At 39.1% G+C, this 140528-nt stretch overlaps 2 protein-coding genes across 7 annotated transcripts; both read left to right on the forward strand.

The window, feature by feature from the left end:
• The first annotated feature begins 5113 nt into the window (after positions 1-5113).
• On the forward strand, positions 5114-80661 carry MYOM1 (myomesin 1). 2 transcript variants are annotated; one of them, XM_086609222.1, is made up of 39 exons: positions 5114-5541; positions 16119-16256; positions 20430-20640; positions 22362-22519; positions 26283-26375; positions 27306-27394; positions 27527-27589; positions 29172-29336; positions 29923-30084; positions 33547-33688; positions 35877-36076; positions 37718-37774; positions 38157-38281; positions 39771-39954; positions 40966-41140; positions 43326-43447; positions 44378-44704; positions 46287-46483; positions 47250-47376; positions 48129-48313; positions 49364-49478; positions 55371-55527; positions 56465-56571; positions 56693-56737; positions 60590-60726; positions 61653-61797; positions 62426-62485; positions 62740-62807; positions 63386-63499; positions 64169-64256; positions 65014-65052; positions 65146-65251; positions 67035-67198; positions 68659-68695; positions 69011-69033; positions 70649-70704; positions 75972-76187; positions 79081-79204; positions 80450-80661. In XM_086609222.1, exons 1-39 carry the CDS (start codon positions 5114-5116, stop codon positions 80659-80661), a joined length of 5361 nt encoding a protein of 1786 aa, XP_086465348.1. The 2 variants fall into 2 exon arrangements, with proteins under 2 accessions (XP_086465348.1, XP_009985665.2); XM_009987363.2 differs by having other exon boundaries at positions 44378-44395.
• An 8155-nt stretch (positions 80662-88816) lies between these two features.
• Positions 88817-134810, forward strand: LPIN2 (lipin 2). Of its 5 annotated transcripts, XM_086608577.1 has the most exons (21): positions 97168-97207; positions 101624-101695; positions 102840-103040; positions 106236-106331; positions 109774-110072; positions 114076-114183; positions 118968-119091; positions 119723-120047; positions 120289-120388; positions 121526-121713; positions 122987-123080; positions 123447-123516; positions 123620-123709; positions 124454-124536; positions 125646-125790; positions 126556-126704; positions 127173-127259; positions 129067-129219; positions 130203-130317; positions 131011-131114; positions 131439-134810. In XM_086608577.1, the coding sequence occupies exons 3-21, from the start codon at positions 102849-102851 to the stop codon at positions 131581-131583; spliced, it is 2667 nt and encodes an 888-aa protein (XP_086464703.1). In that variant the 5' UTR covers positions 97168-97207; positions 101624-101695; positions 102840-102848; the 3' UTR covers positions 131584-134810. The 5 variants fall into 5 exon arrangements, with proteins under 5 accessions (XP_086464704.1, XP_009985136.1, XP_086464702.1 ...); XM_086608578.1 differs by lacking the exons at positions 97168-97207; positions 101624-101695 and adding an exon at positions 88817-88837; XM_009986834.2 differs by lacking the exon at positions 101624-101695 and having other exon boundaries at positions 96856-97207.
• The last annotated feature ends 5718 nt before the right edge of the window (positions 134811-140528 follow it).

The following is a 140528-nucleotide window of genomic DNA, read 5'->3' on the forward strand; positions in this document are numbered from 1 at the left end:
AAACAAGATGCTTAATTGTTTGAATTTCTCTACATCTCTCTGAATTTTTAAAAAGCAATTTGCATGTCATAAAATCTTTTAAGATGTCAGTGCAAATGACCCATGGTGAAGGAGTGGATCAGGAGTCTGTAACAGAATCTAAGAGTCCATCCACGGAGGCCTCTACCTTCTCTAATTAAAAATTTATATTGTAGCCCAGATTTTATAGCTCAGTTGCACTGTCATTGGCACAGAATTCTAGGAGGAATAAAAGGTTATATTAGGGTTCCCATTTTTCATTCTGCCTGTTGCAGATTTGGCCAGTTTCCTGAGCCAAGACACGGTTTCAATGACTGTACAAATTTTTGCTGTGCTCAGGAGCAAAGCTGCATTGTTTATATCTACTTAAATGCCTCATGAGGTCATGTTTTTAATTTTGTATTTTATCTTAAATAAGATAATAAAAAAGTAACACTTGGTCAACAGAACAAAGAAAGTACATTTTTATTGAATTGTAACACGTATGGCTTTCTAGAGTTTTGCTGCTAACTGCTTCTCTAGATTGTCTGTCATTAAGCTGAAACACCTACATTACATGCATTGTGGCTTGGCATTAAAAAAAAAAGAAACTCAAAATATTCATATTCTTATGCCATGGCAAAGGTCAATACAGGGACTGATTTTTCCTACTTTCTGGTTCATGACACAATAAACTTTTTTTTTCTCTCTCTGACTTAACTAAGGAAAAAGAATCCTAGAAATAATTTTGAATTGGAATGCTGATTTTATATGGAATTTAGTGAAGATACTTAAAAGGGAAAGCGCTCAGTTTGAAGCTGCTGTCATCGTGTCTTTGCACAGAGATAGCACAGGGTATCGGTATCTGTCTCTGTCTCTCTCCCTCTTCGATGCTATATTTATCGCCCCCCTGGCCATAAAAGGTCTGGACTGGGGCTCTGACATTCCACTGACTGCAGGCATTATTTTTGTTCTGGACCTTGAAGTCCAGTCCTTACCCCTCGTCCTGACTACCTCTTTCTTTACTGGCTTCATCGTTGCTGTATTTCTCCGTTATCCATCCGCTTGAGAGCTATTCTGTTTGCTGCTGTTCATTTGGGCCCTGGTAAGTGTTCCTTTGTGACAGAAGATTTTCTGTGTTCAATTATTTTTGATATGAATCTGTAATGCCGAGTTAGTAGCTGCCTTTATTCTTCTGAGCTCAGCAGTTATTTGAGGGACTTGGGGACATTAACTGAAGACATCTGAAGGTTCAGCTGTGAAACAAAGCAAAGTAGTGCAAGGGCTCACTTATTATCGACTCGACTGTCCTTGTATATTGTCACAGTACTCTCAAGTGAAGCATGGTTTACTGAAATACAGGAGGAATTTGTCATGTAACCTCCTTTGGTATTAGAAATTGTGTAAATAATCCAAATATTTTCCAGTTGCATAGGATATCTTGTGATTTGTAAACCCATTGACTGAGCTGAAGGAAAAGTTATAATTTTTTTCCCTCCTTACAAGTGTTTCTGTTTTTTTTCTATTTCACTGTTTTCACTGATTGATGGAGTAGACCTTTGAAGAATTACACAGACCAGTAAATAGTGCAAGAGGTAAAGCCAATAAAATCACTTCCTTTAAGCACCTCTCCTATGAAGTCAGATGGGGTTGTTCAGCCTGGAGAAGAGAAGGCTCCAGGGAGATCTTACAGCAGCCTTCCAGTACATATAGGGGGTCTACAAGAAAGCTGAAGAGGGATTGGGTTTTTTGCAAGGGTGTGTAGTAATAGGACAAGGGGCAGTGGCTGTAAAATGAAAGAGGGTAGATTTAGATGAGATCTAAGGAAGAAAATTTTTACAATGAGGGTGGTGAAACACTGGAACAGGTTGCCCAGAGGAGTTGTGGATGCCCCAACCCTGGCAGTGTTCAAGGCCAGGTTAGATGAGACTTCAAGCAACCTGGTGTAGTGGAAGGTGTCTCTGCCCATGGCAGGGGGGTTGGAACTAGATGATCTTTAAGGTCCCTTCCAATCCAAACCATTCTGTGATTCTATGATTCTATAATGTGTAGCTAGGACCTATGAACAAATATAGAACTGTCTGCCTGCTCAGTAAAAACTCAGTTCATCAGCTGCTAACATATAGCTCCAAAACCTGCATACTCATCTAATTAGGGCTACTAATATTTTTAGGCAAAGCTCTGCATTTATGAAATCCTACACATATCTTGAGAGGGAGTGTTGCCTTCATACTAATGGGGGCTGATCAGCAGACACAAACTGCGGTGGTGCAGGTAGCATGGATTTTATAAAACTTAAGAGATGGAAGTCAATCTGATAATCAGACAGTGCTCCAAGTAGGAGCAAAATCCTTACAAGGTTCAGAGTTTCTTGTTATTTGTGGTGGCGTCACACTACTATGTGTGATCAGACTAGTGTAACTAACAGATCCTGATCTGTGAGCAATGCTTGCTGTTTCAGAGGAAATCTAAAACATAACTTATAGTGTGATAAAATACCTATAAAAGGAGTTCCCTCTTGTATTACATGAGTCAGAGTTGGCCTTTGATTTGAACCAGGAGAGCTGCTCAGCTCTTGCCTTACTGCCTTAGTTCTTTTATCATAGCCAACTCTTCTTACTCCTGAGGACTGTAGGGTACAGACCTTTTACATTTAGAAGAGACCTTTTACATTTAGAAGAAAAAGGTTGCCTTTGTACATTTTAAACATGCTGACTTTAAGTCAGCTGCTTGTTCTTTTGCTCTGATAAATGCAAATGAAATGCCTCATTTAACTTCTCCTTAATGGGCGACACATGCAGTGCTTTATACTTTTGTATCATCTTCCTTACTTTGAAGCCTGGAAGGTTGTGGGAATCCCTGAGCAACAGGACAGAATAGCTGCTAGCCTTGTGGCTGTTGTATCCATGATGAAGCTAGCCAGAGCTGTAAATAAAGCTGGTGAAGACAAAGGGAGACAACTGTGGTACTCTACAGAAGGAAAACAGGATGTTCTCATGCTCTTTCTCCTTCAGTGTGCAAAACAACACTCATCTGTAGGCCTTAACTTTGGTCAGCAGAGATCACAATGGCTTGCAAACCCTAAACCTGGCTCTGCGGAGCTGGGAGAGAAAACAAGGAAGAAAAATGGAGAAAAATCTTCTGAAACTAGGGAAGTTAAGAGGAACTACATACTACTGGAAGCCAAAAAAGTGAAATAAATAACAACACAAAGGCGTTAGAAACAAGAACACTAGACAGAATAGTTGCGTTCTTTAGACTTACATGAAAAATAACTAGCGGGATAAATAAGGGAGTTAAAGAGGAACATCAATTTTTGCTACAGAGAACAAAAGGCTAACGCTCTTTGCCATTCCTCTCCCTTCCTCAGGTAAAAATAAAGTAAATGGTTAAACTGGTCTCCTTGAAGTCATAGTTTCACTGTAAGCACGATATCAGCAATTTCTGGTACTTACTTAATCTTACTTTCTGGTCGGCTTTCTGCAAACAAGTGATCTATTCTGTTGTTACACAAAGAGCAGTTGCCTTCAGAGAGCATTGAAATATAAGAAAGTTGAAACTCTTTTTTTTTCATAATTTGTCTTAGTCTGGTGAGTACATGAGCAGTTATAAACCAGAACAATTTGCAATTTTTTCGCTCACTCTCAGAACAAAATACTAAAGAAAAAGCCAAGGACTAAAATCTAGGCAGCATAAAGACTGGACGTGGGGGGAGGGTGGGAGGTGGGGAGCGGAAATCTTGATTTTCGTGAAATTGAGATTACACTCCAGGTCTATAAGTGCATTTTATATCAGAACATCAGATAAGTTGTTTCATTAACATGAACAAAACCTGAAGCAGAACGAGTGTCCTATTGTTGTGAGTGATATTAAAAAAAAAACAATAACAAACACTTCTCAGCATTGTTTTGGGATCCTTAAACATTCCCCCGCTGCAGCTCATTTTTATTCATATTCACGTATCTCTTCGGGGACTATCCTAGCCATGTTGTAAGCCTAATCACCAGTGATAAGAGAAAGACAGGTTATCACAGGGATTAGTAGAGGCAAGTTGCATGTCAGAGAAGAAAACATCAATTTTAATAATAGCAAAATAAACCAATGATAAAATAAAGACTGAATTGTCAACTGAAAAAAATCCAAGGGAAATCCCTTCTTCATTCAACTCATCGCATTTTGAGAGGGGAACTACCTCTCATCTGATCAAATTTCCTACTATGAGCAACTGCAAGACAATCTACTGATGACTGTGTGAAGTAAAACTTAGATGAGGATGTTGTCTGGAGGAAGTTTCTTGATGATCTTGAACATGACATTCTAGGTGAAAAAAAAGAATCATTCAGACTGAGTAACATGATATTATTTTAGTCATCGCATACAGACTGCATCCCTGATTAAACTGTAAAAGTATGATAAGCCATTTTAAATGGATCTCAGGTACCACATACAAAATAATCAGTAATGCATGTTTACAGAAAAAAGTGGCATCCTTTTAATCTTAATGCTTTTAATTAACTGTTAAAATATTAAACAGAATATGGAATTCAATCTGAAAGTTTGATTACAAAAATTAACAAAAAGTACACGTATTTTTGTTTCAGCTTGCAAAGTACTGAATAGCCTTGTTGAAATTATTCGTGCTTTTTAAAATAATGTATTACTTTATTCTCTCTTTTGTAATTTAACAAAAAAATTTACACCATCTCTGAAGAAGCTGAAGCACATAAAATTTCACTAGTTACAGTAATCAGTGGAGAGGTTGAGTGTATAAAGCTTCAATAGCTTGCGGTAGCAGGGTGGCCAACTACAAATGAATGGACACAGTGCAAGATTTTCTACTCCTGATGAATGACATCTAAGCATCTTGAAACTTAAATACAAACCTATTTTAAAGTCTAAAAATCATCATAAAAAGATAACCTTAAATTTATTGATTTTGATTTTAGATTTTTGAAGTTTTAAGTTCCATGTTGGCTTTAATTTTCTGTATTATTTGCATGCAAACTCAGGAGTTTCTTTGACATTAGTCTTTATATTTGATCTGTTCTTTTTCAGGCACTATCCTGTTATATTTACATTCAGAAACGTGTAGTAAAAACAAAAGTAAAAGACACCCATGATGTCTTTACCTTTCTACCAAAGACACCATGAGCACTATGACCGTGCATACCGCCATAAAGCACTGCAGTCCACTGTAAGCCAGTACCAAAAGGAAACAAAGAGCAAGTCTGCTGTCTATGCTCAGGGATCTACAGCTTACTCTAGAGGCTCTGCAGCCTATCGCCATGCATCTGCAGCAGACTTCAGCCTTGACTCTTCAGCAGCATACAGTCATGGTTCTTCAGCCTATGACCTTGAGTCGGCAGCCTACAGCTATGGATCTACAACCTATGGTCACTCTGCTGCACAGAGTAAAAGATCTGCTGCCTACAGTCTTGACTCTGAATCCCTCAGCAAGAGCTCAGCTGCCTACAGCCATGGATCTGAATCAATCAACAAGCTGGCTGCAGCCTACAGGCTGGGAGCTGAAGCCTACAGTCTCGGGTAAGCAAATCTGTCTTTGAAAGAATATTCCCAAACAAAAGTGTCCAACGGTCTCCCATTGAAATCAATGGCAAAATTCTCCTCCTCTTCCACAGGAGTCGGCTCTGTAACTTGGTGTTAATTTTGCCTTCCAGCTTTTTCCTTTGGCAATGGGAAGGACTGTGGCCAGCTTAGTTTGTTGGACTAATTCATGTATGATAGTTGGATTGGCATAAGAGGAGCACTGGCAAAGAGCCACTGATGTGGCTGAATAATGACATATTCACACTCCATACTGGTTAGGCAAGAGCTACCTTTCCTTCCAAGTTGTTTAACCATAGTAGTACAGCTGAACTTAATATGCAGTGTGGGGATAGCTTTTGGTTTGGGGCTGGCTTTTATCTGGCTGGGTTGGAGCAGTAAAAGAACTTAGAGCTGTTCACACCAGTTTGAGCTGACATGTCCATATATCATTAAACAATTCTTCTTTGGCCTAATGGTTTCACTTTTCTGCTGAATGATTCAAGAAATTGAAATTTTTTCAGTGTATATTGGTTGAGGCATACTATTTCCAAAGTAGGAATACCCTGAAGTGTCCATCTTGCACTAGAAGAGCAGCTGTGCTTAGCTGCCACTTTTTTTTTGTTTAATTAAGATAATAAATATTACTAATTACATTAGCAGAATATTTTAGACATCATAGCCTCACGTTATTTGTATGGGTCTCAGAGATTTACAGAAATTGGGGGAGTATTAAAGTAAGATTAGAGCAGCTGTTAGCAATAGAGAAAATGATCAACAAATTATGGCCCAAAACATCTGCTTGTTGTTATATTAATATGAAATATAGAGTATTATTAGCAGAACTGATTGAGACTTTTCCATCAGAAAATTTAAATTTTGAGAACCGAATATCCTCCAAGCATTGTGGATGAAGACGGAACTTTGGCCAAAATCACTGAGGGAAAGACTACCTCTCCACAGTAAACAATACCTTGTGATTATAGCCTTCACTTGGCTTCCAGGAAGTTCAGGGTCAAGTGTGTTTGCCAGGGTCTGTTCAGGAATTTGAACCTCAGTCTGTTAGTGCCCAGATGAATGACTCGACTACCCGACTGTCTTGGGCTGGGTAATATCCAGCCTTTGCTTTTGAAACAATTTAACTTGTGTGAATAATTAACCACTAAGTAGAGCAGCAAGAAGCACATTTATAATCTGCTGATGAAGGGAAGCAAACTGGAGATGCCGGAACTCAGGGTTATGCTTCCAGAGAGAGCTGGGTAGGGGAAAATATTCCAATTTCTGCAGTGATGCAGCTGTGCCTACACGCTGTTGCTGAATTCTAACCCAAAGCCTCCCTGTTCTCATAGAAAACATTCCCATAAGAAATGGGACCATTACTTGAAGTTGCAAAAAATGATTGTTAAAATAACCTGTTTCTGAGTCCCAGTTACAAACACTTCAGTGACTCAGGTTTGTCAGATAAATTTCTTCTGAAACTTGTGTATTCTCACCTCTAACATCAGCAAAATAATATTAAAGGAAATGGAATTGCTGAATTGGGAGAGAAATGAAAATATTTCTAGGTTTCCTGAGGTTTTGTTTGAGACAATAGCTTTTGTTTTAAAATAGTATATTTGGTGATACTTCCCAGCTACTCTGAAGTAAAAGATTTGCCAACAGATTGATATACTATCCTGGTAATGAGGAGAAGAATGTCTCAGCTGTAACTTATTTTTTTCTGTGATCCTGTCCTTGTGTTGGAGGTTTGAGAAACTCAGCGCTCCTATATAAGCCTAGGACTCGGGAGATTAGAGCTACGCAATTTCAATCCCTCTTGCACAAAACTTAATTAATACATGAGAGAATACGATTCTGAATGATAATCTCAGTTTTTAACCTGATTTTATGGTTAATATGGCCTCTGTGTTGGTATTTATTTGGTTTTTACAGCCCATTTTGCTACAATTTGCAAGAGGTAAAATATAACAACTAATGCAACTATATGTTTAAATGGAGTGCCAGTTTAAAGTAATTCTTTCCAAGCTTGTACTATCTTCTTCATGTAGCCCGAAACACTTCAAGGGATAATTTGGACACAATGTGGACAAAAAGTGTTCTTAAAATAAATTAGGCAAATCAAAGACACTCTGATTTGATCATTACGAAAGGAATGGTGTAGCAAAAAAGAAAGACAGTCTTCAAACGCTTTCAGTTTTCAAAAAGTAGAAAGGGCTCTGAACTGAAATGCTGCGTCTAAATGACCTACAACAGAAGTGATTGCTTGACACCTGAATGGACACACAAATCCACATCCAGACAAAAGTCTTCAGCTAACAACTGATTATTGCATATCACTGGATTTTAACATCAAATATACATTTATGAATAGTGGATATAGTGTTGTGGACAAACCCCCTTAAGCCCAATAGGGAAAGTATACTATTCAAATACAGAGCTTTTATTCAGGTCACTTCCTATTTTTATCCAACGTAGCTTCCGCTAAACTTTACTATCATCCTCTTCTGTAGCCACCTTACAGAAGAGAGTGTTTATAAAGCCACAGTGTTGACATGCAGTCAGTGCTATGTGAGGAATTTGTCACGGGAAAGCATTGGAGAAGGACTAGGGACTAGGTAACCTGTAAGATCTTGATCTGAACCCAATTCTCGGACGTCGAAGCCTTGCTCGAGTGGAAAACATGCGCAGAGCATAGACATAGACAGCTTTAAGGAGATGCAGTTTGCTTTTCATGAGGACAAAACAGGCTTCATTTGGACGTGAGCTGTCCCTTGCTCACATTCCAAGTCTTCTTCACGCCATGACAGCTTGAAGAAGTAAAAGGAGAGAAATGAAAACTGGCAAAATCAAGAGCAGATACAGAAGCTTGCAGCTTTGCTGGCCACAGTTTGCCAAAACTACAAAACCTTGGGCTCCTAAAAGAAAGCGAGTCTCACTGTGTAAAGTTGCCACTTCACACCTAGACCTCTCTACCAGCTCACTGGGCCACCTCCAGCCAAACGCTGCTTCTTCGGCCTCTGCAGACCCAGGAGGAACGGAGTGTGCTGCTTCCTCTGAGAAGAGGGCAGGGTCTGTACAGGCAAGGGGTGGCAGCCCTCTCCCAAAACTGTTGTTGTGGTCACCCCTTCTCTTCCCTGTCCCACCCTTGGGGGCTGCCAGCGTGGGCAGGTTGGTGTCTATGGGAGAACCTTCTTCCCATGACACTGCTCCATCCTCCATATGCTTTTGAGAAGCTTTGAGTCAGGTTTGACAAAGCTGCTTATAGGGCTATGGGTCTGTCAAACGACACTGCAGGATTAAAACCACTTACTTTTTTTTTTGAAGCTCAGTCATTTGCCTTTGCTCAAACTTTCACTGCTTTTCTACGTGTTATTTACCTGGCCAGCAGCACCAGATAACGCCATTGTGTCACAGGCTGGTTATTGACCACCAAATGGGCCGGAGGCTTGCTTAGAGAGAAAATACAAGATATTGGTGTGACTCAGGTATTTGCATATATCTTGCAGGTCAGGAGAAATAGCAAAGACGACATGGCATAATTCAGGTGAATCAAGCAAACAAAGGAGAGATGCCTTACTAACTTGCAATTAATTAGGCTGCCAGACAGTAAGAGTGGAGGCTGTTCTAGCAATATCGTAACCAGGATCAGGACAGGGCTAAGTAAACAACACACTTTAAGAAACATGAGGAGACTATGATCTTGAGATCCCTACTGGCACTGCTCCTCAGTTGGTTTATTATAGGTGAGGGTTAAGAAGGCGGCTTCCAAACGTCAGAGCCAAGCATGGAAATTGCTTTAATGAGACTTGCTATGAGCAAATAATTCCCTTTTAAAAAAGTTTGTTGTGGAAGCTGTGTTAGGGAACAGCATGATTATTGCCGGCAATATTGCCTGGGCCTGTAACAAATCTGTCAGTAACTGAAAATGAAGGTAGTCACCGGAGAGCACTTCTCATCTTTAGAGGCTGGCTTTAAAGAGCTTTCTTGTGAGAGAGAGCTCTTTTTTTTTTTTCTCTCTCCTGTAACTGGATTTGCCAATCCACTTTCTCCTCTTTACAGTGAGTAAATTCAAACATTGCCTATTAGGAAAGAAGTAGCTGCTGGAAAGAGAGCCTGGAAAATGCCTCTTGGCTAATGGAGCTCCTCCAGCAGGTACAGCTGGTACAGCTATGGTGTATACCAAGAGTATCCCTGTCTGCTGTCAGAATAAAGTGAGAGAGAGACGTAACAAAAGCATGCTAAGGACAAGATACATGATTTTCCAAAGATATAAATGAGCTTACAGTTCCCTTTTCATGAGGAGTGAATTATCTAAAGAACAGGGTGCTGTGGTTCGTAGGACACGTTTCTACATCCACTGGGTGCAGGATCTCTTTGTGCAGGGGGGCAAACCTGTCCCTTCAGGCACGGAAACAAGGGCGGTGCCAACATATTGAAGTATATTTATATCTGAGAATAAGACATCAAAACAAAACCTCTGGTTGGGAGTTTCAGAGGCCCTGCATGATGTTGTTTTATTTGGTTCCTCTGTTGGGCTATAAGGAAAAGCTAACAGTGTCCATCTGTTTTTCACATCTCTACAGGACACCACCTGTGCCTTTGGCCTTTACAGTCACCCAACTCCCAATTCAGTGACTCTACTGAGAAACTAAGAAAATGCCAGCATTGATATTTTAGCATGCGGAAAACCATCAAGAAATGAGGACACTAAGCTTGAGTCACCAATCTTGATAAGGCAATACAGATAGTATCTGACGTGGAAAAAAACATACATACGCTAGCTGGGCATATCAAATGAGGCTGAAAGCTGTTAAAAGGTCATGGTACTGTTCCTCCCTGTGAAACTGGAGAGCACTGATACTCTGCTCCTTCTCCTCTAGGGAGATTCTGTTCCACATATCAGGTAAAAGGTTGGAACATTTTAAAATAAAGGGCAAGGTTTTAGAATCTGGTTCAAAAAAGCAGAGTCCTCCTTTGGGCTACCTAAATAATGGATGCAGGCAGGGTTTGGGTTTTGTGTTGCACAGGAAGAAATAGTACTAACACAAAAGGAAAACAAGGAAATAAACTTCATGATAAAAGTAGTGACCAATTTGTTTTCCCATGCAAAAATCTCCATTTGAATATACATTTCTACTAGCCTCCATATAGCTCTGCCTGAACAAAAGCAGACAATAGGAGGATTTGGAATGGAGAAACATTTTCTACTGCTTAAAATTTTTTCATCTCATCTTTTGGTGTTACTCTGGATACCTCTCTGAAAGCACCAGCTGGATGCTCTGTGGTCATGAATCAATCAGATATTTCAGAACAGCTATGAGGGAAACTGAAAATAAAACAGAAAGCATATCATGTCAGTATGTTAATCCGAAGTATGCTCATAGCTGAAATACTGGGTGCAGTTCTGATCATCTGATCTGAAACTAGAAAAGGGTCAGAGATCAGCCAGGAGGGTAGCGGGAGGTGTGGAATACCTTCCACCTAGAGAAGGTAAGACACTGGGGCTCTCATCTTGGGAAGGATGCAAACGTGGCCATGTAATATTAATGTATAAAACAGTGAAAGATGTACAGAGCGAACAAGGAACATTTTTTCACTATTTCTCATGCAGAGCAGCATGTAAGCACAAAAGAGATTATAAAGTTGAAGATTAAAACAGGTTCAAAAGAAAGTGTCATTTTCATATATAAATGTATTTAATAATTAATTATTATTATTAATAATAATAATAAAAATGTAAGCTGGCTGCTACAGCTGGGGTGTAACCTCTGGCTCAGGATATACCTAGGTGTTTGCTTGAAATCAAAAGGTTTTATTGAGGGAAGTATTCTCTACATAAGCTTTCTTTTTACCTCCTCTTAACCATTGCTGGAAGAGGAAATGGGTCTGTCGTGGTTTAGCCCAGCCGGCAGCTAAGTTACCGTGCAATTGTTTGCCCACTCCTCCCCTTCAGTGAGATAGAGAGGGGAAAAATGTAACAAAAGGGCTGAGAGTCGAGATAAGAACAAGGAGGGATCACCCATCAACCATGGCTCTGGGGCAAAACAGACTCAGCCTGGGGACAAATCGATTTAATTATTAACGGTTACTTGAGAGGATAACAAGAAACAAAGCCAGATCTTAAAAATACCTTCCTCCCACCCCTCCTTTCTTCACGACTCTACCTCCTCCCCCCTCAGTGGTGCAGGGGGACTGGGAATGGGGGGTTGCAGGTCAGTTTGTCACAGGTTATTTCTGCTGCTGCTTTCTTAAAGGAGGAAGACTCCTTACGCTCTTCTCCTCTGCTCCAGTGGATCTCCTCCTCATGGGATAGTCCACAGAATTCTCCAATGTGAGTCCTTCCCACAGGATGCAATCCTTACCCATCAAATTGCTCCGGTGCAGGCTTCTTCCCCACAGAGTCACAGCTTCTTAGGGAGTTGCCACCTGTTCTGGCGTGGGGTTCTCCACGGGCTTCAGATGCCTCTTTACTTTGTTGTTAGTCTCCAGCAGCCTACTAAGACCATTCTCTATGACTTCCTTCAAGCACAGGCATCTCTGCTCCAAAGTGGGCTCCTCCACGGGCTGCGGGTGGGTCTCTGCTCCACCGTCTCTCTCATGGGTGGCAGAGGGGCCGCTGCCATCTCACCATGGGCTGCAGGGGAATCTCAGCTCCAGCACACCTCCTCCTGGTCCATTTCACTGACCTTGGTGCCTGTGTGGCCATTTCTCTCGGGTCTCAGTCCTCTCTCTGCTGCAGCTGTGCTGGGCCAAACAAACCTCGGCAGTCCTGGCAGGACGAACTCTGCCCAGTGGGCGCCCTGGGAGTGGGGCATTTCGGAGCTCTCCAAGCCACACTGCTGTGGCCATCTCCAGTTGAGTGGCACTGGCCCAGAGTGGGCAGCCACCAGCCCAGGAGGTCAGTGAGGGGAGGCAGCTCCCCACCTCTTCCCTCTCTTCACTGCAGATCTGAGCTCGCTTCAGGCTCTTTTGTCCCTGTCTTAAATAGGGCATTCGCAGAGGTGCTGATTGGCACCTGAGGGAGACAGGGAGTCCGACCTGGCCAGAGACTGGTCCAGCTGAGTAGTTGGAGCCTGGGAAAATTTTTTCACAGCTACTTACAGGGGCTATCTCTGCAGCCCTTCCCATGCTACCAAAACCCCATCATCTAAAAGCACAGGGTCTAAAAGCACCACTGGCATTATTCAGTGAACACTTTTCACCAGGGCCCTGCTTGGTCCAGGACAAGTTTTAGGAAGAGGAAATGACTGGAGTATATTTGTTGAAGTGTCATGTTAGCAACCTGAGAAAAACAGACAATTACGGGATCCACGGAGATCCATTATTCAGCTCACAATTATCATCTGCGCTTTTGATAGCTGAGTGCTTCTCTTCTGTACCAGTACAACATATTGGGACCCAGCCCTTGCTCTTAGAAGACAGCATGATGACTCCCATTGCGGTTGCCCCTACCAGAGAAAGAAGAAGAGAGGAAAAGTCACCTAGAAAGGTGTTTTTCCGGTCCTGAGCACATACACTCAAGGGCCAACCAAAGGATGCAATAAAATGAAGGATCCAGGAGCAGTAATCCTGAAAATAATCAGGTGGCTGTGGCAAAAGATGCTTCACTCAAGAGACATGCAGTTTAGAAAACTCAGAAGGGAGTGGGAATCAGCTATGCATATACAGTGTTTTTTATCCTAGTCATCATACCTCAACAAAAGTCCCAGTTCATCCCTGTTTCTCAGACTCCATTGTGATGGAGATCTCTGGCATTAAACTGAAGGATTTGAGGGATATTTTCATAAAGCCAGCTATGGAAACAGAAAAAATGAAAGCAAGATTTTCAACTTCAAACACTTGGAGTGTTTGATTAAAAAACCAGCCATTGAGCAAACAGAACCTATAGAAATTTATTCCTTCCTTTTCATTTAATTTTAGAGAGTTATAAGTGAAAGACAGGAAAAAAAACCATATGGGAGAGACATCAACAAAAGGCCTGACAGAGAGTGGTGGGAACTGCTATGTACACTCCCCATTAATTCCCTATATGAGTGTGTAATCTGGACCTAAACTGAAAACTAAACTAACATGACAGCCAAATTCTCCTTCAACAGCAAAGAGCAAGTCTGGATTTAACAGTGCTGAAAATGCCTGAGCTGAGATTTTCACCACATTGCATCTACTTTTATGAAAATAGAAACTTCTTGACACTTAAGCTGAAGTTCAAGTGACACTGTGATCCTTCTCGATGTAGAAACAACCAGGAATCAAGTGGCCTTCTAAAGGGTTCTGCCTAAAGACCCTAGGAAATTCATTGTCAGTCAGAGTTAAAATTCCAGGTTTGTCCCGTTCTAAAATAGGACAGGAATAAGTCACCTGCTAAGCAAAGAACTGCTGCTGCTTACAGACCGTAGTTCATTTCGGAAAAAATAATTAAAATACTTTGCTGTTGATGTTTCTCATCATTTATTTGACGAGTTCTCCCAGCACGTTTGTCGTTGACTGTAGTGATTGCATCACATCGTTGCCCAACCCAGGAGAGAGGTCATTGCATACCCCCATTTCACTCCATCTCTTCCCTGTTATTTTACTCTGCCTGGGCTGTTTTCAAGTGTTTTCTGTGGGGATTTCTGTCCCTAAAGCTGGCTTCACCTCCCTCTCACTTCCTCCCTGGTTGCCTTGGGCAGTGGCTGGCATCAGATCCTGGTGCAGAGTGCCTCTCTCTCCTGTAGACCCAATCTGTGCCTTAACTCACCCAGCGGTGCCTGCTGTGATGAACCCCCAGCCCAGTCCTGTGGTGTGTGCCACAGTTCCTCTCCGGTTGTGCTTTTGTTTGCATGGAAACCAGGATACGGGAGGAGGAGGAGGAAGGAAGGAGAATTGGTGCAAATTTTTTTTATGCCCCATACTGAGCGTTTCTTGGCTGTGGTGCTGTAGGCATGGTGACGGTGGCTACAAAGAGAGCACCCAGGGAGCACAGAGGAGTGGGCTGCCTCACTGTGATGCTGGGCAAGCCAAATACAGTCACATCTGATGAAAGGGGGACTAAGCAGAAAGGAAGGGAAACTCTCACTGGTGATGCTGGGAGTGGTAGGGCAAAGAGAAGAGGGTTGGAAAACAGATATAGGAGAGGATGTGAAGTTCAGGCAAGGAACTAGATGGGGAAGGAGAATAGATGGCAGTAAGAAAGCCATTAAGAGAGCTAGAGAATAGGAGACTGATTTAACAGGCTCTGGGAGAGAACTCAATCTGAGCAAAGGAACAGGCACAAAGAAATGAAGGAAAGAAAGATGGGAGAATGAAATTGGATCCATGTGATCTCACACACAGTCTAACATGGATAGAGTATTAACACATATTTTGGAAATTATGCTTTCTTCCTGGTATGACTTGTGCTGATGGCACCTCTGGAGCTTGGTACTTTTGCAGGGCTGCAGTCGAAGGAAAACATTAGCCTAAGCGTGTATCTGCAATCTTACATAACACGTGTGTCACTTTCTCAGGGCCCAGTGCTAGTACGAGTTTTGCCTATGCGTGTACAGCAGTGTAAGCCATGCAGGGTGTGGGACGCAGGTTAGTCGTGTCTGTGGCACGCGTCTGGGCTAACAAGCCTTGCTGGGAAACCACGTGCCTCAATTCTGCTCCAGTATCTATGCACGTAAGAGGTAAGCTTATGCTGCGCAGACAGATCTCCAGACCAGAAGCAGATTCACATCTGATTTTCCTTGGCAATGTTGAGATGGAGATGAATAGACACTTTGGGGGTTTATAAAAGAGTGACAGCTAATTAGAATATTCCATAGATCTGGGAGTTAAGAGATGTGTTGCATTGGGAAAGGAGGACAGAGGTATTTGGAGCTTTGTTAACATAATTTGTAACCGTGTTAAAAATTATCCCAGAATGACTGCCTCGAATACACTTCACACACTTCAGAATCCCTCCCAGGCCGGTGGGGAGGGGAAGTCTTCCCTTTGGTTTGCTCTTCTTTCTTTCCACTCATTCTCCATTTGTCTGTGCTATGCTAAATGGTGTCACTTCACTCAGCTCTCTGCTTTCAATGGATTGGGATGGTATAGGAGAGCAGCTGGAATGGCAACACCAGTTACTGAGCAATACGTTGCCCTACAATTTCTGTAGAGATACTTAAATGCATTATTACTTTGAATATATTTGCACACCAACATTTTGGTTGGGGACCAGACAATTTCAGGACTGTAAATTTTGGAAAAGTACAGGTTATGAGTTCAGATGCAATCTTCAGAATTACTCGTTGGTCTCAATGATTTCAGCATCTACCAAAACTGGATATACAAACTCTTCAAGTCCCAAACGAAGAAGCTATTAAATGCACATTGCTATCAGATATGTAATTTATTTGCTTTATTTAGATTTAATCTCAAGGGACATCAGTGTTATAATGATGAGTTTGTCAAAAGTTCATTTATTAATAACTCTGAAGCCATGACTATTAAAAATGATATTTTCTTGCTTATCAAACAAGAGACAGTAAAAATTTTTAGTATGTTAATCTTATTGTGGAGTGTTTCTTAACAGTTTTTTTTTCTGAATTTAGCAATATTTTTTTTTATTTCAGACTGAAAGATTCCAATTTAATGATTGAAGATCAGTCCTATAAGATGAGTCCCAAAGCAAAGAGAGCAAAACAGAGTTTGGTATCTGAGGACAAAGAGAACGAAGCCATAGACTACTCAGTACCGATATTCACAGGACGGTACGTTCATTTTGCTTTTGTTTGGTATATTAGTTCTGACATTTTATTAACAAATTATAAAATAACAAATCCATTAATCTTTTTTTACACTCATGGATCTCGAAGTGATTGTTTGCATTTCACAGGAGTGATAAAAAGACAGAGAAGTCAAGTGACTGGCAGAAAATCAGATATTGAGCATCCAGATGCCAGGACAAATGAACTTAGGTGTCTGGACTTTGTTTTGAACACCTTGCCAGGGCCACTTTCTATGAAATTAAGATATAATTATAACCTTGGTTATTGAGAACTGGACGAGCATGTTGTCCACATTATTTAGTTTATACTTTTGGTTTGTAGACTTGTTCTGTAATTCAATGTCTTTTACCAAGCATTAAACATAGAAACAACGAAACAGTGTGCTAATGTTTTGTCCTGGCACAGAGAAAATCTGGAATGAAACCAAATACTTTCTCAAATCATCATAATGATTCATACTGATCTCACGTGTGGTGGTATTTATTGCATGGTTACTACTGATGTAATACGCTTTACTGCAGCAGTGTCCTCAGTAAAGCTGAATGTGAACTTTATGTGGAAGCCAGAACCAACACAATCAAGGAGGCGGCTCTGCCCTTTTTGGGGTATGGCATACTGATTTTATTAGAAGTCTCTGACAGTTTCAGCATAGTCACATATTTAGATTAATACAAACCAGGGTGTGCCATGGAAAATAGATTCCTGATTGGAGGCCTGGAGAAAAATTTCTTGCTCACTTGCAGTTGAACAGAAATCTTCCTTCAACTTGTCTTTCTTCAGCACAGTATTTTTCATGGGATGCTTTCAAATTGTTTCTGGGAGCCAGTGCTTTCCGTCTACTGCTTATTCAACACTCAATGTTACTTATGTTTCGTGTTCAAACTTATGCTTTCATTTGAAACTGAGTTCCATCTTGTCAGTGGGAGATGTTATTGCGTTGGCCTTCTGAGTGTTTGTGATGCTTTTGTGATAAGACCAGCAGTTTTGGTTTTTATTCATTCCCTCCCACTGTCCTGGAGTAATTTTTTTCTCACCCCTTGTACATTTCTGTGTCAGATTCATTGCTCTTTGATCCAACCAATATTCAGAAGCGCACACTGTTGCATTTTTAAATAATTTCTTCAGAATTTCAGCTATATCTTCTCTCACAGAAATACATAAATATGTCTCACACAAAATTTTCAGTAACATATTTTCAAGGCTTCTCAGTACCTTTGTGCTTCACCCACTGTTTCTGTTTATGTAGCAGTAGATTCACAGTTCACCATCATCTGTCTCCCATGTCCTCAAACACAAACATCCTCCTTTCTCACTGTGTCTAGAGTCTACAAATGAAAAAATTTATAGTGTCAGTCAATAGATGAAAATCATGACTGATGACTAGTACTCCTGGATGATGATCTTAGCTTTTTTATAGGCCGCTGTGATCTTAACACATCATGTTAACATCTTAATGAATCTTAACAAATAATATTTTTTATTTTCATTTGTTTATAAAATGAATACAGTAATATCTAACTCAGTGTGATGGGTTGTAGCTTCATTTATTTATGTCTGAGCAATACCTTTGGATCCTACATTAAAAGATACTGTTGGATTCTTACTTCATTGTTACTGTTCTTCTTCTTACTGTTGTTGGTATCAATCTTACTTTTTGCTCATGGCAACTCAGAAAGTTGTGTGTGTTTTTGTGCCACAGAAATGACCTAAATATTTTTTTTTTAATTAGTTAAAAAATACTAAAAGGACATATGATGATTATTAGGGTGCCCAACTCAACATGGCATGAAATGGTTGGGATATGTGTTTTAGGCTTTTTTCTGTTGGCATCGTGTTCATGACTGCATGCCAAGACTGCGGAAGTTGCATGCCACATTCCTGTCAGATATTTTTGTTTGAAAGATAACAGCTGAAGCCCATTGAACCATGTGCATGTTACATGTCATTCCCAAATTCCCCTGTGAAATTGATGTGTTGTTTCCCATGGACAGATAGCTTTTACAAGGAATAGTTATTTATAAAGGTCAGCTCTCTGTGGGTTCATCGGAGCTGTTTTCCGTGCTGCTGGACGACCTTCAGCGCCGTGTCACCGTTTCCATTATTTGGTTCTATTTTGGAGGCCTCAGGTTCTGCTGTAAAAAACTCCCTCATTCACATTATTCACTTCCCAACTGTTCTTCTGAAACACCTTGCCTAATCCTTGCAAGATAAAAATAAGGACTGCCAGCCTGTATTCTAGATAATAAAACACAGTCTGATTTAAATGCCATAAGTGCTAAAGATACTGGATGTGGCTTGTGGAACTATTTGCAACCATTAATAAGCCTTTGTTAAAGGACTGCAGATGGCAAATATCCTTTAAATAATACTTTGCATGTGCCATTTGGAGTTTGATCCCATTGTTTCTGTTTGAAAAGTGTTTTCTACTGAAACTCCTGAGACTTGACTGCAGAATCAGTTCTTAAATGGTACTGTGTGCCATTTCTGATGCATTCATCATTTCAGGGAACATGTTTCTCTTTGATCTGACAAGATTATAACAGGAAGAAATTATTAGCAAATCTAAATATTTAATACTGTTGATCTGGGGACTATTCTTGCAGATGACTAGGCTGAGTCCTATATTAGCCTGAGGATATTCATCAGCTCCCAGAAGATGCTTTATGCCTTGAGGAGTGGGTCCATACTGTGAAGTTGCTGAGATCTTAACTACTGTAATTAAAGAGAAAATAATGTCAGCTTGCCTTTGAAGAAAAATGCCACTGGCTCATTTAAACTGAATGTAGATAGCTAAATTCATATTCATTAAACTGAGTTTTCAAAATTGTCTTTAGAAATCTCTGCCACATCTTTGCAGCTTCAGATGACATTTAGCGGGAGGGAGTTGACATACCCAAGTTAAGGGAATCTAATGCTTTTAAGGATCATCCTGTTAAAGCAGCATGAAACACGGAAAGTTCAAGGCAGAGTTTGAACTCATGAGGGAGGTCAAAGCTCTATGCTGTTAAGTTTTTTAGTCTTTTGAGCAATTTTTATGTGTAATTAAGTTTACAGCCCTTTCCACTGCTTGTCTGTCTTCCATCTCACTGAACTGATTTCATAGCCCAAAGATAAGGGACTGTATAGTTAATTATGGGCCTGAATCCAAATTTTCTTGAGTGTTGAGATATGCTACCATACGCGTAATATTAGCAATCTTAAAGAAAACAGAAAAATGTCATTCTTCCTAATCTTTTTGCTTTGTAGCAGTAGTGCTTTATGACAATATAGTGAGACTGTGCTTGAGTGCATTCTGGAAATAAACAGAGGCTGCTCTCTCTATAGTATTTGCATGATGGCACTTGATGAGAACTTAAACAGAACCTCTTTTCATTGTGCCATCTAATGTTACCCTCAAGTAACTAAACTCAGCAGAAGGATATTAATGCTTCTCCTTAAGTCAAGGTAGTCTCTATTGTATATGCATTACTATAGCATCTATAACGTCCTAACAGTGCCAAAAATTATGGCTGCAATGGTACTTCCACATGTGCTTATGGAAACAGGATTGGACTCATTGAGAGTAACCGTTCTTTGCATCTCGCCTCTATAGAAAACCTGAGGAGGATGTTTCAAGAAAACCCTTAGTCATCTTCTTAAAACATTTGGAAGAACAGCCACCCTACAAAGATTACAGGATTGATTTTCTATGCATAAAGAGAACTTTTTGTGATAGACAGTAATGTGACTTTTTTTTTGTATAAATCACAAACGAGGACATTGTTATAGAGCTACAATTATCTCCTGCCCCTTTGGTAGTGTTATTATGAATGCTGGCAGCCGTAAGTCAGTAACTGAAGATCTGTGTATATGCCTTACACTAACCTTTATAGTGATGGAGATAAGAAACCACAACAGGATAATGGTTAAACTGGAAATGCGCACGGTATAGTTATACAGAGAAGCACTGAAAAGGACTATGACTTCAGAGAGTGGAGTACTCAGTCATTCTGCAGTACCCTTCCATGTTCCTGCTTTGAATACACATGAGACTATAGTAGCAGAAATACGTTATGAAAGAGTGTTGGCCACTGTAGTTGGCTAATTTGATAGAAATAAATGGAATATGTTCTCAGCATTTTCCAATGGGATTCTGCTTTTTAAAAATTCTTTCAGAGAAGTGAGTATCAGTGGGATCACAGACACGGAAGAAGAAAGAATTAAAGAAAGTGCTGCATATGTTGCCAAGAGGAACCTTTTTGCCACAGGTGAAGGAGTTAGTGTCAGCAAAGTGGCCAAGTCAACTTCTGAAGAGGAACATCATGAAAAAAAATCAAGGAAAGTAGCAATCCGAGAGTCTGCTGAACGTGTGGCCCTGAAGAAAACGGTAAAAGAGTAAAAATGAACATCTAGGCTGTAAACAGCCTGGGTCATTTTTGTTTGGTGTTTGTAACATGCCTAGCGCAACAGGGCCCTGATTTACACCATGGGCAATCACAATTATGGTAGTAAAAAACCAAAGTATTTTCAATGACTCAGAGTCTTGTTATCTTGGGGTTGGGTGGATAAGAAAAGAGCTTCACTGCTAAAGGTAGGCACTGGGGACTCTTCCATTGTGCTGGGAGAGAGGAAGGGAGAATGGGGCTGGGGAACACTCTTTGGTGTGTCATGCTCACACCTAGTTAAATGGCACAGCATCTTTCACCTGAATGATGAGGTAGTTACTGGCAGAGAAGAAAGGTGCTAATATGTGTATCTTGCCAATAAGGAAATGATGGAGTAATTTCTGGATTTTTATGGCCTGGGAACAAGCTTATCTGAAGTGTTTACCCTAGGGCTTTAATCACAGGGTGTAAATTAGGAAGGGAACTGCCAAAGACATCTGGAACTGAATCTCTAATTATGGGTAGCTTTGATATTACTGTGCAACTTCTTAAAACGCTCAGAGGATAGTTACAAATACGTTATGACTAGACCGGCGAAATGTATCAAGTGCAAATATGTTCCATTTAGTAAATTTATTGATGTTCTGAGCAGAAGAATTGGCAATACGCTTATAAAATATCTTCATGACATGAGGTTGCAAAGGGTGTAAACACTTTGAAGGACAAAGTAAAAATTCAAAATAATCTCAAATACTGAGAAACAGCGAAGGTGAAACTTGATAACAAACAATGGAAATTACTACACATTGAAGGAAAAGAGCAAGTAAACAAGGAATGCTTGGCTAGATAGAAATACTGGAGGATCTAGGAGTTATAATAGATCACAAACTTAATGTCAGTCAATTTAATGTCAGTTGTTGTAAGAAAACAAATGCCACCCTAGAGTGTATTAACTAAAGTATTGTCATTAAAACGCAAAGGGTAATTTTTTATTGTGCTGGAGACTGTTGGACCTCTGATAATGAGTAGTTACTGTTTTATGAATGTTGAGGACAAGTAGAGCCTGTCCAAAGCTGAGAAACAACAAGTGTAAGGAAAATTGGTATTGCGCAGTTTATAAAAAACTGAGAGGATTATGAAAGCTGTCTTCTATTAATAACCTTAATACAGAGAACAGTAATTCTCCATATATGTTAAAGTTAAGGTGGAAAATAAATTAGTGTAGTTTGCAGAAAGCAAGATTTATAGTATATTGGGATTTTTTTTCCAGCTCTGTGGATAGCCAAGCAGTTGAAACAGTTGCCCTGGGATAGTGAAAGATCCCATCAGCAGGAAAGGTTTGAGCACAGGTCTGTCAGAGATGATCTAGGTGTACACAATTCTGCATTACAGCAAAAGGACAGAAGACATTTGAGTTTCAGACTTATTTCACCTTTCATTCTGTACTAAAAAAATAATTAAATGTGCAAAATTGTTTTACTTAAGAGTAGCTTTAAGGGAAAAAAAACACAGTAAAGTCAAATCTAGCTATTTTGGAAGGAGAACTTGAAAACTTTGTTTTCTCTCTCTGGATAAGATACATACATTAAGTACGTCTATCTGAATTTTTAAACAAAAATTGTGTATTTTGTTACTACTCTTTAAAAAAAAAAGTAAATGCTTTTTATGTATTAATAGTTTGCACTTATAACGGCTGGTTTTTATAATCACGTTTCTTTTCCAGCTAGAAGAGACTCAGGCATTCCACAAAAAGTTGAATCAAGATAAACTTTTACACGCTCCTGAGTTTGTTATCGAGCCTCGTTCTCACACTATCTGGGAAAAGCAAAATGTGAAATTTCATTGCTCTGTGGCTGGCTGGCCAGCACCCCGCGTTACATGGTAAGTTTGTATATCACTGAAAGTCACCACATACATAGCCGGTATCTGAAGTCGTCTCAGTGATTATGGCATTTTTTCAGGAAACATACACATTCAACAAAAAAAAATCAAGTACAGAGGCCTGTCAAACACTTTCAAGTCACCTTGTACAAAAAGAAATCCAAACATTAAAAGACAAAATAATGCTTTGTGTAACAACAATATGAATATATAGATTTTTTTTTCATAGAGACATCCAGTATATTCTTTCTGTCTGCTGATGAAGGAAAAATAGCAGTTTAATTTACTGCCAGTACTATCCTTAAAATAATGTTTTCCAAATATTTTTGTTTAGTCTACAAATGCCATTAATGTCCCTGAAGCATTAAAGCATGTTTTGGTTAAGAACTAGCTGCTTGGCTGCTGAGCAGTTATGGTACTGAATCTCCATGAAACTCTAATCTCCTGATGCTGGGTGGTCATAGTGGACACAGCATGATTATTTGAAGTTAAAGACTGCAGATAGATCCAGGACCATCCAAATCTTCTGAAAGTTTTGAAGTCTACCGCAAACTTTCTATTCACTTGAATGATCTTTAGACTAGATCTTTACTGTAAGAACTTGAAATATACTCTTAGTCATAGCTGAAGGTCTAATTTGACTAATGAACAAAGAATAAGCCTGCGTTCATCATTAAGCATTAATGAGGAATAAGTTCTATGGAGATTCTATTTGTAGAGGCAACAGTAAACATCTACTATATCATGATGCTAAGTGATACTCATATCATTTGCAATTTACTGCTTGACTTTCTTAATGGACTCTGTGTTTATTTAGGTCTTAAAAACCTTAATCTCAGGGCTTGGTGAAAAGTGCTACTAAATGGTATATTAATAGGCCATAGCTGATACCTATGAAGTCACTTGGTTTCTCTCCTTAGACAATGACAACCATTAGCCAGGCTCGGAACGGACACATTTTTCCCATTGCGTAAGGTTTGCGAGTGCCATGTTTTGACATTCCTCCTGGAGAGGATTCCAGACAAACCCTTTGGGTCTGGTCTCAGCTGGACATCAGGAGTGGTCAGCTACTCTCATGGCTGTAATCCAGCTCTGTAACCTGAATCCTAACCAAGAATGCAAGAGCTGGGCCATTTTCAGTTTAGTTGAGGTTCACCTTATCCCAAAATCCTGACGTGGTTAAACCAAGCCTTCAGCTACCTGCCTTTGCTCTCGCTGTGAACCAGCCTTTCATCTAAGTGCTAAATGTGGATAGTGGAAATTAATACATCATTTTACCGTACACCTGAAAGGGATTTCTATTCACCACAGGCTACTCATGGAAAAAGAGAGTTCACAGCCATTTCAACAGGTGTCTTTGCTCTGAGATACAGAACAGTGCTGACCTGGATCTGTCAGCTCTCATTCAGCACTTCTAACAAAATGTCAGTTGTGTATTCTGAACAGTCATTCTTTGTATAAGCAACGGAGACCTTTTCATGCCGTGCATGATGAATTATAAAGCTTCATGAACTTTCTCTAAAGAAAACCTTACTATGTGATGCAGCTGTTCTGACTCTTCTGGAAAAAGCATATGGAAAACACAGGACATTTGAAACCAGTAGCAGAAAGCATAAACTATCAGTGCATAACGACAGTGGGAGATTGCAGTCCGACATTAGCTAATGACTTGGCTGTTCTGGAATTTATGTTTCCCAAAATAACAAGTGGTCCCTCTAACACATGAGCCCTATTCTTTCTATAGGTGAATATAAATAAGTGAAAATTGAATCAATTATTTGTTACTAACTTGATAATGAAGACAAGAGAAGCGAAAGTCTTCTCACTGCTGCTTGACTCAGCTTGTTTCTGCACAGCACTGCATGCTATTGAATGCCCTTGCTGCCGACAGGATCCAAGGGTTGCCCAACTCTTTGGAGAAAAGTTAGATTATGGAGTCAAGTACCATTTCACTGGATCTCATATTCCCTGGAAAATACTAGGAACTGATGGCATTATTCTATTTTCCAAACTATTTGATACACTACATGAAATATAAAGATTCCCAGCTGTTCCCAGGCAGATCAGTCTAGGGGGCACCATTGCACAGATGAGGTGAAGAGTGATAGTGAATGGATTTACTCTTAGTGGATCCATGTATTATTCTTCGCTGTAAGTCAGGATAATGCAGTAGGAGATTTGCAATAAGGTCAAACCACAACAAGCATCTCTGCAACTGTTTGAAGTCTGGAACAGAGGACATTGTTCTACATTGAGTCTCTTTTCATAGACATCTTGCTGAGAGGAAGATCAGGGTGAAAAACATTAGGGTTTATGGTCCTCACTTTGGCACTTGGAAAAATCCCTTTATATGTCTATGCCCAAATATTTGTAGCCAGGGAAATATTCTTTATTCTGCAACACTGAAATTGTTGAAAGGCAATTTTCAGATTTATTGTGGGTATAGCTTCATCTTGAGCCATATTAAACTAATAGCATTTTTGGTAAAAATAAAATAACTTATTACTGACTTGTTTGGTCAAGTGGGGCATGTCACTAGCAGCAGAGCAGTTGTCTTTTCTGATTGAAAATCATGAGAGAAACTGACCTTTAAAATCCAAAACAAAGAAGGAAACCTCTTTGACTGAATATCTGTAATGACTTATGAAGGTTTTATTTAAGCTACGTTGAAGTAAGAGATGAAGATACTTTTATCTATCACCACTTATATTTCCACTTCCCTTATACACGCACCTTATGGAGCACAGGGAAAGCTATGCTAAAGGAGAACATATCTTAGGGAACATTCTTTCATTATAGACCTCATATTAATCTCAAATGTACCGAACACAATTCAGTGTTTAATTTTATTAGACTCCTATCGCCAGTTTGTTCCCTATTAATAGTGATCACTTAAGACAAGATTCACTCAAACACACCATATATTGTCCAGAAAATGCAATAATGGGTGAGGAAGAATCTGCTGTGAACCACTGAACTCCCCCTCTGTCATTCCTAAGCTGTTTATATAAATTCTGAAATTAGCAGTGCCAGCTCACTACTGATCAATACTGGTTTATTCCTTCAAATTACTTACTGGGAATTTTGAACAGTTAACTTTTCTTACCTGAAGATATATCTTTACCAGAAAACACTCCTAATGTATAGTTGTAAAGGCAGAGAAGTACTTGGTAGTACAGCTGTTGGCAGATCCCTTGCTGCAATGCACTTTACCATCAAGACAGTTGTGTTTTTTTTTTTTTACCAGTCTAACCCCATTTGCCTTGAGGTTTCTGCGAACCTAGCTATGCAAGTAGGAAAAAAAAAGTTAATATTCTACCTGAAATGTTTGTGACTATTCAGGTTTTAAAAGTAGATGAAATATGAAAACCAAACAAACTCTATATGATACCTAGTAGGTAAAGATGCTATAGAATTTTCATTGTTTGCAATTCACAAAATTCTGAGATGTTGCTCATGTGGCTTCTCAACTCCTTTACAAGCAGTAACCTGAAATTCATGGTAATATAAGCTAATTTTCACCCTGTTCGATACTATTTTCTCCTTTCAATTAGAAAATGAAATTCACCTGGAGCAGGTCAAAGAGAAGGAAAGAGCAGTTGAACTTCTTTTAATAATGTCTTTCCAGGAAGTTAGACTAGAGTTTATCTAGGAGAAACATGCAGAAACTGATGTTCTATTTCAAACACCAAACACTTGACCTTTTGTAATTTATAATCATACACTTCTGTTTGTGACACACTGTTTCTTTGCTTTTCCCTAGGTACAAAAACAACGTGCCCATCGATGTACAAGCTCACCCTGGCAAGTATATAATTGAAAGTCGATATGGGCTGCACTCACTGGAGATTAGCACGTAAGGGAGTACCACATAATTTAACAAATAGTTCAAACTGAAATTTTTTTATAGATTGAGACCTGCAAAATGGAAACATATTTCTTGGGGATGTAAGATATATGAAGTAGATAGCTGAGATGAATGCTGTCTACTAATTTTGAAGCAGTTCTGGTTTTCCTCAGTAGAGGAGATACAATTCATCTAAGTAAGTAATTTATTTGGATTATTCTATTTATGGCTGAGTCAGAAACGTGTGGGACATTTGTGATTACTTTTTCCGTTTGTCTGCTGTGTGAGTACAGTTAAACATGAGAAAGATCTAGTTCAGAGTAAAAATATGTGAGTTAACTGTTTTTCAAATATAGCAAAGTTCCCGATTCTTACTGAAATGAGGAACGGAAATGAGATGTCCTCACTTATGCAGAAGAAAGATCTTTAACAGTACTCATCCTCCAAATGAGAATTTTTTGCAGTCCCTTTACATTAAAAAACATTAAAAATGTGAGACCTAATTACCTAATTTGACAATCAGCAACAATTTAGATTTGACAACTTAGGTGCTGGTAAGTGCCCTTTGGAAAACTTTTATGATATCTACCATTTCTACAGCTTCCACATTAGGCATCTCTCCATAGGAGAGAGTAAAATAGAGATAACATAGAGATAACATAAATATTATCAGATAGTTTTTCCTACTTCCATTGTATTCTCAATTTCAATTCTGCAAGTAATATTTGAAAAGAGACGTATATTCCAAACATTGGATTTTTAGCATGGAGAAAAACTCAATGGCTACAATCCATTCAATGTCCAGCATGTCTGTCTCCCAAGCTTTTTCTTGTTTGTAGATTTTACACAGATTTCTGGGGTGATTTTTGATGTAAAACATAGGAGAGGATATGCCAAGGAGTAAATGGGTGCCATGCCTAATCATTTGTATCATTTTAGATGTGATTTTGATGACACTGCTCAGTATCGGGCCTCTGCTATGAATGTCAAAGGAGAAATTTCGGCTTATGCTTCCCTTGTAGTAAAGAGTAGGTTTGCAAAGTATTTTCTTCTTCTTCTTTTTTTTTTTTTTTAAGATGCATATTATGAATTTGACTTTTGTGACTCAGAGAACTTTTACTCTTGGTGATGGTGATTGGAGTTGCTCTTTTTCTGTCTAGGGTACAAAGGAGAACTTGATCCAAGTCTTTTGCATGCTGGAACTGTTTCCATGCCTCTGGGCCGTAAGTTACAATATATGTTTGTTTGACACATCCATTTACAGTTGTGACATCATGACAAATGACTAAGAAGATTTTGTAACATTAGTTAAAAAAGAAGCAGGTCCGTTTTACAAAGGTACTGAACTTTACAATTTCAGACCGTGTTAGCCTCACTCATAGGAGAAAATGGCACTGCCTTCTGTGTCTAGGGCTATTTGCTTATATGAGAAACTTCATTTTAATATTGGCCTTGGCTGCAGAATAAAATCTGTCAAAGAGCGGGACACTTAATCTCTTGCAATATGTAAACCATGGTCTGGAAAAAAGCTGGGGGGAGGCATGTGTGTGAGTAGAGTAGTTGACTTAATCATTCTTGTCTGCTGCTATTGCGATTCCATGCATTGCAAAAATGTATAGGAAAGATCAAATAGCCAGAATCCCATTCGAATATTTTGGATATATCATGGTAAAAATTGTAGTTTGTTTTACTTGAGACTCTCACATTTTCAAGTAATTTACACTATTGTATAGATACTTCCATGATGAGAAATGTTAAGACAATCCACAGCATATACCATGTGTATGAAGTGCCCTCAGGCTCCTGTGCATGGAAGCCTTGACAGATGAGATTTATGGACATTTCTTCTGTTGTAGCAGCACAAATAGAATCAGGGATATTCTGCAGAGACATACTAGATGTCATTTATATACCAAAGCTCCGAAATAATAGAAAAAAGATTATGCATCACATTACAAAATGCAAGGCCACAAGTTTCCAAGGTGATTTGGGATTTATCACTTGGTAATGGGAAAGGAAGATCATGACCTGCATATGTTCATTGATCTACTATTGTAGGGCAGTTGTGGAAAAGAAAAATGTGACACTAGGTTTTATTAGCTGAGCTGTTTTCTACAGACATATGGAAGTCCCTGTGCCATGTATGTGCAGCACAAGTGTAAGGTACTTAGGATATTCTGTCTGGAATACTGCATAACTCAGGTCACACGACATGAGAAAAGGTAAATTCAGGAGCAAGTACAGAAACAGGCTACTTGAATGCCTGGGGGAATGGAGAGCTCATTTTATATTAAGAGCCTTCCCAAGAGGCTTATTTAGCTTATAAAAATGAAGGTTGAGTGGAAACATGAGTGCCCTGAGATGGAGCAAGGAGTTAAAACAGGGAAAGAAAAGAGCCATATAAACTAAAGACCAGCGTGACCTAAAAAAATCATTAATCATAAACGGAAGTCTGTTTAAGTTGCAAACCAAACCTTATGATAAAATGATAAAATACTGGATCTGAAATTTTGGAAATTCTGGAATGAAATTCTGCTGGAACCTCTCCCTGATAAAATGAACTAGCTGTAAAAGCTAGAGTTGTATGAATAAAGAAATAGTTGATCCTCTGTGATAGTAAGGGCTTGGGTTATTTGACACTGCAATTACCTCTGAATATGACTGCTGAGTATATATATTTTTTCTATTTATATCTTAAACTTCAGTATCTGAACTTGTATTCAAAATCATTGAGTACTTTGGTTACTACTCTCGTCACAGAAGGAAAGAAAAAGTAAACAGTCAGATTTTTTTTCCCTTATGCAGTTGGCGTTACCCCTCATGGCTATGCTTCCAGGTTTGAAATCAGCTTTGTTGACAAGTTTGATGTAGCCTTTGGGAGAGAAGGAGAGACAATGAGTCTGGGCTGCACAGTTGTCATCAGTCCTGATATCAAGCGCTTCAAACCAGACATCGAATGGTACAGAAATGGTGAGAATGCTTGACAAGAAGAAATAGAAACTTCTCTAATGTAAATCTTTACTTATTTTGGTATATGTGAACACTCTGATTTGGTCATCACTTTCTCAGATTTCTAAACAGTGATATTTTCTCTTTTTTGGTTAAAAGTTTTTCAGAATTCTGCATTTTGAAATGGAACCACAGTTAGAAAACAGACAAAGCACTGTGAAACTGTCTTCTAGGGATTTTCTCTTTCTTAAAAAAAAAAAAAAATTAGAAGCATTTTGATCAGCTCCAACATCTACGTGGTCTATCTATATAGCCCACATAGCTTTTTCTATTTATTTATATTCTGAGATATTTCTTCAGTAGTTGCACAAATGTGTTGTGCAACAGCTGATAAAAAACCTGTCGGTCTCTGAAGTTACACTTTGAAAGTGAAGACAAAATTGGCATGAGAGCAGAATTAACTGTAACTTATGATTGTCTTTGAAGATTTGAAGTTGCACAATAAGAATGATCTTTTGTGTATTTCCAATCTATCTATTTCCCATATTCAGAATTTATTTCTCAGTATATCCAACTAGTTCTCATTATGAAATTCTCTAATTTCTAGGTGTTCTTATTACACCATCCAAATGGGTCCAGATGCACTGGAGCGGAGAGCGAGCTTCATTAACACTGACTCATGCGAACAAGGAAGATGAAGGCCTTTACACTCTACGAGTGGTGATGGGAGACTACTATGAAGAGTACAGTAGTTACGTCTTTGTTCGAGGTAGGGTATTGTCTTGTGAATGAAACTCACTAGAGAAATGAGGAAAACACTGGCAAAGTCAGTCTCAGCCACTTTTGGTCCTTTTTTTTTCTGATAAAAAGAGAGTAATTATTTTCTGTTAATAGATTCTAGCAATATAGCTTCCAAGCATTATCTTTGGAAAAATTATATGCATACCTCAAACTTTAGTGTCACTAGACTGCTAGAAGCTTCTAGGTGCTGGAAGACTTCTAAACCACATTGTCATTCTGAGGAGGAAATTTAGGGCATTGATGTAACTTCATTACTCTTTCCCCATTTCAGCCTGTGAAGAGTACTGAACATAAGTCATAAGGAGGAAAAATCTACATAACAGCTTAAAAATGTGTTTTTGTAACCATTGCACTGCTAGCTAAACTGCCTTGTTTTGATCCAGATTTTATGTGCCATTTGAGGGGTTCTCTCTAATGTACAACAGAGGAAAAAATACAGTAGAAGGCAAATACAAAGGTCTACACTTGGGGAAGAATAACCTCATGCACAGGCTGGGGACTGACTGCCTGGAAAACCACTTTTCAGAAAACACCCTGGAGATCCTGGTGGACCCAAGGTGAACATGAGACACCCATGTGCCCTTGTCGCAAAGGAGAGTGGCATCTTGGGCTACATTAGGAAGAGCATTGCCAGCAGGCTGAGGAAGTGGTCCTTCCCTCTACTCAGCACTGGGAGACTCATCTAGGGTGCTGGGTCCAGTCCTGGGCTCCCCAGTACAAGAGAGACATGGACTCACTACAGTGAATTTAGCAAAGGGCTGTGAAGGTGATTAAGGACTTGAAGCATCTCTTAAAAGAGGAAAGGCTGAGAGAGATGGAGCTGTTCAACCTGGAGAAGAGAGGGCTTAGGAGGAGTTTATCCAAGTGTACAAATGCCTGATGGAGAGGAGTAAAGAAGACAGAGCCAGGCTCTTTTTAGTGGTGCTCAGTGTCCGGACAAGAGGCAATGGACACACACTAAAATACAGGAAATCTCATTTAAACGTAAGGAAACACTTTTTTTAGTGCAAGGGTGGTTGAACACTGGAATAGGTTACCCAAACAGACTGTGGAGGAGATACCCAAAACCTGATTTAACAGAGTCCTGTGCAATCAGCTCTAGCTGACCCTACTTTGAGCCAAGGGTTTGACTTAGTGATCTCCGGAGTTGTCTGCCAATCTCAACCATTCTGTGATTCTCTGAAATAAAGCAGCAAAGTGCAGAATTAAAACGTAATTTATCTGAGTGTTATTTGCTTGTACCATGAAAAACTTCCTTGAATTTCTATTAGAGAAATATTTCTTTAAAAGGAGCCATGGCTATCAGGTTGCATGTTGATTCTATATCTGTCCCAGCTGCTAAAAGCAGCTGAAGCATGCAATGCTAATTCAAAAGGCTCTGGAAATTCCTGGCTCTGAGATCATGCCCAGAATGGCACTGTGTTGCCAAGACCAGCAGAGCCGTGTGAGATAACAGCCTGTTCAGAAAATATGACTGAAGCAGATGTTTTCATCACCTGAAGAAAGAGTCTACTGAAATGAGCATCCGTGACAAGGAATAGAACTTGTCTTTCTTGCTTTGTTTTAAATTGTGCTGCTGTATAAATAAATGATCACCCTTTGTTCCTGTTACATCTTCTACCAACGCAGGTATGACCTGATTACAAACCCACTACCCCTTTCACAAGAGTATCTTACTAGCCAATCAGCGTGTTTGCCAAATTCTAATTGGATTAATTATATTCTACCTTCCTACTTAAATGGTCCCCACAGTCTCAGTTGGCTAGTATATTCCTCACTGCTCCTCCTAAATTGTAGGCAAATTCGCCATAAACGGCTAGCTGTGGTATTCCAGCACAAGCTCTTTCTGTGTCATGTGTAGAAATCCTTGTGTGTCGATGGAAGGAAGCGATGCAACAATCAGGCTCATAACACCAGGTCTTTAGATGGGCTTTGAGAGTGTGTGTGACTCTTCTGCCATGGCTACAGGTCACCATTTGTCAGCAAGCGGTTGGGGTGGAATCCTAGCCTCCCTGAGGCTGATCAGCAATGTTGGTTGTCCCAGCTGTTGCCCAGTCTGTCTTGGAAAGAAACTGTGGTGTCTCCTGTTAGTCAAGTGGTAAATACGGGCAGTTAAAACCTTTTGTACAGAGATCGCTTATGACATATTGTTATTACTCATAATGTTCTTGCTATTTTGTTATGTTAACTGGATTGCTTACCCTGTACGCTATCATTTTTAAACATGCACCGAGTTAGCTGTAATTAGAACCTGAACTCAGTAATTTGGCACGGCTTTAAAAGCTCCAAGTGATGCTACTCTGCCTATAAGAGAAGACACAGTGTAAAGTGTGGGGTTTTTTTCCTGAAGATTACTGGTTTACTTAATGAAGTATGTTAAATGCTCTTATAAGGCATTTTTTTCTGAAATTCAAAAGCATAAAAAATAGGGATTAATTTATATTGTAAACATCAAACTGTTTTAAGAAGTCTGGGGTTTACATGGAATGTATGAATAATATTTATTAGCAAAATATTTTTTCTCTTCAGGTATATACATCTTTCTTGTCTCAGTCAGGTCTTCTTTTGAAGTAGCGAGCTTGAAAAACGCTACATGTAATTGTACAAATTGATGTTACTCTGCAGAGAGGCAACCTCTCTTTGAAAGTCTTTCATACAATCTTCCTGAAAAGGTTATTTTTCTCTACATGAAAATTACCCCATCTCACAAATCAGACTCTGACTGTGCAAACAGCAAAATTCCCCAGTGCCCAACACTGTGCTCTGTTTTTCAAAGCTTTAGATAAGATATGTCCAAAAGTTGATGCTGGAGTCAAAGTCCTTTGACACCAGCAGTCACAGATTTGTGATAAACACTTGAAAGGAACAATGTGTTCATCCTTATGAAGGTTATATTCCACAATGATAATGTATGTGTAATATAATTAAACTTCAAAACATGTTAATATCTTTGCAGTTCATAGCTAACCAAAACCAAACAATGAAGAACTATGTGTGGAGATAAGATATTTAATTCAGTGTTGTATAGCCAACGGGTGAATACCTTTGATTGAGCCATTGCCTGCTGTAAGGCAAGATATCAGCCTCTTTTTCTAAGTAGAATAGCAGGTAAATATATAGTCTGCCAAGTTTTTAGTTCAGCTATGGCTCTGGCAGCTACCTAACCAGAATGCGTGTTACTAATTTTATTTAAAATGCCTAGGTGAATTACATTTACAGTATGCTGTAACATATTAAGTGTTTGTAAATGTGGCAAAGAGAAAACCAAAACCTAGAAAAACGCTGGCAAAATAAAACCAAATACTTTTTGAAGTCAGTAATGAAACTTCTTTTTTTTTGGCTCAGAAGGAACATAATTCAATCCCTAAAGATTAATAACTGTGAAAGAACTGTGGTTCATATTTGGATACGTATGTCTCCATCCTCATAGATGCTGATGCTGAAATCCCTGGGGCCCCTGGTGCACCACTGGATGTGCAGTGCTTAGATGCCAACAAAGATTATGTCATTGTCTCCTGGAAGCAGCCAGCTGTTGACGGAGGAAACCCCATCCTTGGATATTTCATTGACAGGTCAGTGAGCATGCTGGACTGGAGAATTTGTATTGCAGCTCATCCTAACTCCAAAACCTAAAAGCACATTGAAAAGCATGAGATAAACTGGTCATCGTTATTTTCATTCTTGTTGCTGGCCAGAAGAAAACGACATTTTTTTGGTTTAGATTGGCTGGGCCTGATCTAACTTTCATGAAAATTACTATATCATACTTTATTTAACTACTTACAAAGGATTCTGCGAGACACTGCCTAGCTCAGCCCTCGCTGCTTCCTGTGAGGCTTGAGAGGCCTCAAGACGTTGCAGTTCGGTACCTTACAAGATCAGCTCCTTCATCAGGGAGCTGTGGCTCCTTCTGTATCAGTGTTCTCCCGCCACTTTCCTAATAGTTACCATGTGCCAGAAAGCAAAATTTTATCTCCAAGGGAGCTGGATTTCTTTTGTGTGCTGCTGTTTTCCAAGCTCTTAGATTCGCAAGCTTCAAGCAGATCACACTTTTGTGTTTTTCTCTGCAACAATAAGAATTAACAATAATTTTAAAAAACATGAAAACTGAACATGCCACACAGGACATCAGAACCTTGGGATTTCAGAAATTCAGTCAGTGTTTTGAGACTTGTAATGAAGTTTTCAGAGCTGGTAATACTTGTTTGAATTTCAGTAATAGAATACATCATCAGTAATATGGAGTTCCAGTGGGCTTATTCAGTTGCATGTAAAAAGACCCCAAATATTTATATATAAATAATAAATATGTAACTATATTATGCCATTTTATACACATAAACTATATGTGTATAAAAAGTGGGAACTGCTTTGTGAAACACATCTAACATCAGTACCCTCAACTCAAATATAATTTTACTGCTTTGATAGCTTATGAGTGCCAGTTGCTGCTGTAACTGGGTAGCGCTAGGTCTAAGCTGCAGCTCTTTAACATTCATTGAAAACTCCCAAACAAAAGACAGGACTAGACTCTGAAAAACAATATCTCATTTCAAAACTAGGCTATTGAGGGAAACTAGGCTATGGAGGGATGTTAGCACTGAGAGTAACTGCAAGACAAATGGCATCTTGCTTTTCCTCTTGTGTTCACCTCCTTTATTCTATATTTGCTCCTAAATTCAAAGCTGTGTTACTGCTTTTCAGTATTCAAACCCACTGAAGGTATTTAGGCTCTCAAATACTCAGCCAGGGTAGCCCCTATCTGCCTCACAGAATGAGTGGGTGCCTGAGGCAGCAGGACTGGTCTGTGCTAACACTACAGGCAAAGCTCGGGCATCCTTCACCCCAAGCAGAATCCAGAACCACAAAATCGCCTGGAGTGAGACAGTAACAATTCCCAGAAAAGAAATGCTTGTGTCTGCCAAGAAATCTGGGCAGGCACTGTAGCATTCAGTTCAGCATATATCTCAGCAGCAATAAAAAGCCTTTCCCAAACTGCTAGTTCTTGTTTCTGTTGACCCTATTGCTGGATACCTGGGAGCCATCCTCACAGGCTCCTCCAGGCTCCCTGAGCCAAAGTTGCTGTGGTCCCTCCCTGCTGCTGGGTATCTCTTCCTTCTGCCAGAAACCAGCCTCCTGCCAGGCGTGAGGCTTCTCAGCAGTGGGACCAGCACCACCCTGCCGGATCTTGTCATCGCAGCGGCTGCACAGCACGACAGGCCACCTTGGGAGCCCCAGCTGGGTTTGAAGCATACTCCAGCTCAGTGCCCAACTTTAAACGCGCCGTCTATGTGCTGGGCTGGTCACAGAACTCACCACAGAGGTCTGTTTCCACACTCCATGAAGCCCATCATTTTGTGGGATGTACAGTGGAGCACTGTGCATGAAAGATGAGTTAGTCGCCTCCTGGCAACTGCAAAAGACACATGTATTTCATGTCTCTTCAAGTATGCTAAAGCTGACACTCCCTAAGCATACTTTGGAGGGTTTAAACAGTGAAGGGAGTTCTGCTCATGTCCCTTCCTCAGTTCAGCGAAGAAGGGATGCAGCTGCAAAGGATTGAGTGCATGTCCAGACGGTCCTTCAGCCCTGACCCCTTGGTGCAGTCGCTTTGGTGTCACCAGTACATAACCCTGCTGAGGAAACTGGTATGGACCAGTCAATGAACACAAACAGACGGCAAAGCTGTAAAGAGGGGTGGGTGCCCTGAGTTTGCGTTTTTCCTTTCCCAGCACTGCTCTCACTGTTTGCATTTTTCAGGTGCGAGGTTGGCACCACCCACTGGACCCAGTGCAATGAGACTCCTGTGAAGTTTGCTCGTTTTCCTGTCACCGGTCTGATTGAAGGCCGTTCCTACATTTTCCGAGTCCGAGCTGTGAACAAAGCTGGCGTTAGCCTACCATCCCGGGTGTCAGAGCCCGTGGCTGCTCTGGATCCTGCTGACAGAGCCAGGCTTAAAAGTAAGATGTGCTTTTTGCAAGTTGCCTGAGAGGTTTAAGAAGTCACAACTCACTTTTTTTTTTTTTTTTTTTTTTTTTAGTATGACTATCTACTCATAAGCCTTCGAAATCCCACTAGAGGGAGCAATGCAAAACCAAAATATTCTTTGGAGACAGCTTTGCCGGGAAGAAAACATATCAGTGCTCTTTGCACAAAGTGCTCTATCTGCTCAGATGGCTTTGGCTGGCTGTGGTGCTATGCTCCAAACTCGCAGGAAGGGAGGAAAAGGCACAGAAGAGCTAATTGCCTAAAGAGACTTGCTTTTGTTCAGCCAACAAAAAAGTTGAACAGATCCTGTGAATAGTCTCTCTCTGTGCCACAGACAAGGGTGGCCGATTCTGTGCTCGTGTGACAATCAAAGCCTTGCAGTAGCATCAGCATAATATCAGGGTAGCCCAATAGATAATTGATCCCAAGCTCCCTGTTTTAAAGTTAATATTTTACAAGTCAAGGATATTTTTCCCGTGGGCTGGCAATATCTCAGGCATTTTGTTTCCAAATCCACCTCTCTACCCATACACAAAAATCATACGCCTAAAATCCAATTACTTCTACTTGTTTCTGAAGTTTTACTATTTAAAATAGTCCAACATGAAGAGGTGTTGTATGCAAAGCTACAGGGCTCCCATGGTCCCAGCCCACGTCTTACTGTATGTAATGCTGCAGGCTACAGGATGCAGTCAGGTGATCAAGATTCTCATTAAAAATAAAAAGGCTGGAGGAAGGAGGTTTGACACTGCCAGGAAACACTGTGCTCAGACAGATGCATGAAATCTGAAGCCTGGACGAGGCTTTTTCTTCTCAATGGGAAGGGTGGAAGCTGTCTCAGGAGATGAAGTCTGGTCTTGGTGGCCTATTCCTGTTATATCTCCTTCTCTCATCTCTCATGATCCTCTTTTCTCCCCGCCCGCTCCCTCTCTGATTGCAGCTCCAAAATAGATCAGCCAACGTAAGGTGAAGCATGTAGAGGTGGAGAACAGCGTTTGCAAAAATTATCTCTGAAAATGCGTTGACCTCGTTGATAGCTGAATCCATAACTACGATAGTATGATAACGTAGAGGCACTGGGAGAACCACCCAAAATCATATCAAGTGGATATGTTGAGTCAGGCTGAGCAGTATCTGTTTGTGACTGTGACCCCTGATTGGAAAGCTGGTAATGTGAGGGAAAGCGGTTAAAAAGAGACAGAGAGTAGTCTGCAGGAATTTGGCCGTTCCTTTAATGAGTGAGCTGTTAAACCAAATGAATAGAGTATGGAAAATGAAGTTAATTCTCTGAAAATGATGAGCTGAGTGAGCCAAATACCTGTTTGTCACCTAGGTGACTTCAGTGACATTTCAGGAAGGAGCAGATGTTTCAGTAGGTTAACTTTTCTAGCTATGATAATTGCTGAGCTGCTCTCAATATTCAAACTGATCAGCCTACAACTAGTTTGGGTAACTAGCTTGCTACATGAGCAACAGTCACAACAGTGACCAAAAATGGAGCTCATGATAATCTTGCAAATGTTAGTTTGGAACCACAAAAGAGTCGGTTTTCTTATTATTTCAAAAGCCCCTAAAGTCTCCCATGTCTGTGATATCTCTGACGTCTGTTTCAGGTCACCCTTCTGCACCCTGGACTGGACAGATTATTGTCACTGAGGAAGAACCTGCAGGTAAATACAGCCCTTTTGCCTACAAATCTAAAGTGAAGATTAGGCTGAGTAATTAGGAAAACTCCCAGTGAGTTCAGTGGACTTTGGCACGCACCCAAAGTTCATTGCTCTGAGAGTCACTTGACCTTGAATAATTCCCAACTTGGTTGTCGAGGTGAGGTTTCATTATTCAGGACCTAGCAAATAAACATGCTTATACTTATAAGAAGGACATTTAAAACCAATATTCAGAAGACTTTTAACTCTACATTTTTAAAAAAAATACTGGATGCCAAAGTATATTAATACTTCTTCTGTATTTTACTTACAGCACTAATTCCGATACAAATATGAAGAAATTAAATCCCAATTCCCTTTCCTATTCTTCTCCCCTGTTCTTCAGAGGGTGTTGTCCCTGGTCCACCTACAGACCTCCAAGTTATTGAAGCCACCAAGAACTATGTCGTGCTTAGCTGGAAACCTCCTGGACAGCGGGGCCATGAGGGTATCATGTACTTTGTGGAAAAGGTAAAATTGGACAAGATCATAATCGTGTCGTGGCAATCTTTTACATTTATTTTGCCATCTCTTGTGGACTTTTAGTAGACTTTAATTTCCACCTGAGACTTTCAAACTAGGACTTGTATACTTCATCAAGATAACTGTTACTGTAGATTAAGATAAACCAGGAAGAAAAGAAAGCTGGGAAATGGGAAAGTAGATTCAGAATGTGTCACACACTGTAATATCCTTTTATGAATTGTATCACTGACCTACCCTGGAGTAGACAGGCTGATAAACTCCTTCTGTAATGAGAAAGCATAGAGCAAAGTCACACCTTTTATATATATATATATAAAATAAAATTTGTAGAAGTGAAGCTTGTCTGATGAGATAGATTGTTAACATTTGGATGGAGGCATTTTTCAAGAGTTTCTTGGCTTCAGCACTTTCTCCTCCAGCTGCCTTTTCGTATTTATCCTCTACATTAACTTTCCATTTGCTTCACCAACTCAACAAAGATGACAAAATTTCTTTTCTAGAACAGAATCAGTTTTAATTTCAATGTCCTGCTTTTCTGAGATGTTTTTTGCATGGCTGCTAGCCTAGAAAATTCTTCACATCATCACCCTTTTGACTTGTATCTCATGGCTCACGAGCTTTTTTATCAATGCTTTTCCCTGTCAGGCTAGAGGTGTCATCTTGGGAGACATAAATATCTTCTCATTATGTGTTTTTCATCTCTCTTATGAAATCTGGTCTAAATAAATGAGCTTCACTTAGCAACAGACTTAGAGAGGATGAATATATGAATTTTGAGTTTCCACATAAGAAAGCTTTTTAATAACCTATTGCATGCTGATTACTGATCACTAATGTGACACGGTTAGGTAATGTTTTCCTAAGAATTTAAAATCCCTCAGAAACCAGGACCCATTGCTTGAAATTATCCTTAATGTAAATCATAGACAAAAATTAATCACTAATATTAATGGTATAAGTGATCATGGTATGCAGATCTTCTACCCACAGAAATTCACAGATTAATTGCACATGTTAATTTTTTTCTGGAAAACTAAGATCAGATCCTAATTAATTCTGGAAGCCACTCCAAAAATATTGTCAAGAGTAGCACAAGGGCATCTACAAGCAATGTGGTAATGTTAGAGTTTTGTTCTTTGGAAGTTGTTGAATGTCTGCAGAACTTATTTTGAAAGTGGTCCAGAACTGGATGCTGTTAATAATAACATCACTTCCTTGCAGTGGAGAGAAGTTCAGCTTTGATATATTAAAACCATTAAGCTTTTACATACGTATTCTGGAGTAGGTGGACATCTGGCAGCTTCATAAGCTTTGAAATATGCTCATTCTGTGGAATGGCCCAAAAAAAGGAACGTGACTCTCTGTACTCCACAGCAGATATGCGTTTGGTGTTTCAGGTAGAAAGTCTTGTGGGGTTAGACACTCAGCTTTCAGAGACTTCAGTTCCAAATGCAGTTTCTGGGTTTGACTGCAGTGCGTTGCTGGCACAGAGGACTGGCAAAGGGTGAACACTGAGATCCCTGTGAAGTCTCCTCGCTTTGCAGTTTTTGATTTGGCCGAAGGCAAATCCTACTGCTTCCGAGTTCGCTGTTGCAATTCAGCTGGAATTGGTGAGCCTTCAGAAGCAACTGAAGCCACTGTGGTGGATGACAAACTTGGTAAGTGTGTGGTCGTGTGTATTAAATTACCTTCATGGTATCTTTTCAGTTTATGATGTAATCGTTTTGTCTGAAGACAGATAGCTGCCCAGTAAATAATTCAAGTATGAAGAGTAGTCAGTGATTTATTCCCTTTAGCTAAAATAATTTTGGTTTGGGTCATTGAACCTTTAATGCATAGTCAAATGACAGATGCAAACCAAAGAAATTAAGCTGCAAATAGTGATGCCAAGAACTTGCAAAGGCTTCAAATAGTGAAAGAGAATGAAAACTTAAGGAAGTACAAAAATGTTTTGTTTTACTTAGAGTCTTTATTGAAAATAAGCCCAGACATCAGCAGAGTTTAACCTTCCTTGTTTGCCAAATTAAACAAAAGTGAAGAATTTAATACTTATATGAATGCAGAAAATATTTCCACTGGAAGAAAAGAGATGTTCACCACAGTAAAGCATCAGTAGCTATGTCTACATTAGCACTTTGTTTGCAAACAGGAATGCAGATTTGAATCCAATTCCCAGATTGTCTCTGTTTACTTCATATTTGTTGAATTTTCAGAGCACATGAACTACATTCTTTAAGAAGAAGAGTAAAACAGCTCTTCTTGAAAAACACTTGGGATGCATTCTGCTACTGAACAGGAGCATTTGTTTCTGACTTGTTCTGTGGATTGCACAAAATCCTTCAGTGTGCACCTAACACATTTTCCCTTTTAGAAAGCTCCAAATCACATCTCTGGTGCAGATGTTTAGCACAAGGGAATAAACTGAATCTAATTTGAAGGAAATGCCCCATAACCATAGGCAATGGAGATGTGAGGAACCTCACCACCAAAGGCTCGAACCTACTCATCCTGTCCTGTTGCACCAGATTACTTAATTGAAATCAGAGGACTTTTGGGAGGTTATATCTGTATTAGTTGTGCTAATACAATCAAGAATAGAATGTCATTCTTATTTGATTTGTAAATTTTGGCTGGCTGGTCACTAATTTATTACTGTTTATCTCCCACAGATATTCCCAAAGCTCCTGGCCGTATTATGCCAACTAGGAATACAGACACCTCAGTTGTTGTCACTTGGACAGAGCCTCCAGATGCCAAGGAGCTGGTTGGGTACTACATTGAGTCAAGTGTAGTTGGATCTGGTCGTTGGGAACCATGCAACAATAATCCAGTGAAAGGCACAAGGTAATGAATTTTAAAGCATGGAAATTATGGTCACCAGTTTTTTATTTACCTATATGTGATTTCCAGCCATTAGTAGTAGTAGAGTTAATCGCTCTGTGGTAGCCAGCAGGCTGGAATCACTCTTGCAGGTGAAGTTTATAAGAAGTTATAAAAACATTTCAAAACATGATTCTTGTCCAAAAGGAATTTATAATGAAACTTAGAAACAATTAGTCAAGGGGAAGAAACATGGACATTGCTAGTGAAGCAAAGAGAAGCATCTTACTAGTTCTAGCTATTGTACAACCTATCAGTTTGATGAAAAACAGTACAGTGAGAAATGACTGAAATTACAAATGTGGAAAACTAAACTGCGTAATTTTTGGTAGCAAGGTCCTTTGTTTTGGAAGACTGCTGTAAACATTTCTGGATTGTGTATCTAGAATGTCAGAAGGAAATGTGGACTATATCACGCTGACAGTATTACTTTCTAAGTGCTCTTTCACTTGCAATTATTAAGATATTAATGAACACTCTTAAATATTGAGTATAAACTCACATTTATTACTAACATGAAATTCAGTCTCTAGTCAGAAAAAATAATGGAAATTTAAAACTTTGCAAGCTAAATCAGGTTCGGTTTTGTTTGAATAAGGATGTAATCTTCAGAGTCTAAAGCAATAATTGCAGAACTTGATCTCAAGTGGGTTGATGTCAATCCAGAAGCAGTCCATGCTTGTTATGAATGATTATGCCTATTTGTAATTGCTCTCCATGACAACTCTTATTACAATAAGTAAGGCTCTGCTCAATACTCTTGGACCAACTTTGTTGTTCAGAAAAGCATAGTAAATGCTTAGTATATCAAAAGTACCTAAAACCTCACTTGCTTGAGCACAAACATAACAATTTCCTTTAAGTATTCTTTTGGGCATTTATATTGCAAAGGTGGTACATGCCAATACTATATACTTTCAAATATACTATGATTTATATTGCGGTTACATCAAGTGTTGTTGAAGTTTCATGCTGTTTGTTTATTTTAAAACATGAAATGTGATCTTTATTCACCATAGAAATAAAAATACTGTTCTGAGTTACTATATATTGTGATTTAACTACACTGCTTAGGTTCCTATCACTGCATTTTTAGTAAATGTGATATAATGTATAATGCAGTCAGGCACAGACTGTCTGTTAACTCTTGGCTTTTCCAGTTGAGTCAATCTCAAAGCATTAGCTGTAGATCATTGTTTGCTTTACACAGTATATTTTGAATTTTTGAAATCTGTTTTATGCACACATCCTGATGAAAGCAAATGATTTAGACAAGTCTGGTAGAATGGGTAGGGATATTTGCTTCGTACATCATTGCATGACGTCAACGTTGGTAGTGCAAGACATGACATTATGAAGTAGAACAAAATAAGAGTAACATGAAATAAAACACACTTAAAATATCTACTGAAAAATAAAATTTGTTTTAAATAAAATGTTTAAATTTCCAAACCACAATTTTTCCAAAATAAATTATTCCTGTCTTGGGAAATTTTGTGTTTTCAGGCTGGACATCAGAGAAAATTTATGAGGTTTTCTATGTCATCATTAGATAATCCAGTAGATTCCAATTCAGACAAAAGAGTTTGTCTGACTTAGATTATTATGTTATTTATAGAAGTAAGAAAGTGAAATAAAAAATCAGACACTTTTTTTTTTTAGCTCTTGTGCAATGCCCTGTAATTTTTTTGAGCACTGCAATTTTTCATTTATGATTGGAAGTGAATTATGAGAACTTATGCTACAGGTGTCTTTTACTTATGTCATGAAGATATCCCACAAGCAAATATAGAACTTATCTCTGCAGATTTTTGCGTTGCTTCCATTACGAAGTATGGATTTTATATACTAGCAGAAGTAAGATGGACTCTCTGGTAACACAAAAACTGGTGTCGTCTTAAGAAGGAAAGAGTGTTGGTAAACGGTATGTCTAAAGAGACATGGGTTTAGACATTATCTTTATTGCATGAATGAAGTACTTAGATACAGTCTGCATTCCCTGACCTTCATTTAAGTGACTGGGTCACGGTTTATCCTCAGTTTTCTGAAATCAGAATAAATTTTATGGAAAAAATGTTTTCTTTTCCCCCTTAAGATTTTTATTTTATTCATAATATTTTCTAAGTATTCCTTCACTGGTTTGTTTTAGATTCATCTGCCATGGGCTCATAAATGGTGAGAAGTACATTTTCAGAGTGAGAGCTGTTAATGCAGCGGGACTCAGTGAATTTTCACAGGATTCGGAGCCTATAGAAGTGCAAGCAGCCATTGGTAAGCTATTTTCCATTGCTCTTTTAATAGTAAATGTGTCTTTTTTTAATTAAGTAAAGATGTTTTCAGCAACTATTTGTAACTAATTGTTTTGTTTTACAATGCTGTCCACAAATAATAATTTATCCGTAGATCCTATGGTCTCACAATAGTTTCACAGTCACTGCGCTCTTGTAAACTGTTCACCTTCACCATTCAGTCTTCTTCAGGTGTTTCTAGTGAACCACTGTAAGAGAGCACTGCCAAGTTCACTTCATAGGTATCCTGGAAAATGGAATGTCATTCTGATTCCATAATGTGGTATTTATCACCTCTAACACACACCATCCTATATACAGTCAGTTCCTAAAAAATTTGTTTCCATACCTAAACCTAATATTCAGTGTCATGTGTTTTTTGTAAACCTTCCATAACCCTGTGTGTTCTCCCTTTGTTGATTAATTACTTCTGTTTGCCACTGCCTGAACTAATCCATAAAGATTAATAAGATCATTGGGCTAGAATAAATCGTATGTCTGCAACATCCTCACTCTCATTTGTATCAGAACCGCATACCTCACAACCTTAGAGCAGAGAGACGTGGCCTAGGGCAATTTTGTGAGGTCATTTTGAAAGAATCAGAAATACGACTCAGAAGATCTAATGCTAAAATAACTGTAGGAAATGAAGATTACTATTAACTTTCCATATTTCTTCTGCTCTGAAAAGTAGCCATTATTATAAGACCATTACCTGTGAGCAGGTTGAGAGGTATTCTATGCATTTCAAATTTTTGTGAGTTCAAGCTTAACATTTTGTGCCTAAAACCTGTGATTTGTCATACTTTGACTGTATTGTTCACTGTACGCATTTCTTCCTTCTGTTGACTAAATGAAGAAAAAAGAATGTATTCTAATTCAAAATGTCTTTGCTGTTTTCTGGCAATTATAGGGGGAGGATTGCTTCATGGTGTGTGTCCTGAACTGAGTGGTAAAGCTGGTGGACTAACAGACTGCACTACCAGCTGGGAAGGCATGCATGAGTCCTCCCAGCCTATCTTTGACACAGATGCTTTGCTAAAATGCAATGCTAAACTTAATAGAGACACACTACCCAGTAGCTCTGGCAAACTGGGTGGTACAGGAGACCATAACATGAGAGAAATGGTTAAGGACGCTATCACATCTGCGCCACAAAAAGTTGCTGCTAAGCAGGCAAGTAAGTCTCGGCCCGGGGATCTTTTGACACTGGAAAAAGTGACGAAGAAGAAAGACATAGGTGAGAGTTAATAAAATAAGTAGATTTCTCTGCTTGAGTACATCCACTTCAGACAGCTGTAACCTCTGCTTGTCCATGCCACAAGTGAACGTGCTCTGCAGTGATGCATCTTCCATCAGACCCATTAATTACGTGCTCAACTCTCTGCTAAGATCATTTTGCATGTAATGGTATCGGAGACCACTTTACAAGCTTAGTGGCTATTGAAAGTGAAACATAGAAATCCATTTACTAATTTAATAGCTTGTTTGATGACATATTAATGTACCAAGATACTGTATTATTTCTAAATCGCTTCAGTAATTTTTTAGGAGTCTTGTTACCTAGTCTCTGGGTTATGTACGTGTGGAGGAAACAAAATCTGATTATGATGGTAAGCATGAAAATCTGTGTTGTGTTAGGACCTATGAAGATCCTTTGTGGATTTATGGCTAAGCTACAGTTTATCCTCTGAGACAGCGTGCTAATGAATGTTGTGTTGTATGTCTGACTGACAGCAATACGTAATGAGGAAAACCTATCAAGTTGAAGTCACGCGTACAAAATCATGTTTTATGTTGTCAACACCTAAACACCCATCACGCCTGAGAAATGTGGGGCTTGAATTTCATTTAAGTCCCGGTATCTGACCAGTGAACTGAATTCCTCCCCAGCCCTCTGAAGTGAGACTCAAAAGGCTTATGCAAAATGCTGAACAGAAAATAAACTAGAGGCACCTGGGGCTAGCTCACATGGAGATAAAACACCAGAGACAAAGGAAATGTATATGATGTAGGATTTCCCTCAAAAGTAGGACTTTGAGGTCACAAGTAGAGCTCTTCACTGGTGCATGACATACTGGGTGTGGGCAGGCATTTCCTCACTAGACATAGAAAAAGCTTTGTAAGAAAATGGCTTGGGATGAAGTTAATGATGTCTGTATTGCTAAAAGAAAATTTTTAAAAAAGAGGATTATGCAGCAAATTTTTTAATGTAAGTTCTAGTAACAGACATTTCTATTTCTGGTCAGTCTACAGTGCCTATGATAATGCTTCCTTCCATTAAGGTAAGACCATGTGATGGGTGCAATGATAAAATTTGCACAGTGTATAAATCTAAAAGAAAAAAAAAGAATGGACAGATAAACTACATTCTGGGAAGGGAAGAATGTGGGTTTATTTAAAAAAAGGAACTACAATGAATATTTTATGTGTGAAAAGAGTTTGCCTTCAGCAAAAGAAAATAAATCATTGCATCTCCAATTTTTTTGCTTTTCCTGTAATGTTAGTTTTAGTTCCTCATTTTTCACAGTTTTAAAGCGAGTCCTGATCACTTACATCAGAGCTGCAGTTGCAACACAATCTTTCACTATGTTATGAAAAAAACAAATGATCCTGAAAATTAATTCCTATGCAGTTTGGAATTTTTCATTTGGTTTATTAAGCTTTTATCCTGCATTTCTTATTCCAACTCCAGAAGCTTCCTTTGATCACATAAATATTCTCCTAGATAAGAAATGCAGGATGGGAGCCACCTGAATAAGGTAATTGAATGCCAGTCTGACTACTGAGATAATACTTGTGTATTATTCCCATTGAAACAGCTGCTCCGTCTCCACCTTATGACATCATGGTACTTGAGAGTGTTCGTGACTCGATGGTATTAGGATGGAAACAGCCTAAAGTCACTGGTGGAACTGAAATTACCGGCTACTACGTGAACTACCGTGAAGTGGTTGATGGAGTTCCTGGGAAATGGATGGAGGCCAACATTAAGGCCATTAGTGAGCGGGCATACAGGGTAAGAGGTTAACTTCTCTTATTGCTGTAGGTGCAGACAATGTTTCCAAAACAGATCTCAAAGACAGATTGGGATGAATTATGATTCAGTGTACAGATGGCTGTTCAGAGGGTTTTATATCCATGATGATAAATTCATTTAGCTCTGTTAAACTTCTCTGCAAAATTATTTGTACACTTACCTGTTAGTCTGGCACCAACTGTCATCTGTGAATGCACTAGTCTAGACATAGCCTGAATTTTTGTAAGTCAGACCCCCACAATAAATGGCATTCCTACTGGGCTTGGTGGACCTACCCCAGTGCTTGCTGGTGCTGGAACCAGCTCTGTGCCAGCTGTGTTTTGTGGTCAGTTCTTGACCCAATTTAGAGATAGTGCTAGGTACAATCTTGCTGAGCTGCTTTACAAATGAAAAGCAGTGCCAGGACTGAGTTTCACCCCTCTGTGAGGACAACTCTTGCCTTAAGTGAACTTGCTCTGTATCACAAGACAGATTGTTGAGCAATATCCTGCTCCCTCCTTGACTACCAAAGTGTCTATCAATAGGAAAAGAGGTTTACAGTTTGAGCACACTAAGACCACTCATATATGCTCCGCTGCTGATTAGAGGAAACACCAAGATAGTTATTGCCTTATATATGATGTCAGTAATGCTTTCCTCTCTTCAGGCACTTAAAAGCACGCTCATGCGTTCAATAATTGTTGTTGTGACTTTCTTCTAAAGCCTTAATCCGAAGTTAATAAGTACCACCTTATCGATTCTGCAGATTGAAAACCTGAAGGAAAACATGGTGTACCAGTTCCAGGTGGCTGCTGCTAACCTGGCTGGGGTTGGGACACCCTCCCTACCCAGCCAGCCCTTCAAATGTGAAGAATGGACCATTGCTGTTCCTGGTAGGATCCTGAGTCAGAGGTGGAGGTTACTCACTGCCCAAGAGTGCCCTGTGGCTGATAGTTATCTAAATTCTGAATGCCTTCAGTTTCCAGGGGAGTCAGTGGGCACTGAAGTTCATACCCAAGCTTGAATCTCCATCACTTTGATCTAGTACAGTTACAATGATGCATTAAACAACCCTATTTAATCAGTAGCATTTTACAAGCGGCTTGTATGATCCTTGTCTTTCCTGCTTGGTTCCTGTACTGTGTCTGACACTTTGCTTCCTAGTTTAAATGGTAGACATAAATACCTGTCTAAGGTACACGGCAGAGAAGAACGAGGTCCTGTAACCCTTGTCTAAATGTATCACTTCAAGGCCAGACTGCTGGCCTTTTAACACCCGTTAAAATGAACGAAAACAACCTCCATTGACTTCAGTGGACTTTAGAGCAGTCCTTGAAGCAGCACATTAGCTTAATAATTAACTTATTTCCCTGAATTTGGAGATCATTTGTCGTTTTTGTTTGTTCATGAATATTTGATCAAGATACCAAATCTCAACAAATTGCATTGTTTTGGGGGTTAGTCTTTTTAATAGGCATGGGTTGTATTTATATTGGGCCTAGATATGATACAGAGGAGCTGCATGTGTTATGTCAGCTCTGGATGTACAACACGGTGTCTGGCTTTAGTTTTTGAAGTCTTATGCATTCGCTCTTTTGGGATTTATTTTGATACCACAGCTCCAACTTCTACGCTTTTCTTTCAGGGCCACCCCATGATGTCACATGCACAGAAGTTAGGAAGGACTCTTTGGTTTTACTGTGGAAGGAACCAGTTTATACTGGTCGTAGTCCCATAGCTGGTTATTATGTTGATATGAAGGAAACTGAAGCAAAGGAGGAACGTTGGAGAAGTGTCAATGAAAAGCCACTTCAAAAGAAATTCTTGAAGGTAAATAGCTTAGGATTCAAATACTGATATAACAATACAATCTTGAGGAAATCAGCCTTCATCATCCATCATCCTGGGCTGATCATGGTTCCATTTAATGAAATGCATAGTAGTTTATGTTGTGCTGAGGATACACACGTGTAATGCCTGTATAGTCAGACAAGACAGTAACTCAGAAGACAATCTGGTATGACAAGCCGAAAAATAGAAGCAAGCACTGCTAAAACCAAATACCATTCTTATAATGCCGGGGGCAACCCTAGTATTTTCTAGCTCAAAGGGCAAGATAGGTATCACTACACATAAACAGATGCTACAAAAATAGATGTTGTGATAATGTGGCAGGTGATTCTTTCTAATATAAAGTATCCTCTCCTCACATTTCACATCAAATTAAACCCAAGCTTTTTGCAACATTATGCTACATCATTTTATGGAATGAATTCTAAATGAGAGATCAACTGTATCTCCATTTTAGAGATAGATCTTAAGTAGGTTTGCCATTTATATGCTTTTCAGAATATTTGAATGACAACTCACTTTTAAGTGCGATCCTTTAATATAGGTTTTAAAGGAGCATTTGCAGGTGTTATAACGTCAGTATGATTCCTCAAGTCACTACAATTAAATCTGTACAATTAAATGCTCTCTTGTTTCTAAATAGGTGTGGCTGGCACTTATTACCCTGATAATTTCATTTTTAAAAGCCAGAATGCACCTGCAGTAAAAGACTATGCTGTTTCAGAGGTCAATGTACATGAGGTAAAAACATTCTGTTCCAATAACAATGCTCCTTTTGCAAAGAAATCAATGACAGTAATGACACTGTCTAAATGTTAGTTACGTTACTAGTCAAACAGATTAGTCATGTCACTATGGAATTGAAAAAAAAAAAACAGGAAAAAAAAATTTGTTAACTGGAAAAGGAGCAAAACAAAAAGAAAGAGAATATAGTTGTCAAGCATCCAGACTGGAATTGTAAGAAGTGTGACATTAAAAAATCAATGTTTTGTAACTCATCATGCATGTATGTATATTTGCTTCCTCCAGATAGGGGGCCTGAAAGAAGGTGTGAGCTATGTGTTTCGTGTGCGTGCAACAAACCAGGCTGGTGTTGGGAAACCATCAGATGTCACGGATCCTGTCATAGCTGAAACACGACCAGGTTTGCTAGAAATACTTCCTGTTTTTCATCATATTTAAACAGGTTCCTGTTTGTGTGATGTGTTTATTATATACAGGCTGCATGTGAACAGTCTGACCCCTCTCAAGTCAAACATTTTTACTAAGCAGGAAATGAGTTGACAGTCATATCTTTCTTGTCTGGTACATTTTAATGTCAGAACAGATTTTCTTACCATAACTACAGGTTCAGAAATATAAAAACACAGTAAAGTTGTAAGCTTTGCATATGTCTATAGATAAATGCATAAACAGAAGATTCACTAAAAACAGCTCAACCAAAAATTCTATAGATGTAGATTTTGCCCTTACTATAGTAAATCAGTTGTTTATGTTTTATCCCTCTCCTTTCTTCAACTTATGTAATGTGCCTGAGGTAAGGGTAAAAGAAATTGCTTTTTTTCCTTTCACTTTGAAAACATAACGAAGTCAGTTTGGAGACCACCTTCAGTAGAAATTCAAGTGCAATTGTTTGCTGGAGTCATCCTTGAAGGCTCTCTGCCAGCAAGAAACACGGGAACCAGTGCAGAGGCAGAATCTCCGTACCTGAAACTTCAGAAAAACCCTGAGTTTTATGTAGCTATACAGGTAACATAGGTGACTTTGATCAGAGTCAGCACTTTTTTGTCACTGAGTCCCTAACAAAAAACACAAACATGGGCTTGTGGCTTACTCATCTATAGACTATTTTAGAAGTGGAGGGTCCTACAAGGTAGAAAAACAAACTGCCAGATATTTTAACCAAATCTAACATAAGGTTAGTAGGATGTAAGAAGGTACAGAGGTACAACCCAATCTCGATTCACCATACACCCTCTTTCCTTCTGACAAGTTCCACTCCTCCACCTGCAGACTCTCGTAGCTGATCCCACCTGGGAAGGTTTTATGAGCACAAAAAGAAGAGGAACAAAGGCAGGCAGAGGGCAGGCAGCGGGCAGGCAGGACAGCGCGGGGGCCTGGGGCAACCGGGCACAGGGAGGACGAGTAGCAGTGCAGGGGCATAGGCAAAGGTGACTACCTGGGCAAACAGCTGCCTACCCTGCCTACACAGTCAGGTTGATAGCTGCTCCTGCCTGGAGAAATAGTCAGGGTTTATTTGAGATGGCATTGACTGCGAGATGTTAAGCAGACATCACCGGCGATCATCAGTTCCTGTTCCCACCCCAACTGCCTCAGAAGCATTTGCCCAGAATTCTTTCCCTGTTTCTGACTCCCACGTCCATTTTTACATCTCCTATTCCTGCAGCAACACTGGCCCAGCTCTCATAAATGCCTGGTCCTTATGAACAGGGCAGCAAAAATCCTAGGAAGCCTTGAGTTAGCTCTCAGTGAGGCTGTAAGTCGAGAAAGTCTGAAAAAAGAGGTCTGAAGCTGAGGGTGTAAAAGAATTGGAAAACTTGGAGTGGGGAGACTGGGGTGACTGCTAGTGAGGCTGGGACAGGAAGAAGGGACTGGAAGGAGCAGATCATAAGTTGAGAAGGTGTAAGACTGGGATATGAGGAGAAAAAAGGATAAGCGCGTGAGCAAGAAGGGCTTGGGACAGGTTCTTTCAAAAATACCGTAGCCATAATTTCAGATCTACAAGCTGCTAAAGCACTGGGGTATTTCGATCACCTACAAGTGGAGTAAGCCAAAACTTAGAAACTTGTTCTGGAAAACAGCTTGTACACAGCAACCACTTCTAAAAAGAGAATCAAACCAGTATTAGTACTAAACTTTTGGCTTTACTAATCCACTTTCTTAGAGGGTTAATATCTATCTGCCAGACTTTTGATAAAAACTTATTATGATAACAGTCTTCAAGTGTGCTAAATAAAGGATTGGTCATGCCATTACAATTCGAAAGAATATATGAACATAAACTCTTGTGAAGATGATCGTCATGAGCAAAAAAATTTGTACAGCATTTTCGATGTTCACTCAAATGAGGCGTGTGCCCACCTGACAATGTGAACTTGAGCAGAACATTGGTCTACAGGCCTCGCCGTTAGAGAGGGAGGCCCGTCTCAGGGTCATGGCCTTCTTGCAAGGCTTGGGTTCATAGGTGTAATGTCTGCGGGACCACAGGAAGGTCAGGATTTGGCCCAGTGAAATCTCAAGGAAGCTGAAAACTATTCATTTGCACAAATCTGGTTTGACCCATATTTTGAGCTGAGGTCTGCAGATATGCCATCCACCAAACTAAGCTTCTTAAAAGTATTAAGAAAAAACAAAAGGCTTATTACAAAAAATTATTTCAGAAAGCAGTCTCTTGGGCAGACTTCCACCTTTCTTATCCAAACCACTCAAATCTCAAGAACAATCATAGCATTTTTTTAAAAGTTACCACAAGTCTTTTGGTGTTGCCCAGTGAATGCTGCCTTTATTGCCATCTTGGATGGAGACAAAATATTGTCAGGTCTCTCTAGACAATTCCTGCTAGAATGTTGCTTTTGACAAATGTGTAAAATGGCAAGATGACAAGGGGAAATGGATATAAGCTGGAACATAGGAGCTTAAACATGAGGAAGAACCTCTTCACAATAAGGGTGACAGAACACTGGAACAGGCTGCCCAGAGAGGTTGTGGAATCTCCTTCTCTGGAGATGTTCAAAACCTGCCTGGATGCATTCTTATGTGATCTCATCTAGGTGGTCCTGCTCTGGAAGGGGGATTGGACTAGATGATACTTTGAGGTCCCTTCCAATCCCTAACATTCTGCAATTCTGTGATTCTGTGACTGAGCTTTCTAATCAAAGAATGAAAGTAAATAATATCCAGAGTAAAAATATTAGCTTTAATATGAATGGTACCAATTGTCTATATCCAGTGAAATGTGTAAGTATAATGATGTGGGACTTTGCATCCACATTCTCTTCTCCGAAAACCACATTTAATTTTTCAGTTATCTTTCAGTTATCTTTCTAAAAATTTCTGTAAATTCAGTTATCTTTCTAAAATGAAAAAACCCACCCACATAAGCATATACCAATTCAGGCCTCTTTTGAGCTGTAACTTTATCTTTAGACAAGAGCACTCTGGTATGTGAGGATCTCACAGGAAGCAGGGGAAGCCCAACAGCAGACTGTAGCTCTTCCCCATTGCCATCCTTAGTCCTTGTGCATCTTGGTGCAAAGCAAAATTAGATTTTGATCCTGCATCAGTCACTCAAGAAGGGCTTGAACTTCAAAAATTAATGAAACCCTGTTCCATTCAACTTTCCTGACTAGCTGTATTCAAAATGATGCCATTAACTCCAGTGTTTTAAAGCTGTCTGCTTTATCGTCTTGTTATCTCTTTCCTTTCAATGCAATAAAATGCTCAGATAAATGGAGATTTTATATAGCATCTAAGTATTTTATTTCTTATGATGACTTTAAGAGAAAGTCTAGATGATATGTTGAAATCACCAAGCTATCTAGAGGAGAGAAATTAAGACTGCTACTGCTACTGTAGCCTCTTTGGTTCCACTTTGTAGGGTAGGTGGAGACCTCTGGTCAGTAATTTAAAAAGATTGGGTTTTTATTCATATAAATATGAGGAGTAAATGCCATCATTACTTCTGGAAATAAATGCTATGCATTGTTATCATAATGAAAATATTTTAAAACAAATATAAAAGATTCTGTCCTTCAGATGAACCTTCTGTGGGTTCATTTGCACATTGCATAAACTGCCATCAAAAGATTAATGTGCTAATGATCTACAGGAAACTAAACACTAATGAAATGTCAAGTAATGAATTTGCATATAATAAATTCAAATATAAAAATTTTGCAAATATGCTGCTGCCTAGCAAAATATTTGTAGACCTTAGACTTCATTTATTATGTATTGGTACTTAACATGCCTCATTACTGTAAGGGCTGGTAAATAACAGTACCAAAATGGGAATATTAATCTCATTTCTCGTTAAGTGGTTATGGCAAATTATAAAGACTAAGAAAGCTGTGTGTACACAAATTGTCATTGCAGGAGCTACTCACAGCGCTGGAAAGGACATGTACAGTGTTAGGATGATGAAACACAGAAATCTCCTGATGTGCTTGAGGCTTATTGAGAATTATGCTGAAAATAAAGCATTTAATCTCAATGTCAGGAAAAAAGCTCTTGTCTTTAAGGTACAATACTTTGTGGAGAAAGTGTGTCATTAGCATTCCAGGCAGCCCAGAATTGTCTTAGGCTAAGTAATATAACATAAGTGCACTATTCAGATGCGAGATCCAGCTCAGAGCTGTTGAGAAAAGGAGGCTGGATGTTCTCCAGCACCTCTCGGCACACACGTTCTCCCTGACATTCTCAGACAAGTTGTTGAAAGGAAAGTTAACGCCACAAATGACGAGCTCACCGAGCTGCCCGAACCCCAGACAAAATTCCTTCAGCTTCACTGGGTCGCAAGGGGACAGGACAGAGGTGCCTTCGGGTTTCTGATCTGGGATTCACCCCCAGGGCCTTTTAAAGGATAAACTGGGTCACCTTATCCAGCTCAAGGACTGCAGGCGCTGGCAAAACAGGGTGGGCGACTTAAGCAGCTAATTGCAAATATTCACTCCCTTTGTGGGCCCGGATTAGTGCCACAGACGGTGGCAGGGCTGGATGCCAAGAGCAGCAATTAAATCGACCTCCCGGAATGAAGCCGGTGTCACTGAAAATGTGCCTCAGTTGCACAAGTGTGCACTGCTGGGCAACTTGGTTGTTTCCTCTTCTGCCTCCTGCACCTCTTCAAACACGCACACTTGCACATGATATTCCCTTTAGAGCTCTTATCTTGTTGGGGAATCAGAAATTCATGCTGCATAATAAAAGCTCTGACTACTCCTTACCATGGAAAATATTGCCGTTTAATATTTCAAACCTTTAATGGATTTAGAGGCTTGCTTTTTTTTTCCCCCTTCAGGTTTTTCTAGAGCAAATATCATAACTCTCATGTGTGCTTAGACTTGCTCAGATAAATCAGTTGATTTATGATGCTCTTTAATCTGTGGATTAGAGTAAGAACTGTTCTTGCGAATCAAAGACCAAGGATGCCAATGTTTGCAGCAATTTATGTGCCAACTGAGGATGAATCATAGAATCACAGAATACCAGGTTGGAAGGGACCGGAAGGATCATCTGGTCCAACCTTTCTTGGCAAAAGCATGGTCTAGACAAGACGGCCCAGCACCCTGTCCAGCTGAATCTTAAAAGTGACCAACGTTGGGGAATCCAACACTTCCCTGGGCAGATTATTCCAATGACTGATTGTTCTCATTGTGAAAAATTTCCCTCCTGTGCCCAATCGGAATCTCCCCAGGATTAACTTGTACCCACTCCCTCTCGTCTTTTCCATGTGATTCCTTGTGAAAAGGGAGTCTCCATCTTCTTTGTAACCACCATTTAAACACTGGAACATGGTGATAAGGTCTCCCCTAAGTCATCTTTCCTCAAGGCTGAACAAACCCAGTTCTCTCAGCCTTTCCTCATATGGCAGGCTTCCCAGCTCTTTCATCATCTTTGTGGCCCTTCTCTGGACCCTCTCCAGCCTGTCCACATATTTTTTGTATAGTGGGGACCAAAACTGAATATGGTATTCCAGGTGTGGCCTGACAAGCACTGAGTAGAGTGGGATAAAGACTTCTTTAACTCTGATGATGATGCCCAGCATCCTGTTGGCTTTCTTTACTGCAGCAGCACACTGTTCGCTCATATTAAGCTTGTTGTCCACCAGGACCCCAGGTCCCTTTCCACACATCTCCTTCTCTGCCAGGTAGATCCCAGCCTGTGCTACACTCTTGGATTATGTTTTCCCAAGTGCAAGACCGAAAATGGCAAGGATCTGCTTAATGCACCCAATGAATGATATCTATATAAATTTGTTTGCTGGCTTCTCTGAGAAAGTGGTCTTCTGCTCTTTCAGGAACCAAGGAAATGGTGGTTGATGTAGATGACAATGGGGTAATTTCCTTGAACTTTGAATGTGATCAGATGTCTCCAAACTCCAAGTTTGTTTGGTCCAAGAATTACGAACCGATTGAGGATGACTCTCGACTGAACATCGATACCAAAGGCGGAAAGTAAGTACCCTCAGGGGTAGCAATAGCCTCGTGTTTGAGAGATCTAGGCTGGTCACAGAAATCCATCCTTTTGGATGTATGACATCAGTAAGAGTTATATCTGCCTCTGTTACTGGAATGATACTTCATGAGTATGCGGTTCTCCAGCAAATCCATACGCAGACCATTTGGAAATTGTAGCTTGCACAGAATGAGTTGGACCTCATGTTTAGGCAATTTGCTTATGTTTAGGCATAGGGAGAGAAAATCTGTGCTCTGTAATCTTGTAACTTGTCAATCAAGGCAAATTATTATTATTCCTATTGTTGTTATTTTAAATCTCCAAAGGATAAAATTATCTGGCTGTTTGCAAAATTATTTTGCCAGATAACACTACTGCAATCTTTGAAGGTGCTGAAGCGAGCAGGTGTCTCTTCTGATGGTATCACCATGGCCTGATTTGGTAACTTCTGTAATGCTCTACAAGCCTACCCTGTTTCTTCAGGCTTTTAACAGAGAGGAAGAAATGGCAAATGCACAGGTTCAGCCTACGAAGTGCCTATGTGCTCTTCTAGTTATAGAAACCATGCAGAAAGAATTGGTGGGTCACCACATTCATCGTGTTGCATGAGAAAATTGGATCAGCCTGTGCTAACAGTATCCTTCCATGCTCATCAAATACTTGACAAGATGTTTGTAAGCATGCTTGAGCTAGGTTAAACAAACCATTTCGAGTGCTTTTGGCACTATTTGAGAGTGGTGTCTTCTCCATCTGTACCACACACGGTAGGACCTACCCTGGTTTATACTGGCCAGAGCCTTACATTTGCCTCTTCAGTCAGAGCAAGAGCGAATATAAGGCTAGTTTTATCTGGTGTTATAGACAAAGGAGGGGTTTGGTTCAGACTGATCTCATCTTTTAAAGAAAATGCTTGCCTTTTTTTTTTTTCCCCTAAAGGTCAAAAGCTGCCTTTAAGGATCTTGGAGAAGATGATTTGGGAGTTTACTCTTGTATTGTTACAGACACTGATGGAGTTTCATCAAGCCACACAATTGATGAGGAAGGTAGACACAATGTCTATAAAGAATGCCTGGTTTGCTTTCACATGTATTTTTCCCTGCTGTTGTGTCTCTCAGATCCATAAGGCATGCACACCTTATATAATTTCTTTTATGTCTTTTGCAGAAATGAAACGCCTGCTTGCATTGAGCCATGAACGCAAATTCCCAAGTAAGTGAATCAAACATGTCTGTAGGGGAGAGTTTTGCATGCAGTGGGGTATGCCAAAGCATCAGGTAGGGAAGTCACTAGAGTAATTCCAAGAGAAAGTGGTTTTGAATTGAAAATTTAAGATTCCTTTATTTTTTTCTTTTTCTTTCAGTACATTTGTGTATTACTCATATTTTTCCAATTTGTTGCAGGCTACTGGTCTAGGCATATAATAAGTCTATATAACAGTTGGAAAATACGTGTCCCATTGGCTTTGTTTCTTACGCAGAACAGTCTTTTATACTTACTCAGCATACCTAACCTGATTTGAAAACCAGAATTTGAAAAATTCTCTAACTTTACCCAACTGAAGATAACATAAGTTAAATTTAAGGTTGTCAAAGTAGGCAACTAGTAAATTCAACTAGTTGTAATGATCTATATACACAGAACTTTCCTGCTGAAATTCATTCCCTCCCTCTTCCCTGTAACACTCGACAATATGGACATCCTTCCTGCTGCTTGGGATAGTATTTTTGTCAACTGCACAGACCTTACATACCTTTGTGATATCCTGGCAGTAGCACAACTTGGTTATTCTCATTGGAATGTAACTTGAATAATTGGGAAAAAAAAAAATTTGGATTGTATAATGAATCCTATTACACACGACGAGATAAGACCTAGATCTGATCTCATCTTCTTCCACTACAGTCTATTCTTTGTTCCAGGCTCTAAAACTCTTGCCTATGTTTTAACATCTTCAACTTTGTGCATGCATGACTGGCACCTCTGCCAACTCAGCCACATCGCGTCTCTCAGCCCCGTCAAAGCTCAGCCACAGAAATTGCCTGTCTTTTTGCCTGCATCATCTCTCTCACTTCCTTCTGTGTTTTTCCGTATCAGCTCTACCCTTCTCAACCTATTGTATCACCTTTTGACAGCTTAATGACAGCCCCAGCATCCCCTTGTTTACTCTGCTCCTCCCAGTTGTTCCCTCCTAATTGTATCCTCACGCTGAAAGTTAGTCATCACAAAACCTTACTGTTGTCACACTTCCCTACTTGCCCGACCCTTCTCTTCTGAGTGCACTTCCACTCTCTGTCTTCATAACTAATATCACAAAATAAGCTCCTCAGGACACAGACTGTCTTCTTTTTTGCATCGTGTTAGGTAACTGTACACTTCTAGCTGTGCATGAGCTTTCAGGAGGCACAGGCAAAAAGGGAGATCACTGCAGAACATATCCGTAAGGAGGAAACTGCCTTACTTGCTTTGTCTACTCTAGGCCCTGTGGACACTACAAAAAATAATTACAAATAGGGGTTAAGATACATCTTGTTAAGGCTATGAGGCTAGAAAAATAATATAGAGCTCCTATGAAACAACATGAAACTTCAGTCATATCTCCAGATAATCTGTTTGAGGATTACTCAAATTGTCTAAAAAAAAATTAAAATTTTCTTTTCTGTTCTATTCTATTCTATTCTATTCTATTCTATTCTATTCTATTCTATTCTATTCTATTCTATTCTATTCGCTAGGCATTTCTAATTCAACATAAGCTCTTGCATAAGCTCTTGCTTTGTTTGTACTTCTGAACTGCATTTAATTGCAACTTCTGCTTAGAAACGTCTGCAGTCAGTAACTCCATGGGAAAATGTGTCGCTTGAATAACGCAGCCTTACAGAACGCAACTATATATGGGTACAATAGAGTATTGGTGTTAGGTAAAAATAAATTGTTCCAAGTCTTCAATTTAGCAACTGCCTGAGGACTCCCTGTCAAGCGCTCATGGTAACTTGTGATGCTATACAAACAGGATATAAAACTTTCTAAGCACAATGGCTGGAAAATACTTAAAGTGGCTGTCAGTTGGTGCTTAAGGAAATATTTTAAAATAAGACTTTTGCTTACGGAGGACTGTAACACAGATTGGTCCAGTTCCTTTGGGCTGGGCAGTGAACAGTCTTTTCCCCAAAAAGAATTCTTTTGTATCCTGTCAGCCCTTGATTTAACAGCTTCTGAGATACTTTCCTTTCTTCCACGTTAGACTAAGATATTCATAGTTAATTACATTCAAATCAAGCGGGGGTTTAAACTTGCCGTAGATCTGACGGTGAGACAAAAGCAGTGCAGCCTGATGTTTATTCACACCCTCTCCCTCTTGCTTCCACTGGCTCCTGTAGCATTTCAATCATTTTGTTTTGAGAAATTATGCAAGACTTGAGGTTCCTTCTGTGTCTTACAAGCAAAGTGATGCACTGGGTGAGGAAGCTTCACATGGACCATTTGCACTGCTGGAGCACACTCCTATGGGGTTGTTCTTTGCCCTGCTCCTTCGCGGTAATGCTGTTCCTCCAGGCTCCAGGCTTTTCTCTCTCTGGTTAAGCCTGTGTCTTCTTTATAATTCTCTTTTTTTCTTGTGATTGTTGCCTTACCTCCTAGAAGCCTTATTTTCACCAGACACAGGTCCTGTGCCACTCAGGCACCAAAAGCATGCGAGTGCAGGAGGGCGTAGGTGCAGGGAAAGGGTGAGCATGGGAAAGGAAGACACAGGGGGTCCTCACCCACTAACTTTGTTTGGCAGTGGGGTGAGATGGCAGCTCTGCTCCAGAAGGCACCCCAATCATTTAAGAAATAGAAAGATGAGAGAAATTAGACACTACCTCAGTCCCAGTTCTCTCCTGCTGTAGCTGGACCTTCACATACACAAAGTTGGATAGAATAGAATAGAATAGAATAGAATAGAATAGAATAGAATAGAATAGAATAGAATAGAATATTTTCAATTGGAAGAGAAAAACAAGCCTGTCCTGGCATTTGTCTGGGAGGGGGTGTATATTTACACTATCACCAGACTACATCATCAAGCATTTTGCAATGTGTTTGTACAATGCCCTTGGCTGTTCCATGTTACACCCTTGCAATGCAGACTTTACACTGCTGTGAAAGTGGAGATTGAGGTAGAGTTCACATAGAGCATACGTACTTCCTAGAGTACGATTTTGTGGGAAATTTGAGCATCTGCTAAAACAGCTAAAAATTATAGAAGTCAATAAAATGAGCAATATGCCCCAATATCAGAGTCTAAATGTTCACATTTACTGTTACTGATCATGATATTTTAACAAAAAGATAAAGTGAAAGCAAGCTGAGGACTTTTACTAAAAAGAACAAGGAAAAATGAAAAAAAAAACCCTAAAATTACCTGTGGTGCAGTTTACATGCTTTTTTTTTCCTGCTAACACAAGAAATTGGTCTATATGTGGGAAATTTCTATTATTCATAGGTAAAGAAAATGTGTTGGAGAGATCGAGTGTTTGTTGTGATACTTAGTGAATTTTGGGAGATGGAGGTTCCACCCAGCAAAGGATCAGAGTGCTTTACAAAAATCTCCCAACCTACAGCTCAGCAACTGACTTTCTGATCTAGCTTTGTTCTTGGGGTTTTTTGGTGTTTTTTTTTCTGCTGAGTCAATTCACTGTCTTATAGCAGCATTGTTAAGCAACTCATTAAACATGGGTCTGTGCCACACAAACTCACATATGCTGCAGAGATACTTCTAGTTTACCTTTGAAATAGATTTAGCCTTGTACTGAAATGGAGGGGCACCAGCATAACTCAAATCCTGAACACTTCCAGTCTGTACAGACCTAGTGATAGAAGGATCAAAAGATTAAATCTTGTCTGTCATCCTATGTATATGTGAGTGGAGAGGCATTCTGTCTATATGAAGAGCTATCATAAGCTACCTACCTTGCATAATGCATCCAAGTAGGAAGGGAAGAAGTGGCGCTCTGATTATAGAAGAAAATAGTTGTTGGGGCACAGGCAAAGTATATGCTTCATCCTTTTCTTTCTTCTTTGCAGCTGTCCCACTTGCCTCTGAGTTGGCAGTGGAAATTTTGGAAAAAGGAGAAGTGAGATTCTGGTTGCAAGCTGAAAAACTGTCTGGCAATGCAAAGGCCAACTTTATATTTAACGACAAAGAGATTTTCAATGGAGAGGTGAGCCTTTTCGTTGCTTGGATGGGTTGGCATTTTTACGAGTATCAATGAGAATTAATGTCTCTGTCTTCAATACACTTCCAACTAGTGTTCCGCACTAATGCATTTTCATGAGAAATAGCATGTCATTGAAAGCATCATTAGAAAGATTTTGTCCATAGTTCTGAGCTGCAGCTGAATTCTACTGGATGCAGTTTATAAAGCGGAGATAAATGTCTTCCTGCCACCTTTGTGAGTACCACGTGTTCTGTCAACTAGTGGGGACCATAGGAGTTCCTGCAAGAAGGTAGTCCCAGGTAAGCAGCTACTGTGGTCTTCAGAGAATCAGTGCAGTAGCCCAGATTCATCACACCTCCTGCATCTATGGCCTAGCATACCCTTGTGCTCAATTGTCACCTCTCTTTGCTGTTTGGGGAATTTATTACATCAAGGGAGAATTCTCAAGTGGTTATTTCCAGCAGCAGAACTTGTTACTCCCAAAGACATGACATGGCATGCTTTTGTTGTAACACTGATATCAGGTAGAAGGCAGAGAGAGAGCATTCTACACAAAACCTTATATAATTATATATTATATATATTTATAATATATATTTTAATTTATAATATTATTTATATTATATAAATATAATCATACTAAAAGAAAGTGTTATTCTGAAGAGATGCAAATCTAAACCTTTCTAATGAAGAAGAACACAGTAGTCACCATACAACAGGAATGTCACATGTTTGTATAGCATCAGTAAATAGGTTTCACCTTTAACTGATTTCTTATTTATTTGATTTTATGTTTAGAGTTGGAGCTAAAGATAGTGAGAATCTGAATAAAGAAAACAAAATTTCACCTAAAGATACCATATAGTGTTTGACAAATATATTCTTACTCCGACATCCATTAACTGTTGCTTTGCTTTCCATTCCTGAAGAAATATAAAATGAAGGTAGACCAGAAGACCGGCCTTGTTGAAATGATTATGGATAAACTTGAGGACAAGGATGAAGGGACTTACACTTTCCAACTGCAGGATGGAAAAGCAACCAATCAATCCAGCCTTGTCCTCATTGGCGATGGTAAGCTACTCTATATTGCACAGTAGGCTAGAAAAATTATACAGAGGCTACCTCAGTTGTCATCTTCAGCTTCCACTGTTTCCAATACCAATAGAAGTTCCAGTCTTTTTTTCATGACACACTGCTTGCCTGACTCATATGGGACAGGGCATGTGTGAGAACTGATATTTTTAAAGCGCGGGGAGGAAGGAGAATTGTTGTACAAATGTAAAATATTGCAGCCCGTCATCTTTTACTTTTCTGTGGGTGGAATAAAAATTTCCCATGTAAAAAGCCCATTCAGGCAGGAACAAGTATTCACACCAATTAGAGTTTGAGCAGCTTGCTGACTCTGCTGATGTTCATTTACCTTCCTACTGAGAGCGGAAAGTAGCTGTATGGTTGGGGATTACACTTCAACAGATGTGACATATTAAACTCCTGATGGCTGCAAGTATCTAGGAAAGCTGTGTTAGCTGTAATCAGCTTCAGATACTTTGAAATGTTCAGTGAAAACCTGACCCTATGGCAGGATTCTCATTGACCTCCAAGGGACAGAGTTGCACCTTACAGTTATGGTGACATTCAGTAATCTACAAATGGCACATGATGTTTAACCTTAATATTTCTTGCTGGTTTTAATTCCTAGTATTCAAGAAGCTGCAGGATGAAGCAGATTTCCAGAGAAAGGAGTGGCACAGGAAACAAGGTAATAATATGGATGTTTTTAAGAATCACATACGTGTTAGATTGTTAAGTGTAAGAGTTTGTTTATATATGTTAATTTGAAATGGATGTTTTGTTCTGTCATGTGATTGCATACCTTCTGAAGCAGAAACAGGAAAAACCAAACCACATTAAAATATAACAGTACTCTTGTCAAGAAAAACACATTTGTCATTGGTTTTGTATAGTGAATACTATTGATGTAATCCTTAAAAATATACATATAATTGTAAACAGGTCCTCATTTTGTGGATAAACTGGGATGGGAAGTTACTGATGAATGCAACGTGTTGTTGAAATGTAAGGTAAGTGGCAAGGAAAATATTGAGTACAACGTTCAAAGCACTTTGATCTACCACTACTTCGAGGGTAAGGGTGGGAAGGGACTAAAGACATGCCCTTTGCTTGTGTACTCCCAACTGTGTACTGGATAGTAACAGAGCTTCTGAAGGCTAATCATGCTGGGGCGACTGCTCATTGGGCGTAACAAAACACCTTGGAAAATAGCTTGAACTTTTTTCTTCTGGTCTGTCATGCACTCACCCAGGAAAAGGCACCTGAATAGAAATGACAAATCTTTGTGAATCCTCAGACTTTCTCATTTTTTGGCCAGTTTATGTGTGTAGAAATGCCCTGGACAGGACCCCCTGGTTCCCTGGGCTCCTTGAAGCTGTTGGCAGTCCTTTTCTCTCTCTTTTAATCCCTGCTGTTTTCCCTCTTGCACCTCTCATTTTAAAATGGAGGCCTGCAACCACTCACTGCCATCAAGTTGTAAAACTTGCTGTTCTTTTATGAGAGGCTTGAACAGGCTAACCCACGCGACACTAAGTTCCCCTGCTCAAAGGAAGAGAACAATTACGATGTGGTTTTTCGTCCATCTTAGGTGGCTAACATTAAGAAGGAAACACACATTGTATGGTACAAAGATGACAGGCAGATAATGGTTGACGAAGAACACGACTTTAAAGATGGTGTGTGTACTCTGCTGATATCAGAGGTGAGTGACTGTCCTTGTTAGCCCTCAGCTGAAGTTAGTGTTACGAATGCAGATGAAAGATACGATCTAATCTGGTATTTCAGCAGAACGATCAAAAAAGGAAGTGGGTTTTAAAAATGAAAAAACTCGCAAGGTGTTTGTGTTTTAGCTAAAGCAAATGTCTAACCGCTTGTTCAGATTTTCAGAAAATGATGACAGAAGAGATAATAAGCTTGTCGCTTCCTTTGCATGTCAGTTTAACAGCAGAATGAGACCACATTTACCTTGCGAACGGCATTTGGAAAGCGCTTGTCACTCAGGCTTTCCCTCCGAGACCACCCTCTTGGAGTCACCGGAGAGGTCTGGTCCGTAGCCAGCCTTGCTGCAGACCAGGGGGTGACCTGCATTCACCACCTCATCTCTTTGCTCTCCATTCTTTGGCTGAAGAAGGGAAGAGTGTCAGGGTGCCCTGGGGCTGGGGGATCCCCCACAGCGGCAGGCCAGGACCCCCCAGCCAGGGCCATCCCACCACCCCAGCCAGGAGCAGGACAGCCAGGGGGCAGCCCCAGCCCTGGGCATCGGGCACCTCCCTGGGAACGGGGATGGCATGTCAGCTGGGTTCAGGAGTAAAATCTAGATTTTTCTACGGTAACTATTCTGAAAACTGGTTTTACTGTTACAACATTGCAGTTTTCTAAGAAAGACGCTGGCACTTATGAAGTGATACTGAAGGACGACAGAGGAAAGGACTCCAGCGAGCTAAAGCTTAAGGACACAGGTCAGAGCCACTTTCTGCGTGCTGTCAGCCACACCAGCTGACAGCCTGACTGCCCGCCTGCAAGCGGCTTCAGGGTACTACAGGCAACTGCGTGCATCGCCTTCCGGTGGCTTTGCTCCTCCTGTAGGGAAGATCATCTCATTAGAGAAACGGAGATTTTTCAGTTCAACTAATATTTGAATAGAGCTTATCATGTCTGGGTTCTGTATAACTTTGGGAGAATACAATGATTAAAGCTAAGCACAATGCTAAAGAGTTTCCCAGGGGGCCATCAGTAGTCTAAGTCTACAACTACAGAAAGAAACTATAGAACTAGATAATTTTAAAAGATTTTGCATTTTTATTATGTTTTGTCATTCATTTATTTAGGGGCCTTTCCGTTCATTGTGATTACTATATTTTTAAAATTTCAGTTACGTTTCCAAGCAAGTGGAGAAAAACTTATCTATTAGAATGTATATAGATGGGTTAGCATTCCAACCAAATAGTGTCATTAAAAAAAAAAAAAAGAAAAAGATAATATTGTTTTGTTCAGCTGCAGCAGTATTCATCAAAGCTGCTATTAAATCAAGTTTGGAAATCGTAGAATAACAGGCAATATTTCTGCATTACTTAGATTTCTAATATGTTTTGTAAGGTAGGTCTAATTTCTTTTTCAAGCCTACTGGGGAGAATATTTCAGAGCCAGTACTCGTCCTATTATTGACTGTGCTTGAGCTGCAGACACAGTCTTAGTCTCTGGATTTTATTTCCACAGCTTTTGCAGATCTGATGAATGAAGTATGCAGAAGGATTGGTAAGCACTTAACTCTCTTTTCAAATGAGTGACTCATTGTGGCACTCAATGAATGTCTGCGTGGCTGCATAAACCCATGTGCTCTCCTTTCAGCTCTATCTGCGACAGACCTGAAAATCCAGAGCACAGCTGAGGGTATCAGACTGTACTCCTATGTTACTTATTATGTGGAAGATCTGAGAGTAGGCTGGGTGCACAAGTAAGTAAGCAAAAACTTTGCAGAAGTCAGCATAATTCTGCTTTTATAGACTGGATATATGAGAGAGATGAGGCTCAGGTTTCTTCTCATCTCTCATGAGTCCTTTTCTCATATGAATGAGTTTCAGTGAATTACACCTATGTGAAACCAGTACAAGAGCCAGGTGTTAGTGGTGCAGGGCTCTCCTGCCGTTCCCCTCATGAAACAGACAGTCCCATGCCATGGGATGTTGTCAGAGCTGTGCTGCTTCAGAGCACTTCCCACCTCCCGGATGGGAGCTGCATCTTTCCCTGAATCAGTTTTAAGGAGTGATGCAAATATAACCTGAGAGACTAACGAACTTTAAAAGAAGCCAGCACCACAGGTTCAGAGATACCTAGCCTGGAGGCCTCCTTGTCTAGAAGCCGCAATTCGCAGGAACTAGGACAAGCGGGCACGTCCTCTTAATGCATGGATTTGTGTTTAGGAGGCAAAGCAAGTTTCAGCATGTGCCCAGGGCAGTAAAATCCAAACAGCCCCTCCTGTGAGAGTTACAAACCTGACCAAGACAAACAGAAGAACTGAGTTTTTTAAAAAGAATTTGAATGCCCAACTCCCCGTAAAATTAATGGGAGTTGCATATCCAAATCCATGTGACAGCTTTGAATTCTAAGGCAGCGCAAACAGCATGCACTGGAAAACCCAGAGGAGTAAACAACTTAGATTTGATTTAATAATAATAACATATTTGAATCGCTTCAAATCTATTATTACTATTCTTGCTGCTTCACTTCCTGTGGACATGGTAGTAGTTAGTCTTTAGGATGGAATCTGAATTACTGATCTCTCAATAAAACCCATGTGCCATAAAGCACAGTGTATCCAGGGTGTGCTGTAGCAGTCTGGCTGTAATTATTGACACTGATGATGACTAGCAACGCTGTGAGAGGAATGAAAGCAGTTTGAGGTTTTCCTGTTTCTTGGCATCCATTTTGACCTGGTATCACCAGGAATCCTAAGCATTTCAAAACTGGAAGTGAATATGAAGCATTTTGGATTTTTCTTTCTCTCAATTTTCTCTTTTTCTCTCTCCTCTATTTAATTTTTAGAAATTAATTTAGTCTTGAAGCACATCAAATTAATTTAGTAAAGATGTTCTTTGACTCTCCAGTATATGCAAAATTATCAGTTTAAAGTTAAAAAGAAAATTAGTAGCTTATTTGACTAATATCTTTTGCCCCATCCAGGGCAATTAACTGCTTAGCTAGGAAGAGAAGAAATTGGTATCTTTGTGGAAGAAGATATACTTATGTCCAAGTATGTTTAATTGTAAATGCCAAAGCACAGCAGAACATCAGAAAACATTCCAATTAGACAAACACCATTTGTGACAAAAGTGGGGTTTTTTTGTAGGTGCAGCCCTATATAGTTTTGTTTTGCCTAAGCAAAAAAAACCACTATGCTAAGAAGGCAACGTAAACATTTGAGGATGCATGGATTACCCTTCAGAGATCTAGGTTTTAAATTTGCATAACTCTTCTATGGCTCAGGTCATAGACTAAGATGCATAACCTCTCTGCAAGCTTTGAGGACAGATAGACCGTGAGCAGGGAAAGACTGTCATGTCAGTTCTGCCCCATTGGCCCACAGCTTTAGTAAGAATTTGACTTCAGAACTTTCAAAATAGGGTGGTATACCATAGCACCTTGGAAATCATTTAGTAACTGCAGACATACTCAGTGACTCATCATGAGCAAATCCCATACTCCAGCAAAACAAAAGCATAATGATGTTTATTTTTCAGTGATACCCAGATTAGGTTTACAGACCGAGTGAAGACTGGTGTCACTGGGGAGCAGATCTGGTTGCAGATCAATGAGCCAACGCCACAGGACAAAGGCAAATACACAATGGAACTCTTTGATGGCAAAACAGGACACAAAAAGACACTGGATCTTTCTGGACAAGGTAGGCCATGGCCTCTGCTAACGTCATCTGTATGTGGCTGTTACACTGTGGTAGGGTAGGAGCATCTACAGCAGGATCTTGCTACAGACCTGTTGCTCTTTGGGTTGTAGGATCTGTGTGTGTACTCAGCAGCCTGGCAGTGCTTGTGGGGACAGTGTAATCTATTTTCCCCAACCTATGCTCTTGGGTCATAAACTACAAATGGCTTTTTCCTGTTCCAAATACCCACTTACAGTTGCCTACTGAGATGTCAGCCCAGTTTCTGAGCTATCTTACAAAACCCCTTGTGTTGTTGGCATTGATAGGCAGTTTTAAAACAGTTGTAGCACTGAATGCCTTCTGTATCTCTCTCTTCCAAGTAATATTTGGAGGAGGAAGTGAGGGACAAATTTGTTCTCTTACTTCCCTACTGCATTTGTTTGATGGATATAATGGGGCTCCTTATTCTTCAGAGATGTCGAGACTGGTCCCTTTCATCAGCCCAATGAAGGAATGTTAGGGGAACAAGTAAAATTATTTGGATTGACTGTTGGAAGCTTTTACTTTGAGATACCTCTCAGATCCTAGGGAACAGATTAACTCCTTCTGAATTGCTGAGTTTCAAGCCCCCGCTGTTGCCATCCCTAAAGCTTCACTTTGCATCTGCAAGCTCTGTGTAAGGGCAATAACCTTATAAACATCTCCATATTTCTGCTTCTGTACTCTACCCCCACTTTCTGAGAAAGGAAATTTCTTCCTCCCTCTCAAAGTGGAGAGGCTGACCTCCCACATGATGGTAGCTTAGCCTGAATTTACGAAGGAGACAGCAGCTGGCTGTCTGGTTTGTTCATGGCCATCAGTGAGATGCTTCAGAGCAGATGTGAAAAGCAGTTGGAAAAAACAGATCTCTCATATTCCAGAAGCTGGTGGTCTCCAAAGTGGAGTGTGTGCAAGATGATCTGCTGGGGTGTGTGAAAAAAATATGAGAACTTCAGTAGTACATCTATAGAGTTTATAAATAAATAAATATACATATATTGGGGGTGCATGTTCAAAAAATTTTTACCTATAGGGGTGCACAATCAAAAGAGGCTAATGCTGTAAGCTATCATTTGGGTAGTGTATTGTAGGTTTTTTCCTCTCTTTTCTGAAATAATTTCAGCCTATTGCTCTCCTGCTATCTCTTTGTCTTAAAGCCTGACTTTTAAAAGAAAAAAAAGTGGGTTTATGCATTCATATGTATATATAACAGCTGCCATATACAAGATGGCCTTTATTAATTGAACCATTCAGCATTTTAGGGCTTACACAGTATGCATGCATTAATATTTCTTAATATGAAATATTCATTAATATTTCTTTAGTGATAAAGACATTTTAAATGACAAAAACATTTTAAATCTAGTTCTACATTCTAAATTTAAACTTGTCATAACTTACCTCTGAGCCTACCTTTAAAATCAACTTTTCTCTTTACAAAGCATTTGATGAAGCCTTTGCTGAGTTCCAGAGATTAAAGTAAGTATTATGCCACCTAAATACTGTAAAGGCAGCCATAAAATAATAAAAATATTTGTTTGTTTTGTGTTGGAGCTAAATATATCCTGTGAAACAAATCTTAGTCCTGCAGAAGTCTGTAGGAGTTTTGCATGTGCCTTCCTTGGTGCAATTCTTATGTAACAGTTAGGTAATGACAAATAAGCAGCATTGCCAAATGATGAGACAGATTTTCCTTAACGGATTAAAGGCAATTAAAAAGATAAGCTGTTTTTCAATCACTCTAAGTAAACTTTAACTCCAATTGGGCTTTCTTTTTGTTTCTTTCAATTCTAGGCAAGCTGCGATTGCAGAGAAAAGTAAGTGAGCCTTCTTTGAGTTGCAATAAAATCTTGACTAATGTTTTCCTCTCTCCAGGAAGGCCGTGTGCCGGGAGAGAGAGGGCATGTATACATGTGTATGTGCATGTGCTCATTCTAAGATGAATTTGTCCTTACACCAAGGGGAAGCAAGGAGAGTGACTTTTTAGTGATTTAACAGTGGTGCACATTGCAGCTAATACCACTATTCTTCTGGGTTAAATTGATTTTTTGAGTCCAAGCTCCTGTTCTCATTACCATTAGCCTTATCTAAAAATTATATTTATTGCTGAGATCTCTCATGCGTGTTCTCTGCACAAAAGTCACTTTGTTTTCAAAAATGGAGGAAATCATTTGGCTAGTTTTGAACTATCTAAAATGTCAAATGGCTCTGCATTGCATACAGACATGGGTAAGAGAGCAACAGTAGCTTTTGCATTGCTTAAAGGCTGATTCCTGAATCTTCTGTGTGTCGACTCCAACATAGCAACTAAAACAAAGTATGCAATAATTACTTAAGGAATAAGTCAATAGAATTCAACTTGAATTATTAAGCTCATTATTCTCCCTATTTACAGAAAAATAAAAGGAAAAAACGTAACACATCAAAAACTTCTTTCACTGCAGACAACTTTCAGACCCGTATAAAAATGAGAGTAGAACTGGCATTTGAAAAGTTGTTGGAGAAAAATGTGTAGAGAGATCTGAGCTAACTTGTCCTGCACATAACCTCCAAATAGAGAGGGGTTTGGAAACACACAGTGATCCCTATGAGTCCCAGCTGAGAAGGCACAAAGAGATCAGTAACAGCCCTGCTCTGGGCATTTCATTTCTAACCCAGGCCCATTCATAAGGGGCTGGCATGCTAATTGACATAACACAGTCTCGTTCCTGGTCTCCTAAGGTTGTTATCTCTGTGCTCCAGAGAACGTCTTTTACAGAATACATTGAAGGGGAACATTCTGTATAGTCATTTCCTTCCTCTGCCAGGCTCCGTCAAGACTTATAACGAACCAAATCCATACTCCAGAATAAGAGCAAGAAAGCCTGCATGTGATCAGCTTATTTGTATTTATATAAGATTCCCATGGGACTTTGAGCTTAAAACTAGACCAAATACCGATCTCATTTACACCCAGATACACACAAAGCGGTGGAATTTCAGTGCTGGCACTGAGACTGTCTTTGTATTTAGACCAAAACCTAATCTCCACCACTTTATTAGCTGTCATTCACTTGCTTTTGGAAACACAACATTTTTAGTTTACCACACTAAAAATTTAGAGTGCCAGATCTCAAAAATTCAGCTTTTCTTTGTGCACTCAGAAATAACAATGAGTTGATGGCAAAATTTGCAGGACATAGCACATGTACTTTAATTCCCCTCTGTAAATGATTGACACCGGCTATTAACACATCTTTTGCTGTGAATTCAACGGTTTTAAAAGTCGAAATGGTGTGCTAAGAATGTCAAATAGTTCTCTGCCAGTGCAGATATCAGAGACAATATTTATTGTACATAAATAAGATAATATTAAAGAACTAGGGGGGAAACAGAATCTGCAACACAGTTGATTTTGAGACACTAAAGAAAATTACGCTTCTTTATTTCCAGATCGTGCACGGGTACTTGGAGGTTTGCCCGATGTTGTCACCATCCAGGAGGGCAAGGTACAGTAAATTAACTGAAGCTTTACGCAACAGCCCAACAGCTTGAATGCCTTTCAATGATGGGAAAATATTCACCTTTTTTTTTAAAGATTCCATCTTTAAAATCTGCTACATTATTTATTCATCCCCTGCCTTCTGTACATAATTCAACAGTCTTGCACAGATGGGTTTATGTATTCAGGGCAATGTCTTTTCTTAAGCATTAGATAAAAGTGAGATGACAATGTGAGCTGAGACTAAAACTCCTTATATAACCAGCTCTTTAAAAATTCATGCACAGGTTTCACAAGATTTTTTTTTTTGTAACAGGCTATCGGGGAAGTTTAATTCCTTATTTACAAGATAGCTAGTCATTCTGTGTCTTATGGGGTTAACTTCCTCACAATGTGGCAAAACAGTCACCCCTGTCAAGGCTGGCTTTGTAAAACTAGTAAACCATTCTAACTCCATTCTCTCCCAGACAAAAGGAGACAGTTTATTTGGGCAGGGTGAGCGGGAAGGGAGTCAGCAGAAGTCACTGGTGTTACACTGGATTATATTAGCAGAGTTTAGCTGAAAGATTATTGTAAGGCACTCCCAGAGGAACACAGCTACATTGGTGCTCGAGCAAGGAACAGATGACCCAGAAAGTCAGTTCTCAATCTCGCAGCCTTTTCCCAGCACACTGCTTCTACAAGTTGCTGCGTAATAGTACTGAGACCAAGAAGTGCCTGCTCTCCACTTCCCACTAGCTGGTTCCTCTTCACAGTGTCGGTGAACACTGAAATAGGGCACATGAATGTCATTGGAAACCTGTAACATGACAACTATTACAGCAAGGCAGCTTCCTGATTTTTCTGGCTTTATCTGGCAGTAGGTCAGTTGGGTTAAATGTATTTGGCTATAAGTTGAGCAGAAGTGTTAAGAATGTAAAATCTTGGTCTGAATCACTTAACAATGTGAGATAACAGCACAGCTAACAGAGAGTGGACTGCAGTGCTTCTCGTAAAATTAAGAATGTTTGCATTACAAAATGAGATAATGTTTGATAAAACCTTTCATTAAAGGATTTAGTAATTTGAGAAATACTGTAGAAGTAAGAAGCACTTATACAGGCTTTGTAACCGTAGGCAGAAGAGAAAAGAAAAGGAATGAATTTGCAGATTATCAGCTAATAGAATTTTTGCTTGGAGATGAGATTCTCATACTGGGGATAAATTTGGGTGGTTATTATCAGTTTTAAGCTTTCTGCCAAAAGAGAGTTGATATGAAGTTGAGCATGAGCTTACTAAAGCAAAATGTGTAGAATTTATAAAAAGGGAGTTTATAAAAAATGAGTTGCAAAATCTCACCCAGACGCACATTGCCCTCGACAGCAAGGACATTTGGGATGTTTGAATAAGTGACTATAACAAACTCCCAGAACTCGAGACAAATATCATTGACTTCATGTTTCTGGATTCAGCAGAGGAGCATTTTGAGAAATGGAGTAGGTCAGAGAGCAACTGGGGAAAACAGTGCTTGTTTGGGTGGTGTTGGCTCATCTGTCTATTGCCTGCATATACGCTGGAGAGAGGGGACTGCAGTTCTCTGTTGTGTAATTCAGGCAACTTGCACAATCATCAGGGATTTTGAAAAACAGTAAATGAGGTAGCAGAGTACTGGCAATTGCAAGCTTTGATTCTGAATACAAGTGCACCCATAACTAGAGAGTTATATGAACAGATTGGTCTCCCTAGATTGGACTTCCAAGCATATGCATATCCCAAACTTAAACTTAACACCGTGACTGTGATGCTATTTATTAGCTTTTTACATGCGAGCTGAAGAATATGTGTGAGAATCAATGAACCAATGTTTACCCAGTGTTAATCAAACAGTGTTCCAGATGGCCTAAGAGGCTTCCACTGATAGACAGAAATGCTCTTCAGCAGTGTGATATAATTGGAAAAGGCTAAGTGTCAGTTCATATTAGAGAGGAATTTGACCTGACAGAGCATACTAGCATAAGTTTTGTCTATAACCAGCCAAATTAACTTAAGTGGCTGTTTTAATGAAGGCTTGTATTTGAGGAAGAGGTTTTGTTTTTAAAATGAGAGCCTTAGGATTCTGACAGACAGGCACTTTCAGACCTAGAAGAAATATGTTGCACCCTTCTGCCCACCAAGTTCCCATTCTACCTTTTGACCAGGTGTAGGTGCCCTCACAGGTAGACTGGAAGAAATGGGCAAGTTCCCATGGCTGAGCTGCTTCAATTCACTCAGCCCAAACCACTCACAAAAATGAGTTTGTGCTAATATGCAAGAGGAATGGCACGACTTGAAATTCAATGACATATTTCCCTCTGCCAGCTGTACTACCCTACTCACGATAATCTGCACTGAAAGGTAGAAAAGGTGGGGGGGGCATAAAGGGTCTTGCACCTGCTGCCAAGTGCACATGCCTCAATGCCCCAGGTCCAGACTTATGGGAATTTCTGTGTGGAGCTCTGAAACACTGAGATCCAGTTACAAGAGAAGGGGTTTAGTCACCCAGGACTTTTCAGACAGTTCAGATTTCCTGATAGATTTCATTCACTCACCACAACATCTAGACAGCTTTGCAGTCCTTCCCTTGCCTCCCCAATAATCAGAGCCAGACAACTACTGGAAAAGGGGGATTATTTTGAAGGGGAAAGGACACACTTTTTTACCAGGATAAAAATTTCAAGTTGAATACAATATTATCGTCAGGGGTTTCTGTGAGCAATAAAGATATACATTAACTTCTGAAGACATGAGCAAAAACAATCTCCTGGCCAAAGAACAGATAAACTGAAAGAGTTATGTGCAGTTACAGTGAGTGATCATTTCTCCTTGGCTAAGGCTCCATAATTATGGAATCACCTTCCAGAAAACCAAAGATCTCACCATCTCTGTAGTGAATAATTGTCGCGGACTGCCTGCGTCTTCTTCCGATGGGTTGCAACCAACCGACTGTTGCGACCACAAGGTATTCTCTCCAAACTCCAGGAGGGAAATGCCCCACTCCCTCTTGGGAGTGCCCCACCTTTAAACTTTCCATAGGTCACGTGGTCTCCGGCCAACCAACGTGACTCAGCACCTGTCTTGATGAGGCACAGGTGCTTCTCATGTAGCAGCCGGGAAACTTCCCCGACAAATAATAAGATAACATCTCTGCACATTAGTAGCTGGAAAATATAAGTGTCGGGAAGATAAAGAGGAGCACGGATGTCAAAACATGAACCAGTGATACAAGGTTAAGCAAAACGCACCTATTTTAAGAAATTATTTAGAAGAAGAAAAAGAATCATCTCTCCTGCTTGAATCTCTTTGAATTAAAGAGTACAGACACCACTTCAAACACCTGAGGTTTAAATGATGCCACTAATAGAGCTGTCTGGACATGGACATCAGCTTGTTGGCATCTTGGAGTGGCAGCTAGGGCCACTCGGTGGTGATGTCTTGCTTGCTGGAGAATCAGAAGACAATAAAGAAATACCAGGCACCTGAAGGGACCCATATGCAGTGCTTGGCTGAGGCTAAGGGCACGTTTGTATTGAGACTGATAAGGAAGCAAGGGAAATGTAAAACCTCTTGTTTTCCCCTGATTTTTCAAAAAGATGGACTGATATAGCAATCAAAACCACATTCACACCAGTGGGCTATGAGAGAAGGCAGTCAACAGCCTCATGCAGTCACCAGCTATAGGTGCTGCAGGAAATCAGATAGAGGCCATTTCCACCATGTCGTAACCACCTCTCACTTGGAATCTGCCTTTCTTTTGGTACCAAGAATTATGTGTTGTTGATGGAGACTTCCCCCTTCCTTTTCTTCTCATTTTGGTCCTTAGGGGATGTGGGATTTATTTGATTGTTGTCAGAAGTACAAAAATCTTTCATTTGTATAGAGGTATCCATTTTTTCTATATGCTCATTTCAACAGCCTTCTGGGTATCTGTCTTCTGTTCCATCTTCCAACATCACCCTACTAGAAAAGAAGCAGAGAGGTGAAGGGAAGGTAGCCTGTTAAATAGATTACTCACAGTAGATTTTTATCATGACAGCCTATAGGGCCAACAATGTGAGCACTCTGCAGTTGTCTCTATTTTTGGCACATTTTTATCAAGAGCTTTTAAAATAAATGCAAGAGAAACTTAATTCCAGTCAAGCGGAATTTTGTCCATTCCTTATATATCACTTAGTCCATTCCTAATGAACCACTGAAGACCATTTTCTTTGCAGCACAAATTCTTCAATTTTCGTTAAAAAAATAATTATACTTTAAATAACTTTTTAAGTTTGGACCAATGTACTATTTAATACTTAGATGCAAATGGATTCCTTCCTAAAGGTCCAGAGAAGGGCCTATGTACCACTGAAGTTTCATATGAACATTTTTTAGCACTTGATTCTATGTAATGTTCATTTTCGCAAACTCTTTTGAGAAGATTCCCATGACATTGCGACTGGAGGAGGGCATCATTTATATGTATTGGTGTCTGCCAAACACGAATTTCTCAGCTTACAACACTGAAATGAGGCCGGAACATTGTGTGCACAAGACTCATTGGCCTACAGAAAGAATTCAACTGCCAGTGATCTCTCTGATAATGAAGATACTTCCTTCAGTCTGATGGGACTGAATTCAGCCCTTAGAAACACTACTAACATCAAAAGGAAATACTTCTATGAACATTAAAGAAAGGGTAAAGCCTGTATTGATTTCAGCTAAAAATAGTTTTATAGAAGTGCACAAAACAATTCAAGTCTGTTGGAAGAGCTGTCAGGGCATAGTTTAAGAAGATCCTAAATTAAACAACATATTAAATATTCCAGGGACACTTTGTTCTTAGTTATTTAAAAAGGCAGGCACACTTTCTTTACTTCTGTGGCAAATACATAGTGAGCTTAACGCAAACAAATGCATCTGACTGTTCCTCAAGTTCTCATTTCAGATCTAACACATAAATGCAGATAATATCTAATTTTTTATTAAACAATACTCACAGAGAAAGCTCTGCTAATGATTGTGAGAGTAGAGAAGAAGGTCCACAAAATATTGAAAGGTTTTAATGGAGTTTTTGATTTAACTGAACTCCTTCTTTTCCTTTATGATACAGAAGAAAGACTGACAAAAATTATTGATGACTGGTGTTGCTGTGCATCCATTTACTAAAAGCAGGAAGCTAAATAGGAGGTTGGAACGTTTGGAGAGTCAGGCGTCAAAAGACACAGCAAATATTTACTGATTCTTACCTGTAGTTCCTTTTGTACTTTTTTTCTATAGGCACTTAATCTTTCTTGCACTGTCTGGGGAGATCCTACTCCAGAGGTCTCATGGCTGAAGAATGAAAAACCATTTGTATCAGATGCTAATTGCATCCTGAAATTTGAATCTGGAAAAAACGTCAGCTTTACCATTTCTACTGTGTCCACACTCGACTCCGGGAAATACAGCATTGTGGTGAAGAACAAGTACGGCACAGAGACCAGCGATGTCACTGTAAGTGTGTTCATACCTGAGGAAGAGACACAGTCTGAGCAAGAGAAAAAGAACGAAAACAAGAAAAAGAAAGCGTGAATTTAAGACTAGGAAACAGAAGTATGGGGAAGACTTTGGATGATAGGCTGATGTAATCTGTGTGTGTAAATGGCCCTCTGCTTTAGCAGGCAGCCTTAGATTTTTCCATTCACTTCACTTTTGCTTCTAATACACTTAATCGTGCCAGGGAAAACAGGGCCTTTCCTAAATATATTCTTACTGCTAACTTCCCAGAACCTAGTTTTGACATCTTCAGCCACGCCAAATGCATGCTGGCTGTAAACACAGATCCACCATTTGACCCTCTTCCTGGAGCGTTTGACTATACAAAAACAAATGGAAAGGGTGAAGAATTGTTTCAGTGAAGGCGACTGAGGTAGACGGAAAGATAAAAAATGGTCGAGGCATTTTTAAGCAGTGGTTTGGATTGGTTCCAATTTTGGTAAAGTAGCATAGATGGAATGTGTTGGAGAATTAAATCATAGACAAATTAGTGCTGATTTCGTCTACATAAGGCTCCTTTGCATTGCTGTGTTAATTTAGAGAGGCCTTAATATGGGTGTCATTTACATCCATAAATATTGTTTAATCTGCCCAATTGGGGTAAAAGTACTGTAACATAAACGAAAATTAGGCTTAGGAGGCCAGAATACTAATGCGTGTGTGTGTGTCTGCAAAAATGTATGAACTCTTCTCTATGTTCACAAATAAACTGAATTCACTTTCCTTCTATCACAAGCTTGTTTCACTGCGTCTTGTTTTACTAGTCACAGCTCTGGTAGTTGTGCACAGTAGCTTAGTGTCTTCATGCTTTCACCACTGTAACTACCTCTAGCTTCCCTTTAGATCCCTGTTAATCTTCACTTCCTTGTTCATGACAAAACCCACCATGGCATCTCTTCACACCTTGCTGCCCAGACCTTCACTACTTCACATCTCAACTCAACAAGGTATTTTTGCAAATTCAGGCACATGAGTGAGTAGTCTCGAGCAATTCAATGGACCATCTCATGAATTTTGGTTTAAGGGTGTTAGGTAAGTATTCTGTTAGACTGAGACCTCATTGAATGTCATCCAGACTTAACACTGGAGATCAGAATTAACATATTTAGTTAATTGTAGTTTTAAAACTACAAAAAGAATCTCCACTGCAACGCAGAAAAAAATGTGGGGTTTTTTCAGGCAAAAATGTTTCAGACAAAAACACTTCTTCAGATCTTTGAACACCCTTATATAGATTAAAAACTATGATGTCAGCTATTTTACAATACCACTGATTATTATTAGCTGAGGAAGAGCAACAGAATGTACATATATGTCCATCCTGCTGGACATATGTAGATGATACACGATGTGTGATCCAATATATATCTCATATATATATATGATCAGAAACAGTTATCAGCCTAACTGCTTATTGGGACAGCAATATGACATATTAATAATCCTTTTCATTACTAGTCTCACAACAGCACAATTCTTCACATCAAAATCTGAAGAACTAACAGATATATTTTGAGTGTAAGCATAATCCATGTACACCTTTTACGTACTTTCTCTTGCCATTTTAGCCACCATGGCTGCAGACATAGTGCTGTTCCCCAGGCACTCGTTTTGCTGCAGCACTGACATTTCTGTGAGGATGCCACTAAGTAAGTGCTGGACAGTTAATGCTCACTTAAACCCTTTGCCATCTGAGGTTCACTGTCAGCTAATGTTAAAGGTGAAGTGAAAGCATGAGGGAATTTTTAATGGTTCAGGTAACAATAGGTTCAACACAGTTCCCTATGGTGAAAGTGGTGATTTTTGCAAATTTTTAATAGTCTTTTTTTGGTCAGTTTCTATGAAGGGCTAATGATTACGATCTTAATCATTAAAAAAAATATATATACAGATTTAGATCAGATGTATGACCTACCAAAACACATCAGCATGTGCTTCACTTTATGCATGAATAGTACCACCAGTTTCAAGGAACATGTTAAGTTTATCTGGTATAAGTCTTTTTTTCTTCCAGAATAGATTTCACAGGGATTTTTAACATGAAATTATGTAAAACTAATGTGTTTTCAGCATTTCACATAAGCAGTGTAAGTGTTCACATAGCCTTATCTCCTAAAATACTTAAAAATCAAGTATCAAACTTGATGACATTATTGCAATTTTAAGGTTTAAGTGTGTAATTATGTGCATTAATGAATCAATATCTGTTATTAAAAAAGTTCAGACTATTTAGTCACAACAGCGGCATATCAGGCAAAGTAAAATAGTTGATTTTTAAAGTTCAAAAGATAATCATGAAAATATCTGTAATTTGGGATACAGCCAGCTTTCTGAGTTTAAAGAACTGATGTCAAATTAATTGATAATTTCACTTAGTATGACATGAAGCCAATTCAAGGATGATAAGCAGGTCACTCCATCTTGGTTCCAGGACATACACCTTAAAAGCAAGTGTCACATCTCTTCCATCCTCTAGAGTGCAAACAAGAATATGACTTGCCCTTCACCATACCTGATTACTAATGTTTATTACTCAGCATTAGCATATTTTTAATAATGATTGCATTTCAGCAGCAGCTTATCTCTACTACTTTCTCTTCAAAAATCTGTTCTCCTGCCTCCCTCCTTTTAATGGAACTGTGAGGGAACGCGAGTGGGCCACCTCCCAGATAACAGGCTGGATTCCACTTCTCTCTGTTTCAGAAGATGTATGTGTCCCTGAAAGTTACAGTAACAGCTGCTTCTAAGTGTATTGCTGACAGGGATTCAGTTATGGTGGTTTCAAACTGAATTTGAAACTGATGCATCCACATTTCTCGCTTGTGCACTTTTTGTTCTTGCCTTGCTTCAGGTGATCGTGATTTCTGTGTCAGGACAGACTGACACAGTCCAAAGACACGATCAAAATAATACAACTGTATCTAAAAAGAAAAAAACAACGGCAGCAAGCAAACGGAAGGAAGGAGAAAAGAAAGGTAAGAGCATTTTCACCTTTGTGGTCTTCTACTCCAGTGAAAACATTATGCAGTTAATAGTCTGTGCCAATCAATATTTCTCAGGTCCCAACCAACAAGTTTACAGTATGTGTGCTCTTAATTATCACTTTCTACTGCGCTGCGAGTTCTTACCTTGGCTCACCTGGCTGATGAAAGTTTTTTAAACCATAATAAATACTTTCAAATTTCTGAATGCAGAGGAAAGACCTCCTAAGCATGTATATATGCACAGATGGTGTTATTCTCCAAAGTGAGACTCATTTCAGCAGCTAGATGTTCAACACTTAACACAAAAAAAAATACCTTGCAAATTAAGGGACCCTAAATGCCGAAGTGTTTTAGAAAACCCTGATCGTATAGCCACTATTTGAGATCAATCAATTCTTCTCTCTGAGTTTTATGTCCATATTAAATGGTAAAGTTGGAATTACAAGTGACCATTTGTTTTGTCCAATTTAGAGAAAGGCTGGAAAATGAAAAGCTCTCTTGTGATTCAGCATTCTTGTAAATTACAGATTTGTACTGTTCTTTTAGACTCTTACTATATAATTGCCACTTGGACATTGATTTATTCTTCACAATTATGACACCCTCATGTAAAGCATTTTAGCTCCCAATAAGGCTTAAATTCCAACATTATCAGAACATGTTTTACATATTTTTGCCTAAGTATTCTTCTTTGTATACAGGGTGTATACAAGTTATATGTATAGTTACACTTAGGGATATGGTTTAATGGGGATTAGGGACGGTTGGACTCGGTGATCTCTGAGGTCTTTTCCAACCTAGAAAATCTATGAATCTATATCATTGCTGACAGAACATTGTATACTCTCATTCCCCTCCCCTTTCTGCTCCTAGGGCAAGAGCAAACATTTCACTGCATTTCTTTCCTCTCTTGCCTTACTGGTATGGGTAACCTAGACATTTCTGAGCAGTCCTGTAAATGAGGTGACTTATGTGAGAAATGATTATTTACCTCTGTAAATGTTTTGCAGGTTTCAACCCTTAATCTTTTTAATTAGAGACCATAAAGACTTGGGTTTGCTTTTGGCTCTGTAAAAAGTAGTAACATTATTTGTGTTACTGAATCTCGTTATATGAGTATGGGAAAAGAACATGATAAGGTCATAACCAACGTGACAGTAAAATCTTACTCTACATACCTCTGTCTTGCTGAGCACAGTAAACATAAGGGAAATTTTATTACTTCTCCTAAATCAGATTTTATTAAGCCACATGTAGAAGAAATTATTGCTACAGAAGAGACACCTGATCCAAATGAAATTCCCCCTGCGGAAATAGAAAAGGATACAAAAAGCAACCAGCGAGCAACAAAGACGACTGATGGAAAGGCAGCAGTAGCAGAAATGGCTCCTCAGCCCACAGAAGTCTTGGATAGGCAGGGAAAGAAATCACTGGAAAAAAAGCCTTGAGTAAACTCCACGGTTCTTGAACGAAGAACATGATCTTGTTATGATCTGGATAGCAAGTTCAAGCTGAGATTTCACGAGTAGTAGACTAGCCATGATACTTTAATACAAAAGTTTATCAGTGTTTTTTAATAACATTTGTAATACTTCGTAACTTTAAATGCATAATAGATGGGCACTTATGTTTCAGTACCAATTAGTTGCACCGTAGTCACTCCTAAGTATCTCAATAATGATCCATGTACTGACAGGTGATTTTAATTACTAAAAAATGTCCACGATAAGCAGAGATTATCAGAGCAAATCCTGTCCAGAACTGACATATTTAGTACTCTGTAAAAGAATGTTGGTATCAGTTATGTGGCTCTGTTAATTGTTATTTGTAGGCCATCACAGCTTGAGGCAGACCCCGCTTACTTTCTCAAGGAAACCATACATGCAGTCCTCTTAATGCCATGTGGGCTGTAGTTTTCACCATGACCAGTCTGGCCAGAGGGGAAGATCTCCAGAAATACAGCCATCTCCTATGGATGCAGGAGGGCCATAAGTAGGTTTTCTTTGATCCAAGTTTCTTTCACACATACCTGTTTCATCAGGTGGATCAGGATCACAGTGAACATTTCTTATCACTGAGGCTCACATGACTGCTTTTCAGTCCCCTCCATTAATTCCCTCCTGGTCTTGGTGAGGTTCTGTATACATATAGTATTAACCCATAAAGTATCAACTGTCCCACATGCTCATTTCTCCCAACCCTTTTTGATACAGCAATCACATTTCTGCTTCCAAGACCTACTAAACCCACTGTCCTCCTTGCCCTTGGTGACTTAGCCCAACACATTCCCTTCTTCCCCTCACTAGGATCAGACCCACTGGTTTCTCAAAAGAGAGTGTAGTTTTGTGGTCCATGTAAGTAAGGAATAAACATAAGCCAAGGACCTCTGCTTTAAATCATTACTGTGCTCATTCACATTCATTGCTGTGTTCATTCACATGTTTATGTACTGAGGATATAAGAAAATATCACTCGTTTGTGGATGCTTAGATAGCTTGGAAGACACAGAGATCAAGCTGAAAAATAAACCAATAAAAACAAAGGTTGGAATTTATTTTGTTAATATGCAAGCTAAGTTCAACTTTAAAGCGACCAGAAACTATTAAACATAAGAAATAAAAATAAGATGTTTTAATTACTAGGAAAGTATTTTTATCGATTTCAACTCTTAGAATACTCCATCATTTTATATTGGCTATTTCCAGATGGAGTAGTGAGGAAAGATTACTGAGCTCTGCTGATATTTCTAGGGTGTTAGATCTATGACAAATGCAGAAATACTGAAAACAGAAGAAATACCAGCTTCGGATTAGAAGCTGATCCTTACGGAATTGTTAGCATCAGAAAACGAAGAATCTTAATAGCATGTAAATGTGTAACACCTGAGACATTGACTCTTCTGACGCAAAGAAATCCATTTCCTTCTAGCAGAATTCCAACAGGGTTCTATTCAACTCTTTTTAAAACCAACAGAAAGATTCCTGTTGGATGAAATACTAGTTAGAGAGCTTATATGGAGAAAATTAGAGTAATAACATTTCTGTATACAAGGTAAAGGATTTAAATAATTTCCATGGTCCATTATGAGTGACAGAAATATGCTGGATGCAATAGAGAAAAAAATTATGCAAATCAAAATATTGACTGCTACGCAAAAAAGTGGTGGGAGAAACTTAAAATACAGACTGAACTACAACTGAAATCATCCTACTAGACTTAGGTACTGTTCGCCATGCAGAGTTTGATTCGGTTCTACATTACATCTTCTTCCATTATAGTTTAAATTGGTAGAAAACTGGAGCAGCCCAGCAGCGAACGCCGTAAGCACAGGTTCCATACGGAAATGCAGCACGGAGCATTTCCATGGCAGGAGACTTTTTAAATGAGAACCTTAATGCATGTAGGTTTTTAGGCAACTGCTACAGAGAATGCAAAGTATCTACAGACGTGATGACATCGCTCTGCCAGAGTTGCAGTCTGGTTTTCCAAAACATTACAAAGCTGCAGGTTGCTTCACACCACTCTTAACTGCTCTTTGCCGTGGCAATTATTTCAGCCTGCCTTACCTCTCTAAAAATCCATCACTTCCTACAGCTCCTTTGGGCTGGGAGTCTTATCTCCCACAGACAACGGCAGCGTGTAAATTATGTATAGAACAGATTATACCACTGAGAGCATGATCCAGTTCCTGCAAAATGTCACAGGGGTCTTTTTGTTAGTTTTAGTAGAAAACAAGCTGGATCTCAGAAGAATGTTCTACAAATGTCCCAAATCTCAGATGACGAAGCCCATTTTGCTCACCGTGAAGCCAATGGCAGATCTCTCTTTTGTGTCATTGTAGCAGAATCATGTCTTAGCTTTTTGCTGAAAGAAAAATCAGAATTTTCCTGATATTTCAATTAAAACCTACTGGAAATACTTTTAAAAATTTAAACTAAAATGCATTGGGGTTTGGGGGATTCTTTCTTGAATTTGGATGGTTCCTCAAAAAGCTGAAAATGCAGTCACATCAGTATTGTTCTACTGGAAACTATTAGCTAACCAGAAGCACAGTGGTGTTGTGCATGGAAAATGAAACACATAAAGAAACATATCAAAGATCAAAAAAATACTTTATTTTTTTCATTTTGATTGTTTAAGCTGTAGTTGTTCACAAATGTATAACAAAATGTTCAAAATTAATTTTAACAGAATTGTTGAGTATATTAAAGTTTATTATGTTACTATGGTTGAATATTTTTTTCTTGCAATCTAAATGTATAATCTATATTCTATTCTCCATGATAACTATGAAAAATTGTTTCAGCTTCTGTCCATGACATAATGATAGAATGTAAATTATTTCTGAAGCAACAGAATCTCCTGTCAAACACACAGAACCATTTGACCACATTTAAAATCAGACATGGGTTGCAATGTTTATCTGAAGTGCCACTTCTGGATAATATCTTCCTTCTCACCTACATATTGCATTTCAGCGTGTGTTACTTTTTAGTTCAAATTTATAACTCTATTATAAAGTCATATTCTTGTGTTATAACAACTGTACTCAACAGTGTGGGAAAGCACTGCATTAAGCTACATTATCGGGTGAATTTTGGAAATTACAAACGGGTGATTTTTGAAGATGAAGGAAGATGTGAAAAATAGGCTGTGCCTTCCACTGTAGTAAAGGCACTGTGATTCCATGTGTCCTTGAGTTGTCCTGACAATTAGTTCCGGATTTCTTAGCCAATTATTGAGGAAGATCCGTCTGTGGTCTGAGACTGACAAACCATAATTTGGTAATACATAAAGCCATAATCTTTGAAGCAGCTAGTTGCAAAGTGAGATCATCCCTAAACTAGTGTAGGGTGGACTTCTACTCTGTATCCTTGAACAAGAACTATAAGGTGAACACATGAATGATATTCCGTTTAAGCTGCACTTACACTGACTACGGAGACATCTGGAACCAATCTTTCCACACAAGCTTTTTTTTTTTGTCTTGCTAAAAGGACAGTAAGTTTTAAGAACTGAAGCAAAAAACTGAGCAATGAAAGCTGCAAAGAGAAAAACATGAGAGAAAACTGCTCCATTCCACAAGGGCTTCTGAAGAGGAAGGTACTGTGAGAGAGACCGTGAGGAGATGAGGCCAATGGCAAGGAGACGAAGGCAGGCACTAGATTTGGCTACAATCTTCTGCTGACTTTTCTCTTTGTCTCATTTCCCATTTCATTACGCAAGATGTGTTTCCTGTAATCTTTCTCCTTCTAACCATTTTCAAATGCAACATCTTTCCTTCCCTCTTTCCCCACCTTGCATCTTCCACACTCCATCCAATTCAATCCAGTCATTTCCATTTACTGTTTCATCACTCATACTAACAGGAGCAGAATAAAACCTCCTACTTAATTAGGCTGTGATTTTAGCAAGGATAAGGAACCTCTTAACAGGAGGCCTGAAACCCTATCATACCTACTATCAGAATACGGTTTGTGAAACACCTGCTAATGATTGACACAGAATGAAGAAATATCGCTCGCATGAGACATGATCCGAGTCTGCTGACTTAACCACACACCCTAAACCTACAAACGAGTCCATCAAGTACAGTGGGACTATTGGAGTGCTTTAATACGCTCAGGGTACAATTCCTTACAGCCCTGAATCCTTGCTATTAACTTTCTTCTTTTTTTTTTTTTTTCCAACTGTTAAATGGGATTAAAAAGATAAACTAAACTGCTACATCCTGTCACAATGTCATTCTGATCTCAGAGAAGTTATTGAAACTTATTGCAGCCTTCCAGTACTTAAAGGGGGCCTATAGGAAAGCTGGAGAGGGACTTTTTACAAGGGCGTGTAGAGATAGGACAAAGGGCAATGGATTTAAACTGAAAGAGGGGAGATTTAGATTGGATATAAGGAAGAAATTCTTCACTTTGAGGGTGGTGAGGCAGTGGAAGAGGTTGCCCAGAGAAGCTGTGGCTGCCTCATCGCTGGAAGTGTTCAAGACCAGGTTGGATGAGGCTTTGGGCAACCTGGTGTAGTGGAGGGTGTCCCTGTCAATGGCAGGGGGGTTGGAACTAGATGATCTTTGAGGTCCCTTCCAACCCTAACCATTCCATGATTCTATGAAACACTCCTGAGAGGACGTGTGCTGGTTGTGACTAAGATGCAGACAAAAGGAGTCTCTGTGGTTCGCTAGGGGTAAGATATAACAGATGGAGCCTAAACAACAACAACAACAACAAAATTAAGGAAAACCTGACTGCTGTAATACGAGCAGGGGTTATGGTGCGTATGGAATAAATGACCGTTCCAAACAACGGTTTCTGGGTGTTGTATGCATAAAAACAGGCAAAATGACATAATAATATCTCATCACTGGTATCAGCTTTTTTTGCCTTACGTGCCCAAAGACTTTTTTTTTTTTTTAACTGCTGTAACAACTAAGCAAAAGGACATTTTTTCTTTCATCTACAAACATCAGCAACATGTTGAGCACTCAGGGACCAATGTAAGCCGAGGGCTGCTGCTACATCCCCACACCTACAGCTCTCTGCTATCTGCAGAACCACAAATTTTCTGAGATTTCACCACAGCCCTGCCTAGCACCTATATCCTATATCCTCCCAGTCCTGTGATTTACCCCTGGCACTCTATATCCTAAGCTGCTGGAGACCTTTCACCATTTCTCGACGAGCCCTAAGCAGGCTGCCTCGCTCACACGCAGACATGATGTGGCAGTTGAACAGCCGGAGTGCCATACCGATCTATGTATGGCACTAGGTAATACGCTTCATTTGTGGTGAAAAGGCAAAAGGAACACAAATGAGGTGGCAGGTTTCCTGTGGCCTGGAGGCCCTGGTTTAACTACCAGTGAGTTATGGTTCAACAAGGACCACAAATCATGCATAGGTGGAGAGATCCTATCTACACCACCACGGTGTGTAATTCCATGCAGTCAGAATGGAAACAAATCTCACTTGATACAGCTGTGGAAAATGCAAGTCATTTTTACAGCTTGATTGTGATCTTCTATGTGTAAGTGCAAAGAAGTAGAGAATACAAAACGAAAATACTGAGGGCTGTCTACTCCTGTAGCCTTCTGACTGTCTGGAGATGATAATTTTGGAAGGGAAAAGGTTACCTAAAGGGAAAACACTGTGTTCTCAAATAAACTCTTTAATCAAAAGTGCCTATTCCAGGAATGAAGTAGAAAAAGTATGACTGAACAATTTGCTACTCCTTTTCAAATAAATATTTTTCTGCCACCTAGCCTGCTTTTTAATTAGGCTTAATTTTGTAACAGGATCTAGCTTAAAATTGGTATTTGAGGACCTATGATAGATTTAGCCCCTACCTCTTATCTCCCTGTGAATGAGGCCATCTGGTATTGGAAAGGAGACTCCTCTCACCTACAAAAATCACTTGCTGTTATGGATAAGATCACAGGAACACAAAAATATTCTGTTAGAGCAACCACTGATGTGGTTACTCTCACAAACTAAGCAACTAAGATGCCAAATAAGGAACTCAGCAAAGCAGGGAAATGCTGAAGCACAGACTGCGAGTTTGCAGCAGATGTTATGCTAACGTGGCTAGGTAATTACTATTACATTATATTCCAGTGGAAGGCCTCTTCAGAAAACTGCTGCAGCTGAAGCATGGTTGCACTGAAGGGTGGAAAATTGCTCCATTAGTCTGTGTTGCATCCATGTATCCTGAGTCCTGGAAAGTATTCCAAAATTGGCTCAGAATTTCTGACACGACAAAAACATCATCAAAATGGGCAGGCATGAAATCTGACCTTTCTTCCTTTCTACACATGCATAATATAGTCACCCTATCCATGCAATTCTCTGTTTTTGTCTTCTTCCATGAACTGCTTTCTTTGAAAATCCAGCCTGCATGTTATGCAGGGATAGATTTTTCCCTAGTTCCATGCTCAAACCAATTTAAACCTATTATTTGCAAATAAGTAAACTCACAGACTATAATCTTTTAGAGAGCTTGTCCCAGGAGGTACAGATGAATAGACAGCTCTTATCTCTTTGTAGGACTGGCACAAAAGACTGTCAAGGATCTTTTGAGAGGTACGGGACTATCAGTAAACTTTGTCAATACACTACTTTGCATGCTATCATGTCTGTCAGCTGCATTCAATACTCTGTTAACTAGCTGGATTTCTTATGTGACAATTATATAAAACCTGTGTGAGAGCCCAAAACGGCTCTAACACCAAGCAAGGCAAAGCCAGCTTTTAACAAAACTCATCAACAGATTGGCAGACAAAAAAGTAATTGGTAAACACACAAAAGTACAGTAAAATAGAGAAGTAACATAGATAGTGATAAACAATTCACATTTATGAAACCTAAACTGTATCTCCAATTATGCTGCTTCTCTTTTCCCTTTTTAACACTGCAAGTTGTTTGGGGTGAGAATATTATCTTGCTTTAGTACATATTATGTCTCAGCATCATCTGGGGCCTCTGGGTAACAGTGTGACTCAAGTGAATAGTAACACATAATCAAGCCAGCTTCAGTGAATCACCAAAGCAATGGCAATGAAGCTGCTGACCTGAAATACATATTTAGCCTGCTGGACACGTTTTGATTTTGCAATTCTACACTTTCATTTAAAAAAAAATACATAAATTCTTTTCCAATCTCCTCTGGGTAGACTGGTAAATTTCAAGAGAAGGATGCAGCGAGAGATGTACAAAGCGGCAAACACCCTCAACGTGGAGTTTCTTTTGAAACATCCCCGTCACGAGGCGCCAATTCTGAGACACAGCTCAGACGACGGCTATAAATAGCCGCAGAGCGCGCTTTGCTGCTCATCACCTCAGCGCCGCGCCTGAGGAAACGGGCGGGAACCGCGTCACCGCGGTAGGTAGCCGGGATGCGCCGCCCAAACCGCGACCGCTCCGCGCTTGCGGCAGCAACGCGGGGCCGGGCCGCAGCCGCCCGACGCCCCGCGAGAGGCTCTGCGGCACCGGGGAAGGAGAGAAGCAGGACGGGCCAGGAAGGCAGGCCGGGGGGAGGCCGCCTGCACCCCGCCGCGGGTGACCACCTCAGTAAGGCGGCGCCGGGTCGCCGCAGTCTGTGCCTCTTCGCCGGCGCCGGTTAAAACGCCCGCCGCCGCCGCCGCCTCCAGGCCCACACCGGCCCCCCTCCCCGCACCCCCGACGCGGCACGGAACATGGCAGCGCCTACGTGCGCCCCGTGGCGGAGCGCTCGGCCGCACCCGCTCCCCTCAACAGCCGCCCGCCTCGCGCACGCGCGCCGGCCACGCGCGTCCCCCCGCCCACCCCCCGCTGCGTGGCCCCAAGGTCACGTGGCGCCCGGGGCGAAGCGGGGCCGCGCCGGTGAGGTGGCGCGCGCGCGCGCTCTCCTGGCCGCCCTCCCACTCTCCCGCGCCGCGGCGGCGCGCCCCCGCGAGCCAACGCGGGCGCGCGGGCGGGCACGCGCTGTACCAACCGTCGCCGCTTGGTGCAGTTTGCATCCAGCCGAGCGCGGCTTTCCCTGCTCTCCTCGCCCTCCCCCTCCCCGTGTCCGTTCCCCTCCATTCATCCGTCCATCCATCCATCCATCCGTCCGCCCGTCCCCCCTCGGCTGACGCCGGCCTCGCTCGAGGTAAGCGCGAAGGGGCCGCTGCCGCCGAGGGGGCGAGCACGGGGGGCGGGGGGGTCTGCCGGTGTGTGAGAGAAGGCGGGGGGTGGGGGTCGCCGAGCGACCCCGGAGGGCTGCGGAGGTGGAGGGGCTGCCTCCGGGAGGGGGAACAAGGCCGCGCCGGCAGCGAAGAGGGCGCTGAGCAGCCGCCGCCGAGTCCCGCGCTCCCCGACCGCCTCCGGGCAGCGGAGCCGGCGGGCCCATGCGCCCGCCAGCGGTGCCCGGCAGCCCCGGCCGCTGCCCTGGGCTCCCCTCAGCCCCGGCCGGCGGCAGCCGGGCTGTCCCGGTGCGCGGGGAGGCGGCGGCGAGGGGAAGGGGAGACATCGGCTCCCGTCCCCGGCTGCCCGGTGGGGGCTGTAGCTCTGCCTGGCCGGCGCCGGCTGACCCCTGGAGCCGCCTGCCAGCCTTGCGGTGACGGGAGGGCGCTGTACCCTTCCGAAACGTCGGTTCCCCTGCTTGGGCTTGACCGGGCGACTCTTAAAATGTTAAAAATCGCGATACGTGCCTTGCTGCCCTGGCTCCTTCCGTTTTGTGGATATGCGTTTCTTAAACTCGGGCTGTTAACTTGCTTACCTGCCCGGCACTGCCCTTTGTTTTTTCTTTTTATCCCTACTGGTGTAGGGAGTGTGAAGTGTTAATTACTGGAAGTAGTACACTGTCTGCATTTTTTGTGTATGCGTCTGGGGTTTTGCCAAGTTCGCGTCTAAATTACTTTATGTGAACTGCATTTTTCTTCTTGTTAAGTGATTACTGAGTACATGTAGCAGACACGAGTGATTTTTAATAGAGCAAGACAATATGTTGTTTAAAGGTGTGCATTTCCATCTAACAAAATGACGTAATAAATATACCTGCTTTTTGGCTGTACTTTGTGTGTGCACATTGTCTGGTTAATATTTTTTGTTTTCCAAACAAAATTCCATTGTTATGAGCAAGCATTTGTTAGCCATATCCCATAATGGTATATGGTATTATTTAGGATACTGTCAGAGAAGGAGATGATCAATCCTGCAGAAGTCAGTTGTTTGAGAGGTTTTTTTTTTTTGGTTGGTTTTGTTTTTTTATGATTTATAATAGCATTTCTCAGGACAATTTTGAATACTGAGCTCTTCATGTTTGCAAAATATAGTGAAAGAGGAAAAAAATGTGTAGTGTTACACACGTTTTAAGAATGTATAGATATTCTTTAGTCAGAATGAAAATACCTTCACTTTGTGTTACTGAAATTGTGGACATGTAGATGCGTAACTGTTGTTTGTATGCATACTAGGCAACTAGCTCCAGCCAGGGCCATCAGTTGTGCCTTCTCTCCTCCTAGCCCTTGATATAGTTTCTTTGCATCCCAGAACATACAGGAATGTAAACAATTTTGCCATCTCCGAGAAAGATCACGGAAGATCTCCTTAGTTGAGTGGAGTAAGGGAGTGATCTGAGAGGTGCTCTGTAAAAACTTACTACTCTTATAGTAGAATATTAAATTGATAAGCTGAAGTTAAAAAGTTTCTAAATGAACTCGGGATGTCAGGAACTTTGAATGAAATGCTGTATTATCTGGTAGTGTTCTTAATTACAATAGGAATAACTAGATGGTGCTGAAAGGCTCTCATAAGCAATTACAATATTCATTTTTAAGCTCGTAGTATAAGTTTTCAGTGAAGCATATAAAAATGTAAGGGTTTTTAAATGGCCTGTAAAAGAGGTGATGTTTGAATGTGTCTTAGTGCTCAACGTTTTGGTTTGTTACAAAATTTAACTCTTTGTTATTATTTACTTGGAAATCTTCCAGTTTTGCAGTGCGGAGAACTTTTGTCCTTTCTCCCTACTTCCAACATTTCTTCCCACTAGTGTAAAGTCATGATCAATTATGGGAAAATATAAACTACGCTTATTACCTTCCATGTACCTTAAGGCCCAGAATAGCCCTTCTTTGCATTACACGCTTTATGACTTGGTCTCTGCCCAGAAAGCTCTCAATCTCAATCAGGTAAAGCTGAGGATTTTGTTCAAAGCCGCGTTGGGAATGTCTGTCAAAGTTAGAGGTTAGATTGGTTGCAGTTGTTTCTTTCTTCCTGGAAGATGCTCACATGGTTAATGCTGGGCAAAGTCTGCGGACACAACGTAGTAGCGTACAGTATCCTAGTGATTTTTGCATCTGGCAGTGCTGATCAGGAGTACTTTCATTTTGAACCTTTGATCTTACTGAAGTTGCATTTTAAGGTTCTACATTAACACAAAGATGTCGTCTCTGTAAATATCTCACTGTGATATAGGTAAGCAGAAATTTTTAAAAATTGTAAATAAAATTACCCACTTCAAGCATAGTAAAAATCTTGTTGCTGTTGCAAAGAATGTTTCATTTAAAAATGAGTTTTTATTCTACCTAGCTGCCATCTCATCTTGGTTGTTACAAACAATCTAGTATATAACAACATTAGTGCTTACATTTCAGTTTGTAGCGGCAGACTGATTTAATACGTAACTGTCACGCCAAGTTGTCTTTGTGTTTGAGGATGGAGCTTAAGTACACTTTTGAGGGATTTTTTTTTTTTTAATTTTGATAGAAATTTAATTCTTTCTTGTGTTTGTATTTCAAGGGACTTTCGAAGTAAAGGAAGCTAGCTTCTCCTTCCTAGTTAAGGATGTTATTGTTACTAGTTTCTTTCAGCTTTGCAGTAATGCAATTGGACAACGTGCATTAACTGTCAGAAGTTGTCCTGAGTCACTCTTTACCCAAAACAAAGTGACACTTGCTCGTTGCTGATCTCTGTACTGAGTGAATGGATAAGGTTTTTAACCGAGGAACCGGTCTGTTTCTTTATGCAAAGTGATTAAGTTCAATACCAGAAATGTAGATACACTGAGTAATAATAGAAAAGTCTCCACTGTACCAGGTGACGTTTTTGTGTTGGTTTATGTGGCTGAAGCCTGCACATGCTTAGCCTGTCTTTAGATTTACTTGTCTTTTTTTAGACTGCATAACTATCTTCTCAGGAAGTGCACTTCTTCTGCATTGATGGTTATGAAAGGCCTTTTAAGGGAAATATGTAAAGGATTCTTTGCAAAATTCTTTCAAAGAAGTGCTCCCAGTAATGAGTTGTAGCTGAGATTCCATCATAAATGGAAGTAATTGTCTCTCATTTGTCCAACAATAGAATTTGGTTTGTGATGTGAACTGAAATACAATGATTTAAAAAAAAAAAAAAAAAAAAAAAAAAAAAAAAGAAACGTAGTGCTGACTTAAAGCCATTTGTTCCCTGAACGAAAAAGCGTGCATGTTAACACAAACAAGAAATCCGCGAGGCTGCTTTACAGGTTTGTCATGTCCGGTATAGATGGTGCAGGCATGTTACCATGTGAACAGATGTATTCTTCAGACAGTTGTGATCTCTGCGTTCATTGAAACTCGATAATGCAAGTAGGTGGTGTTCGGTGAGTAAGTCAGCATGGGCTACTTTGCTCAGCTATATCTAATTTTCCCCTTCGCTATGTTTCTCATGCTATGAATACTTTTGTGTGGGAATTCTCCAAGACTAATGTTTTCACCTGATTTTCTAATAAAATAGCCAGGTCTTATATGCAAATTAAATCTATGGATGTTGTTCTATTTTGGTACATGTTCATCAGTTCAACAGTACGGAGAGTCTGTCAAGTGAAAAAAAGGTTTCTTGTTTCTATACTCTGTATTTAGAACTTTTTGTGAATTCCATATATGCATTTCTCAGAATAAGTATGTTTCTGTTCTTTCTTGTCGACCTGAAGATATGTACTGTTCTCAGATCTTATATTCATGTATCCATTCTAAAAGTAACCAAATTATTCACCACTAGTAGATCAGGATGCATTTCATGCTTAAATACATGACTGTTTTTTTTTTCACTTTGACTTTTAAATCCTGGTAAGTTGTAAGAAAATATAAATACACCTGAGGCAGATCAGTACCTGGCAAGAAACTTTTCTTAAATGGAGAAAATAGAAAGATAAGAGATTGCTCATTAGGGAAATACTTGGTGCTTTCTAGAAAAATGCAGGAAAAGCTTCATCTGCTTTCTCTCATCTCACGTAAAAATGAGATAGATGGAATTTCCATTCAGAAACTTTGTTTTTGTGGTATGTATCTAGAAGTAAGCTTAACCAAGGATGATGATGTGGCTGTAGGAGAGTCTGTGCTGCTGGAAATAGATATGTCAAGTGTGGCAGACACTTGTGTGGGATATGCCTGTGGCAGTTCCAAAGGGGTTCACTCTTGGATTAGCTGGTTACTTCTTTTCAGTACCTTGAAAGAAGCTAAGGTCTTCATGTACATAAGAAGTTTCTGTGTGCATATAACCTAAGTTTTTGATTGAAATGATTCTTTTAACAGTAAAAGTCACTTTATGGACTCTTAAAGTATTCTTTGTTCTCACTGAATTTCCTTTGTAAACAGAAAAAAAGTAACTTTTAAAAAAGAAAAAAATAGGAAAATGCTTAAATTAATACAAGGAAAGATGCCATAATACTGAAATCAGATAATTCACAGTAGATCATACAGATATAACTGTTGAGACATTATAAATGCGCCAAGTCCAAGTAAACTGCGTACTTAAGCTGCACTGAAAAATATTCTTATTTGAGTGGCTCTTGACTCAGGTATACCTGACAGGAGATCTTGAAAACATTGGATTTACAATCTTGCATTGTAGATGGAAAACTAGACATTTCGTTCATTTTTAGCCACCAATTTAGTGGGCAATGCATTGCTTTTGTATTACTGGTGTTTCTTTAACATCTATTAACTGCCTGGATTCTTGTACCAGGCTATTATTACTTGTGATAGGATTTTTTTCATTATTTTTATTTTCCAGCAGAAGTTGGTTTTTACTTGCACATAACTTCACTAAAATGGAAAATTTCATTCCAAGTTATGCATTAGCCACCTTCAGCCTCTATATGGAAAATTGTAGAAAATATATTCATTTTTTTGTAAGAAGCGAAACTTGATGGTATGTTTCCACTCTGCCAGAGGAAAAACTCTAGCTGTTTTCTCTTAGAAAAATTCTCGGGGTCTGGGACAGATGGTCTTCATTCAGTATGTCTTCTGTTATTCATGTGTTAATTTATTTTAATTCACCAAAGTTATTAGCCTTTGAATTAGGTTTAAACGTCCATATTGAGAATGGATAGACTTCTGCAGTTAAAAGTCACAAAGATGCTGTATTGAGTGTGTTTTACCACAAGCTGGAATAAGCAGAACTTTATTTCCAGTTTCAGTAAGCAGATGTTTCAGAGTAGGACTAGGATCAAGAGCTTGGGCACAAGAAAGTGTTTTCAGTCCCACTCTGATTTTTATAATCTCTATAGGAGAATTGGTAACACCTCCACTTTGTTTGCACCTGACAGACAAAGTGTTAAGTCCATGAAAATTAAGTGTGGTGGAATTCAGGAATTGGAGTTGAGGCTTGGGGAGAAAGGGCCTTTTCCAATGTGAGGATGGGGTTTGAGACTGAGAACTGTGGTGCTTAGGTCTTAATAAAATGGTTTGGGGCGGGATGGAGTGAAGGAGACATATGGGACATGAATAAAGGTTGTTCCATAGTTGCCATATGTATTAGGATATGTCAGTTAGAGAAAGATTGGTCTCATTCATTTGGTTCAGCAAATTTATCCTGATTTCTGAATTAATTGTGACTGTGTACTGATAGAAGCTCATGTCTATAGGATTTCTGCTTGCTTCCTTCCATCCAGAACTTAGAATGGCATGTACTGATGAAAACTGGGGAAAAGTCCTGTAACTGTGTTCTGGCCACGCTTGTTCTACAGTTCATATACAGTACAATCAAATAAATTAAATGTCATTTTCACAGGCAATCAGACTTTTTTTTTATCATGACCATCTGGGATATGTAAATCTGATTAGTAGCTACAAATGTACCAATGGAAGTGATGTTTTGAATATGCAAAGAGGTAAAAAATGGAGGGGAAACTCTGCAAAGTCAAGTTTTGACTGTGTTAAAATACCCTGTATTATTAATTACTAATCTCCTGGCCTGAGTTTTCCATTGCATAGGTGAAAAAAATAGTACTGTGTCTCTGGCATGCTGTAAAACTAAATGCAAGCAATCAAATTTATTATGAAGGTTATTATAGAAAAGTACCATTCAAAAGTGGAATCAGACTTCCCATCAGGGATTCTGACTAATGAGCAATGGAGTAAGATGTGTAGACCCAAAGAGAACAGAGGAAAAAAAAAAGAATATAAGCGGATGACTGATCTTTGTCAGCAGCATTAACTTGCATGAGGCTAGTGAAGAAACTCTTATGTGCATTCTGAGGCTAAACCACAGTACAGTCTACTCACACCAAAGAGCTGTATTAGGATTGCATTGGAAACATTGCTTCCAGTACTTCCAAATTGGAGATTTTTTAAAACTGAAGCTAATTTTCCTGTGTAAATTGTAAGTAAATAACATTGTACTTAAACTTACTCAGAGGGAATTGCATTTTATTTACTTTATTAATATTGAGGAATAACAGACAAGGAGGCTTACTAAGTGTGCAAAGCTTACTACCTGTCTAAATCTTACCTTACTGCCTGTGCAGTCACTGCAATTTTATCTGTATTCTAGAAAGGCTGTCTTCTAAAAAATACTTTCAGAAGCTTTGAAGAAAATAATGTCAATCTGAAATACTGAACAATACTAAAATAGAATAAATATAACAGAAAATTGTACACAAAAAAATAACATAAAACTAAGTCAAAAGTATTTGAAAAGAAGCACTGTCTTACAAAGCAGACTTCCTTTCTGCTCATAACTGAGTGGGTTTTACCATATTTTAATAGAACTCATGATAAAAGAATGAGGAACAAGCCAGAAGAAAATTGAGTGTGTCTAGTAATTATCAATATCCTATGAAAACACTTGTCATGTCATGTCTGCTAACACAACCAGTAGTTTCTCCTGTTGAGAGCCATATTAAATACAAACTTGGTGTATAGGAAAGTGCTCAGAGATGGTAGCAGCTTATTGCAACTCTGCTGCAGATTTAGCAATCCCAACACTCAATTTAGGAGTTTGTCATCAAGACTGTGTTTTAGTTTTGGACTTTAGTGTGGTTCATTAATTATTCTGGAAACCTACAAGCCATTTGGCTGCATCCAATAATGTGATTCATTGTTGTTGCATCAGAGCCTAATGCATATGTTTACAAAATTTAGAGGATAGAGTGAAGATGGTAGTAAAATCCTAGATTATTTTTTAGCTTTGTAATTCAAGAAGTAGTCCTCAATCTGCTGTAGGAGACACAAAGTAACAATGTGGGGATGGAGGGAGATGCATGGGTTTAAGGTAATGAGAATGTGTCTGTGTTCAGGGAATATTAAAGGTCCTCAAGAGAACATCTCTCCCATTCAGGGACAGAATTGTTCTCTCCTACTGCTAAACCTCCTCAGTTATTTCACCTAGCCATGATACTATTTACCAAAGTAATGACATTTCAAAATTCCTCAGATCAGAAATTAATTCTTATTCTCTGTCATGCAGCTAGGTATACAATATCCTTGTATGGATTGTTCACACCCCCAAATTATACTGCTTTAAAATTCAGTTTAAAGAAAGTAGGAAAATTTCCACAGGAAAAACTGTGGGTTTTTTGGTGTGCATTGTTTTTGTATAATTTAGTATAAACTTGACACCAGGTCAACTGTCTCTTTACTATTATAATGCAATTTCAAAAAGAGAGGAGAACAGCCCACGAATTCCAGACGTTCTTGAATCCTGCGTGCAGCTGGCTGAGCTAGGACTTTGAATGCTGCTACAGGTGACAGAGTTGCAACAGTGGGCAAAAATTCTCCAAGTGAGCCAATGTAGACTTTGCTTAAGAATCATTAACTAAATCCCCGTTTCTTTCTGTGGCAGCTTCAGCTGAAGTCACGTGAGCCGACGTGACGCGAGATCATTACCTATCAGTGCAAACACATGGCAAAGTCTGCCCGTGTTATTGCTGATCTCAAGGAGCGCAAGGGGCTGTGACATTTCAAGCAAAGCCTGTTGCTGAGGGAGTTTCTATGTGAGCTTTTTTAAAGAAGCGTTTCCTTTTTAATCATAATACTGTGTGGGAAAGTATACCAAACATTTTTCTGTTAGAGACCAGAAGATTTACGTAATTCTTCTGCTTCCATGCAAAGAGAAGAAATGATAATTCAACATTCTGTTATGGCTGTAAGCTCTGCATTTATCTGTGCTATGGAAATTTAGTTTCCTGTTTTCTGAGATGCATTTCTCAGAAGAGGATGGTTTTGAAGGTGACTTCAATAGAAGTGCTGTTGCTGCCCATGAAAGGGTTCCTTCTGGAATCTTGGTGAGTTTGACAGATTTATTGCTAAGTACGGGTATATAATTTCCTATAGCATAGTTAAAATACATAAAACTTGATTGCCTCTATTTAATATTAATTAGGCATTCAACAGACTTACTTTGTTTCCCATTTTTGTTCCATAAGTGCTCTGGGCAGTACTAGAAACACCACTGAAAATCTTTACTTAGGAACAAACATGTTTTTGTTTACTTGTTTCTGTGGAGTAGACCTAATGCTACAGTGATCTTGTTTTATATGGTCATTTTTTTCCCCTCCAGCCTTTTCAGGGTGCGAACTAGAAATTAGTAAAACACTTTCTAAAGATTTTTTCTGGTTAAGCAAATCTCCTGCCTCATAAATATATATACATGCAAATACAGGCAAGCAGAGATAAATTGAGGGAAACCATTGCTATACAGGTTTTTATTTTGATTTTCTACCTAATCTCTTGAAACAAATGCAACTTCTTTACTGTTTACATCATGTGGCATTAGACTGTCTTTTAATCCTCTAGATGTTTCTCAAAATATATGGGATGTATAAATATCTGTTCGCTTGTAAGCTAACATCTACATTTAAGTAACTTTTTTTTTTGCAGTTGTAGTTAAAATTCGTGCCCTCTAAAGCTGTATCTCCCTAGAGCAATGTGATAGCTTGCCTTTGAGTAACTTGCACTCTTCTTTTTATGTTGTTGAACTGGGCATTTGTAGTGGGTCACGTTCATATGGATGCACCTGCATAAGAAGTATTGGGTTTAAGAACGCAGAAAACGTGGCTTACCTTTACTAAAGCAGTACTCCAAATGCACAGAAGACACAAGTTTGTGGACAGCCTTTTGATTGTATCTTGCACTTGCATATGGATATTAGTGAATAACATTAAAAAATTTGTTCAAGAAAACATTTTGGTTATGTAGCAGCCAAACTAACATCTTTGTTAATGATGCATAGATATAATTCCTATCCTCAAAACCTCCCACTCAGGTTATGCTAACATAAGCATTTCCTGTTGATGAGTTTTGAAAATTTGGTTATCTGTCATGTAGAGCATTTAGATACTTAATCTGAGCTGTAGTACTGTTTGAACATTATTTCTGAGAGCCATTCTATTCCTCATTGCTGTAACATGAGGAAGTCAACCAACATATGCAGGGTTAATTTTAGTTTAACCGATGTGAGCATTTTATAGATGGAGGTACAGAATTTTATTTTTAGTTCTTGAACTTCCAAACTAGATATTTTCTTATTTTGTGCTTACTTTTGTGCTCACTCTCTCTCTAGTTTCAGTTTCTGCCTTTTGCCTTTTAATGGCTTCTTGCCAGAAAAAAAATCTTTTTATGATATGGAACAGAGAGATCTTTTCCCCCATTCCAATTACAATTGCACTTAGCTTAGTAATATTAATGTGTTCAACTATAGGAATTTCTGCAAACTAGGTAGTATTGCATAAACATTCAAAAATCAATCTCTCTGGAGCCTTCAAAGTCACAAAAAGTGTTTTTTCTGCTGTGAGACCTTAGGTACTTGTTAGCCTTTTAATTTGCTATCCTAGAAGAGTAAGTAGTAGTGAGCTACATTAACTTTAGCTTTTATGCAGAGTTCTGGAATTTGACTGCATCAAGTAATGTGTATACTCTGGATATCAAAATAAATAAAACTTAAAATGCTAAACAGTATTGTGAAATATTGCTGCATTGGCCTTTCTTAGCTTGTCTTGTCCATCAGACTTCTGTCTTGAATTGCAGAACGGGAAATTGGCGTGCTTTTTATGTTCTTATACCAGGTTACGAAGGTATACTGCTCTCGCTTTTCTCTGTCTTCTGGACAATGACATTTAACAAGTGTTAACTAACCATGAAAGAGTGTTATCGAGGAAATACTTAGTCTTACTGGTTTTTCTGTGATCATCACAAGTTTTCCAACAATATACAATAAAACTTAAACAAACAATAAAAGCCACTAAAATTTTAACATCTCCTAGCTGGGGTTCTATTGTCATTTGAGATAAATTAAACATCTCGTGTTTCTCACACTTTATTTCTATTTAATCATTTGCTTACCACAGTTTGGACCTTTTTAAATAACATGTTTATCTCGCAAAGTGAGCTATTATGTTAAAAGCTGAACTACAACCTGATAAGCGATAATATAGTTTTTGTTTTACAATTTGTTTACTTACAATGTACAAAACAATGTTTATGTTAAGACTTGGATCATAAAAGGCTTCTTTCCTTATAAACATCATTCGTAAGAGGTTCAAAAGTTCATAACTTTTTCAGTGTAAGAGGTTATTCTGTTTATGTATGATCATCATATGGCTGTGCTGTGAGCTACAGAAATACAACTGAGATCTATGAAAGAGAACTTTCGCTACAGGAAGGCAAGAATATGTGTAAAATAGGTGAATGCTTTAGTCTTGTGGGTTGTTTTTTGTGATTTTTTTTCTGTGGTTAGACAAGGTCAGTTATGTATGTATGTGAGGAAAACTAGATTATTAATCAGCTGAACTCCGTTCTTAGCAGTTGGTGTGAAATTCTGATCTTGTAAACAGTCGCTCCCTAAATGATAGAGAATTCCTTACTAATATCCACTTCTGAAGTCCTATTCACTGAAATGAAACATATGGAATGGAGACTCTATTAAGGTCTTCTATTCCTGATTGTGCCAAACATTTCTTTTAACAAATTCAGTCTCCTTGGTGACATGAAATCAACTTTTCTTTGTAAGCCAGTACCATAGACTGCTCTTGGAAGTCGCCAAGGTATAGCCATGAATGATAATGACTGTTAGATAATTTTTCCTAAGATTGAGAATAAAGATTGACTGTCATTGTAGGGGAGGACTAATTGCTTAAACAGTAAAGCAGAGATACTGCTACCTTGCTGTCTTGGGTTACACTTCCAGGGAATGCAGTAAATGTGTCACTTGTCAAAAGGAAGATGTTCAGTTCCCCGCCCTAGCCTTTTTTTTTCCTAGTTCTGTGGTGCTGCTGTGTGCCTTGTGTCTCTGATGTTTGTCATGTTGTTCTTCGTCAGCTAATCTAATTTACTAACCCTCTGAAACAAACAATAACAAAATGGGTGGACTTCTGCCAGTTGTGTCAGTGAGCTAAAGTCAGCTCATTATGACGGTCAGGTGAGGAAGGGTTGAAGTGATACCTCCCTTTTTAGCAAGAGTGAGCTATTTCATTAGCAAGCAGTCAATTTTATTGTTGTACATGGAACTACTTAGAGATGAAACTGAATTTTATTAATCACTGGTGTTGATAAGGAGTCAATTCTGATAATCTCATTAGTCGCTCAATGGCAGTCTGTTCTTTTTGTCTTCATCGACCATGTTGTACAAAAGCTATGGGAGAAAATACTCTAGCACGTTACCTAGTATAGTAATTCTGTGGATAATTTCTAAACATTTTAACATCTGGATTGGAAAACCCCCATCTTCCTTTCTATATCTTGTGGAGAGGAAGGAACGTTTTTTCAAAATCTGAATATGATTAGGTAATGTATGTTAGGCTAGAGAAACCCGAGATGTAGAAAAAAATACTTCCATAGCTGCTCTAAGTTTCTGAAAGTAGTTTTAGATTTCCTGCATGTTTAAAATTATATTGGTACTGTCAGATGCTAGAAATGTAGCTTCCTTTTGAATGAGTGAAATATACCCTGTATTACTGTAAGGAAGACTTTGAAGGCTCAGAACAGAAGTAACTTACTACCTAAATAATGAAAGCGGGAAGAATAACTCTTGTAGTGCAATATGGTTTTGTTTAGAGGCATGAAGAAAAATCCTAAACCTTGTTCAGAGGCTAATAAAGATAGATTAGCAGATAGACAAAGAAATTCACTGTAGACCTTTTGTTTGTAGAAATATTATCCTGAAATAGAATTTTTATGGTTTAAGCCCTGTTATATGTTCAATGTTGTGTGCTTTGCTTGTTTGCAGTGACTCTTTCTTCTCCCAAATAATATGCTGAAGTTCAGAGGCATGCAATTGCTTGGATATATTTGAAACAAGCTTGTAGCAGTCTTTTTGGTGGGAGATGGCAGAATGAGGAAGGGTTGCACTTAAGTTTCTGTTAGAACACCTTCAAAGTTTTTCCTACTCTTCCCATTAAAGCTCAAATGTTCTGAGAAATATTTGGACTTCGTTTCTGATTGGCAGTCATAGCTCACATTGTATTCTTAGTCAGGAAGACTTGTAGACATTAAAAACTCATTCATTTAATTAAGTATTTTTAGTGGATTAGACAGAATGATAAGTGATGCTCTTCGTTCTTTGTTTATCTTGTTTGACTATAGCATAATCTTCCTATTGTATGCATCTTCCTTTCCTTGTATTGTGTCTTGAATGCCCCACTCTCATCTAGTAAAGTTCCTTCAACAAGACTGTGTATTGTTCTTTTCCGATTTTCTGGTGTCAGGAGTATGAACAACCACAAAAACTGTACAAGATTTGCTTCCTCTTGGCAGAAACTTTGTGAAACCTGTGGAAAGTAGGTAGCGGGAAGGTAACTCTTTACACTTAAAATAATATATTGGATGAGTATGTAAACTTGGTTAAGACTTGCTTTTTACATATGCAAATGTAGTATTTGGAATTTAGTGGTTATTCTTTAGGTTTAATTTCTGTGGAAATAATGGTTGTTAACTGGTAAGTCATCTGCTTCTTGTGGACAAGAAGCGTTCAGGACAAGGTCCTGTTGCTAAGTTCACTATGTTTTCATAAAGCAAACTTCATTTCAGCAGCTGTTTTAAATATAGATACTTATGATGTTCATTAAGCTGTTTAGAGAAGTATCCATTTTAGCTATAGGTGTTACTTATTGTAATTTAATGTAATCAAAAGTTAATGGGAGAGTCTCAGTAAGTTGAGTACGTGGCATCACTTACCACAGGTGGAAGTCGTCTCCTCAGTTTTAACTTCTGAAGGTCTATGGCAGTGCTTTCAAAGAAAGGTTTTTACAAGCTTATTTTTATGTTGAAAGAGGTTCTAGTATTTGTTTCATGGCAAATAAATTCACTGGTGTTGTGCTTTCCTTACATAGTATGAAAACTGGATTTCTTCTGTTTGTTTTCCCCATACTCATTGTCAAACTGCTCTGTCTCCCATTAGATCTTTTAATAATTTCTTGAAGGTGACTCAGCCATTTTTAAAAGATAGAGCTGTAAAGGAAGAGTTACATATATTACACTCTACATAACTTTTCCTGGCTTTTAACATTTTTTTTTTGCACTTTTATGTGAAGTTATCTCTATTTTCAATAGAGGATCAGTTGTGTTAAATAAGCAGTCTTCAGAGAATGAGTTTTTCTTTTTAGCTTATCTGAGTAATCACTTGAATCTAGGCTTTGAGGTTTAAGACTGACATGCTTCAAAATTTACTTAATATTTTAATAATCATAGATTTAAGTTAATAAACTATTAAGAATACTTTTTATAACTCTGCAGACTTAGCAAGAGAAGAACTGGCTCAAAATCCTGTTGACTCTTGAATGCATTTGTGTAAAACTTGTTACAATAATGGTGTAATTGATAAATGACATTGCACATCTATTTAGGTGTTTTTAAAAAATTGATTTAAAAAAACTTTTTACACTTTTAAATTTAATTACTTTTTTTTTTCTTCCTCTCTCTTAGTCTCAGACTATGAACTACGTAGGACAACTTGCAGGACAAGTCCTGGTTACTGTGAAGGAGCTGTACAAAGGCATTAATCAGGCTACCCTTTCAGGGTGCATTGATGTCATTGTGGTCCGGCAACAGGATGGTACATACCAGTGTTCCCCTTTTCATGTCCGATTTGGGAAGCTTGGTGTCTTGCGCTCCAAAGAAAAAGTGGTAAGTTCAGAAAGTGGGCCAAAACAAGTTTTCAAATACCAATGCATTCTCTTTTTTGTCCCCTCTTCCTTCCTTCCCCAGCCCTTCACATACCGAGTTAGCAGGCTGACTTAGTACAGAGCAGTTTCTCATATATGCTGTTCAGAGTGATGGTTTTGGTATATAAAATAGAACTTCCTGTGGTTATCTAAGGACTCTGCAAAAAAAAAATGCTGTGGAAGAAAAGCTTTGACAGCTCTGAGCTGTGCAAAAAGAGTAATACAAACATATAGACTTCAGTCTTGAAATGCTTACATGGCTATTTCTTTGCTTATTTAAGTATACCGGGAAAGAATTACTTCATGCCATTTAACTGATCCCTGGTGTTGCAAGCACCCATTTTTGGAGTGTCTGGATGACAAATAGAGCATGTCTTACGGCTTGGTGACCTATGATAAATATTACTCCTTGTTAGCGCTGTTCAAGGCTGATGTGCAGGAGAAAATGTGGTTATTAGTATCTACGAGCAAATAAAAGCTAGGAATGAAGCTTCATTCTTATGTGAGCATATTTGAAAGACAACCTGCTACAATTCCTTATCCAGTCAGTCTGAGACTGAGGTGCTACCAGAGCAGATTGTCCTGCTATTTCCTTTCCATAGGCTTTAGTAATTGTGCTTAGGGAGGTGAGTTGGATTGGGTTGTAAATTTGACTGAAAAATGGACCTATTGTGGAGGGACGTTACTGTTAGTAGGGAGTACTGTGTATGGCAGTATTGCCTGTAGGCGTGCTACCAAAAAATGGATTTCTTTTTTAAAAAGAGCGTAAAACCTCAGGATTATATGCTGCTTTTCTAAGAAGTGAAAGGACGCTACAGGAAACTACCCCCATCTTTGTGTATTGGTTATAAAAGGAGAATAAAGTGCAACTAAAAGCAGTTGTGTTAGGGCATTTTTTTGGTAACAGTCTTACAACTTTAATGCATGTAACTGCCAGTAAGTTTATCATAGTAACACAGGCTAGCAGCTGTTTTCTTGTTTTGTTCTTTTGTTTTGATTTCCTGCTTGCTGGTGTTTTTCTTAATGAGTGCTGATGACAAAAAGTTGATTTTTCTTTAAAAATTCTGCAACAGAATACGTTACAGTTATTCAGCGAGGTACAAGGGAAGGTGGTATAGCTGTGCTTTACTAATGTCTTACTAAGTGAGATACACTTACAACAGGAGTGATCTGAAACTTGAGCTTGCTAAATATCTTTTTATTACGCTTCTGAGAAGCTGAACCAAATTTGAGAGGATTTCAGGTTCTGGTTACCTCTAAAAAAAACCTGTTGAACAGTAGAAACATCTGCTCTTGGTACCTGCTGTACTAGGCTGTCAGTGTAGTTCTAAGCTTTTTCTTGGCTGGATAGCTACTGCTTCTTGCTGCATTCATCCCTGGAGCTGCCATTCTGCATTTGAGTAGACTCTCAATAGTCAACTGAATGTTTATTACTGCATTGTGCATGCATTTTTCTCTGGTGTGTTATGAGACTAAGATCAGTTGATAGTCTCAAGATGTATGGGAACACAAAATATGCATGTCTGTGCTTCAGTTCTGTATTTAAGATATGTACTGAAGTCTCCAGAAACCAGTGTGAGATATAGGTACAAAAATTAGGGATTTTTGTCTGTCTAAATCAGCATAAAGAAAAGGTTGAAAAAAAGAAACACTAATGTAATTTTTTAAAATTCGTGTTACAGAATTGGAAATTCAATAAAATATTTTAAAAATAAACTGTGTTCAGTGGTGAAATAAATATGATTTTCAGATCAAAACCATTCAGTTCTTGTGGGGAAAAAGAAAAGCTGTTATTTTAAGGATTTGGATATAGTCTCCATGCATGTTTGGTTATCTACTTGTAATTTATGTCTTGTTAAGTTTCCTTGCTTAATGGTTTTATTCTCTTAAATAGGCAAATAAGAGTGGATTACATGGATGCTGCTTGTCTTAGCACTGTGGTGGTGTGTTTTTCCTTGGCAGTCCATGTGCTCATCTTAAAATTAGTCCTCTTTGCTTTTTGACTGGCTGTTTTGTATCACGCTAATTAACTATGAATATGAGTATTCGTATCATAATACTAGCTGTATGGCTTGAGGTGTGTTTTTTTTTTTTTCTTTTGTATTGACAGGAAACTATAACTTGAGTAGTGTAAATATTGGATATCTCATAGCAATTACAGTATTTAACTTGATCTCATTTTGACAAAGTGTTGAAACTATATATAACCTGAAATTCCATTGGCATTTTCTGCAGTAAGGCAAGTCCATTGTGTTCCTATCTGGCATATATTAAATTTTGAATTAGCTAGGCTAAATGCAGATAAACAGATACCATTAGATAGCAGATTTACTGAAAAATAAGGTAATTTTATCTGAATGTCAAACACATTTTGTTTGGAAAAATTTGGAGTGGAACTTAACTGAATGCCCAAGATTTCACAACGAAGAACTAGTAAACCAGTTGTACCTTGGTTTTATAACGACATTTATTTTTTTTCTTTTATTTCATACATGTGGGGAAGGGTAATTCCTCCCTCCTGTGCAATGTAATCTAAGTTAAAGTACCTTTCTATGAGAATAAAAACGTTCTTCCTCTGACAAAAGGACTGTGGTTGCAGAAGGGTTATGGTCCTGTGTTATATCCCCATAAACTCATGAGCAGGAAAACCTAAAACAATGTTAACTGAGTTGCAGAAGTAACCATGGCAAACCTCTATCGCACAGAAACAAAGCCTGCCTTCAGGACGCATCCAGGTTGTCATCTTGAACTTCCTTTTGGTGTTCAGGACTCAGATATGTACCAGGCCCCAATTCAGGTTGAGCTTTAAACATATGAGCATGAACAGTCTCGATCATTCATCATTCTTCCAGGAAATAATCAATGATTGTTTATGCTTCTGGCTCTCCAAATTAGTTGAACAAGATTTGGCTTCAGATGTGGTTTATTTTTTTCCAATTTTTCTTGTTAGGTGTTAAGGTCTCTGCTAGGAGCATGATGTATTTTGCAGGTTAACAAAATAAAGATATTATTATAACAGATTTCCTTCAAAAAGCAGAGGGAGGAGAAAGAGAGATGATTATACAATGGAACAAAGTTTTTACCCTGAGTGAAGTGGGCCTTGAGGTTAGTGCTTTCCTTTCTGATGAATCATTTACATTGTCGTCTCTTTCCACAGATCGATATCGAAATTAATGGTGATGCTGTTGATCTTCATATGAAACTGGGTGACAATGGAGAAGCTTTCTTTGTACAGGAAACCGAGGAGGAAAATGTAAGGGCTTTGTGCTTCATGATGACTGCAATGCGATATTCACAGAGTAAAGTGTTAAAAGTGCTTAATATAGAGTTGTCAGTATTCTAACTAGATTTTCTGTGACTGAATCTTAACATCACTTTCATATGCTTGCCAAGATGCTTGATATTTTGTACAATTCTGCTACCAGTGATAATAAACTAATTCCTTTTTTTTATTAGAGCATTATGTGAAAGATTTGTTGAATTTTTTTTTACTTTGTTTTAGTATATTCATTCTTGTTGACTGCCGTTATACAGATTGCAGTGCCTTATAATAATTTTTACCTTAAGTTCTTACAGCTTGTGTTACTGACCTCTGTACTAATAAAGGTTGTCTATTTTGGTATATTTTTAATTTGTTTTGTAACTTTCAGCACAGTTTTTCATGATTTTATCTATGAAACTTTCACTAGTTAACAGTAACTTCTTTTACTTGAGAATTCTTCTTGTAATCAAATACAGCAATTAATTTCCCAAGAACCTATTGCTGCTAGAAGCCTCTAAAATCAAGAATAATGGTTAATTTTTAGTCTAATTTCTGAAGGATAAGGGACCTATATAATCACAGTATTTGTCAGTGCTGAGCTTTTTTTAACCACTTTTGAATCTGTTGGCATTTTTAGCAAGCCAGAAAGAAATAAGTTCTAAATACAAAGTTCCCAGAAGTTGAATGAAAATAGTCAGTTAGAGGAGAGAGAACAAAAAAATTGTCTCAGTGAAATAAAAGATGAAGTGTTAATTTCCTGTTGCTGTTAGGAATCAGAGTCTTTCAAGGAAATGAGCTTCATCTACTTTTTTGTTTAGGGCACTACTTGTTTACTGTGAGGAATTGGAGGAAGCGCTCATTTTGAAAGCAGTTAAATATAATTTAAAATAGAAGGAGAAAATAAGCATTAAGACCCTGAATGATAACTTGGGGTAGAGATTCATAACATTTGAGAGAAAGGAAGATTTGAGTTCTGTTTTAACATACACCATGATTAAAATCAAACTGAAAGCAGTTTTTTATAGACGTAGGCTGTGTCAGCAATTGATAGGAACTGACTAGTCTTAAGGCTTTCAGAAAGCAAGGGTGATGACCACTACCTTTGTCCCTGGTACAATGTTTTGATGAAGCTATTGCACTTGCTTAGTACATTTTAATTTATAACAAGAGTGCCTTATCTGTGTTCTGGAAAGCTGGTAGTTTATGTCAAAACCATAGATCGAGTTAGCTACAAAGCAGAGGACTAAGTTGTTGTTTAGTGCTTTTAGACTTTTTTTTCCCTTGGTATTTCTACTACTGATCAAAGTGTCTTCGGTTGTGTCTTCAAGCTGTGCTTAAGGTATAAATATCAAAGCTCTCATCGAATTCTTGATTCATTCAGAAAGGCTCTTTCAGCTGGTCAGTCTGCGGTTTTCACATCCTGGCATTCAAAAGTGACACCACATCTTCGATTCATCTAAATTGGGACTATTATAATGTAACTTTCAGGCATCATTTTTCAGACAGTTTTCTTTTAGATTTTCCTCTGGTTTTTAAATCTTGTCTTGTTATTTTGGAATATTTGTCACTAATTGTATAGGATATTCACTTCACTTTAGATGCTATCATTGTATTTGGAGGTTTTTGCCAATGCAAAATCTGTGTCATTAGCACTGTAAGAGGCTGTATTTTGCCCTCCTTTCTCCACTTTTCTCTGCTTAGAACCAGTGGAACAAAACATGGTCTGTAACTCTTAACTCAATGGAAAAATTGAATTTGGTATTAAATAATAGCAGTTCAGACTTTGAACACATCAAAAGCAGTATCAATCCTATCAATGCTCTGGCTGTTTCTGATCACAGTGTAGTTCCTGACTAATCTTCTACATAAGAGCCCTGTAAAATAACAGGCATCTTGTATTTAGTTCTATTCTTACCATGAAATTGAGCTCATAACGTTTTCTCCCCGCTGTGCAAATTCCATTCTTTTCTGATTCTGTTCCACTTTGTCTTTGTCCCTTCACAGTGTGTTTCTTTCAGTCTAGGTGTCAACATCTTTAAGTTTCTTGTTGTGCTATAAATAAACACCAGGCAGTTGATTGGTAAAGCTTTTCGTTCATTTGAATTGTTTCTTCAAAGGACAGTGAGTTGTGATTAATTGAGAGTTGATTGTTGATTTTAACCTGAGTAAATTATAGTTGAGTTTTTCTTTTTGAAAGATACTTTAATGTCTGACATGGATGACAACATGGAATGCACCCTCACTAATTTTGCGGGTAACACTGAACTGGGAGAAGAGGTTGACAGACCAGAAAAAGAGCCACCGCATAGAGCCAACTCAGCAGGCTGGAAGACTGGACCAACAAGATTCACACAATGTTTAACCAAGATATACTTAGAGTTGTGCTTCTGGGTTGGAAGAATCCCATACATTAGTACAGGGTGAGATCTGACTGGATGAAATGCAACTCTGTTGTAAAGGCCAGCAGTGTGCCCTGGCAGCAGTGCAGGCAAATGTGTTCTAGGCTGCATGAGCAGGAGGAGTGCAGCCAGCAGATGAAGGGATGTGGGATTGTCCCACTTGACCTAGTGCTTGTTAAGCCAAACCTGGAACATAGTTCTGGTCTCCTCAGTTCAGGAGACACATGGAAAATTGGAGGGAGTCCAATGGAGAGCTGCCAAGATGATGAGAGGTTTGCAGAAGTTGACATAGGAAGAAAGATTTCTGGAATTGGCTGTGTTCAGCCTAGAGAAGACTCGACTCAGGGGATCTAATCATAAACTTGCAATACTTATAAGGTAGTTATAGAGCAGACGGAGGCACTGTCTTCACAGGGATACCTGATGGTAAGACAAGGGGGAAATTACAACTGGATATAGGAAAAATCCTTCACTATGAGAACAATATGGCACAGGAGTAGGTTGCCTGGAGAACTGGTAGATGCTCCCTCACTGGAAATACTCAACCTTTGGCTTGACAAGGCCCTGGAAAACCTAACCTGAGGCCCTATTTCAACAGAAGCTTGGACCAGATGATCTCCAGATGTCTCTTCCAACCTACACCTTTCTATGAATCTGTTTCAAAATAAATGGACAGCAGTGGATTTAATTAGCCAATTTTTATTAACATATTTACTAAGCATAGATAGAACTGGTGTGCTCAAGGGCAGATAATTTCAAAAACATTCCTCTGACTGGGTATTTGTTTTGCTAGCAAAATCAGTTGTTTATGTCTGAAACTGTAAGAATACTAACACTGATTTTTTTTCTTTTTTTCTGAACTTTTTGTAATCCCTCTAGTGAACTTGACTCCTTTCTGGATTCATACCACTGGGCTATTGTATGGTTTTGTGTCTATATACAAATGCAAGGATTAATCTGTAGCCGACAACTATCCCGTATGCACAAAGCAAAGTTAAAAAAAACCCTGTTCTTTATTTTCTTTTTCTGCTTAGGAAAAAGTTCCTGCATATTTGGCAACATCTCCAATACCCACTGAAGACCAATTTTTTAAAGACACTGACAATCATTTGAAATCAGGTGAAAATGAGAGGACATGTGCAAACTCAGAAATTCCACATTCTGTAGAAACGGAGACGGTATTCACCCCAGGTTCTGTGAAAAAGAAAAAAAGAAGAAGAAAGAAATACAAACAAGATAGCAGGAAGGAAGATCAAATCTCTTCTACTGGGATGGAAGAGGTTTTTGAAATGGAAATAAGCTCAGATGATGACAAAAGTGTTCAACCACTAAGGTGAACTATCAAATACTCGCTGATGGCTTTCACTGTTATTACTGAATGTTTAAAAAGTGACTTGTACCTTTCCTCTATGCAAGTAATGCGTAAGTTTCAATAGGCTCTGGATAGGCTTTTCCTCAAACAAACTCCAAACCCTTATCTTCCACATTTTTGCAGAATCCTTCAAGTTTGGCCATATTATTATGAACATGAAACCCAATTAGGCCCATTCTGGTAAAGAAGCGTTGTCATGATCTGTTGTGTGACTGAGAAAAGTTTCAGTGCAATTTCTCTGAGGCAGAGCGGGCTTATATTACGTTTGGTAACCTCTACATAAACTGCAGTGTGGAGTGCCTGTAGTACGCCATACCAAAGTGTACTTTGGTAACTGAAAGCTACGTGAATGAATGCTCCTTCACTTAGTAAAGAGAAGAAAAGTTAGTCCTGTATTTTGAAGTGGATGAACTATTAGTAAAGTGGAGCTTATGCTAAATTGGTAGCACATCCTAATAAGCTGAAGAAGCTTATATGAGTAATAGGAAGGATTATACTAATAGTAGAAAGCTATCAAGCATAAAAATGGTTAAAATCCAGGAAAGGCCTACTCATCAGTTTTATGTGAAAGTTTCTTAGGCTGCTTAACAAAAGAAGTGAACTTAATTTTTAGACAAAGCTAGCTGCTTTATTGGACAGCACTGCTGTTAAGTGTAGTACTGTCCGAATAAATTCAAGATCTGGTCTGAGAATTGGAAGAATGTTTTGGGATAAAGATAAAGTGTAACTGAAAAACTCCTTCAGTACGGGTCTTCAAGGGAGTCTCAAGTTTAATAAGTACCAGTCAAAAAGATTAGTGCAACAGAAAAACGTGAATCTTGACTGTTATCACACCTATGACTAATAAAACACAACAAACAAAACTTAGATTTGAAAGTGTCTTCTAGATTGTCAGTGGCTTTCTTAGTTAACTTGCCTTATTTTTTCACTGTCAAATTTATGTCAATGAATTGTCTTTTAGATATTCACTGCTCTGTTTAAGTTCAGGAATTGGCATTTTGTTTGGTTTGAGGTTTTTCCTTTTTCTCCTTTTTTTTGTAGTTTAAGAAAAGCAAGATCTTTCTTCCGTCAGTGTGAGAATATTAAGACAACAGTAACTTGTCATACTGAAACCATAAAAAATAAAAATAACCATCAAGTACAGGAAGAAAGAAAATATAACCTATGAATTGTTTATTCTTTATTTATTAAATTACTACAAATGTATGAAGAATTGAGGAATGTCATACCAATACTGGCCATTTTTATTCAGTGTTTAGAATTCAAATTACTATTCTAGCAATTATCTTAATTTGAATAGAGAGGAATAAAAAATTGTAGGTTTTACTAAAATGTGAAATGTTTAGTCATAGCTGAAGAGACCATGGTGTTTCCTTAAAAGTTACTCTGGTTTTATTTTTTTTGTACCCTTTAGAATGAAAGACTGAAAAGGCTTTTTATCTATACACAACATTTTTTTTAACATGTATATATAAACAGAAACAACAGGAGGAATGCATTCTCAGTCAGCGAAGAGTGTTAGGATTGTGAAAGGAAGAAGATTTTGTAGGAGAATGCTGTTTTCTTGTGAATGACAAGTAAATGCATTACTGAAAAAATACATTGTAGTAACGGAAGCCCAGAGGCAGTAGCTTCGTGGCTGTGTGTCTGCTTGCCAAGTTCAGACACAGTCCAGTGGCCTACCAAGGCAGGAAATAAAATGCCTTGCAATAAGCATACGCTGTTTTCTTCCCAGCTAGAGATGGTTGTGGAAAAATGTTCATAAGCTCTCTTTTCACATCCTGTCGGGATGTAAGTTGATATCAGCAGGTTTGTTTTGGTTTAGGATTTGGAGTTTTTTTAGTTATAAATGTGTGGCTTTGGGAAAAAAAAATAAAAGAAAAATAGAAACATAACAAACTGTTTTTAGACATAGCTTCAGATTTCAAAGTGAAACCGGGAAAGAAAAAGGGAGGCTAATGTTCCAACAGGAAGGTCAAAAATTCAGCCACAGGTACCAGTATGTAATGTCTTATCTAGTTCTATTCTTATAAAGTGGAAACCAAGCTCTTTCCTGTTCCTTGGGAAGATCTATTTCCAAGTGTTTATGCAGCTTTTAAAAAAATTTGTCCTTTGTAGCTATGATTCAGGTATGTTACTAGTGCTTGACTTACCTAAAATAATACCAGGAGGACTGGGATTACAGTCTCTAAAGTCAGGAATAGAGGGCATTATTTCTCCAGTGCTAAGGGTTTTAAAGGGTTAAAGAAGTTTTCTGTCTCTAAAATCTTATATGTTTGTTTAGATAATGTATAAAGTGGATAAGGATGAAAAGAAGTGGTAGCACTGTTTATAAATGTTGCGAACAAATAGCTTAGAATCAATCGCGGAGCTCAGTTACAAGTTGATGTATACTGATTTTCCTCTCTTATTTCAATAATCTGACTGCATTTGGATTTTTAACCTTAGAGATCAGGTTTATCCACTTAAGGATGAAATTTGCCCCTTTTTTTTTTTTTAAAATTTGGTATTTTGTGTGAACTCATCTGGTGGCTAATTCCCAGTGAATAAAATCTGTTCAGTACCAATGGTGTGTCATCTCGCCTCCCTCTGAAGTCATAATATTGAGGACCTCTCTGTAATAATTTTCCAATGTGTTTACTTAATTGTTCACTAATACCTTTTTCCTGTTTTGGAGATACTTAACATTGGATACAGGCAAAGATAATACAAAACAGTTTCTGTCACAGTTAGTTTGATTTATGAATACAAAGGATGTACAGTCTCTGCAGCTCTCATCTCAATGCAAGCTGTCATCATCAGGTTTCATAAGAATAGTAATACCGAATAAGAAGTGGTGCTATTAAGATAGTTTTAGGATTCAGTATTTAGCATAGTCTAGACTGTCTTCCAAATGAAAGACTCGTGCAAATGAGGTGGATTACTGTAATTGCTTAGGGTCTAATGGGCTGTATTGAGTAACATGTAAACTCTAAATGCTTATGTATTTTAATAGATAACGTTAAAAATCTTTTTTTCTCCATCTATAAGAGAAATTAACATTAGCATTCCTAAAGAAGTCCAGTGCAACCATGCTGCTAATGGAAGAGAGAGACTTTTTTTCTTTTTTCTTTGCATTTTACATGCAAATTCCTGGATTGTCTTCCTCGTATTCTATCCAATGTGTATCCATGACACCCTTGATCTAATCTCAAAACAAGTTAGTTGTATCCCAAGAATAGCTATTTATTCTATTAAATTCAGAAAGCTGTAAAAAGATCTGTAGTACTTATTCCCTTTTAAATATTTCTGTCATTCTGCATGAAATACAGTGCATACCTGCTCAGTGGCTCTCACTGTTGGTTGAGGTTTTTTTACGTGTATTGTAGATACTGAGTAGACTTGCCAGTGCAAAATAAACCCCACTGTTTAGAAAAGTACAATGCTTCTAGCTAATTGTTGTAGTTTATGTTAATTTGTAAAGTTTTGGGTATACCGAGGCTAGTACCTACCCCTGTTTTCTTACTGGTTTTAATTTGTGAAATGCGCAGTTGTAAAGTGCATTGTCAAAACTACATTTGCTATTTATTTTTTTTTCCAGTGGTTTTAAGGTAATTGTAGCATAGTAAAGGCTATATGTAAATCTTTATCTTCTTCTTTGAGTTTTGATAATATTAGCTGGCAGTATAGAATGATACATTTATGCTATTGTGATTTCTTCAATATTAACTTAATATGTGTCAAGTAGACAAGTAGATTTTTAAACTTACCATATTTTCAAGTATTAATAATAGGTTTTAATTATTAATTAAATTAAATAATATAGATTTTAAGTTATATAAAAGTGTGTTGCAGACAATGAATTCTTAGTTATACACCCCTTTCTTTTGATCTTGGATTTTTAATAACATATAAGTAACTTTTCTAACTGAATTAGTAATGCAAATTTCTTATAGCTGACTTAATGTCTCATGTATCTCCACAGAAGATCATCAAATTCATCACCAAAGGGTGAAGAACAAAAAGAATCTTTGATTTATCACTCGAAGGATCATTACCCCTTATCTGATGGAGACTGGTCCCCTCTGGACAAGTAAGTCACTTTGTAATGTCATCATGTGTTTAATAACAAAATTATTAAAAAAATGAATGTGCATTTTTATTAATTTTTCCCCCGATCTGTAACACTATCAAACATGCCTAACTTTTGTCATATCGAATGCAGCATTTGATACTTAGAACATTGGCAACTTTCCTCTCTACTGTATGTATTAAATGAAATTTCTGTCTTCCCCCCCATAAAAAAAACAACTCTCTTACTAAAATTCATTAAAGAAACTAAAGTTAATAAGATTTCCTTAGGTTGAGAAGGGTATGGAAAATGAAAATGTTTGATATGATTCACTCTAGCATAAGCAACACTTGATATGCCATAAAGCAGAAGCGTTGAGTATGTAAGTTAGAATTTGCCAGGTGAAATAATGCAAATTACTTGAGGTAAAGCTAGGTCCTAAACTTGAATCATATTCCCCTTCAGAACAGAGGATTTGCTAGTTACTGGAGTTCTGGTATCTCTGGGCAACCAGAGAAACAGTATCAGTTAATTGTGAATTCTTACAAATGACATAATAAGCTCACCAGTCAGTTTTCAGTTATAGAGACTTCTGTACTAACTTCAGTTATGGGACACTTCTATTTATACATGCAAGCTCTTCCATTTCTGATGTTCATGCTATGATATTCCTCTCGTATTCAATTTTTAAATTTTTCAAGCCTCACCCTTTGGATTTCACCACTCTAACATCAATCTCTGTCTGCATAAGCAAGCGTTCTGTCCATATGTGGTAGTACTTGAGGCAAATTTCGTACTTTTCCTGACATAGGGAAAAACGTATATTAGCACATGGCATACTGAGCAGCATCTGGATTCATCTTCACTCTTTGTCTAGTTTTACTGCTTTTCAGTTTGACTGAGGACTCGATCTCATAGCAGATAGATTTATAGTGTCAGTGAGGATTACTGTTCAGCCTTGTGTGATATCCATTGTTGCGTGTTAGCTGCTCAGTGCACAGGTGCCCTTTCTTCTGTGTCAATAGATGGTAGTGCAGAATAGAAGAGATTAAGCTTCAGAAAATACTTTTTGAAGCGCATATAATCTCTCTGCTTGAGCATTTCCAGGGCTGAGGCCTCAATACTGAGTCTGAATGTACCACACTTTGCTTGGTGCCTGCTCATTCTCCCGATGCATAGCTTGTTAATGAGCAGAAGCGGTTGGACAGGAAATCCCATTGTAGTTCCTTTGTATGGTTTGGGCTGACAACCACATCCTCAATTGTACTTGATGTGAGGTAGTCTTTAAATGTTCCCCAAAGGTTTGTGGTTTGAGACTGAAAAGCAGTCACAGTGTTTGACCCTGAGGACTGACACGGTGTTATGTGGATTATATCACCTAGGTAATTGTAGCATAGAGGCTGATATTCCTATTGAGTTTATAAAATTCTAGCTAACATAGACTAGCAGGATGTATCTGGGAGATACGATTCATGCCTCTCTTCTTGTTTACATATTTAGGGGATACTCTGCTCTAACAACTTGTATGTGCATCATCTGAGAGACCTAGGTTCTTCGTAGTTCCAGAGTTTTTTAACAAGATGCTATCCAATACAGATTGCAGTGTAACAGAGAAATTGGCAATTTTCCTTTCCCTCTTAGGGTAGGGGGGTAGCTGGATGAGGGATTGTTTCTCACATGAGTCAAAAGCCAGCCGTATCCTGGGCTGCATCAAAAGAAGTGTGGCCAGCAGGTCGAGGGAGGTGATTCTGCCCCTCTGCTCTGCTCTCGTGAGACCCCACCTGGAATATTGCATTCACTTCTGGAGTCCCCAACATAAGAAGGACATGGAGCTGCTGGACCGAGTCCAGAGGAGGGCCATGAAGATGATCCGAGGGCTGGAGCACCTCTGCTATGAAGACAGGCTGAGAGAGTTGGGACTGTTCAGCCTGGAGAAGAGAAGGCTCCGGGGTGATCTTATAGCAGTTTTCCAGTACCTAAAGGGGCCTACAGGAAAGCTGGAGAGAGGCTTTTTACAAGGGCATGTAGCGATAGGACAAGGGGCAATGGCTTTAAATTGAAAGAGGGCAGATTTAGATTAGATCTAAGGAAGAAATTTTTCACTCTGAGGGTGGTGAGGCACTGGAACAGGTTGCCCAAAGAAGTTGTAGATGCCCCATCCCTGGAAGTGTTTAAGGCCAGGTTGAATGAGGCTTTGGGCAACCTGGTGTAGTGGAGGGTTTCCCTGCCTATGGCAGGGGTGTTGGAACTAGATGATTTTTGAGGTCCCTTCCAACCCTAACCATTCTAGGATTCTATGATTCTGTCTATAAGAGAAATTTTGCATGAAATTATTTCTCCTAAGCCACAAAAAAAAAGATTCTATAATGTAGCCATCATACTGAAGAAAAATGGGAGGTTTTAATAACCTCCTTTTTGGAGACCTGGAAAAGCTAGCTGTCTTTTAGTTGAGGTTAGTCGTCTTGTTCTTCAGAACTCTTGCGGGCAGCCAAGGATAGATAATAGCCTGTCATTTCAATGAGGACTCTTCTGTTTGTCCTACTCACTAGAATAAAACCAAAAAGCATAACCATTAACTATTTGATACCTGATACCTTCAATGTTCTTCGTGTTTTAACAAGGAATGTTAGCATGACTAGATCGCTATGACAAGAATGGGCCTTTTGACTAAGACTTCTCCCCAAGAATGATAATGAGAGTTATACTTTGGGGAAAGTGGAACAGGCTTAGTTTCTCAAAGCCCTGAAGTATTCAGTCTTTTGCAGGTACTGCTGAATATTAAGAATTTGACTTAGAAACAGGTTAGTATGTCTGCATGGCTTCCAGTTGACTTGTGGTACATGCAGAACAAATTACTTGGCGCATAGGGAGAATGAGTTCGTATTCCTCCTGAAAACAAACATGTACATGTATTTTCATCAATGTGTTACTTTAATTAAGCTCTTCTAACAGTACAGAAAATGTAAATTCTGTAGGAAATTATTAAAGGGGTACTGAGGGGGTAATCTCTGAGTGGTTTCCTTTTTGTATCCCTGGATGATGAAGGCTTGAAGTTGACAGTGTGATGATGAATCACCACTGTAGATTTGTTCAAATGTCCTATCTTGGATTTTGTGATGACTCTTAGAATAATGTGAGGGATTCTTACTGTCTGAATCTGATCTGTGTACTGTCTATTTTTACAGTCTAAATTGTGATCAGTTTAGTCTTGTATGATATTGCAAAACACTGACTCCACAAATATCCAGAAAGTTTCATATCCAGAAAGTTTCAAATATGGTACTGAATTAAGTAACTAATTCTTGCAGGAATTTTGTAAGGGTAAAAAATAAAAATCCATAAATTAAATACCTGTAAGGATTACTGTAAAATTTTCAGTATTAAATCATAGAACAGCCCAAGTTGGAAGGGACCTGAAAGGATCATCTGATCCCGCCTTTCATGGGAAAGGGAGACTGGATGAGATTATCTAGCACCCTGTCCAGTCACAAATTGAAAACCTCTTGTGACATGTACCATGTCCCTGGGAAGTTTGTTCCAGTGAATGATTATTCTTACTGTAAAAAAAAAAAAAAATCTTTTTTATATCAAGATAAAACTTCTCCTGGCGCAACAAGTGCGGAGTCCTGCACCTGGGATGACATAACCACAGAGCCCCAGTACAGGCTCCAATCTGTGTGGCTGGGGAGCAGCCTCGCTGAGGGGGTCCTGGGGGTCCTGGTGGACAACAAGCTGAACATGAGTCAGCAGAGCACCGCTGCAGCAACAAAGGCAAATCGGATCTGCAGGGGCGTTACTAGCAGAGATACAGACATTATTGTCCCTCTCTACTCAGCACTTGTCAGGCCACACCTAGCGTGCTGTATCCAGTTCTGGTCCCTACAATTCAAATTGAAATATTGAGGTTTATAGATGTATATTTAAAAAAACCTTAAACCCACAAACCAAAATACGCTATGAATGTCAAAGCGTAAAAAGAGCAGCATTTCTGTAATAGGCAGTATAATTGCTCTGTTCAAGAAAGGATAGGCTTGGACCTGTCCCAACACTAAATGCTACTTCAAAACGACCTCTGGTGTTTCCTTTCCTGCCTGAGGTGATAAGGGCAAAATGATTTTGAAATCACACCTTTGTAGCATTTTGTAGAGTGAGTTATTTTGGCTTGAAAGTAGTCTGGCTAAAGTAAATTTCAGAGGTCTGTTTCTGATTTATGGGTAACCACCACTATAGGAAAAATATGATGGAACTTTAAAAGGTTGTGTAGTCCAAATGCACTTGAAGGAAGCTTTCAAGTAATCTCCTGTCCCTCTCCTAAGTTATCTTGTTAATGTTGTTTTCCCTGCATCGGGAGTTGGTGGTGTTTCATACATTTGTGAATTAGGTTTGCAGGACTTTTATTACTCAAGTCTTGGCATAGGAAGCTTAAATGCTGTATTTTTACAGGGAAGGAACTTAAAGCTAATTTATCGTACTTTTAGGTAAACTTTTTTGGTTTATTCTGTTTTGTTTGAAAAATGGAACATAGTCTGAGGGGAGGGCTATACCGACACTGCAGCTATAGTGGAGGAATCTGTTTAGGGTGATCACCATTTAAGTCCTTTAATGTGATTTTGGTTTTAACCTAATTTCCCACTGTCTGAAAACCCTGCTGGGCTTCTTGCCATGTTGCCGAATAATTGAGGCTCTGTTAAGCTGTAGAAAACTCTACCAAGAGTAGCTGCACAACAAATGCATTTTAAACACTAGCTTTCTTTTTTCTTTTTTTTTTTTACTTTTTTTTTTTAATGTTCTTGTTGATTTGCTAGCCCTTTCTCTGAGCCAGTCTGCCCTAAAAGTGATTCAGAACTAGAAGTTAAACCTGCTGAGAGCTTGCTCAGATCTGAATCTCACATGGAATGGACATGGGGAGGATTCCCAGAATCGACCAAGGTAAGTTTAAACTCTAACGAGTTTCGCCGCATCTGAAACTGTGTCCGGAGGGAGTCGGGAACGTGCCGCGGGTCCGCGGGCAGCTGGGCTGCGCTGGGAGAGTGGTGCCCCCGTGCGGCTGGCCCAGGGTCGGATCGGTTGCGTTCGAAAGCTGGTCAGCAAAGTAACTCCAGAAAACCTGGCAGTAAAAATCTCGAGTTTTCGAATCTTTAGTTAGAAACTGAAGAAAGAAACTTTAGAAATTAATTTCCTTTATTTTAGGCTAAGTTCTAGCTCATTCCAGAGCAATTGTAGCCTTGATAGAGTAAATTTGGTATCTTAACAGGACAGCTGGTGACAGAAGCACTGGTGCATCCACATTTATGTTTTTCTGACTTGACATGGTTTGGTCAAGTCAGCACTTCTTCTATGCCAGTTTCTTTACTGAACTTGTAAATAGGCTAGTAAGAAGCTTCTGTTGCAGGGAGCTGTGCTAATAAGGTGGGACATGTTTTACGTTGCCAAAATACATGTTTAAATTCTTAAGCGGTTTACTTGTGATCAGGACTTGTACCGTGAGTACAAGTTTAATGTTTAGACCAGAATAAAACAAACGTGAAATAAAAGAATTGATGAGAGTTTTGTTTTTCAGATAAGCAAGAAAGAGAAACTAGAACATCCCAGAACAGCTACCATTACTCCGTCAGAGAAGACTCATTTTAGGGTGATCCTCAGCTCTGATGAAGTTGAAGATGATGATGATGATGTGAAAGATGCTGTCTGTACAGTACTGAAACCTGAGCCAAGAACTCATCCTTTGCTTAAGCAGATGGATGTTAAAGATTCTCTTGCTTCTGCAATCATAGAACCCCAAGATCCATTGCCATTAGATGCCGATCAGCATTCCAGACTGTTGGTGGACCCTTTACCAGAAACAAAGCCAACAGCAAAAATTGACTCTCCTTCAAAAAAGAAAGGTATACAAGAAAGCTGTTGATTCATTCTTTCAGTGTGATCTACCAAATTTGAGGCCACAGTGGAAAAAGTATAGATGTGCTTTTTCAGTTTTTCCTATTTAAAGTCTTATCTGACTAAAACTATAGTTAAACTCTTGCATTTATAAATGTTATAAGTGAGTCTGTATCTTCCACAATTATGTTTGTATTTAATGTGCCGGGATAGCTTCATTTTAGAAATCTTAATTCTTAAAATTAACAGGTGTGCACAAGCGAAGTCATCATCAGGGGCCTGATGATATTTACTTGGAGGACCTAAAGGCTTTGGAACCTGAAGTTGCAGCCCTCTACTTTCCCAAAAGGTAATTTTGAGTTAAGATTCTGTGGGTCTAGGGTTATGTTGCAGTTGCACTAATTGAGTTATAACATGTATGATTTAGGTGTTTATGAGCCAGTTCTGATAAAAAGAATTGGACTTCAGGTTTCTAGGTTTTTGTGGAGTAATCAGTATTGATCTTATTGGGAAAATCTGTTTCTGATTTGACAAGAAGCACATTGAAAGATCACGTGGGAGGTCATTACTGAGTTTTCATCTTTGTGGAACCTGTATCTTCTGCACATATAGAGGGGGGGAAGTTTAAACTGCACAGTCCTTTTGCATCAGTACTCTATTTGGCCATATCGCCAGCTCTAGATAAGCACACACCAGTTTATTTTTCACAGGCCCTGTACATCCCTTCCAACTTTTTTTTTAATATCAAAAAACAACAAGGAAAAAATCTCACAAGATCTTCATGCAAGGCAGCTCAGTCTCAAAATGCACTCTTTTTTATGACATCAAAACATTTTTATACTCCTTAAATAGAGTAACTGTCTAGGAAGACCTTTGTAAAAATGTATTGTAATAAAGTGTCTATTGCTTTATGTTAAAACTAAAATTGTAAACTTTTCAGTACTTACTTGGTTACATTAGTTGGGATCAAACTAATAACACTAACCTTAGATGACAATGTGATATTTTATATTTAAAAGATTGCCTTTCTTTTTTGTTGTGCTTTTTCCAAATACACAGTGTTCTAAAAATATCAAGCAATGTCATTTTTCCTTTTATTCTTATTCTACAGCTTTCTGGTAAAGATTGAGGAGCATAGTATTGTTCTGCAAAACCAGAATGTAGAGGATCTTTTCCTCATTTAAATTCAATTTTCTTGCAGGCAAGAGAAATGTAGTTATTTCCCAATTTAGGTGAATGTTAGGAGAACTGAAAACTGTCAGTCTGCCAGTGTTATGAAGGGTTGGAGGTGTGTGTGTTTGTATCTGTTCTTTGTTTCTTTGGTTTTGAATTTATATTGTAAAATGAGGTAATGCTTAAAAGAAAGGCAACAGCAAGGTGATTTTTTTTTTTTTAAGTAATCATATAGTATGTTCTGTAACCTAAAATCTGTACCTTTTTTTGCAAGTGAAATACTTAATGGAAAATGTGGACTTCTTTTCTTTAGTGATTCTGATCCAGGCTTCAGGCAGTGGACAGAGTCAGATACCCTTTCTGGTTCCCAGTCACCCCAATCAGTAGGAAGTGCTGCTGCTGATAGTGGCACAGAGTGCATGTCTGATTCTGCCATGGACTTGCCTGATGTTACACTTTCACTTTGTGGAGGTCTCAATGAAAACGGAGAGATTTCTAAAGGTATGTGAAAGACTAAAACATAAACAGTAATAAAGCTCAGGCAGCTAGCGAATGAAGTGGCTTGAATACTCTGATTTCCACCTTACGAAGCGTGGGCTTATTATTATGCTCATGTTGAGGAAAGGGAATGGATAACCTTTCATTCGCTAAAATTCTCAAGCATTTGCCAAGCAAAAATAGCAGAGTTTCACCTCAAATTAATCAAGAGCACTTGGTGTCTTGAGAAACTTTGTCTCCTTTTTTGCACTATGTATTGCATATCTGATCAAACAGTCTTGTTTCTGGCTGCAAGTGCTTGCTTAGTCCTGTATAAATCTTCACTATTCATGTTCTTTCCAATTGCCTGATCATTTTTCTTCTTTTTTAGTTTTATTTAAGTGATTAAAAAAACTTGAACTGTTGTGTTGGACTCTCTTTTGTCCTCCTCTTTTCCAATTCTAAACATTTGTTAACCTTTAGCTTTTTTTACCAGCTAACTCTTCTCTCTTAATGCTCTGCTTAATTTTAATAGTGAAGTTGTCTGCATTTTTGAGCGAGCTTCTAGGAGCACATAATTTTAATTAATATGCATTGCAGCGTTTTTAGTATTACTTTTTTAATGGTCATCCAGTCTCTAATGCATCAAGTGAAATGTAAATGTTTATTAATAAAGGCTCAGTACAGCTCTTTTGGTAACATTGTAGTAATATTGGACACAATGCAAAAAAAGTTGTCGTCTTTGCGGAGGTTTTACACTAAATCATGACTTTCTGCAAACCTGTATAGTCACTAGTCATGAAAATGCTATCAGTAGTTGATGATTAAAAAACTCCGAAAAGCTGACATCTTTCCCCCTCCCCTTTTAGTGTAGTATGTAGGCCCCTTACTTGCCATAATAATTTTAAAGGAAAATTTACTTAGACAAGCATGGTTTTCTTTTCCCAGCTTGTAAACTGAATTAGTTCCTACCTCCTCCTTACCTTCCCTCTTCTAATGTCTTAATTCTCATTGTTGTGACTGTTGAAGTAAGTGTTATGAGGCTTTCCCTGTTAGTGAGGAGGCAGTCACAAGACCCTTGACAGGTAGGCCGTATTAACATATCATGGAATCACAGAATGGTTGGGGTTGGAAGGGACCTCAACGATCATCTAGTTCCAACCCCCCATATTTTGAGTGATATTGCAAGATCAGCAAAGACTCTGAAATGACAGAAAGCATTTTCCTAGACCCAAACTAATCAGACAACATGGGATTTTATATTATTATTTTTAATCAAAATCTGCTTCTATTGCAGAAAAATTCATGGAACATATTATTACTTATCATGAATTTGCTGAAAACCCTGGACTCATAGACAATCCTAATTTGGTAATAAGGATTTATAACAGGTAAACTCTCTATATCATGTATTCTAGTCATAGACGTTCTGATTTAAAATATACTCTTTAAATTGAGTGGATTTCTCAGCTCCTATTGCAATTTGTTTTGATAGATTTATTTCTCAGTCTCAGAGTATGATTTTGAACTGAAGTTTTGCATTAAATTCAACTTAAACTGAAGTGAGATTTTTTTTCAGCAATTATCACTGATGTTGAATTGTATATATTAAAATTATTGTGCTTGCAGAACACTTTAATTTTAGTTGTTGGCAGCAAATATATATTTTTATCAACAAAAGGGCAGTTTGCACTCTGATGTTTATTGACCTCTAGTCAGGTTTTGTATTATCTTATCAATAACATGTTTTAAAACAGGTATTATAACTGGGCATTGGCTGCTCCAATGATTCTGAGTTTGCAGGTGTTTCAGAAGAGTTTGCCCAAGGTAAATACATACGTGTATGCTTTTTTAAAAAGATTTTCTATATAGTAACACAATTATCTATTTTGTTTTTCCTTGCAAATTAAAAACATGCTTAATTTTTCAGGCTACTGTTGAATCTTGGGTCAAAGAGAAGATGCCAAAGAAGTCTGGAAGATGGTGGTTCTGGCGCAAGAGAGAAAGCATGACTAAACAGGTAACTGAGACCTTTTTTTTTTTTCCTTCCCCCCTTAGCTGTTAAAAAAATGACAAAATTGTCATTTGTCAGAAGTGCCGCACAACACTGCTCATGTAGCTGTGTCACTGATTGCTAGCTGAGTTACTCAGCGTTGCAGCAGCTGTAGCTGCTTCTGTATATTTAGTCTTAAATACCACATCTTTATTCACTACTACTAGTTGCTTCAGCAAAACTTATTGTATTCATCTGTTGCACAATATTCCTCAAATTCTGTCTTCTAAGCCCTAAGCAGTTGTCAGAGCTACTCTTCATTCACTGCAGTATGTTTCAGGAATGTAGATACAAATAAGTAGGTGCTGTGCTGCATAGTAGATGTTATGCTTATACACCCCATTTTAGACTAAATTAAGCTTTCTAAACCTTGAGTATGTGCTTTAAATTTACTTTCCCCCCCCCCAAAAAAAGTGAATTTTATAAACTTAGAAGTTGACATCTCCTTTAACGCTAAATTCATCGTCTTAAACTAGTAGTTCTCAACTTCTGGCATGCAGAATTTTGTTTCCTGAAATAATAAAAAGCTTTAATGGATCATTCGTAAACATCCTTTTGTTAAATAATTTACAGAATAATCAATTCTGAGACTTAATATAGTTTATGTACTATATTGATAGCTCTTTGCTTAAGTGTGAACTATGAATTTGCTTGGATCAGTGTAAAATGCTTAAAATATCAATACGTTTTTTTATTATCACGTTGCTTTAGATACCAGAGGCAAAAGAGGGGAAAACTGAGACGCAAAGAGCAAATGAGCTGCCAGCAACTATAAATGAGCAAGTTAATAGCAGGTGTGTTCCTGTCTGAAGACTGTTTTGTGGACTGAATAGTGTCTTCTTACTTTTTTTTAATGAAGAATTCAGTAGGAATTTACTGTGGGAAGAAACATTTCTCTCTAAGCTACTGAAGAGAAACCAGATGTGTTTGGCAAACAATTCAGCAAAACAATGTGGCAACAAACATTGTAGGAACTACAAATACACTACAATTATTTCCTAAATCCTATTGTGTTCACTTCTTGAATCATAACATAACTGACAGTACAACAAAGACATATGGTAACCTTTATCAATGGGCTGCTACTCTGTAAATATAGTGATATTGTTTCTGAGATACTGTTTCTTTTTTTTTTGTAAAAGCCTAATATTGTACAAATAATTTAAACCATGTGCAATTTTTTTGTAACATTAAATAATTGAAACAATAAAATAGCATTAATTACAGTGCACAAGTTGCCCAGGATTGTGGTCGAAAGCTAGCAATGTTTAGCACAAAACTGTCCTAGTCTAGATAATTTATTACGCGTATTCTTATTCTCCCATAATTTTACAAAGATACTTGTAAATGTTGTTGGTGTCTTGAAAGATTTAAGAAACTAAATATATCATGATTGAATACTTCAGAGAAATTAAATGCTGCTTTTAATCTTGAAATCTGTAATCAGCAGAGAAGTAAGTCTGAATAACCTTAAAAGGTGAGCTACTCCATTAACTTACTATCCACAGTTTAAATTATATAATAGCTGTGGCAGCTTTTTTAAAAGATGAAACATTGTTACTTAGTCAGTATCCTTCTCATCTGCAGTTTACCTAATTCATCAACACAGTATTAGTGCTCACTTGACACTGCATCTTTACTAAACTCATCATGCATGGAGCCAGCTAGAAACAGTGATGTTTAGAGCTCCACCAATACTAGCACGCATTACAAGTCTTATTTGCTTATTGGCATATACTGGCTTTATCTGGGCATTCACTAGACTGTGGACTCTGTTAATCTGTGCTGTCAGGCTGCTAGCAAATCCTCAACATAAGCAGAAATTAACTCTTGCATAAGAATCTTACACCAGTAAAGAAGGATTTTCTGTAGCTTACATTCCTTCTGGTTGATGTTATGTTAGACCTCCAGAAGATGATTCTTCTAGTGATGAAGCATCACAGGAGTTGAAGGAATCCCTGAAAATAGATTCTGCCCCAGTGGAACATCCAACCCATGGGAATGTTACATCTTATAAGAAGTCACTTAGACTGTCTTCAGACCAAATAGTAAGTGGCATGCCTTTCTTGTACATAAGATGCTTCATAATTTCACTCTGATTCTAAAAGTTGGACATTTTCTGCTTTTTAGAAATGATGTATAAGTACATTTCTCAAAGTAAAAAATGATCTTCGGGTTACTTTTCTGGCAGTAGAAGAAAAGGAATGGGGAAATTTAAAATTTAAAATGAATTCGAAGTGTTTTCCAGTGCTAGAGTGGGCAGCTGCAGGGAATTTGTTTTTTCTTTTTTATTTTCCTATTGTGTTTTTTAAGAATCTGGGTTTGGATTAAAAACCAATAATTTCTTATGAAGTTCCGTAATTCAACTTCCATATTAAGATGTTGCCCAGAAAATGATGCTATTGTCTCCTGCAGTTTGGATATCCTGGGATCTTAACATTTAAATTGGTATGCAGTGTATTCATTGCAGTCTAACTTACAAGTTAGTTCTGCTACTGTCTGAGTGTATGGTCCTCATCAGGGAAGAATTTTGAGGAAAGCATCCACTAAGTAAAAAATACCGTTGCACACTGCAGCAAACTGGGAGTTCCTTTTGATAGTACTGTAAGTCTACTGTAAAAGCAAGAATTAAAGTAGCAGAGATTCAAATGTCTTATTACTACTGCAGTTAGGTATATGATGGTTCACTTTTTGATGAGTTAATCAAAATAGATGAGGAAGAACATACGAGCTATTTTCTGTAGCTCATTCATTATTCTAAAAATTTTATAGTGAGCGCAACTTAGTTTCACTTGTTTCAATTTATTCTAAAGGCAAAGCTGAAGCTCAGAGATGGCCCTAATGATGTTGTATTTAGTATTACAACTCAGTATCAAGGGACTTGCCGTTGCGCGGGAACGATATATCTCTGGAACTGGAATGATAAAATCATCATATCAGACATTGATGGAACAATAACCAAGTAAGCGTCATTGCTTTTTTTCTTTTGTTATTTTTATCTTGCTTTATTGATCCTATCCTGCTTTTCAAAACAAGATAAAGAAACTCAGTTTAAGACTACTATTAAAGGATGTTCATTAAGAGCCATGAAAAACACTTGTTGCTTTGATTTTAATTTGTACTGGCATTTACTGCAAACTAGAAATCGTCTTTTAAAAGAATAATGCAAGGGTGGTAATGTTTAGCATGTGATGATTGCCCTTTCAGTTAGACTTCTACAGGTTTGGCAGCCATAGGTTAACTTGGAAACAGACTTGTACTGTGTGGCCCCACTAATCGCTCTGTCTGGAGTAGTTACTAATTGTCTTTTGAAATGGTTAGGACCTCCTGCAGAGGTATTTCTGTAAATACTCATTATAAATTGTATATTTGTTAGTGGTTGTCTAACAAAACCCATATACTTATAAGCTCTCTCTAACTTTGTTTTTAGGTCAGATGCTCTAGGACATATCCTCCCTCAGCTTGGCAAGGACTGGACTCATCAGGGCATTGCAAAACTCTATCATTCCATAAATGAGTGAGTATGTAATCTATGAAGCAATTAGGGTTTTCTGGAATTTGGGAATTAATGGACAGGTAATTGGATTGATGTTAATAATTACGCAGTCTATTACAATTTGGTGGTCTAAGTTTTGTTTGTGAATGACAGAAGTAGCTCACTTCCCAACATTAAGTTTTTTTTATTTACATAAGGATGTATACTTTTACAGGAATGGAAGCCACCTCTTCTGCTCTTTTCCTTCTCAAACGTTTGATTTTTGCATTTTAGTTCTTAAAAACCATGTGTGTTGTGACTACAAAAGAGAACCATAATAGCAATAATTTCCTAGTCATGGGTATGTCTGTTTCCCCTTGGTCACAAAGCCTGTTAGAAACATGGTGCAATGTAAGTTCAAACCTAAATAATGTCCTTCCAGTGTATAAATGTTTAGTGTTTTAATGTGTTTGCTGGCAAACTCAAGTGAATGCTTCTTTGGATAGATTTAATGTTCTGAAAGAAGCCTGACTAACAACTTGCCACTGCCACAGAGAAGGTTGGTGGCCTGGCTCATGTTTTCTGTCACTGTGTTGCGCTTCTGACATAAGATGATGCAGTTCAGTAAAAGAGTGGAACAGTAATTCAGCAAAATAGCAATTTCCCCCTTCCCCTCTCTGGGTTAGTCAGCTGAACATGCTCTCCTTGAGATCTGCAAGAACCTGCAGAGGCAGCCCATGTGGCTACAGGAGGGGAGGAAGGAGAGGAAAGATGACTTCCCCCTTGCAGCAGTGGCGAGGCGTTTGCAAAGTTCAAGTGTTGTGAACCACACCCTTGTAAATGTACTGATCACCTAAGAGGTGTATAGCCCTATAACGTTTATGTCCAGTAACTTAGGACAGAATAAACCTACGTTTTTTTCCTCCCCTTTCAGGATTGCTCCTTTATTCAGCAAACTATTTTTCAAAAATATAGCGATGCCAGAAATAATTCTTGCTACTGAGGATCACAAGATGATCAACTGTTCCAACACTGAATGATCCACTTAAACTTAAAGATAAAAGATGATTATTTTTTCTTTCAAGTATTTCTTTCCCGAAAATATTAGGGGTCTTGGAATCTTTTGTCGACCTTTGCTCCATTACATAGAACTAAATTTTTGTCTGTGGCCCCTTGCAGTCCATGGGAGATAACCTGAACTTTGTTTTGTATCAGCTGTGTCTGATTTTGCATAATAGAAGAGTAGTTTTGGAATTATTTGCCAAATTGAATCAAGTCTTTGAAAATACACATAAACACTCTAGTCTTGTACATGCAGCAACTGTGTACAAATCTGTAAAACAGATGGACATACAAAGTCTGCAGGAAAATTTTAGGGGCTTGTTGAATACTTCTTGTTATCAGTACTTCTCTCTGCACTGCAAATTCTGGCAGCAACCTGAAAAAAAAAGTCCGACAACCAAGAGAGGAGATCTGGCATACAATATTATGTGATGCAGATAATTTAAATAATTGCTATCATCCTACAGCTGGGCTGAAAGAAGCTACATAAAACCAATGTGACACTTGTTTAAACACAGTCTAGTCTGCCTAATTGTGGAATCTGAGTTTTACCATCCCTGTTCTTTTTGCATTTCCTGTTTCTCAGTTTTGCTTGAGTCACGTATTTGAACTATTATGTGCCTTGCAGATTTTTTAGCGGTGGAACAGTCTTTTCGTTGTGCATGTGTGTGCACAGCACTGCAATGAGTCAATATCTAAACCGGTGCCTCTGGACATTGCTGTAACCACATGTTGGCAAAGAAAGACTTTAGCAGGAATATGAACTAAGTTGATTATTCTTTTCTAGAAATGGCTACAAGTTTTTGTACTGTTCCGCTCGTGCCATCGGGATGGCAGATATGACCAGAGGATACCTACAGTGGGTGAATGACAAAGGAACGATTCTCCCCAGGGGCCCTCTTATGTTGTCCCCCAGCAGTTTGTTTTCAGCCTTTCATAGGTAAGTGTGTGGGATTTCATCCATCCATCCTCCTCCCTGTCTCAGAGAAAGAAGCAGATTAAAAAGATTTGGCATGCTGACCATTATAGCTGCAACCAAACGCTCCACTCTGTGCTAGATTTGATGCTGAGACTTGATGTCCCTCTAGTGATCATTTATAAGCTATTTGTTTTGTCTACTTCTGTTTCTGTGGGCATGTTAGAAGTGGCTGCAAAACACAAAATACCAGTCACAGAACAGCTCACAAAATACCAGTAATAGAGCAGCTCGTTTTCCCTTTTCTTCGTTCTTCTAGTCCAGGACTGATTACTATTAGGTTTTGTATCAGTACAATTTTGTGTTTTCAAGTACAGCTGCAAGGGTTGTGGAGTGCTGCTACACAAGATAGAGGGAAAAGAAAAAAAGCAGAGGAATATAGACTATCGTACTAAATGATCTTATGACTACTTAAAAAGCAATATGGAGTTTAGCTGTGGTTTAACTCAGTTGATCTTTTGAACCAGCCACAGTCTACCTGTTCTTGACAGGAGGAGCTAATAGTGGAAGTGTCTTTTTGATTTTTTTTTGGTTTTTAGTGAAAACAACTGGTTCATGGCTAGCAATGACAGCAACCCCCATTAAGGTCACTATTAGGCCTTTCCCACTCTTCTGTCACGATCAGGAGTTGTAACAAGCTTATGTGTCCTTGATTCGGTCTTCTACAATAAAAGCAGTTCACAAACTGTATTCATGACTGGGAATTTCATCCCATTTACTTAACCTAGGCACACGTTATTCACCTATTTTTTACTAGAAAGGTTGGAGAACAGAGAATGTTTTATTGTCTCTTGTATAATTCTTTGAAAACTACTGACCAATGTCTATGTAACTACCAATGCTAGGAACAGGAAGCAATGAGAATATAAACGTCAGATGAATAGGGGAAGGAAGATACCCACTATCAAATAATGATTTAGAATTTGACTGTTGAAATTTTATTTTAGGGAAGTAATAGAAAAGAAGCCTGAAAAATTCAAAATCGAGTGTTTGAATGATATCAAGAATTTGTTTGCTCCCAGTAAACAGCCTTTCTATGCTGCTTTTGGAAACAGACCCAATGTAAGTCTGCCCCTTTCTGACTGAAGGGTTAAAATGCATGAAATACTTGGGAAGCAAAGGAAATGGGCTTTTCTTTTTGTGTCTGTTTAAATTTGAATAAGGAAGTGGCACACTGGTGCTTTTATGGGTTTGGTCAGAAAACCCACATGCAGATATCTTAAATGAAACTACTAGATCTGCTTATATGAGAAAAGTTAGAGATGTGCTAGTATTCTCAGGATATTATTAAATGTGAACCAACTTTCCATTTACTTTTTCAGCATTTTTGACAGCTATGTAACCGAAGGGTATTAATTCAGTGCTCCTCAGTCTTGAATCCTTTTTCCTATTGTATGGTTCCTGTATTTTCTCTGCAAATTAATGATATTAGAATTGAGCTAGAGAGAGAGAAGGTATTCTAAGAAGAATATTGTCACAAGGAATGGTATTGCGTGGTATAGATTTGTCTGCGTTTGTTGTCCCAGGCTTGGGAACAGGAATTAATGGGTTGAGGGTGGGGGGACGTTTTTTGTTATCGTGTGTGTATGTTTTCTGGCTTTTTTTTTTCCCCCTATTGTTTTGAGGATTTTTTTCTTAAGGGGCAGTTTTACTGTACCCTTTTTGGATGAGCTTTTCTTATTCCTTCAAGAAATTGTTATATCACATTCAATAAGGCAATGTTGAATCATGTGCTTTTGTTCATGCTTTTTGCAGGATGTATATGCCTACATGCAAGTGGGAGTTCCAGACTGTAGAATATTTACTGTGAATCCAAAGGGTGAACTGATCCAAGAACGGACTAAGGGAAACAAATCTTCGTAAGATCATATTTGTTATTTCAGCTAAAGAAAGTATTTAGGAATGAGATTACAAAATAATTGCAATCGTTACCACGATTCCATCTTCTATTAGATATGATGTGAAAAATCTTATTTGCCAGAGACTTACAGCTTCAAAGACTTATTTTAAACTTTTTAAAAAGAAAAGTAAACTGGCGAAATAAAATTGAAAATTGCTTGTGCAGTAGTGATGCCTAATATTTGACTGTAGCTTTCTGGTCTAGACTTCTAAAGCTCCTTTTTGGCTACAGTTGAACAGTGGCTGGACTGTTAAATAATGGTCTGTCTTCTTTTTTAATACAGGTACTATAGACTAAGCGAGCTTGTGGAACATGTGTTCCCCTTGCTTAATAAAGAACAGAGTTCTGCATTTCCGTGCCCAGAATTCAGCTCCTTTTGCTATTGGAGAGAGCCTCTTCCTGACCTTAACATGGATGACCTGGCCTGAAAAATGCTTCTCACCTAGAGGTGGAATTTCATAATCAGTTTCTCAGCTTCGGTTCAAATGTGAAGAACTTTCTTAACGAAGATGCTAATTTATATACTGCTACCCTAATCTTACTGAAGAAATCACTTTAACTCTGTTGGTTGAAAACAAAGGAAAAGCAAAGCTACTGTCTGGGGTTTTTTTGGTGAGGTTTGTTTTTTGTTTGTTTCTTTATTGCTTGTCTTTATATACCTGTTCTAAGGCACTTGAGATTGGCCTGTCATTGATGGTCATGGTACCCAAGTGCTTCAGGGCAACTAAATGCTGAGGTAAACTATGACTTTGCAATTTCATCAATACAGACCTTATTGTAAACTTTTTTTTATTAGTCTTAATAGTATATTTTCTAAAGTGAAGCCAAAAAGTGTACGGAAACTGCCAAATAGAATGTCAGAACTATTAAGAAACATGGTCTAATGTTCAGATGGGCAATTACGCCATTTTTGAAAGGAGCCAGAACCTTAGACCAGTGTGCTCTTTCTCAGCTGAAAAACAGAAAATGCGTAGACGTTACTAGCCTGACAGACAGACTCTGAAGACATAAAATTCCTCTTTAAATGTAACTATGCCTTTTGTCACACGTACAAGCCTGCGCTTGTACAATTCACGTCAAACTAACTCTGCTTATTACTTTTTTACATGTAATGCTTAAACTATTTAATGAGCTTGTTAAAATGAAGGTTGTCTTCAGATACTCATATGGCTTTTGTTGTTTTCAGGCTGTACTATGTCATGTTAAATTTCCATCAAGAAACATCTTGAACGTTTCTGTAAGAGTTGGGGAGCTGGCATTTTTATTTCCTTTTTCAACACAGAGATGATGTGTATGTGTGTGTGTGCTGTGTAGGCCAGTAAAAATGTATGTACAGATTATATTCAGGGAATTGTAATACTAAAAAAAAAAGTATTTAATTTTTTAATTGTTTACTGCAGGTCTTTCCAGAATTCTGTGTTGCAGGTTTTCAGTAGCTAGAAGGACATGCAGCTCAATAGTGAGATTCCAGGTATGAGAATGGTTAAATGCTGCAGAGCAGAATAAAACTTTTTTTTCCCCCTTTTTTTTTTTTTAACTTTTGAGTAATTCATATACACCATGCTGGTCATTCCTCAGGTTCAGATCAGAGCCTGTGAACAAATTGCATTCCAAGTCTAGTGTTTATCAGCTGTAAAAGCAGTTAGTATTTCTCTCAAAAAAAATACTTGAAGGCAAAGGTAGTTCTGCTTTTTAAGTTGAGTTAGTGCATTTTACCTCCTTTGGACAAATCTGTGGTGAGAATCTATGATTCCAGCAGCCCAGAGGGCTTAAGCACTACAGTCGTCTAAACATCATTTAAGCATCAGCCATTCAAATATCGGTCCTGGGCTTTCTGGGCGCACAGTCTTTTCTGTCACTCCTTAAGCAAGTTCCTGGGGCTGTGCATCGAAGACTCTTCTGGGGGCAACATCCAGAATTTCCACCAGGCTCCGGGTCGATCTCTCCCCTGTACGCAGCTCCCAGTGGGAGCAAGGAAGTGTGCAGGGAAGTGTGAGTGATCTTTAGAAAGCATTTGTATGGCTACCTGCTGCGGTGCCTGCAGCAGAGTTGCTCGTCTCAGAAAACAGCTTGGGCAGGCCCTTCTGCTTCAGCTTCCTTGGGCTGAACGTGGGAAAGGAGCTCTCTTTGTTTCCCTACCTGCAAAAGAGTATATTTAGAGGGTTTTAACCCCCACCCTCCAGGAGTATTTTCTTTCCTTTATCAGGCAGAGTAGTCTTAACCTGCAGTTCTGATTAACACCAGCTAATGCTGGTGAACTGTTTGGAGAGATCATTTTTAGATCACTAGAGAAATAAAATAACTTTTTTTCCTCCCTTATAAAACTCTAGTGTATTCTTGTGTTTATAAACATTAAATAAAGAGTGTGGGGACAAGCAAAATCAACATGGAACCTCTCTTTCCAAGCAGGAAGACTAGTGTAGGAAAGAAAACATACCTGTCACAGTGTGCCATGCACATAAGTGAATTGAAAGGCATCCTTGTTCTTGTACAGTGAGAACAATACTTTCTGTGACTGTTTCAGCAAATTCGTGGTCCTGTCACCAGTCTACTCAGTGTTCAAGTGGATTTAACAGGATTCAACTCAAAAGATATTTTGCTCTTACTGCTTTTTTTCTTTTTCTTTTTTTTTTTACTGGCAGAATGTTACAAACATCATTCCATGTATTTTTTTTTCCTTTTCTTATCTTTTATTCCATAGATTTTATTAGAAACTAAAATTTTCATGATCACCAAGTGCTTTGAATATCAATGGTTTGAGCTTTTAAGTCACTTAAGTACTTTAAAATAAATAAACAAGAATCCAACATAATAAAGTATTTTAATTACAAGATGAAATATTCTATCTAAAGATTCTATTTTACATGAAGGGAGTGAAGCTGCCTCTCCTACAACAGTCCTTTGTGGATGTCAAAATTTTCTTTACCATGCTTAGCTTATTCTTGGTGGCCCAGGTGTTAAACAGATTTTCTAAAAATAAAAGCACTTCATGGAACTGGGATGGGTTTCCAAACGGGACAGATAGTTACCAAGGTTTGGCTGTATCTTTCTTGGTTGTTTTTTTGTTGTTGTTTGGGTTTTTTTGTTCGTTTGTTTTTTTAACTTGGTTAATTTTTTTTCCCTTCAGTTCCGTTCATCCTTTCAGATTGTGATAAACTGTATATTTTAAGGTGGGGACTTGAATGAGTGTTGTGGAAAAATAGTTTTAGGTGTTTCTCCAAGTGCATCTAATTGAAGATGGTATGAATATGGGGGTTGTGTGGTTGTAGAGAGCTCCTCATTCTGCTAACCTGTTATTTCGCATTATAGGGATGTCCAAAAAGTTGCTTTTTTGCTCTGTATCAGCTACAGTTTTGATACTTGTTTTTTGATAAAATGTAAAAGTGTTATTGAGTATTTCTGATATGAGTAGGGCAGAGTTTTTGTTTTGTTTTGTTTTTCTAAATCTGACTTGTATTTGAAGCTTTCAGATTGTTTGTTAACCCTGTTTAGGGACAGAATATGGGGGCACTGTACCTGTCACTGCATCCCTATGTAATCTGGACTGCTGGGCACTTCACTGACTCTCGAAAAGACATCTCATTGCTATCAAACTGTAGGCTTGTGCTGCAATATTAATATGAAGTAGGGTCAGTAAGAATGATGCATTAGCCTGTCCTTTAGTCGAGAGAAGTGGCCTGAAACTAATGTTTGAGAACAAGTTGTGCTATACTTACTTAAAATTAGCGCAAGCCAAATCATTCTTTCTATGAAAGAGGAACTCCTAAGTGTGTGTGTGTCTGTAGGCACAGGCACACCCCCGTTGAGACTGTGTTGTTGAAGATGCAGGTCCTCTTAGCATTGGAACCGTGTCAAAGGCTGAGTCAACGATACCTATCTAGGAATAAACACGAAGCGTTGCAATTCAAAACTTGTTAGTGACTTGGACATTAGCCATTCCTGCCATGATTTAAAGATCAGTAATTTAAGGGGTACACATTTCTGGATTTTTTTTTTTTTTTTTTCACTGTACCAAGCATGTTTGTACTTCAAAAGGTTGGGCTCTTGTCCCTAACAGTATACAATTGCATGTGCAGTCTTGGCTCATGTATCCTTAGCTTCCTGTCATCAGTATACTCCTCCTAAAACTTTTTTATTTTCAACTGGAAAAGTTTTAACACTTGTGTCAACTCTGTTATGGAACTTCTGAAGCAAACTCTGAATCTGCTTGTGGTACAACCAAAAGAGATGAGATTTCATGTTAATATTTCATACAAGTCTTCTAGAAAAAGCTGTCATGAATGAGGGCTGTTCAAATTACTGTAATGCAAATTCATAATGAAACATCAAAAATACATAGTGAATTTGAGATGCCTTTAAAGTGTCACTTTTGCCTGAGGAAGTTTTAGTTTCCAAAGTTAAATTCTGCTGAATAGAATGGAATTGTTTTGGATTTTTTTTACAGTGTTAATTACTTCCAGATGAAAGTCGAAACTTTGGTTTATTTTGAGGGTGGGAAAACTCTTCAATCATTTGTTTCATTTTTATGTTGAAGATGTGGAATACTTGATTGTTAAGCAACCCAATCACTAATAAAGTAGTGTGTTTAAAATTGTCAAATCTGTGATCATACCGATACAGTGGTTTTTGTTAAGACTGGACTATCGTGGGTGTGGTGACCCACACTTCAGTGCAATGTTTATTGATGTTCAGAACAATGTTATCACAATAAACAAACTTAAACTAATTGTTTTCTTCAATTTGTACTTGGGAATCCCATTCTAGTATTGCTAATTTAGTAAATGTGGGTTTATTTAAATTGTATTCATATTTTACATGGAATCCAAGTTGCTCTTCTAAGGACTATGATATGTTTGCTTTTCTCACATGCGGTTTAATTTTTTCAGAGTATATATAAAATGGATAAATAATTGCTGTTACCAAGCTTGCCACGTGTGCCCATATCAATATTGGGTTATAACCATAATGAAAAGAAAACATGCATTAATGATATAGAATATCAGATAACAGATGCATGACTTGGGAATGCACAAGCTGTCTTGAAGAAAATCTTACAACGGCAGTTTGAGCTCTTGTAAATCTGCCCTAATTTGGAGTTTTATCCTAATTCCATCCGAGTTTACTTTTTCCTTTCAAGGCAAAGAGTATTGTCTTCCACAACAGCTGTTCATTTGCTTGTGGCAATTATTGTGAGACCATTGTGAAAAAGGGGCCTCAAGCTTTCAGTAGAAACTTATTCTTCCTTCTCTTGCTGTTTTTTGGTAAATGCAGCTAACCAGCAGCCTGCCTTTAGAAAATCCAACTGGTTCAGTCCCATGTTGAAGTATGACAGACCCGCATGAAAGCGTAAGCGATGTTGTGCCTTTTAATCCTTCTGCGGTGCGTGTCATTCGCCCTGCTGCCCCCAGCACCCCCTCGCTCTCTGTGTGCCCAGGCACAGAGCTGACTGCCAGAGTTCCAGCATCTCCTGCCGCAGCAGCAGACTCCCCGTTTCTGCTGGGTGTCCCCTGTGATTCTGCTCGCACGCGGCACCCTTCCCTTCACTGCCCGCCCTTCTCACCCAGTCACTCAGTGCTTGTTTGTTGAGCGACTTTACCAACGCAAGCGATACAAGGGCGGCGTGTCCCGTGTGTGCCAAACCCTTCACATTTGTTACAAAAACATTTCTGAGCTGGCGTTGTTTTCTTCTGTGTCCATCTTATCATAATGGACTCCTAATGGAGTAATCTTGGTTGATGGGTTTTTGGTGGGTGTCTTGGAGCAACAGTCTTACAAGTGGAAAGAATAGAATCACAGACAGAGCTTCCAAGAACGGACGCTTTTCTGCATGTGTGCAGGGCACCGGTTCTGGAGTTACGTCTCGGAGTCTGTAGGCTGAGGGCCGCGGGAGGCTACGTGTGCGGCCCTGCACCATTTTGCTTGGGAAGTATGTGTGCATTCCCGCTTGCTGCAGTTGCTGGCTGAGCACTCAGAGCAGCAGAGAGCTGAGCTGCTGGCTGCTCAGAAGGGTTTTCTGGGCAGATGTCCTGCCTGCTGCACAGGAGGGAGGGAGGGGACCAGTTCAGAGCTTCCAGAGGTATCACTGCTGGGCACAGCAAGGGCTTGTCAGGGTCTTCTGTCTGGCAGGGGTGACCACTTCTGTGAAATGTGTTTTCTAAGCGTGATGTTACCCACTGCATTTCCGCTTCTCCCCTCGCCTGAGATAAATTAATTAAACCCACGGTGATGTTTCTGCCCCGTAGTGGAGATGCCCAAGACCCCTCTAATTGTGCAGGGGGCTGTAGCGAAGAATAGTGGAAAGACTCCAGCGCTGTAACCCTGCGCGGTGTTTTTCTTCGTGGCCGAAGGGGCTGCCGGCTGGTCCCAAGGCCCCCAGCTGTGGCAGCAGCACAGCTCAGCGGGAGAACAGATGTTGAGCTGCATGGGAGCATTAATGGCTTTTGTGTGTAGTGCTTTGAATGGGGCACAAGTAACTGTGCATTGGGATAATGACAAGCAATGCTAAACCACCTCCTTGGGAGCGCTACACAAGGCTTTGCTTCTAAGGAAGCACGCCAGATAGGTAACGGTTTTGACTAAACAGTCATCTTTAGTCCGAATTAATCCAAATTCTGCTTTAAGAATGCGGCAACTGCTAGTCTCACCCCAGCACTGAGAGCTGGTGCAGCTCGTGTTTTATTCCTAATCATTTTTGTTCCAGTCCTTCCCTGCCTCTCTCCTCCTTCCTATGCTATTCTCTACCCTAATCCTAAGTTCCCCACTTCTGATGACACTTCATCTGCACATGTTTTGGTGAGAATGAGCAACAGAGCCCGAACTGTTCAGCCTAGAACTGGCTGAACGGCTGGGCTGAAAGGGTTGTAGTGAATGGGACAACATCTGACTGGGTGACCAGTCACTAGTGGTGTTCCTCAGGGCTCTATTCCAGGGCCAGTGCTGTTCAATGTATTTATCAATGGTCTGGATGCAGGAGTTGAATGCACCATTAGTAAGTTTGCTGATGATACCAAACTGGGAGGTGCTGTTGACTCTCTCAAGGGACAAGATGCCATGCAGAGGGATCTGGATAGATTGGAGCATTGGGCAATGATGAGATGAAATTTAACAAGTCCAAATGCTGGATTCTGCACCTGGGATGGAGTATTGCCAAGTACAAGTATAGACTAGGAGAGGAGTAGCTGGAGAGCCGCTCTGCAGAAAGAGATCTGGGGGTGCTCAACAGGAGCCAGCAGTGTGCCCTGGCAGCCCAGAGAGCAAACTGCACCCTGGGGTGCATCAAACACAGTATAACTGGCTGCTCAAAAGAGGGGATTATCCTGCTGTATTCAGCGTCGGTGTGGCCTCACCTCAGGCACTGCGTGCAGTTCTGGGCCCGACATTTAAGAAGGATGTGAAGGTCCTTTAATAGCAACAAAGCTGGTGAAAGGGCTGGAAGAATGTCTTGTGAGGGGTGGTTAAGGACGTTGGACTTGTCTAGTTTGCAGAAGAGGAGGCTGAGGGGTGACCTCATTGCTCTCTACAGCTTCCTGAGGAGGGGAGTGGAGAGGGAGGTGCTGAGCTGGTCTCCCTGGGATCCCCTGATGGGACGCATGGGAATGGTTCAAAGCTGCACCAAGGGAGCTTTAGACTGGACATTAGGAAGTGTTTCTTTACCAAGAGGGTGGTCATACACTGGAACAGGCTTCCTAGAGAGGTGGTCGGTGCCCAAAGCCTGTCAGTGTTTAGGGGGCATTTGGACAATACCCATAACATGCTTTAACTTTTGGTCAGCGCTGAATCGGTCAGGCAGTTGGGCTAGATGATCGTTGTCGGTCCCTTCCAACTGAAATAGTCTATTCTGTTCTGTTCTGTTCTCTTCTGTTCCCCAGGAATCAGGGCACTGAATGAGCAACTAAAACCAGTAACAACTGTGTTGGCAGAACTCCGTGTATCACAAAGCCTGTGTAACAGTGCTTAACACTGAATAAACACTTAAAATACACATGCAAGCTTGCCTGAGCGGCCAAAAACTGCAGTTTTAAAGGTGGGGGAGGAGAGAGCAAAAATTTTGGCTTATAGTGCTGCTGTGTTCACTGGAAAGCAAAAGAACATCAAGACATCACACAACAGGTAGGCTTTATTTGGACATATCTGCAGTTGTTTCCATTGCAGTTTTCGTCATGTTCCTGGATATTACTCTTTCTCTCTATCCATGAATATATGTATACACGTGCACACATAAAACATACTCTCAAAGGTGCTGATCTTTGCTTAAAAATTAAATGTTCCTTTTGTCACAGTCAAGATGATAGCAAAACGGATAAAAGCCAAAACCTGCTTATGTAGTAACATGTTACAAGATGTTTTTTGAAGTCTCCCATGTACAAAGAATTGGCAGAGCTGCTCCTCTGCGTCTTGTCTCAAGTCTGCAGGGTACCTTGCAGGAGGGTTGGTGCTGGCTCGAGTGCAAGTCTGTCTTGTGATGACAGGACACAGCCCCCAGGTATTCCTGGTAACATGACCATTGGAACACTGTGCCGTTATCTGGGAGCAACTAGCAGCCAAAGCGTACCTGCTGATCCAGTCTCAGCAGAGTGCACGTTCCTCCCGTCTCCAAGATGAGATTGTAAATGCATTTGTGGTTTTGGTGAAATATATCCGTATTCACTTCTGTGCCATAACATCAGGACTGACATTCAGCAGATAAAACTCACTTCCAAATGCATGATGTATCCTCAGGAAACGATTCAATCCCGATGTGAATCTCCTGGTTGCAGTTGGGAAGCACTTCACTTCGCATTCCCAGTGTGTTTTAAAGCTGCATTGGGTGGTGAGGGGCATTTTGTTTCAAGTTGCCTGCCTATGCTATCTGCTTACAGCTCGTTCTCCTTGCTCGACCATTTGTAATTTTTCTGGAATGGCTGGTTGGCTTCACCAAGCTGACTAGAGTCTCTCACCTGAACTGCACAAATTTGCTGCAAGTAACCTGGAGTACATTGAAAGGACACATGGTGGAACAGGACACATGGTGGAACACCACAGAAAATCATCATTGCTTTCAGTGGTCAATATAGAAACGTCTCCACTGCCTCCGAAGTCTTAATAGCAAATTAAAATGATGAGGTAGATTTTTTTACATTTTGTGGTGAAAATTTGCATTCTTGCTTTGCTTTAAACTTTCCTGGGGAATATGACTGATTTATATGTCACTTTGTTGCCTTTCCCCATAGCTGCTCTAGGATACGCTTTCCATGACTGGCCAGAGCGGAGTCTCTCTGGCTGGTGGCATGCTGGCTTGGCTTAGACGTTCTGCTCTAATGACCTGGCTATGGGAATTTACCTGTCTTGCCAGTGATGCTGCCTTGGGGACTCCACTGGTTTCGATATTCAGACA

This window comes from Tauraco erythrolophus, chromosome 3 (genome assembly GCF_009769465.1).
Source record: "Tauraco erythrolophus isolate bTauEry1 chromosome 3, bTauEry1.pri, whole genome shotgun sequence".
NCBI classification, from domain to species: domain Eukaryota; kingdom Metazoa; phylum Chordata; class Aves; order Musophagiformes; family Musophagidae; genus Tauraco; species Tauraco erythrolophus.

Excerpts from the sequence above, each read along its gene's own strand:
- MYOM1 (XM_086609222.1), top strand. The coding sequence starts at position 5,114 with ATGATGTCTTTACCTTTCTACCAAAGACACCATGAGCACTATGACCGT. Across the intron at positions 55,528-56,464 it reads ATCGATACCAAAGGCGGAAA|GTCAAAAGCTGCCTTTAAGG; the intron begins GTAAGTACCCTC and ends TTTCCCCTAAAG. Across the intron at positions 76,188-79,080 it reads CAGAGACCAGCGATGTCACT|GTGATCGTGATTTCTGTGTC; the intron begins GTAAGTGTGTTC and ends GCCTTGCTTCAG.
- LPIN2 (XM_009986834.2), top strand. The coding sequence starts at position 97,121 with ATGCATTTCTCAGAAGAGGATGGTTTTGAAGGTGACTTCAATAGAAGT. Across the intron at positions 119,092-119,722 it reads GATTCCCAGAATCGACCAAG|ATAAGCAAGAAAGAGAAACT; the intron begins GTAAGTTTAAAC and ends TTTGTTTTTCAG. Across the intron at positions 123,710-124,453 it reads GAGAAAGCATGACTAAACAG|ATACCAGAGGCAAAAGAGGG; the intron begins GTAACTGAGACC and ends ACGTTGCTTTAG.